At 51.0% G+C, this 118,106-nt stretch overlaps 1 protein-coding gene, 2 long non-coding RNA genes and 2 pseudogenes across 7 annotated transcripts; all 5 read left to right on the top strand.

The window, feature by feature from the left end:
• The first annotated feature begins 29,380 nt into the window (after window positions 1–29,380).
• LOC116599992 lies at window positions 29,381–30,318 on the top strand (annotated as a pseudogene).
• A 20,765-nt stretch (window positions 30,319–51,083) lies between these two features.
• LOC116599991 (CLK4-associating serine/arginine rich protein-like) lies at window positions 51,084–93,534 on the top strand. Its single transcript, XM_032359924.1, has 3 exons — window positions 51,084–51,421; window positions 51,542–51,742; window positions 92,642–93,534. Exons 1-3 carry the CDS (start codon window positions 51,084–51,086, stop codon window positions 92,766–92,768), a joined length of 666 nt encoding a protein of 221 aa, XP_032215815.1. The 3' UTR covers window positions 92,769–93,534.
• Window positions 84,836–87,490, top strand: LOC116599418. Of its 2 annotated transcripts, XR_004289366.1 has the most exons (4): window positions 84,836–86,075; window positions 86,285–86,541; window positions 87,218–87,320; window positions 87,450–87,482. It is a non-coding gene; the product is annotated as an uncharacterized LOC116599418 (long non-coding RNA). The 2 variants fall into 2 exon arrangements; XR_004289365.1 differs by lacking the exon at window positions 87,218–87,320 and having other exon boundaries at window positions 87,450–87,490.
• On the top strand, window positions 87,488–91,659 carry LOC116599417. Of its 4 annotated transcripts, none has more exons than XR_004289362.1 (4): window positions 87,488–87,630; window positions 88,835–88,935; window positions 89,234–90,596; window positions 91,196–91,659. It is a non-coding gene; the product is annotated as an uncharacterized LOC116599417 (long non-coding RNA). The 4 variants fall into 4 exon arrangements; XR_004289364.1 differs by having other exon boundaries at window positions 89,234–91,265; window positions 91,456–91,659; XR_004289363.1 differs by having other exon boundaries at window positions 89,234–91,335; window positions 91,456–91,659.
• A 15,411-nt stretch (window positions 93,535–108,945) lies between the features above and the next one.
• Window positions 108,946–114,742, top strand: LOC116599990 (annotated as a pseudogene).
• Window positions 114,743–118,106: the final 3,364 nt, after the last annotated feature.

Genomic DNA, 118,106 nt, shown 5'->3' with positions numbered 1-118,106 from the left:
CTGGCTTGTGCTCTCATCCCAGGTCTTCCTAGTCAATGGGAAGGTGGCGCTTTGTCTATCTGCTGCTTTGACTGGAGTTCCTGGTATTGAACTATCCTTGTGTGCTTGGGGATGCAACCCAGCTTGGTCATAGTGTATTTTTAGTTTGATACATTGTTGTATTCTGTTGATAACTTTTGCATCTACATCCAGAAGTAAAATTTAGAGGGCATTCTTGGGTGATGGCAGCTTGACTATGTAGCATCTTTTCCCTGTTGCCAACCTTGATTCTCAGCCATGGGTCTTTCAAGGGCAGCAGACAGGGAGGTCATAGGTGAGGTGGTAGAGGAGGCTCAGCTTTCCTTGAACCTCTGAGCTTGATGAGAAGTTGGGAACAGTCAGAGACCCTGGCCTAGGCAAGGACTGACCACATTAAGCCATGGAGCACAGTGCAAATTAGTGTCTGTCTGCCTCCTGAGGGTTCTCTGCCTCTGCTCCTGCACAGTTAAGAAAAAGATGAAATGAGTCCTCTACTTCTGGAAGGACATGGGAGCACTGGGGAACAGAGTGGATCCCACCTGTTGCCTCACTGGAGGTCTGAACTTCCACATCTTGTGGGAATGCAGCCATTACAGATGCTCTAGCAGGTGAAGTGGGCTCCACGGGGCAGCAGGACACATGCATCACACAAGGGGGTGAGCAAGTTGGAGGGACAAGGAGTTTGGGCACCAGATCTCAATAAAATAGAGTTTCTGGTGGGATGAATGTCAGGTGAACAAGAGAGGAAGACTAGTTCAGACAAGTCAAGTGTATGCCCATGGAGATTAAAAAAAATAGACAATTTAGTTTTAGCAGGTTCACGTTTACAGGAAAAAATGGGTGAAAAGTACAGGGGATTCCCATATACCCTCTTTTCCCACCACCCCCTGAATTTTCCATATTTCTTACATCTCATGTGGTACATTTGTTGCAACTTATGAACCAATATGGATACACTAGTGTTGATTGAAGTCCATAGTTTAGGGTCACTCTTGTTGCATATTCCATGGATTTGAAAAATCATGACATATATTCTTCGTGATGGTACCACACAGAATAATAGTTTCACTGCCTTAAAATCCTCTGTGCTCTGCCTGTACATCTCTCTCCCTCCCTCCTCCAACCCTTGGCAACCACTGATCTTGTTATCAGTTCCTTTGTTTTGCCTTTTCCAGAACATCATAGCGTTTGGATCAGGTAGTATGTGGCCATTTTGGACTTTTTTTCCCACTTAGTAAGATGCATTTAAAGTGCCTCCATGACTTTTCATGGCTTGATAGCTCATTTCTTTTTACTACTGAATGATATTTCGTTGTCTGGACTTTTCACAGTTTATTTATCCATTCGCCTACTGACGGCCATCTTGGCTGTTTCCAAGTTTTGACAATTATAAATAAAGCTGCTAGAAATATCCACATGGAGGTTTTTGTATGGATGTAAATTCTCACCTCCAAGGAATTCACCAAGGAATGTGACTGCTGAATCATAAGGTAAGAGTATATTTAGTTTTGTAAGAAATTGCCCAAAGTGGTTGCACCATTATTGTATTCCCAGCAGGGGTGTGTGATGATATCTCAATGTTGTTTTAATTTGCATTTCCTGAATGACCTAGAACATAGAGCATCTTTTCATATGATTTTGTGCCATCTCTGTGTCTTCTTTGGTGAAGTGTATGTACAGCTCTTTTGCCCATTTTTAGATTGAGTTGTTTGTTTTCTTATTGTTGAGTTTCAAAATTTCTTTGTATATTTTGGATGCAATTCCTGTATCTGACATGTGTTTTGTGTTCCCCCCTGCCAGGCTGTGTCTTGTGTTTTCATTTTCTCAGTGTCTTTCATAGAGCAGATGTCTTTAATGTTCGTGAAGTACAACTTAACAAAATTTTTTGTTAATTTTTTTTGGAAGGATGTCCTTTTGGTGTTGTGTCTAAGTAGTCACCAAACCCAAGATCACCTAGATTTTCTTTTCTGTTATCTTCTAGGACTTTAATAGTTTTGTGTCTTATGCTGAGGTCTGTGGTCCATTTTGAGTTTATTTTTGGGAAGGGTGTAAGGTCTGGATATAGATTCTTTCTTTTTTCTTTTCTTTAAAGATTTTATTTATTTACTTGAGAGACAGTACAAGCAGGGGGAGGGGTACAGGGAGAAGCAGGCCCCCCACTGAGCTGGGTGCCGATCCTGAGATGTGATCCCAGGACTCTGGGATCATGACCTGAGTCAAAGGCAGATGCTTAGCCAACTGAGCCTCCCAGGAGCCCCTCTTTTTTCTTTTCTTGCATGTAGATGTCCAAGAGGCCCAGCACCGTTTAATGGAAAGACTGTCCTTTCTCCCCTGAATTTCCTTTGCTCCTTTGTCACATCAACTGACTACCTTTGTGTGCATCTGTTTCCAGGTTCTCTGTTCATGGCTCCGTGGATCTGTCTGTTTTATCAACAGTGCCATGTCATCCTGATTACTGTGGCCTGTGGTGGGTCTCGAGCTGAGGAGTGTTAGTCTTCGGGCTCTGTTTTCCTCTATTAGTGTCGGCTGTTCTGGGTCTTTTGCTTTTTGCTAGAGTCTCCAGCACCAGTTTGTCGACAACAGGCTGGGATCTTTATTGGGCTCACACTGAATCTGCACATCAAGTTGAGATGATCTCTTTCATTAGAGTTATTTAGATTCCTTGGATATATCTTATATATATTATTAGGTTTTTACCTAAATAATTCATTTTTTGGTGCTAATGTAAATGATATTGAGTTTTTAATGTCAAATTCTAAATGCTCCTTGCTGGGATATGAAAAAGCAATTGATGTTTTATATTAACCTTGTATCGTGCAACTTTGCTACCATCACTTAGTAGTTCTATATTTTTTTGTTGATTATGTGAGATTTTCTACATAAGCAATCATGTCATGTCACTAAACTAAAAAAATCATGATTTAGAAAAACTAAACAAGCAACACCAAGTGTGGGCAAGGACAAGGAGCAGCAGGAGCGCTCTCTAACCACGGTGGGCATTCAGAATGGTGCAGCCCCTCTGGAAGACAGTTTGGTGGTTTCTTGCAAAACGAAACACTTCCCATATGATCCAGCAATTGTGCTCCTTAACATTAACTCAACGGAGCTAAAAGCTCATGTGCACTCAAAACCCTGCATATAGATGCTTATGGAAGCTTTACTTATAATTGGCAAAACTTGGAAGCAACCAAGATGCCCTTCGGCAGGTGATGGATAAATAAACTGTGGTCCATCCAGACACTAGAATATTCTTTAAAGTTAAATATGCTAAAAATGCTAAAGAATGAGCTATCAAGCCATGAAAAGTCATGGAGGCGCCTTAAATCCCTCTTCCTAAGTGAAAGGAGACGGCCACAGACCGTGTGACCCCAGCTCTAAGACATTTAGGAAAAGGCAGAACTAGGGAGACAGTACAGGGATCGGCGGTTGTACAGTTTGGAGTGGGGGGAGGGATTAACAAGTGGGGCGGGGAGGGCTTTATGGCAGGAACACCCCTCCGTGTGCCACTGTGGTGGTGGATACATGCCATTATATGTGTGTCCAAACCCATAGAACATATGACATCATGAGTGAACTGTAGACGAAGGACTCAGTCATCACGAGTGAAGGTGTAGATGAAGGACTTGGCACCCAATGATGTCAGTGCAGATTCATCAGCTTCAACAAAGCTGTGTCTGGTGGAGACGTCGACGGTGACTGAGGCTGTGCATGTGGGGAGGCAAGGGGTGTGTGGGAGACCTCTGCAGCTTTTTCTAAGTTTTGTTGTGAACTTAAAACTGCCTCAAAGAAGTACAATTTAGCAAAAAACCGTAGCTGTAGATGCAGATGTCGATGCGGATGACTTGAAGGACAGTCACGGGCTGAGATGGTTGCTCTGGAAGGCTAAGTGAAAGGAAAATTCACATCACAGAACAAGAGCACAAAGCAAAGCGACAAGAGGACGGGGTGAGAACCCACCGAGGCCATGGCATGCGGGAACAATAGGAGTGCAGTCAGGGGCAGGCAGACGGCCAGGGCAGAGGCAGGAGTGATGCGTCCAATAAGACAATCCCCAGAGCTAGTTAGCAGTCGAGTCAGCAGTTGGAAAGACTCGTTGAGTCTCAGGGAGGATTGCTAGGAGAAACGACCCTGAGGAATATTGTGGAAAACTCCCACACAGAAAGAATGAGGATACAGCAGTTCTATCACGCAGGCACCCACCCATCTGCAGAAATCCTTGAGGGATGCTCTGTCCAGACACCGAGTAACAGGACGGCCTCCTCAGGAGGGGGCTGCCTTCTTCTGATGAAGACAGGGACTTGTGGAAAAAGTCAAAACTCGGTCACAGGAAGTTTCCAAGAAACATGTAACAGAGCGATGGAGAAGCGCTGAAAATCAGGTGAGTGATACAGAGGAGAAGAATGGACAAGCCCATGGCAGCAAGTGTACAAGGTGACATTGAAGGTTAAAAGCACTGAACAGGGTAAAGAGGCTGAGGCTAGCAGGTGAGCTCTGTGGAAAAGCTGAAACAACGGTGGACCTGTGTGTCCCGAACAGCAGAGCTGCTACATTGTTAAACAAAAATGATTACGAGTGCATGGGGGAGACAAGTAAGAATGGAATTACGGAAGGAGATTTCGATATCGCACTTTTGGAATTGAACTTATCTTTGGACAAAAAATATAAAAGGTTATACAGGAACTGAATAGTGCAAATGACAATCCCCACTGCCAACTTTGGGAACTGGCTCTGGACCTAGGGTGCTCCTCATGCCCCCCAGAACCCTGCAGCTTTGCCGTGGTTGGTTGGTCATGCTAACAGGACGCCAGGACCCCACTGCTCAGTGAGTTTGGCTACTGGCTCAAGGCCATGCTCTCCGATAGTTTCTGGGTCTTCTCAGTTTCTTGACCTCTCCGCTCGGTTGGTGGTCTCCTTGACTTTTCTCTTAATGAGCCCAACCCCATATTGTGCTCAACTAGTGCACCTCTCCCCCAACTACTCTACCCCCTTTCTAGCTTACACTCTTCTGTGCCCTGACCTCACAAGGACCCTCCATCCAGGGGCAGGGACCCTCTCCACTGACCTTCAACCTCTCCGATGACTTCTTTTGTAATGGCTGGTTGGCATAAAACTGACATAGCATAGCACTGACCCACTGAAGGTGCACAGCTGGGTGGTGGTCAGTGTTTCCACAACTACACCCACCATGGAGCATACAGAATGTTCATCACCTCAGGAGAAAACCCCCCAATTCATCCTCCCTGGCCCCAGCTTTACACAACTACTCATTTGCCTTCTGTCTCTATGTATTTGCCTATTTTGGAAATTACATAAAAATAAAATGCTATAATAGGCAGTCTTCTGCGAATGGCTTCTTCCACTTAGCATAACGTGTGGAGTTTTATTCTTGCTGTAGCCTATGCCATACTTCATTCCTTTTTATCAGATACTATTTGTTTACCAGGTACTATTTGTTTATCAGATGCTATTTGTTAATAATAATCCATTTTATGGGTCAGCTACATCTTTTATCCAACCATCATCTGATGGACATTTGGCTGTTGTGAAGATGCTGCCATGAGCTTTTGAGTGCAGGCATCCCGTGGACATATGTTTTCATTCTCTTGGGTGGACTTCTGGGTCAGACGGTGGGACTCTGCATTTAGCTTGGAGGAGCTGCCGGGCTGCCTTCCACAGTGGCTGAGCAGCTCATGCTCCCAGCAACAGTTACGAGGGTCCCATGTTTCCCGCGTCCTCTCCGACGCTTGCTAGTGTCTCATATTTTCTATCGAGCCATCCTGGTGGGCATGAAGTGGTACTCTCTCTGGTGAGGATTTGTACTTGCCTGATGCTAATGATGTTGAGAATATTTTTGTGTGCTTGTTGGCTATCTGCTTTTTAGTTCTGTTGCTTTGTTTTGTTTTGTTTTTTATTATTTTTATTATTTGTTTTGTTTTTTTATTATTCAACTATTTGACAGACACAGACCACAAGTAGGCAGAGAGGCAGGCAGAGAGAGAGGAGGAAGCAGGTCCCCTGCTGAGCAGAGAGCCCGATGCGGGACTCGATCCCAGGACCCTGAGATCATGACCTGAGCTAAAGGCAGAGGCTTTAACCCGCTGAGCCACCCAGCCACCCCTATCTTTGTATTTTTGATTTGCAAGAGTTCTTTATATATTTTGGACACTAGTGCCTTATCGGTCCTGAGATCTGTAGATATTTTCTCCCACCTTAGGCTTCATCTTCACTCTCCTGACCATGTCCTTTGAGGCATAAACTCTTCAAATTTTGATGATGTCCAATTTATCTATTTTTTTCTTTTGTTCCTGTCTTGTGACATCAGACCTAAGATACCACTGCCAGACCCAAGTTCATGAAGATCTAACCAGGTCCCCTTCCAAGAGTGGTACAGTTTGACTCTTAAATTTGGGCTTGGTGATCCATTTTGAATTAGCTTCTGTGTGTGGTGTCATGTACAGCTCTGACTCGTCCCCTCATATGTGGCTGTGCAGTCAGCCCAGCACCATTCGCTGAAGAGACGCTTCTTTACCCAGGGATCTTGACTCCCTCGTCAAAACCTGGCCATGTGCGTGAGGTTCTCTATTTTATTCCATTGGTCTGTGTGTGTGTCCTTAAGCCAGTGCCACACTGTCTTCACCACCGTGGCTTTCTGGCAGGTTTTGAAATCAGGAAATGTGAACCCCCAACTTTGTTCTCCTCCTTTTTTTTCATTTTATTTGTATATTTTCATTTTTAAAATTAGCATATAATGTATTATTTGCTTCAAGGTACATGTCTGTGAATCATCAGTCTTATACATTTCACAGCACTCACCATTGCACTGCCCTCCCCAGTGTCCATCACCCGCCACCCCGTCTCTCCCCTCCTCCCCGGCAATGCTCAGTTTGTTTCCTGAGATTAAGAGTCTCTCATGGTTTGTCTCCCTCCCCATCCCATCTTGTTTCAATTTTTTTCCTTCCCCACCCTCACAACGCCCCACGCTGCCTCTCAAATTCCTCATATCAGAGAGATCATATGATAATTGTCTTTCTCTTATTGACTTATTTCGCTCAGCATAAAACCCTCTAGTTCCATCCACATCATTGCAAATGGCAAAATTTCATTTTCTGATGGTTGCATAATATTCTATTTTATATATATATATATATATATATATATACATACATATATACACACACACATATATATATAATGGGAGATATATATATCTATATATATCTATATATCTATATCTATCACATCTTCTTTATCCATTCATCTGTTGATGGACATCTAGGTTCTTTCCATAGTTTGGCTATTGTGGACATTGCTGCTGTAAACATTCGGGTGCACGTGCCCCTTCAGATCACTACGTTTGTATCTTTAGGGTAAATGCCCAGTAGTGCGATTGCTGGGTCATAGGGTGGCTCTATTTTCGACTTTTTGAGGAACCAACATGCTGTTTTCCAGAGTGGCTGCACCAGCTTGCATTCCCACCAACAGTGTAGGAGGGTTTCCCTTTCTCCGCATCCTCGCCAGCATCTGTCATTTCCTGACTTGTTGATTTTAGCCATTCTGACTGGTGTGAGGTGATATCTCATTGTGGTTTTGATTTGTATTTCCCTGATGCCGAGTGATATGGAGCACTTTTTCATGTGTCTGTTGGCCATCTGGATGTCTTCTTTGCAGAAATGTCTGTTCATGTCCTCTGCCCATTTCTTTATTGGATTGTTCTTTGGGTGTTGAGTTTGCTAAGTTCTTTATAGATTTTGGATACTAGCCCTTTATCTAATATGTTGTTTGCAAATATCTTCTCCCATTCTGTCAGTTGTCATTTGGTTTTGTTAACATTTCCTTTGCTGTGCAAAAGCTTTTGATCTTGATAAAGTCCCAATAGTTCACTTTTCCCCTTGCTTCCTTGCCTTTGGCAATGTTCCTAGGAAGATGTTGCTGCGGCTGAGGTCGAAGAGGTTGCTGCCTGTGTTCTCCTCAAGGATTTTGATGGATTCCTTTCTCACATTGCGGTCCTTCATCCATTTTGAGTCTATTTTTGTGTGTGGTGTAAGGAAATGGCCCAATTTCATTTTTCTGCATGTGGCTGTCCAATTTTCCCAACACCTTTTGTTGAAGAGACTGTCCTTTTTCCATTGGACATTCTTTCCGGCTTTGTTGAAGATTAGTTGACCATAGAGTTGAGGGTCCATTCCTGGGCTCTCTATTCTGTTCCATTGATCTATGTGTCTGTTTTTGTGCCAGAACCATACTGTCTTGATGATGACAGCTTTGTAATAGAGCTTGAAGTCCGGAATTGTGATGCCACCAACTTTGGTTTTCTTTTTCAACATTCGTCTGTCTATTTGGGGTCTTTTCTGGTTCCACATAAATTTTAGGATTATTTGTTCATTTTCTTTGAAAGAAATTGATGGTATTTTGATAGGGATTGCATTAGATGTGCAGATTGCTTTGGGTAGCACAGACATTTTCACAATACTTGTTCTTCTAATCCATGAAGGTTTTTCCATTTCTTTGGGTCTTCCTCAATTTCTTTCATGAGTACTTTATAGTTTTCTGAGTACAGATTCTTTACCTCTTTGGCTAGGTTTATTCCTAGGTATCTTATGGTTTTGGGTGCAATTGTAAATGGGATTGACTCCTTAATTTCTCTTTCTTCTGTCTTGTTGCTGGTGTAAAGAAATGCAACTGATTTCTGTGCATTGATTTTATATCCTGACACTTTACTGAATTCAGGTACAAGTTCTAGAAGTTTTAGAGTGCAGTCTTTTGGGTTTTCCACATATACTATCATATAATATGCAAAGAGTGATAGTTTGACTTCTTTGCAGATTTGGATGCCTTTAATTTCTTTTTGTTGTCTGATTGCTGATGTTAGGACTTCTAGTACTGTGATGAATAGCAGTGGTGATAGTGGACAGTCCCACTGTGTTCCTGACCTTAGGGGAAAAGCTTTCAGTTTTTCCCCATTGAGAATGATATTCACTGTGGGTTTTTCATAGATGGCTTTGATGATATTGAGGTATGTGCCCTCTATCCCTACACTTTGAAGGGTTTTGATCAGGAAGGGATGCTGTACTTTGTCAAATGCTTTTTCAGCATCTATTGAGAGTATCATATGGTTCTTGTTCTTTCTTTTATTAATGTGTTGTATCACATTGATTGATTTGCAGATGTTGAACCAACCTTGCAACCCTGGAAAAAATCCCACTTGGTCGTGGTGAATAATCCTTTTAATGTACTGTTGGATCCTATTGCCTAGTATTTTGGTGAGAATTTTTGCATCTGTGTTCATCAAGGATATTAGTCTGTAATTTTCTTTTTTTGATGGAATCCTTGTTTGGTTTTGGGATCAAGGTGATGCTGGCCTTATAAAATGAGTTTGGAAGTTTTTCCTTCATTTCTATATTTTGGAACCGTTGCAGGAGAATAGGTATCAATTCTTTAAATGTTTGCTAGAATTCCCCTGGGAAACTGCCTGGTCCTGTATTCTTGTTTGCTGGGAGATTTTTGGTGACTGTTTCAATCTCCTTACTGGTTATGGGTCTGTTCAGGTTTTCTATTTCTTCCTGGTATGGTTGTGGTAGTTTATATGTCTCTAGGAATGCATCCATTTCTTCCAGATTGTCAAATTTGTTGGCGTAAAGTTCCTCATAGTATGTTCTTACAATTGTTTGTATTTCTTTGGTGTTGGTTGTGATCTCTCCTCTTTCATTCATGATTTTACTTATTTGGGTCCTTTCTCTCTTCTTTTTGGTAAGTCTGGCCAGGGGTTTATCAATCTTATTAATTCTTTCAAAGAACCAGCTCCTAGTTTTGTTGATTTGTTCTACTGTTCTTTTGGTTTTAATTTCACTGATTTCTGCTCTGATCTTTATTATTTCTCTTCTCCTGCTGGGTTTAGGCTTTCTTTGTTGTTCTTTCTGCAGCTCCTTTAGGTGTGGGGTTAGGTTGTGTATTTGAGACCTTTCTTGTTTCTTGAGAAAGGCTTGTATTGTTATATACATTCCTTGCAGGACTGCTTTTGCTGTGTCCCAAAGATTTTGAACAGTTATGTTTTCATTTTCATTTGTTTCCATAAATTTTTAAAAATTCTTCTTTAATTTCCTGGTTGACCCATTCATTTTTTATTAGGATGCTTTTTAGCCTCCATGTATTTGAGTTCTTTCCAGCTTTCCTCTTGTGGTTGAGTTCTAGTTTCAAAGCAGTTTTGTCTGAAAATATGTAGGGAATGATCCCAATCTTTTGGTACCAGTTGAGACCTGATTTGTGACCCAGGATATGATCTATTCTAGAGAATGTTCCATGTGCACTAGAGAAGAAAGTCTATCTGTTGTTTTGAGATACAATGTTCTGAATATATCTGTGATGTCTGTCCGGTCCAGTGTGTCATTTGAAGTCTGTATTTCCTTCTTGATCTTTTGCTTAGATGATCTGTCCATTTCAGTGAGGAGGGGTGTTTAAGTCCCCTACTATTAAGGTATTATTGTTGATGTGTTTGTTATTAATTGGTTTATACAATTGGCTGCTCCCATGTTAGGGGCATAGATATTTATCTTTTTTCTTTTTAATTTAATTTTATTTTTTCAGTGTTCCAAGATTCATTGTTTATGCAGCACACCCAGTGCTCCATGAAATATATGCCCTACTTCATACCCACCACCAGGCTCACCTAACTCCCCTCCCCGAAACCCTCAGTCTGTAAAATTGTTAGATTTCTTGTTGGAGAGATCCCTTAAGTATGACATTATAGACTTTGGCTTAAAATCTAATTTATCTGATATAAGGTTTGCTACCCCAGCTTTCTTGTGATGTCCATTAGCATGGTGAATTGTTTTCCACCCCCTCATTTTAAATCTGGAAGTGTCTTTGGATCTAAAATGAGTTTCTTACAGACAGCATATCAATGGGTCTTGTTTTTTTAATCCATTCAGATGCCCTGTGTCTTTTTATTGGGGCATTTAGCCCATTTACATTCAGGGTAACTATTGAGAGATATGAATTTAGTGCCATTGTATTGTCTGTAAGGTGACTGTTACTGTTTATTGTCTCTGTTCCTTTCTGGTCTATTACTTTTAGGCTCTCTCTTTGCTTAGAGGATCCCTTTCAATGTTTCCTGTAGGGCTAGTTTGGTGTTTGCAAATTCTTTTAGTTTTTGTTTGTCCTGGAAGCTTTTTATCTCTCTTCTATTTTCAGTGACAGACTAGCTGGATATTGTATTCTTAGATGCATGTTTTTCTCATTTAGTGCTCTGAATATATCATGCCAGCCCTTTCTGGCCTGCCAGGTCTCTGTGGATAGGTCGGCTGTCAGTCTAATATTTCTACCATTGTATGTTACAGACTTCTTGTCCCGAGCTGCTTTTAGGATTTTCTGTCACTGAAACTCGTAAGTTTTACTATTAGATGATGGGATATTGACCTATTTTTTTTTTTTTAATTTTGAGGGGGGTTCTTTATGCCTTCTGGATTAAAAAAAAAAGATTTTATTTATTTATTTGATGGATAGAGAGAGCACAAGTAGGCAGTGCAGCAGGCAGAGGGAGAGGAAGAAGCTGGCTCTCTGCCAAACAGGGAGCCTGATGTGGGACTCAATCCCAGGACCCTGGATCATGATCTGAGCCAAAGGCAGCGGCTTAACCAACTGAGCTACACAGGTGCGCCACCTCCTGGATTTTGATGCTTGTTCCCGTCACCAAATCAGGGAAATTCCCTGCTATAATTTGCTCCAATACATTTTTTGCCTCATCTCTCTTTCTTCTTCTTCTGGGATCTCAGTTATTCTAATATTGTTTCATCTTACGGTATCACTTATCTCTCGAATTCTCCCCTTGTGGTCCAGTGGTTGTTTGTCTCTCTTTTTCTCAGCTTCTTTATTCTCCATCAGTTGGTCTTCTATATCACTAATTCTCTCTTCTGCCTCATTTATCTTAGCAGTAAGAGCCCCCATTTTTTATTGCACCTCATTAATAGCTTTTTTAATTTCAACTTGGTTAGATTTTAGTTCTTTTATTTTTCCAGAAAGGCATTTTATTTCTCCAGAAAGGGATTGTCTAGTATCTCCCATGCTTTTTTTTGAGCCCAGTAGCACCTTGACAATCATCATTCTGAACTGTAGTTCTGGCATCTTACTAATGTCCATATTGATTAGGTCCCTAGCCTTTGGTGTTGCCTCTTGTTCTCTTTTTGTTTGTTTGTTTTGGGGGTGAGTTTTTCCACCTTGTCATTTTATCCAGATAAGAATAGATGAACAAGAGCACAAAATACTAAAAGGGCAGCAATGACCCCAGAAAAATACACACTAACCAAATCAGAAGAGACCTGTGACTTGGGGGAGAAGAAAGAAAGAAAGAGGGCGCCTGGGTGGCTCAGTTGGTGGGACGACTGCCTTCGGCTCAGGTCATGATCCCGGAGTCCCAGGATCGAGTCCCGCATCGGGCTCCCAGCTCCACGGGAAGTCTGCTTCTCCCTCTGACCTTCTCCTCACTCATGTTCTCTCTCACTGTCTCTCTTTCAAATAAATAAATAAAATCTTTAAAAAAAAAAGAACGAAAGAAAGAAACAAAGATATATATATATATACTTTTTCTCCTTTTTTCCCTCCTTTTTTCTCCCCCCAAGTTTTGGGTCTCTTCAGGTTTGGTGTATATATATAGATAGATATGTATGTATGCATCTATGTATCTATATATCTATATTTTTTATTCTCGACTGGTGAATAGAACAGGACCACACACTTGATTTTGGGTGTGTTTTGGTCTGTTAGAAGAAACTGTCTCCCAAAATTTTAAAGAAATAAAGACATATATACAAAAATAAGGGTAAACACGATGAAGGGATAGAATATGACTGTAAAGATGAAACTTAAAAAAGATTCTAAAAAAGAAATTGATAAGATAAGAAGTTGGTTGAAAAAAAAGGAAAGAATGTGATCAGGCTGGAGACTAGAACAACGTCATACACTGGATTTAGGGCATATTTTGATCTGTTGAAGAAACTGTATCCCCAAATTTTAAAGAAAGCGAAACGTGTATGTATACAAAAAAGAAGGTTAAATACAGTGAAGGGATAGAATATGACTATAACAATCAAAATTAAAAAGGATTTTTTTTAAAAAAGGTATTGATAAGATAAAAGTTAAAAAATGTTAAAATAGGAAAGAGGAAAAATTTAAAAAGTAGAATAAGAAAAAAATTAAATACAAAAAATTAACTTTGAAAGACTAAAGGATCATGAGGAAAAAGCCATGAATTCTATGTGTTGCGCTCCCCTAGCTCTGGAGTTCTGCAGTTCTCATTGAGAGTGAAGTTGGCCTTGGCGGGATGTTCTTGCTGATCTTCTGGGGGAGGGGCCTCTTGCAGTGATTCTCAGATGTCCTTGCCCACGGAATTGCACCGCCCTTGCCAGGGGCCGGGCTAAGTCATCTGCTGGGTTTGCTCTCAGGAGCTTTTGTTCCCTGAGCACTTTCCATAGAGTTCTGGAGGACGGGAATGAGGATGGCGGCGCCCAATCCCGGGTCTGGAGGAGCCAAGAGCGTGAGGCCCCACTCCTCAGTGCGCCCTCGGAGAAAAGCAGTCAATCGCTCCCGTCTCCTTGGTGTCTGGCCGGGCTCGCTGGGAGCTCAGCTGGCCTGTGGCCGAGCGTTTCTGTCTCTGGTGCACACCCCGTTTGGAGTCTCCAAACCCAGCAGATTCCTGTCACACTCTCCTGCGCTGCTTCTCTCAGAGGAGAAAGGAGGGCGATTTTATTTAAAGATTTATTTATGAGATTTTATTTAAAATCTTTAAAAAAGAAAGAAAAAAAAGAAAAATCTTTTTCTGCTCTACCATCTTGCTCCTCCCCTCTGTTCTCTCTCTCTTTTTTTAATTTAAAAGATTTTATTTATTTATTTGACACAGAACACAAGTAGGCAGAGAGGCAGCAGAGAGAGAGGAGGAAGCAGGCTCCCCGCTGAGCAGAGAGCCCGATGCGGGGCTCGATCCCGGGACCCTGAGATCATGACCTGAGCCAAAGGCAGAGGCTTTAACCCACTGAGCCACCCAGGTGCCCCATCCTTTTCAAAGATTGTTTTGGCTGCTCAAGGTCACTTGAGTTTCCATGTGGGCTTTAGAGTCAGCTTCTCAGCTCCCACCAAGAAGACAGCTGGGATTCTGACGGGGAGCACACTGAATCTGTGACTCAGTCTTGCCATCTCAACTTCATTAAGTCTCCAGGTCTGTGAACTTTGTATTAATGAGCTCTGGCTGCCATAACAAAATGCCAGACATGATGGCTTAAACAAGTGAAATTAATTCTCATGGTCCTGGAGGGCAGAGCCCCAAAGCAGGGTGCCTACAGATTCAGTTTCTGGTGGAAACCCTTCCTTTGGGTTGCAGATGGCTGTGTTCTCACTGTGTGGACACACTGCTTTTCCCTAGCAGGAGAGAGAGAGAGAGAGAGAGAGAGAGAGAGATGGAGACAGTGCTCTGGGTGTCTCTTCCTACCAGGACACCAGTCCTCTGGGATCAGCCCACCCTTCTAACCTTATGTAACCACAATCACTTCCATTGAGTCTCCATGTCTACACCCAGTGCTCAGCGGGTCAGGGCTTCCGTGAGTGCGTTTGGTGGGGCTCAAACATTCAGTCTCCTCATTTACTTACATATCCTTTAATTTCTGTTAACAATGTTTTGTCACTTTCAGCATATTGGTTTTGTACCTCTCCTGTTAAATCCATTCCCAAGTATTTTATTCTTTCATTCTCCTTCTGTTGGGCATGAGGTTTTTTCTTAATTTTGTGTTCAGATCCTTCATGAGAAGTGAACAGACATACCGTCAGTTTCCATGTGTTGATCTTGTGTCCTGAGTCCTTGCTGGACTTGTCCACTGGTTCTGGTCCTTACAGCACAATGGCTCCTACACGTTGACAAATAGGTCAGATTCACTGGCAGTCAGATAAAAGCAAATTAAAAGTAAGATATGGATATCCACCAGTCTGGTAAAAATTAGCAAGAGTGATGATAGCCATTGCTCATGAAGTTGGGGAAAGGAGCTCTTGTACATTGTTCTTGGGATGTAAGTTGGTGTAGTTTTTTTTTTGAAAGCATCATTTAATAAAATTAGGTGATATCAATACAATTGCCTTGAAATTACTAAAAGTAAAAAGTGAGTAGAAACAGACCATATATATATATATATGCATATATATGTACACACACACACACACACACACACACACACACATTGGCAACCCCCCCCAACCAAATTCGACACCAATAATAATACCTATTAGAAACATTAGATTAGCCATACTGGTTGAATTGGAGAAATTTCCCCAAGGAATTTGTTGGTGAGAAAGTGGATGTAGAGAAATGAGCACAATCGGATCTCATTTTGGGAACAAAACCGTACGAAGTATTTCTTTTTATTTATTTCTTCCCATCTGTTGAGGGACAGTTGGCACAGAGTGCGATGCTGGTTTCAGGTGTACGAGGTCCCTTCCGTCCGTCACCTGTGCTCACCGCAGCAGGACAACAGGGCACTCCTCATCCCATGCCCCGTCCCCCGGTCCCCCACCTTCCCACCCACCTCCGGTCTCATCAGTGTGTTTTTAGAGTTAAGACTCTGTTTCCTGGTTTGTCTCTTTTGCTTCCCTGCTGCTCATTTGTTCTGTTTCCTAAATTCCAATATGAGTGAAGTCACATGGTGTCTGCTTTTCTCTGACTAATTTCACTCAGCATCACACTCTCTAGCTCCGTCCACATCATCGCAAATGGCAAGATTCATTCTTTTTGGTGGCTCAGTAACATTCTGTCCTCTCTATACACCAAATCATTGTCTCCCTCAGACCTAGGATGGAGGGTCAGGTCAGGGCCAGAACAGGGTTAGGGTTAGGGCCTGGGCAAGGGGATGTGTCTGTTAGTGGCTGTACAGAGACCTCCCTGGAGGGATAAACTGAGGGCGAGGGTAGGGCGAGGGTCAGGCTCAGGGCTTGGATTCAGGGGCTGAGTTGAGTGTGTGGCTTAGGGTTAGGTTTCCACTCAGTAGCACACCCTCTAGCTCTGCCCATGTCGTTGCAAATGGCAAGATTTCATTCTGTTTTTATGGCCGAGAGATAGTCCACTGTACACACCCCACGTCTTCTTTATCCATTCATCCATGGATGGACACTTGGGCCACTTCCGTACCTTGGCTGTGGTCAGTAATGCCTCCATGAATGTGAGGCTGCAGGTATCTGTTTGAATTTGTGTTTTTGTTTTCTTTGGATAAATACCCAGGGCTGGAATGACTGGATCACACGGAAGTTCTATTTTTAATTTTTTGAGGAACCACCATGCTGTTTTCCTGAGAGCCTGGACCAATTGTTCCTCCCGCCACACGGCAGGAGGGAGGGTTGCCGAAACAGTATGAAATATCCCTCACACATATTTTGTGTATGTGCGTCAGGGAGGAGCAGAATAGTTGTTGGGGACAGAGGAGGCTGGCCGTAGGAGGCAGGCAAAGAGGCAGTTGAGAATACAAAAATGAATCCAGTATGTTACATGATCCTACTTGTGTAAAAGTTATTTACGTGCATGCCCGTGCATGGTGAAACCCAAACTTACACCTGTCTTCTTCCTAGGAGGGATATCCATGATACACGGTGATGGGTTTCTTAGTATGGAGCCCAGTGTGGGGCTTGAGCTCACAGCCCTGAGATCAGGACCTGAGCTGAGATTAAGAGTTGATGCTCAAGGTAGCCTGGGTGGCTCAGTCAGTTAAGCTACTGCCTTTGGCTCAGGTCATGTTCCCAGGGTCCTGGGATCGAGTCCTGCATCAGGCTCCTTGCCCAGAGGGGAGCCTGCTTCTCTCTCTGCCTCTGCCTGCCACTCTGCCTGCCTGTGCTCTCTCTCTCTCTCTGACAAATAAATAAATAAAATCTTAAAGAAAAAAGAGTTGACGCTCAACCGGCTGAGCCACCCAGGTGCCCCTCCAGGCTATATATTTTATGAAAGAAGTCAGGTTGCTGACAAAGAAATGTGGGCAGCATCATTCTAATTGGTATACACATAGAACAGTTGCAGCCAGCCTTCTGATGAAGAGTTTGGGGACTGCCTTCTTTTCTGTGGATATCCACAGAGAGCTTTCTGGTGTCCAGGTGGACACACCAGGAAAGTCAGCAGACCAACACATTATCTGAGAGATTTTTGCTGTGGAAGAGAATGAATGTCTTACTAGGCCTAAGAATGGTTGTCAGATTCCGAATTTCTTAGATCTATAAAATTAAGAAGAAAAGTGGGGCGGAGGACTTACTGCTGACAGCTCGTAATTTCGCCCAGTGAGGAAGTGAACAGCATCTCTCATGAAGTCAGTACCGGTTAAGGAGATGTTAGTGTCCAGAGTTAGCAAAGAGACACTCTCAGTGCAAGGTTAGCTCTTCACATGGAATGGTTTTCCCTTTAGGAGAAACACACCTCCCCCTTGCTTCGTGGAGGGGCCATAGCACAGCTGTGACCTAGACTGGGATGGAACAGAAGGGCTGTCTGCCCCGGTCCCGCAGCTGCTTCCATGTCTTTCCGCGTGGCGTCCAGCAGGACCGGCTCCCGCCACCACTAGCCTCCCTTCCTTTTCCTCAGCAGCTTTTCAGAACTCTGCACCCCTCGCAGGCTGCTTTGAGGTTCCTGCCTGCCTCTTTCCCCTGGAAGATCAGACCTCAAGGTCGGGTCTCACGTGCTGTTTACTGCCATTACCCCAGGGCCAGAGCAAGGCCGGCATCCAGCAGGTGCTCACTAAGGGCTCGCAGTGCCGGCGAGGGGTTGCAGCCATTGCTGAGAGACCCAGTGTTTCTCCCTAAGGGGCCGGGGGTCCCGATGCCCACAATGTCTGTGTCTTTAAGAATTACTTAGAAGACTGTTAATTTAAAATTAAGTGGTCTGGATTATTTTGCATTTATGTTATGTTATTTTATTTTTTTTCAGATGTGGTCCATATATACAACGGACTATTACTCAGCCAGCAGGAAGGATGCACACCCACCATTTGCATCGACAGGGACGGGACTGGAGGGGATTCTGCTGAGTGAAGTAAGTCAAGCCGAGAGAGTCACTTATTATAAGGTTTCACTTACATGTGGAGCATAAGGAACAGCATGGACAATATTAGGAGAATAAAGGGAAAAATGAAGAGGGGGAAATTGGAGGGGGAGGGTAACCATGAGAGACTGTGGACTCTGGGAAATAAAATGAGGGTGTCGGGGGGAGGGGTGGGGGACGGGTTGGCCCAGCGGTGGGTATTAAGGAAGGCACAGGTTGCTCGGAGCACTGGGTGTTACACGCACACAGTGAGTCATGGAACACAACACCCAAAACCAATGATGTACTGTGTGGTGACTAACATAACACAACAAAAAGAAAAAAGAAAGAAAAAGGAAGATATATTCACTTACTTGAGAGAGAGAGGGCACGAGCCAGGGAGGGGCAGAGGCAGAAGGGAGAAAGGATCCCAAGCAGACTCCGAGTGGAGCCGGAAGCCAGTACAGGGCTTGATCTCACAACCCTGGGGTCAGGACCCGAGCCAAAACCAAGAGTTGGATGCTTAACCAGCGGAGCCCCCCCAGTGCCCCTTATATGTTACCTTAAGCTACATTTAAAATCAGTATCATAAATATGTGGTTTAAAAGGCAAATAGCACTGGAAGATGTACAAAAAATCTTGCGCTCACCCTCCGCCTCTGCCGCCCGAATCGCTCTCTACGCGTGGACATTTTCTCTCATCTCTGTCCCCATACTTTAAAGCCATATACTGTCCCTTCCTGGCTCATCAGTTCTGTGTGCGTTATATGTCACCTTCTCACAGGGACAAACCTTCCTCTGTAGTTCTAGACAAAACCTCTTGGCAAGCAAACAAGGGCACATGCACTGAGCCCCAGGACAGGGGCGCCTAGACTCCCGCCGCAGGGTGCTCCCGAGGTGTGTCACTAGCGCTGGCCCCGCAGAGCAGTGGGCTGCACTTACGTACGTGTCACTCAGGTCCGGGCTCTCAGAAGCCTGAGAGACTGAGCCCCTCATGATCCTTCCTGGTGATAAAATTACCTTCTCAGACGTGAAGATTGCAGTCTGGGCCACTGCCTGGCGTCCACCTGTGGGTGCAAAGCTTTCTTACATCACCAGGTCACCTGCCGGACTGTTGGGAAGCTTTCGCATACTTCCTCTTATAAAGAATGTTTTCACAAATAGCCTCGCCTGTGGTCTTCTTGGGGATAGCCAGCATTTGTTCCGTAGGACATAGTCTTTACTTTTTAATGTTTTAATTTATTTTTTATCATGTTTGTTTAGCCAACATATAGTATATCATTAGTTTTCAGTGTCGTGTTCAGCGATTCATTAGTTGCATATAACCCCCGGGCTCATCCCAACACACGCCCTCCTTAGTACCCGTCACCCGGTTACCCCCTCCCCCTCCCCTCTGTAACCCTCAATTTGGTTCCTGGAGTCCAGAATCTCTCCTGGTTTCTCCGATTTCTTCCCACTCAGTTTCCCTCCTTCCCGTGGGGTCCGCCGCGCTGCTCCTTGTGTTCCGCACGTTCCACATTCGACGGAGAACATACGATAAGTGTCTTTCTTGGCTCCACGTACTTCACGCAGCAGAATCCCCTCCAGTCCCACCCATGTCGATGCAAATACTGGGGATTCATCCTTTCTGATGGCTGAGGAATAATCCATCGTATACATGGACCACATCTTCTTTGTCCATTCATCTGTTGAAGGGCATCTCCGCTCCATCCACAGTTTGGCAATTGTGGACATTGACCTATGGACATTGGGGTGCAGATGGCCCTTCTTTTTACTACATCTGTATCTTTGGGGTAAGAACCGAGTAGTGCAATCTCTGGGTCGTAGGGTAGCTCTATTTTTTAATATCTTGAGGACCCTCCATACTGTCTTCCTGGGCGGCTGCACCAGCTTGCATTCCTACCAACAGTGTAAGAGGATTCCCCTTTCTCTACATCCTTGTTAGCATTTCCTGTCTTGTTAATTTTTGCCATTCTAATTTTTAAAAAAGATTTTCTTTATTTATTTGGCAGAAAGAGACACAGTGAGAGAGGGAGCACAAGCAGGGGGAATGGGAGAGGAGAACAGGCTTCCCACAGAACAGGGAACCCTGTGAGGGACTCGATTCCAGGACTTTGGGATCATGACCTGAGCCAAAGGCAGTCGCTTGATGACTGAGCCACCCAGATGCCCCAATTTTTGCCATTCTAACTGGTGAAAGGTATTATCTCATAGTGGTCTTTATTTGTATTTTCCTGATGGCTAATGATGTTGAACATTTTGTCACGTGTCTGTTAGCCATTTGTATGTCTTTGGAGAAGTGTCTGTTCATGTCTTCTGCCCATTTATTGACTGGATTATTATTATTATTATTAATTCTTGGGGAGGTATTGAGTTTGTGAAGTTCTTTAAAGATCTTGGATACCAACTCTTTATCTGATATGTCATTTGCAAATATCTTCTCCCATTCTGTGGAGAAGATTACCTCTTAGTTTTGTTGACTGTTTCCTTTGTTGTGAAAAAGATTTTTATCTTGATGAAGTCCCAACAGTTCATTTTGATTTTGTTTCCCTTGTCTTTAGAGGCACGTGTTGAAAGAAGTCTCTGTGGTCAGCGTGGAAGAGGCTACTCTCTATGTTCTCCTCTAGGGTTTTGATGGACTCCCGTCTCACACTGAGGTCTCATCCATTTTGAGTTTGTCTTTGTGTGTGGTGTAAGACAATGTACATGCTTTCATTCTTCTGCATGTGGCTGTCCAATTCTCCCAGCACCATTTATTGAAGAAACTGTCTTTTTCCCATTGGATATTCTTTCCTGATTTTTGAAGATTAGTTGACCAGAGTTGAGGGTGCATTTTGGGGCTCTCTATTCTGTTCCATTGATCTGTGTGTCTGTTTGTGCCAATACCATGCTGTCTTGATGATCACAGCTTTATAATATAGCTTGAAGTCAGACTGTGAGGCCCCCAGCTTTGATTTTCTTTTTCAACAATCCCCGGGCAATTTGGGATCTTTTCTGGTTTCATACAAATTTTAGGGTTCCTTGTTCTAGCTCTGTAAAAAATGTCGATGGTATTTTGATAGGGTTGGCATTGAAAGTGTCAATTGCTCTACGTGGCATAGACATTTTCACAATGTTTATTCCAATCCATGACCATGGAACTACAACTATTTTTCATTGCTGCATCTTAAAAAGCAAAAGAAATGCAACTGATTTCTGTGCATTGATTTTGTATCCTGCCATGCTGATGAATTACTGTATGAGTTCTAGTAATTTGGGGTGGAGTGTTTTGGGTTTTCCTCATAAAGTATCATATCATCTACAAAGAGAAAGAGTTTGACCTCTTTGCCGGTTTGAATGACTTTCATTTCTTTTTGTTGTGATTGCTGAGGCTAGGACTTCTAGCATTATGTTGGGCAAAAGTGGTGAGAGTGGGCATCCTTGTTGTGTCCTGCCCTCAAGGAAAAAACTCTCCGTTTTTCCTTGTTGAGAATGATATTCACAGAGGGCTTTTCATAAATGGCTTTTATGATATTGAGGTATGTTCCCTCTATCCCTATATTTTGAAGAGTTTTAATCAGGAAAGAATGCTGAATTTTGTCAAATGCTTTTTCTGCATCTATTGAGAGGATCATATAGTTCTTACTGTTTCTTTAATTAATGTAGTACCTCACATTGATTGATTTGAAAATGTTGAAACACCCTTGTATCCCAGGGATAAATCCCACCTGGTGCTGGTGAATAATCCTTTTAATGTCCTGTTGGATCCTGTGGGCTAGGATCTTGTTGAATATTTTGACATCCATGTTCATCAGGAATATTGGTTTGTAATTCTGTAATTCATCAGGAATATTGGTCTGTTTTGGGATTGGTGTAATCGTGGCCTCATAGAACAAGTTTGGGAGTTTTCCTTCCATTTCTATTTTTCAGAATAGCTTCAGTAGTATAGGTATGACTTCTTTAGATGTTTGGTGGAGTTTCCCTGGGAAGCCATCTGGCCCTGGACTCTTGTTTTTTGGGAAGTTTTTGATGACTGCTTCAATTTCCTTGCTGGTTATTGGTCGGTTCAGATTGTCTATTTCTTCCTGTTTCAGTCTTGGTAGCTTATAAGTATTCAAGAATGCATCCATTTCTTCCAGATTACCTAGTTTGTTGGCACGTAGCTTTGGTATGTGGTAGTAAGTTATAATAATTGTCTCTATTTCCTTGGTATTAGTTTTGATTTCTCCACTTTCATTCAAGATTTTATTAATTTGGGTCAATTATCTTTTCTTTTGGATAATTCTGGCCAGAGGTTTATTTTTTCAAAGAACCAGCTTCTAGTTTCATTGATCTATTCTACTATTCTTCTAATTCTATTTCATTGATTTCTGCTCTAATCTTTATAATTTCTCTTCTGCTGCTTTTTTAAGGCTTTATTTGCCTTAAAGGCTTTTTTCTCCAGATCCTTCAGGTGTGAGGTTAGTTTGTGCATGGGATTTTTCTAATTTTTAAAAATTTATTTTCAGCATAACAGTATTCATTGTTTTTGCACCACACCCAGTGCTCCATGCAATCCGTGCCCTCTCCAATACCCACCACCTGATTCCCCCAACCTCCCACCCCCCACCACTTCAAAACCCTCAGGTTGTTTTTCAGAGTCCATAGTCTCTCATGGTTCACCTCCCCTTCCAATTTCCCCCAACTCCCTTCTCCACTCTAAGTCCCCATGTCCTCCATGCTATTTGTTATGCTCCACAAATACGTGAAACCATATGATAATTGACTCTCTCTGCTTGACTTATTTCACTCAGCATCATCTCTTCCAGTCCCATCCATGTTGCTACAAAAGTTGGATATTCATACTCCACAGTGTATATGGACCACAGTGGGCATAATACTCCACAGTGTATATGGACCACATCTTCCTTATCCATTCATCCGTTGAAGGGCATCTTGGTTCCTTCCACAGTCTGGCGACCGTGGCCATTGCTGCTCTAAACATTGGGGTACAGATGGCCCTTCTTTTCACTACATCTGTATCATTAGTGTAAATACCCAGGAGTGCAATGTCAGGGTCATAGGGAAGCTCTATTTTTAATTTCTTGAGGAATCTCCACACTGTTCTCCAAAGTGGCTGCACCAACTTGCATTCCCATCAACAGTGTAAGAGGGTTCCCCTTTCTCCACATCCCCTCCAACACATGTTGTTTCCTATCTTGTTAATTTTGGCCATTCTAACTGGTGTAAGGTGATATCTCAATGTGGTTTTAATTTGAATCTTCCTGATGGCTAGTACTCGAGGAACTACAGAACACTCATGAAAGAAATTGAAGAAGACACAAAAAGATGGAAGACCATTCCATGCTCTTGGATCAGAAGAATAAACATTGTTAAAATGTCTATACTGCCGAGAGCAATCTATACTTTTAATGCCATTCCGATCAAAATTCCACCGGTATTTTTCAAGGAGCTGGAGCAAATAATCCTAAAATTTGTATGGAATCAGAAGAGACCCTGAATCACTAAGGAAATGTTGAAAAACAAAAATAAAACTGGGGGCATCACGTTACCTGATTTCAAGCTTTACTACAAAGCTGTGATCACCAAGACAGCATGGTAAAAGACAATCTCTTCAATAAATGGTGCTGGAAAAACTGGACAGCTATATGTAGAAGAATGAAACTCAACCATTCTCTTACACTGTACACAAAGATAAACTAAAAATGGATAAAAGACCTCAACATGAGACAGGAATCCATCAGAATCCTAGAGGAGAACATAGGCAGTAATCTCTTCGATATCAGCCACAGCAACTTCTTTCAAGATATGTCTCCAAAGGCAAAGGAAACAAAAGCGAAAATGAACTTTTGGGACTTCATCAAAATCAAAAGCTTCTGCACAGCAAAGGAAACAGTCAAAAACAAAGAGGCAACACACGGAATGGGAGAAGATATTTGCAAATGACAGTACAGACAAAAGGTTGATATCCAGGATCTTTAAAGAACTCCTCAAACTCAACACACACAAAACAGATAATCATATCAAAAAATGGGCAGAAGATATGAACAGACACTTCTTCAATGAAGACATACAAATGGCTATCAGACACATGAAAAAATGTTCATCATCACTAGCCATTAGGGATTTTTCTAATTTTTTGAGTGAGACTTGGATGGTTGTATACTTCCCTCTGAGGACTGCCTTGGCAGTATCCCATAGATTTTGAACTGATTTGTTTTCATTTTCATTGGTTTGCATGAATTGTTTAAGTTCCTCTCTAATTTCCTGGTTGACCCATTCACTCTTTAGCAGGATCCTTTTTAACCTCTAAGTGTTTGTGTTCCTTTCAAAATTTTTCTTGTGGTTGAGTTCCAGTTTCAAAGCATTGTGGTCTGAAAATATGCAGGGAATAATCTTAGTCTTTTGGTATCAGTTGAGACCAGATGTATGATTCAGTATGTGATCTGTTCTGGAGAAATTTCCATGGGCACTCAAGAAGAATTAGAAGACTATTGTTTTAGGATGGAATGTTCTGTATGTATCTATGAAGTCCATTTGGTCCAGTGTGTCCTTCAAAGCTCTTGTTTGTTGATCTTCTGCTTAGGGGATCTGTCCATTGCTGTGAGTGGAGTGTTGAAGTCTCCTATTATCAATGTACTATTATCAGTATGATTCCTTATTTTGGTTATTAGTTGGTTTAGGTAGTTAGCTGCTCCCAGGTTGGGGGCATAGATAATTACAATTGTTAGATCTTTTTTTGGATAGACCCTTTCAGAATGATATAGTGTCCCTCTACATCTCTTACTATAGTCTTTGGTTTAAAATCTAATTTGTATGATATGAGAATTGCTACCTCAGCTTTCCTTTGAGGTCTATTGGCATGGTAAACTGTTCTCTGTGCCCTTACATTCAATCTGGAGGTGTCTTTAGGTTCAAGATGAGTCTCTTGTAGACAGTATGTGGATGGGTCCTGCTTTTAAAATCCAATCTGAAACCCTGTATCTTTTGATTGGAGTATTTAATACATTTGCATTGAGAGTAACTATTGAAAGATACAATTTTAGTGCCATAATACTACCTATAAAGTCCCTGATCCTATAGGTAGTCTCTATCAATTTCTCATCCATATTACTCTTGGGGTTTTCTTCTTTTACAGAATCCCCCTTAATATTTCTTGCAGGGCTGGCTTGGTGGTCACATATTCTTTCAGTTTCTGCTGGTCCAGAAAGCTCTTTTTCTCTCCATCCATTCTGAATGACAGCCTTGCTGGATAAAGTATTCTTAGCTGCATTTCAAAGATTAATTAACTAATTTATTAATTAACATATAATGTATTATTTCAGGGTACAGGTCTGTGATTCATCAGTCTTACACAATTCGCAGCACTCACCATAGCACATACCCTCCCCAGTATCCATCACCCAGCTGCCCCATCCCTCTTGCATGTTCTTCTCAGTTAGTCCCCTGAATATGTCTTGCCAGCCCTTTCTGGCTTGCCAGGACTCTGTGGGTAGGTCTGATGTTATTCTGATGTTCCTCCCTCCACACATAAGGAATCTCTTTCACCTAGCTTCTCTCAGGATAGCTTCCTTGGCTTTAAGATTTGCAAGCTTTGCTATTATATGTCAAAGTGTTCATCTATTTTTATTGATTTTGGGTGGGGTCCTCTCTTCCTCTTGGATATGAATGCTTGTTTCCTTCCCCAGACTGGGGAAGTTCTCAGCTGTGATTTGCTCAAATATACCTTTTAGTCCTCTCTCTCCCTCCGCTCCCTCAGATCCCAATAATTCTGACATTGGAGTGTTTCATGGCATCATTGATCTGTCTGTTTTCATGGACAGCTAGCTGCCTATTCCTATATTCCTAGACGTCCTTTCTATCAGCTCTTCTTCTAGGTCACTGATTGGTTATTCTACCTCCTATACCCTGGCTGTTGGAGTATCCAGTTTAGACTGTATCTCATTTTTAAGTTCAGCTAGATTGGATCTCATTTCTGCTCTTAGAGATTCTATATTGTCACTAATGCTTTTTTTCAAGGCTTGCTATTGACTTTATGATTACTATCCTGAATTCCATCTATGACATTTTGCTTATATTCATATCCATTAGTTCTGTGGCAGAGTACATTGTCTCTGGTTCTTTTCTTTTTTTTGGTTGGGAGTTCCTCTTCCTAGTCATTCTATCAAGGGATGGTTGAGTGAATGGACAGAATCCAAAATATCAACCATGACCCAAGCAAAATGCACCTTAGAAAAAATATGAAGTGGTCAAAAGCCGCCACAGGTATGCAAGCAAAGCCAAGATGATCTAAAACAATAAAAAAGAAAAAATGGGGATGGCGGGGAGAGAGATTATAATTTCTCAGGGTGGACAAAACAGGGCGATTTGCCTGTTCTTGTTTGATTTTTGGTCTGTGTGGTAGACGGCACTATATCCCCAAACAGTAAAGAAATCAGAACTTATATATATTAGGATAAATTGAGTAGAGTGAGAAGCAGGCTAGTATGGGGCATAAATCTTTAAAACATAGATGTGAAAAAAACAAAAGTTAAGAAGCAACTTAAAAACATAGGTTGGGGGTGTGCCCAGGTGGCTCAGTCAGTTAAGCAGCTGCCTTCAGCTCATGTCATGATCCCAAGGTCCTGGGATTGAGCCCCGTGTCAGGCTCCCTGCTCAGTGGGGGGTCTGCTTCTCCCTCTCCCTCTGCTCTCCTCCTTCTCTTGCTCTTTCTGTCTCTCACAAACAAATAAATAAATAAAATAAAATAAAATAGGTTGGGAAGTAAGAATCTATTTGAAATGGGAACAGGGTAAAAACAAAGAAAAGGAAGGAAAAAATAAGAAAAGAAACTAAAGAAGGAATGTAACATTTTAGCCTAACGTATAGACAAGTCATAAGGGAACCCTTGGAGCTCCCTATGTTATTTTCCCCTGGTGCTGGAGTTTTACAATCCTGTGGGAAATAAGCTTATCGTTCGCCTCTTCTTCTAGTCTGTCTTCTGGGGGCCAGGCCTGCTGCTCGGATTCCCAGGCATCTTTGCCTGGGGGCGTTGCCCCTCCTCTTGTCAGGGGATGGGCTTAATGTGAGCTGGTCAGCTGTGTGGCTTTTGTTCCCTGGCATCATTCTACATCTCTTTTGGGTCAGAGCACATCTGGCCTTGCAGGAATCTCTGGCCCAGAGTTGCAAGTTTGTGGTACACCCTGCCCCCCTCACCCACCAACAAATCCTCCAGGTCAAACCATCTCCACCTCTGTGTGTACCAAACTCCACAGACTCATGCAGCTCTTATCTGCTACACCTCTCCTGAGGGAGTCATGAAGACCCATGAGCATCTCTGTGCTTTGTGACTTTGCAACTGTTAGTGGAAGTGGGCTCATGGTGCACCCTCTTCCACAGCTCCCTAATCATGCTGGGTGCTGCCCCACAGCACACTGACAGCTGTCCCTGTCATGGGCACAAGCTGTTCTACATCTCCCCTAGGATGTTAGTCCGCACCTAGTCCTTTTCAGGGTGGTCAGGCAGAGGGTGGTCTCCCTTCTGGCGTGGCTCATGGTTTATGGTGTCCAGAGCTGAAAGTTCCTTCCAGACTTGCTGACCAGAACCAGTTTCCCTACTCCACTGCTTGAGTACTCTGTCGCTTCAGGCTTCCCCATTCTTTCTGAGTCTCCTGGAATCCTGAGGCCACAGTGATCCACCTAGAATCCTGCCCTATTCATCCTTTGTGCCCTTGGGGGTGCCTCTCACTAGAGCAGATTTCCAAGGGTCCTGAAAATTTGCTCCAGTGTTATATCACTTTCTAATGGCCAGCTTATGGAAGCTCACTCCCTCCTCGGTTTATCTTCCTCTATTTCCCCCAAAGTTTCAGTTATATGAGTCACCATACAGTACGTCATTAGTTTTTGATGTGTTCCATGATTCATTGTTTGCGTATAACACCCAGTGCTCCATGCAGTCCATGCCCTCCTCAATACCCATCACTGGGCTAACACATCTCCTCGTCCCCCTCCCCTTTGAAACCCTCAGTTTGATTCCCAGAGTCCCTAGTCTCTTAAGGTTCATCTCCCCCTCTAATTCTCCCCCTTCATTTTTTTCCATCCTTCTCCTAATGTCCTCTGTGCTATTCCTTATGTTCCACAAATAAATGAAACCATATAATTGTCTTTCTCTGCTGACTTATTTCACTCAGCATAATCCCCTCCAGTCCCACATGGTGATGCAAAAGTTGGGTATTCATCCTTTGTGATGGCTGAGTAATATTCCATTGTATATATGGACCATATCTTCTTTATCCATTCATCTATTGAAGTTATTTTTCTGCTTGTGGAGATCCAGATAAATCTTACATCTCAGGTTGAATTCATGTGTGTTCAGAACGGTTTGATAGATATCTAGCTAAATTCAAGGGACCAGATGAAATGAGACCCCTACTCGGCTGCCATCTTGTCCCCCCCCCCCCAAAGCTCCGAGGTCAAGTTTTTAACCCTTCTTGTGATGATGTGAGATGATAAAATACCTGTATGTTGAGATGAAGTGAGGTGGATGATGTGGGTATGGGGCCACAGCATAACCTCTGCTCTCGACTTCTGACACCACCTCAAGGGACCATCTACTTCCAGATGGAGGTTGACCACAGGTAGCTGAACTGTGTGAGCCACCAGGAAACTGATGCCTGGGGTGTGGGGTAGGGGGAGTGCCTTGGCCAGAGCACCTGCCGGTGGATGTGGTCCAGGTCCGAGAGCTCAGCCTCTGCACCCAAGGACATATTCTGGGAATATGTGCATCTTGAATAGGCATTATCAGCTAAACACTTGTAACATCATATACTTCACTGGTTTTCATGCCAGTGTTTTGGGCACCTTCTTCAACTGCAGGAGAAGGAAGAAAGGAATCACAGGGAGCCCAAGGCTTGTGGTTTGACAATGTGTTTATTTAGGGGCTTTTCAGGGTCTGGAGCAGACCTTGGTAGACACAGAACAGGGCTGGGGAGGAAGGCTCAGGGAAGAGGAGTGATGGTTTGGGTCCCAGGCAGCTCCAGAGCTGGCGGTAGACTGCCTCCCAGCAGTCCCACAGCAGCCTCAGCTCAGGTGTTACAGGTGGAAAGGACAGGTGGTGGGAAGGGGATGTAGGTCTCTGATGGTAATAGCGCAAGCCTATTCCTAACCAAATTCACTGGGGGGAGTGGTGGGTGTTTAGAGGTTCAGATCCCAAGGAGCTGAGATACAAATGAAGTGGACATGGAGGAAGGGCCTTCTGGAAGGGGAGTGGGGAGGGATTCCACGATGGGTAAGAGAACAGCATCTGGTGAGCTGGGACTCCTGCCCAAAGTCTCAGCCACTCCTTTTCAGATGAAGATGGACAGGGTTTTGGGCTCCGGGGATATGGAATGTCTCACTGGTCATGGCCAGGGGAACTGAGATTGCAGGTGCCTGGGGTCTGTGGTCAGAGCCTCAGATCTTGCACTGGCAGCAAATGGGGACACAGCAGCTGGACTGGGAGCAGCAGGGTTTGCAACAGCTGGACTGGCAGCAGCAGGGGACACAGCAGCTGGACTGGGAGCAGCAGGGCTTGCAGCAGCTGGACTGGGAGCAGCAGGGTTTGCAGCAGCTGGACTGGGAGCAGCAGGGTTTGCAGCAGCTGGACTGGGAGCAGCAGGGTTTACAACAGCTGGACTGGGAGCAGCAGGGGACACAGCAGCAGGACTGGCAGCAGGATGACCCACAGCCTGAAGGGCAGCAGCAAGGTTTGCAGCAGCTGGACTGGGAGCAGCTACAGGAGCCACAGGAACCACAGCCCCCACAGGAGCCACAGCCCCCCTTGCAGCCCCCGCAGGAGCCACAGCCCCCCTTGGAGCCCCCACAGGAGCCACAGCCCCCCTTGGAGCCCCCACAGGAGCCACAGCCCCCCTTGCAGCCCCCACAGGAGCCACAGCCCCCCTTGCAGCCCCCACAGGAGCCACAGCCCCCCTTGGAGCCCCCACAGGAGCCACAGCCCCCCTTGGAGCCCCCGCAGGAGCCACAGCTGGAGCAGGAACAGGCTGGCACACAGCAGCACACAGGCTTGCAGCAGCACACGGGCACACAGCAGCCCCCACAGCTGGAGCCACAGCCCCCACAGCTGGAGCCACAGCCCCCACAGCCGGAGCCACAGCCCCCACAGCTGGAGCCACAGCCCCCGGAACAGCCACAGCAGCCCATGGTTCTGGTGGGTTGAAGGTGGAGCAGGTCAGAGGAGCAGGTGCAGAGGACAGTGCTCAGGTGTGGGGCCTTCTGGGCCGGGAGCCCTTTATACACCTGCCCAGAGATCAGGCTGATCACACACTGACTTCCTGCTTCCTGTTTGTGCCTTTTCTCCAGGGCTGCCATCCCTGACCTCCCACTGGCTTTGACATCCTTTTTCATGTTTCTAAATTTATCTTCTTCCTATTTCGTTTCACTGTTATTAATAGAAACTAATTTCTAGGATTCTTAGTTTTTCTTGAGTTTCCAGAGACTGGAGTATCTGCAGTTCTTAGGTGTGTGTGCTTCTCTCTGGCAGGCCGCACACGAAGGCCAGGCTTATTCGCAGGTGCCGGTGGTGCTGTCCCAATTCCCACCACCACCTCCTATAGAGATGACTTAGGAGAATCGTAATTCTTTTTCTTTTAAAATTTTTGTTTAAATTCTAGTTCGTTAGCATATAGCGCAGCACTGGCTTCTGGAATAGAGTTCAGTGATTCACCTTACACACAGCACCCAGTCCTCATCACAACAGGTGCCCTCCTTAATCCTCAACCCCCAGCCAGCCCATCCCCCACCTCCCTCCCTCCACCCTACGTCTGTTCTCTAAGAGTATCTTATGGTCGTCTTCCTTCTCTGTCTCTCTCTCCTTTTTTCCTTCCCCTATGCTCATCTGTTTTGTTTCTTATATTCCACATATGAATGAGATCATATGGTATTTGTCTTTTCTGACTTATTTTGTTTAAAAGAATACCCTCTAGTTCCACCCATGTCGTTGCAAATGACAAGAGATCATTCCTTTTCACAGCTGCATAATATTCCATTGTGTATATATACTGCATCTTCTTTACCCATTTGTCTGTCGATGGACATCTGGGCTCTTACCACTCTTACCGTAGTTTTGCTATTGCAGACATTGCTGCTATAAACATTGGGGTGCAGCTGCCCCTTTGAATCTATATTTTTGTATCCTTTATGTAAATACCTAGTAGTGCAATTGCTGGGCCATAGGGTTGTTCTATTTTTGACTTACAAAAAAATTCTCTTAGTCACCATACAGTCCATCATTAGTTTTCAATGTCACGTTCCATGATTCATTGTTTGCATATAATGCCTAGTGCTCCATGCAGTCCTTTTTGAGTGACCTCCTTACTGTCTTCCAGAGTGGCTACCCCAGTTCACATTCCCACCCCAGTGTAAGGGGTTCCCCTTTCTCTGCATCTTCACCAACACTTGTTTTTTTCCTGGTTAATTTTAGCCTTCTGACTGGTGTGAGGTGGTAACGCACTGTGGTTTGATTTGTACTTTCCTGAGGCCAAGTGACGTTGAGCATTTTTTCATGTGTCTATATCCATGTGGATGTCTTCTTTGGAGAAATGACTGTTCATGTCTTCTGCCCATTTCTTAACTGGATTATTTGTTCTTTGGGTGTTGAGTTGTATCAGTTCTTTATAGATTTTTGATACTAATCCTTTATCTGATAAGTCATTTGCAAATATCTTCTCCCATTCTGTAGACGGCTTTTGGTTTTGTTGACTGTTTCCTTTGTTGTGCAAAAGCTTTTTAAAAAAAGATTTTATTTATTTATTTGACACACACAGAGAGCGAGACATCACAAGTAGCAGAGAGGCAGGCAGAGAGAGAGCGCAAGCAGGCTCCCCACCAAGCAGAGACCCCGATGTGGGGCTTGATCCCAGGACCCTGGGATCATGACCTGAGCTGAAGGCAGAGGCTTAACCCATTGAGCTACCCAGATGACCCTGTACAGATGCTTTTTATCTTGAAGTTCCAATAGTTCATTTTTGCTTTTGTTTCTCTTGCCTTCAGATATGTGTCTAGCAAGAAGTTGCTACAGCCAATATCAAAGAGTTTACTGCCTGAGTTCTCCTCTAGGGTTTTGATGGATTCCTGTCTCACATTTAGGTCTTTCATCCATTTTGAGTTCATCTTTGTGTGTGGTCTAAGAAAGTGGTCCAGTTTCATTCTTCTGCATGTGGCTGTCCAATTTTCCCAGTACCATTTGTTAAAGATACTGCCTTTTTTTTCACTGGACATTTTCCCTGCTTTGTCAAAGATTAGTTGAGCATAGAGTTGAGGGTCCATTCCTGGGCTCTCTGTTCTGTTCCATTGATCTATGTGTCTGTTCTTGAGCCAGTACCATACTGTCTTGGTGATCACAATTTTGTAATACAGCTTGAAGTCCGGAATTGTGATGCCACCAGATTTGGTTTTCTTTTTCTTTTTTTGAAGATTTAAAAAAAAATAAACATATGATGTATTATTAGCCCCAGGGGTACAGGTCTGTAAATCACCAGGTTTACACAATTCACAGCACACACCATAGCACATACCCTCCCCAGTGTCCATAACCCCATCCCCCTCTCCTTACATCCCTCCCCCTGGCAACCGTCAGTTTTTTTTGTGAGATTAAGAGTCTCTTATGGCTTGTCTCCCTTCTGATCCCATCTTGTTTCATTTATTCTTTTCCTACCCCTCAAACCCCCAATGTTGCATCTCCACTTCCTCATATTAGGGAGATCATATGATAGTTGTCTTTCTCTGGTTGACTTATTTCGTTAAGCATAATACCCTCTAGTTCCATCCACGTCATTGCAAATGGCAAGATTTCATTTCTTTTGATGGCTGCATAGTATTCCATTGTACATATATATACCACATCTTCTTTATCCATTCATCTGTTGATGGGCATCTAGGTTCTTTCCATAGTTTGGCTATTGTGGACATTGCTGCTATAAACATTTGGGTGCACATGACCCTTTGGATCACTATGTTTGTATCTTTAGGGTAAATACTAATAGTGCAATTGCTGGGTCATAGGGTAGCTCTATTTTCAACATTTTGAGGAACCTCCATGCTGTTTTCCAGAGTGGCTGCACCAGCTTGCATTCCCACCAACAGTGTAGGAGGGTTCCCCTTTCTCCGCATCCTCGCCAGCATCTGTCATTTCCTGACTTGTTGATTTTAGCCATTCTGACTGGTGTGAGGTGATATCTCATTGTGGTTTTGATTTGTATTTCCCTGATGCTGAGTGATGTGGAACACTTTTTCATGTGTCTGTTCGCCATCTGGATGTCTTCTTTGCAGAAATGTCTGTTCATGTCCTCTGCCCATTTCTTGATTGGATTATTTGTTCTTTGGGTGTTGAGTTTGATAAGGCTTTATAGATTTTGTATACTAGTCCTTTATCTGATATGTTGTTTGCAAATATCTTCTCCCATTCTGTCAGTTGTCTTTTGGTTTTGTTAACCATTTCCTTTGCTGTGCAAAAGTTTTGATCTTGATAAAATCCCAATAGCTCACTTTTCCCCTTGCTTCCTTGCCTTTGGCGATGTTTCTAGGAAGAAGTTGCTGCGGCTGAGGTCGAAGAGGTTGCTACCTGTGTTCTCCTCAAGGATTTTGATGGATTCCTTTCTCACATTGAGGTCCTTCATCCATTTTGAGTCTACTTTCGTGTGTGGTGTAAGGAAATGGCCCAGTTTCATTCTTCTGCATGTGGCTGTCCAATTTTCCCAACACCTTTTGTTGAAGAGACTGTCTTTTTTCCATTGGACGTTCTTTCCTGCTTTGTTGAAGATTAGTTGACCATAGAGTTGAGGATCCATTCCTGGGCTCTCTATTCTGTTCCATTGATCTGTGTGTCTGTTTTTGTGTCAGTACCATGCTGTCTTGATGATGACAGCTTTGTAATAGAGCTTGAAGTCCGGAATTGTGATGCCACCAACTTTGGTTTTCTTTTTCAAAATTCGTCTGTCTATTTGGGGTCTTTTCTGGTTACACATAAATTTTAGGATTATTTGTTCATTTTCTTTGAAAGAAATTGATGGTATTTTGATAGGGATTGCATTAGATGTGCAGATTGCTTTAGGTAGCACAGACATTTTCACAATACTTGTTCTTCCAATCCAGGAGCATGGAACATTTTTCCATTTCTTTGGGTCTTCCTCAATTTCTTTCATGAGTACTTTATAGTTTTCTGAGTATAGATGCTTTACCTCTTTGGTCAGTTTTATCCCTATGTATCTTATGGTTTTGGGTGCAATTGAAAATGGGATTGACTCCTTAATTTCTCTTTCTTCTGTCTCGCTGTTGATGTAAAGAAGTGCAACTGATTTCTGTGCATTGATTTTATATCCTGACACTTAACTGAATTCAGATACAAGTTCTAGAAGTTTTGGAGTGTAGTCTTTTGGGTTTTCAACATATACTATCATATCATCTGCGAAGAGTGATAGTTTGACTTCTTCTTTGCCGATTTGGATGCCTTTAATTTCTTTTTGTTGTCTGATTGCTGAGGCTAGGACTTCTAGTACTATGTTGAATAGCAGTGGTGATAGTGGACATCCCTACCATGTTCTGACCTTAGTGGAAAAGCTTTCAGTTTTTCCCCATTGAGGATGATAGTCACTGTGGGTTTTTCATAGATGGCTTTGATGATATTGAGGTATGTACCCTTTATCCCTACACTGTGAAGAGTTTTGATCAGGAAGGGATGCTATACTTTGTCAAATACTTTTTCCAGCGTCTATTGAGAGTATCATATGGTTCTTGTCCTTTCTTTTATTGATGTGTTGTATCACATTGATTGATTTGCAGATGTTGAACCAACCTTGCATCCCTGGAATAAATCCCACTTGGCTGTGGTGACTAATCCTTTTAATGTACTGTTGGATCCTATTGGCTAGTATTTTGGTGAGAATTTTTGCATCTGTGTTCATCAAGGATATTGGTCTGTAATTCTCTTTTCTGATGGGATCCTTGTCTGGTTTTGGGATCAAGGTGATGCTGGCCTCATGAAATTAGTTTGGAAGTTTTCCTTCATTTCTATATTTTGGAACCATTTCAGGAGAATAGGAATTAATTCTTCTTTAAATGTCTGGTAGAATTCCCCTGGGAAGCCGTCTGCCCTGGGCTTTTGTTTGTTTGGAGATTTTTGGTGACTGTTTCAATCTCCTTACAGGTTATAGATCTGTTCAGGTTTCCTATTTCTTCCTGGTTCAGTTGTGGTAGTTTATATGTTTCTAGGAATGCATCCATTTCTTCCAGATTGTCAAATTTGTTGGCGTAGAGTTGCTCATAGTATGTTCTTACAATTGTTTGTATTTCTTTGGTGTTGGTTGTGATCTCTCCTCTTTCATTCATGATTTTACTTATTTGGGTCCTTTCTCTCTTCTTTTTGGTAAGTCTGGCCAGGGGTTTATCAATCTTATTAATTCTTTCAAAGAACCAGCTCCTAGTTTTGTTTTATTTGTTCTACTGTTCTTTTGGTTTTAATTTCACTGATTTCTGCTCTGATCTTTATTATTTCTCTTCTCTTCTCCTGCTGGGTTTAGGCTTTCTTTGTTGTTCTTTCTGCAGCTCCTTTAGGTGTAGGGTTAGGTTGTGTATTTGAGACCTTTCTTGTTTCTTGAGAAAGGCTTGTATTGCTATATACATTCCTTGCAGGACTGCTTTTGCTGTGTCCCAAAGATTTTGAACAGTTATGTTTTCATTTTCATTTGTTTCCATAAATTTTTAAAAATTCTTCTTTAATTTCCTGGTTGACCCATTCATTCTTTAGAAGGATGCTGCTTAATCTCCATGTATCTGGGCTCTTTCCAAATTTCCTCCTGTGATTGAGTTCTAGCTTCAGAGCATTGTGGCCTGAAAATATGCAGGGAATGATCCCAGTCTTTTGATACTGGTTGATACCTGATTTATGACCCAGGATGTGATCTGTTCTGGAGAATGCTCCATGTGCACTAGAGAAGAATGTGTATTCTGTTGCTTTGGGATGGAATGTTCTGAATATATCTGTGATGGCCATCTGGTCCAGTGTGTCATTTAAGCCTTTATTTCCTTGTTGATCTTTTGCTTGGATGATCTGTCCATTTCAGTGAGGGGAGTGTTAAAGTCCCCTACTATTATTGTATTATTGTTGATGTGTTTCTTTGATTTTGTTATTAATTGATTTATATAGTTGCCTGCTCCCATGTTAGGGGTATAGATATTTAAAATTGTTAGATCTTCTTATTGGACAGACCATTTGAGTAGGATATAGTGTCCTTCCTCATCTCTTATTATAGTGTTTGGCTTAAAATCTAATTGATCTGATATAAGGATTGCCACTCCTGCTTTCTTCTGTTGTCCATTAGCATGGTAAATAGTTTTCCACCCCCTCACTTCAAATCTGGAGGTGTCTTCGGGTCTAAAATGAGTTTTTTGTAGGAAGCATATTAATGGGTTTTGTTTTTTTATCCATTCTGATACCCTGTGTCTTTTGATTGGGGGCATTTAGCCCATTTACATTCAGGGTAACTATTGAGAGATATGAATTTAGTGCCATTGTATTGCCTGTAAGGGGACTGTTACTGTATATTGTCTCCTGTCTTTCCTTTCTGATCTACTACTTTTAGGGTCTCTCTTTGCTTAGAGGACCCCTTTCAATATTTCCTGTAGAGCTGGTTTGGTGTTTGCAAATTCTTTCAGTTTTTGTTTGTTCTGGAAACTTTTTTAAAAAATCTCTCCTTCTATTTTCAGTGATAGCCTAGCTGGATATAGTATTCTTGGCTGCATGTTTTTCTCATTTAGTGCTCTGAATATATCATGCCAGTTCTTTCTGGCCTGCCAAGTCTCTGTGGATAAGTCTGCTGCCAATCTAATATTTTTACCATTGTATGTTACAGACTTCTTTTCCCAGGCTGCTTTCAGGATTTTCTCTTTGTTGTTAAGACTTGCAAATTTTACTACTAGGTGACCGGGTGTCTATTCTTATTGATTTTGAGGGGGGTTCTCTGCACCTCCTGGATTTTGATGCTTGTTCCCTTTGCCATATTAGGGAAATTCTCTACAATAATTCTCTCAAATATACCTTCTGCTCCCCTCTCTCTTTCTTCTTCCTCTGGAATCCCAATTATTCTAATGTTGTTTTGTCTTATGGTGTCACTTATCTCTCAAATCCTCCCCTTGTGGTCCAGTAGTTGTTTTTCTCTCTTTTGCTCAGCTTCTTTATTCTCTGTCATTTTTATCTTCTATATCACTAATCCTTTCTTCTGCCTCATTTATCCTAGCAGTAAGAGCCTCCATTTTTGATTGCACCTCATTAATAGCTTTTTTGATTTCAACTTGGTTAGGTTTTAGTTCTTTTATTTCTCCAGAAAGGGCTTTTATCTCTCTGGAGAGGATTTCTCTAATATCTTCCATGCCTTTTTCGAGCCCATATAGAACCTTGAGAATCATCATTCTGAACTCTAGATCTGACATATTAGCAATGCCTGTATTGATTAGGTCCTTAGCCTTTGGTACTGCCTTTTATTTTTTTTTGTGGTGAGTTTTTCTGTCTTGTCATTTTGTCCAGATAAGAATATATGAAGGAGCAAATAAAATACTAAAAGGGTGGCAAAGACCCCAGGAAAATGTGCTTTAACCAAATCAGAAGAGACCGCAAATTGTGGAGGGGAGAAAGGGGATAAAAAGAAGTTCAGAGAAAAAAAATTAAAAAAAAAAACAAATAAAAAATATAAAAAAGAAAAAAAATATATATATATTAGATTTGTGACTAGAACAGGGTCACCACTTAATTTTGGGAGTATTTTGGTCTCTTAGAAGAAACTACTCCCCAAATTTTAAAGAATGAAAAACATATATAAGGGTAAACACAATGAAGGGATGGAATATGCCTATAAAGATGAAAAAAAATTTTTTTTAAACTTTCTAAAAAAGGAGTTGATAAGGAGTTGGTTGGGAGAATAAAAGAAAGTGGTGAGAATTTTCTGGGGCTGGAGATAGAACAAGCCTGGAGCTAGATTTAGGGTATATTTTGATCTATTAGAAGAAGTTGTGTCCCAAATTTTTTAGAAGAAAAAACCCTATGTTTATACAAAAAATAAAGTTAGATACAATGAAAGATAAAATATAAGAATGAAGGCTCAAAAAAGATTATTATTATTATTTTTTAAATGAAAGGTATTGTTAAGATAAACCAGTTAAAAAATGTTAAAAGAGAAAATGGTAAAAGTTTTAAAAATGTAGCAGAAGAAAAAAAATAAAATAAAAAAATTAATTAATTGCAAGACTAAAGAATCATGGGGAGAAAGCCATGAATTCCATGCTTTGGTTTCTCCTCCTCTGGAATTCCGCTGTTCTCCTTGGTCAGTGAACTTGGTCATGGCTGGATTTCTTGCTGATCCTCTGGGGGAGGGGCCTGTGGTAGTGATTCTCAAGTGTCTTTGCCCGCAGCGGAAATGCACGGCCCTTGCCAGGGGTTGGGCTAAGTAATCTCGGGTTTGCTTTCGGGAGCTTTTGTTCCCTGAACGCGTTCCCTAGAGCTCCAGAGGACAGGAATGAAGATGGCAGCCGCCCAATCCCCAGCCCGGGGAGCCAAGAGCCTGGGCCCCACTACTCAGTGTGCCCTTGGAGAGAAGGGCTCAATCACTCCCGTCTCCCTGGCCTCCGGCCGCGCTCCGAGCTCACCCAGCCTGTGACCAAGCGTCTCTGTCTCTGGCACACAGACCCGCCTGGAGTTTCCAAACCCCGCAGACCCCTGCACTCTTCCAGGGGTCTCGCCGGATCTTGTGGGGTCTCTGCTCACAGAGCAGTGGCCTGTGCCATGGATTATAGTTCAAGGTAACCCCGAGCTGAGAGCTCACTCCTTGGCTCCGTCTCTGTAGCCGGCTTCCCTGCTCTAATACCTGCGAGCTCTGTGACACTCAGACACCCCCGATCCTTCTGTGACCCTATGGAACCTGGGGCCATGCTGACCCTGCACGCGGGCTTCACCCTGGCTTAGCCTCTGGAGCAATGTCCCTCCGTGGAGCAGACTTTTAAAAGTCCTGATTTTGTGCTCCGTTGCTCTGCCACTTGCCGGGAGCCGGCCCCTCCCCCCTCGGTCTGTCTTCCCATCGCTTTGGAGTGGCTTCTCCGCAGGTGCTACCTTTCAGAAAGTGGTGGATTTTCTGGTGCTGCTCTTGGATTTGTAGGTGTTCGCAATGGTCTGACAACTCTCTAGCCGGTCTCCCACTACCTGACGTAGTTCCAGCCTGCTACTCCTCTGCCATCTTGACTACTCCCCAGCTTTGGTTTTCTATTTTAACATCCCTTTGGCTATTTTGGGCTTTTCTGGTTCCATACAAATTTTAGGATTGCTTGTTCCAGCTCTGTGAGAAATGCCATTGGTATATTAATAGGGCTTGTTTAAATGCCTATACTACCCACAGCAATCTACCTTTAATGCAGTCCCCACCAAAATACCAGGGGAATCATAATATCTAAATAAGATATCTGGTTGACTTATTGTTGTTTTGAAGTAATATTTTAAAATAATTTTACCCCTACAATTCCATGGCTTTATGTATGTTAACGATGTTCTGGAATCATCACCTCTCCCCCATTTCTGGATTTCTTTCATCACTTCGGAGAAAAACTCTGTCCCCATTAAGCAGTAACTCCCCAATTCCCCCCTCCCTAGCCGTGACAGCTTCTAATCTACTTTGTACCTCCAGGAATTTGCCCATTCTCGCTATTTCATACGCACTAAGTAGGACAGCGTTCATCCTTTAGTGACCAGCTTACTGCACTGGGCGGGTCATGTTCCCGGCTCACTCACGTTGCAGCAGGGCTCAGGGTCCTGTTCTTGTTTATGGATGAGTAACACTCCACATGTGGGCAGACCACATTTGTTACCTGTTTTCTGTCGATGGGCTCTTTGGTGGTTTCCACATTTGGCTGCTGCGCACACTGCCCCTGTGACTCTGGGTGTCAAGTGTCTGTGCTCTGCCCTTGCTTCCTTTGGGGAAACACTGGGGAGCAGAATTGCTGAGTCAGATGGCAATTCTGTGTGTAACAGTCAGAGGAACTGCCCTGCTGTGTGCACAGCGACAGCCCTGTTTTACTTCCTACCAGCTGTGCACGAGGGCTCCGAATCCTCCTCCCTAACGCTTGTCCTAATTCTTTTTTTTAATTGTCACTGCCATTGCAGCTGTAGGTGGCATCTCACTGTGGTTTTGATTTGTATGTCTGTGATGGCTAAGGGTTTCAAACACTTAATGACATTGACGGGTCAGTGGTGTCTTCTTTGGAACCATGCCTGTTCAATCTTTTACCTATTTTTTAATTAGGTTTTTTTTTTTTTTTTTTTGTTCAGTTGTAGGAGTTCTTTAAATATTCTGGATATTAAGCCCTTATCTGATATATGATATGCAAATATTGTCTTCCTTTTTGTGGGTTATCTTTTCACTCTCTTGGTGGTGTGCTTTGACTACATAGATGTTTTCCTCTGCATTTTATAGTGTTAGCTCTTACATTTAAATCTTTGATCCATTTTGAGTTAATTTTTGTATATGGTATGAGGGTGGGGGTCCAGCTTCACTCTTGTCCTCCGCCTGTGGACACCCAGTCATCCCAGAACCATTTGCTGTGACTGACTGGTCTTGGCACTCCCGTTGAAGACCAGGGCCGGGGCGGTATGAGGGGAGGGCGACTTCTGGGCCGCGTGTTCTCTGGCCCTGGTCTATAAGCCAGCATCACACTGTTTTGATTACTGTACTTCATAGTAAGTTTTAAAATCAAGAAGTATGAGTCCTTGAACTTTGTTCTTTTTCAAGATAGCTGGGCTATTGGGCGATGGTAGGGGGTCTCTGGAAATTCCTTATATGTATTAAGATGGATTTTTTTATTTGGCAAAAAAGGTTTTTTTGTTTTGTTTTGTTTTGCTTTGTTTTAAATGAAACATATTTATTTTGTTACGAGAAGTTGACTTATTTGCCAGAGGTAGTATGACTACGGCTATCCTGGTCTGCAGGGCCTTGGGTAGGACCGCATCTCCCCAGGTGTGGCTGAGACGGGCGTCCCCAGAGGTCACGGGCACAGGATTCAGAAGCGTCCTCAGCCGCTGTGGTTTCTAGAGACGCGCTGAAGGGGACTGAGCAGCCGGGACCCCGGCAGGCAGGTGGCAGGCTGCGGTCCAGGGCAAGGGGACGGCGGGGGAGGGGCTCCAGGCGCGGGGCGTCCTCGCCAGCTCCCCGCAGAGCTTGGAGCCCCGAGGCTGACCCGTGAGGCCCAGATCCGGGTGCGAAGGGAGACACGGAGCTTCGGAGCGGCCGGGGGAAGCGGTGCCGCGGACCGCACGGGCCGCCGGCGGCCTCCCGCGAGCTCGCCCCCTTCCTCCGCAGTTCCCGTCCTGCCCAAGGCCCTCGCTTTCTGCGACTCCAGGGGCGCTTCCTTGCGCGCTCGGCCTGCGGCGGGTCCTTGGACGGTTCCCAGGCTGGTCTGCGATGAGGGGGCGCCGCGTCCACGCGCGTCCGCGCCCTGCCCCGCGCCGCCGCGGAGCTGCGGTCCCCGCAGGTGTGTGGACACGCGGTGGACGGCGCCGGGGCGCTGGGATCCGCCGCGCTCTCGCGGGTCCCGCAGGCTCAGCCCCGCCGCGCGCGTCTCTGCTGCGGCCGCTGACTCGGCGCCTCCAGGGCTCTCTCGGGTTCGCGTGCGGCTGCGAGGCCGACTCTCCTGGTGACCAATGAGTTTTGTCCCTCTCGGATGTCTTACGGGGGCTCCCCCGCGTGCGGGTCCTAATCCCTGTTGATTCCCCGGCCCTCTGGGCGGCGGACCCGGAGCCAGCGGGGAGACGCGGCCCCCTTCCCATCCTGGCGCCGTGTGGGGCCGCGGGGACAGCCGCGCTGCTGGCTCGCGGCCCCGGGAAAGGCCACGCTGCCGGCCACGCGTCCTCACACACTGACTTGGCTGACGGTGGTCGCCCGTGAGTGATGCCAGCTCGTGCCCTGGCCCAGAGGGGCGTCCAGCCTTGCTGGGAGCACACCGGTCCCCCGCGCGAGCCTCCCCGACACCCCCTGCCTTCCTGGGCACTGGCTCTGCCATGTCTGTGTCACCTGCCCCGGGGCGCTAGGCCTGACCCGCTGTAGCCCCGCTAACGGTTTCCTAACTTTGAGCGGAAAGTGGATTGGGTCTCACAGGAGCTTCCAGGGCCCTCTTGAAAAGCAGCCTCACTTTTCCCAACAGGGGCTCAGAAGGGCAGGGTCCACCCGAAACTGAATGTCGGGGTGTGGCCTCTGCCGAGGACCGCAGGCTCCTGCTGTCCGCTGTGGTTCCCAGCACCGGCCCGGCGCAGCTGTTTCTCCATGTGGGTCGGAGAACAGCACCTGGGCGCTGTGTGTCTGTTCCGTGCTTTGCTGTGGATTTGAGTGGAAGGGCCTGTCCCAGAGCCCCCAGCTCCCAGAGCTCGTCCCTGCGTAAGCCGCTTCACGGCAAGGAAGGCTCGTGGGTCCCGCCCATGTGCACTTGTTACAGTTTATTAATTTTTAATATTAAACATGAGATTCTTAAAGATTATCATCATCCATCTGTGTGGCACACACGGCCGTGATCACAGCTCTGTAACGTCTCGTGTCGCGGCTTTTTTTCCGTTGCGTAGTAAGAAAACCGCATCCCCAGGCTGTAAAGAAGCACAGGCATTTGCCCCGGCTGCCTGGGGTCCTTCTCGCCGGATGCGCCCCGCGTCCCCCCCATCACACAGAGGAGCATCCGACCTGCAATTTCAGGTGGTTCCTAATCCATCCTCTTCTAGATAACTTTGTGTGAACCAACCTTACCCACAAAATCTGTGAGCATCCAGCCCTTTCTCCGGATAAACTCTGAGAAGCTTGTGCACTAAATACAAGTGTGCCCAGGCACGGAGCCAGTGCGCCCTGGTCTCCACCACCGGGTGCACCACAGCTGTAAGAATGAGGCCTGATCTTGGAGGATTGGTTTATGAGGAAGCAAAGTTCACGGTCAGATTTACCAGACCCAGCGTCAGGAGGAGCTGGTGTCAGGGGAGATGCCCGGGGAGGGGGGAAGTTTGGGTGCTGGATCTGGGCAGCCCGGCTCTAGGGATCAGCACCAGCCAAGGTGGGGAGGAGGGCTGAGCAGGAAGAGGTGGGGAAGGGGGCCTGGCTGGGACAGACTGGGACCTAGTCAGTGCGCGAGAGGTGGGTTTTCTGAGGCTCAGTGACCAAGGAGCCTGCGGACAGCAAAGTCAAGTTGGCAAGGAGGACGTTTCTCTTTGGTCAAATCTGGTCCATGGATGGATCAGAGTATGAGGGAGACCCCCTTCTCCCTAGGGAAACGTGGGTCAGGATGTCTGGTCCTGAAGATTCAGTCCGCGTCATTCCTGAAGGGGACGGACACAGAACGGTGTGTTGGGCTCTGGGATGAGTCATCACGTGCGGTCAGAAGCCAGGAGCCCCTCTGAGCCTGTGCTCATATCTCAGATTTTGCACTGACAGCAGATGGGGACACAGCAGCTGGACTGGGAGCAGCAGGGTTTGCAGCAGCTGGACTGGCAGCAGCAGGGCTTGCAGCAGCTGGACTGGGAGCAGCAGGGGACACAGCAGCTGGACTGGGAGCAGCAGGGCTTGCAGCAGCTGGACTGGGAGCAGCAGGGCTTGCAGCAGCTGGACTGGGAGCAGCAGGGTTTGCAGCAGCTGGACTGGGAGCAGCAGGGTTTGCAGCAGCTGGACTGGGAGCAGCCACAGGAGCCACAGCCCCCCTTGCAGCCCCCACACGAGCCACAGCACCCCTTGGAGCCCCCACAGGAGCCACAGCTGGAGCAGGAACAGGCTGGCACACAGCAGCACACGGGCTTGCAGCAGCAGACAGGGACACAGCAGCCGGAGCAACAGCCCCCACAGCCGGAGCCACAGCTCCCACAGCCGGAGCCGCAGCCCCCACAGCCGGAGCCACAGCCCCCACAGCTGGAGCCACAGCCCCCACAGCTGGAGCCACAGCCCCCGGAACAGCCACAGCAGCCCATGGTTCTGGTGGGTTGAGGGTGGATCAGGTCAGAGGAGCAGGTGCAGAGGACAGTGCTCAGGTGTGGGGCCTCCTGGGCTGGGAGCCCTTTATACACCTGCCCAGGGTCAGGTGAGGTGCTGGACACACGGTCACTTCCTGGTTCCTGTTGTGCCATTCCTGCCGACTGGTGACTTTCTCCCTGTGCCTCTCACTGGCTCTGGCTGCACCACGTTCTAAATGTGGTGTCTTCCGCTCTCCGTGGCCCCTATAATTAGAAACCGAGCTCTGGCCTGTTCTGCTTCTTGGCATTCCTAGGAGCTGGTCACCTGTCTTTCATGCTGACCATGAGTGGGCCTCGAGGGGAGAGGAGCCTCCATGGCCCCCATGGCCCCGTCCCCATGGGCCTGGCTTCTCAGCGACCCTTCGGGGAGGGGCCCGTGGCCTGCAGTCAGGGCTCATTGATTTACTGCCCAGAATCCGGCTCCTTCCAGCAGATTTAGACTGCTAATTTCCAATTAATTTTTAGACTAATTTTATTATTTAGTATACTAAAATTAATTTTTTTAGTCGAAGCAACAAATGCATGATTTAAAAATTTTTATTATTCTCTTAAGGACTTGGTGTTCCCGCCCGGCCCTCCGTCCCTACAGGGCTGTCTGCACTACCCTAAGGCCGTAGGGGCTCCTGCGGTCTGGCGGCGGGGGGGGGAGGGGGGGTGCCTGGAAGCGGGGTCTGCCAGGCTGGGGCGGCCCCCGGTGCTCTGCTTCACCCAGCGTCTGCCGGCTTCTACCCTGGGCGCTCCACCTGCCCGGTGAGGCCTGGGTCCTGGGTCCCTCATCCCTCACCAGCCTGCTGTCACCATGGGACCCTCGTGTGCTTGCCGGTCTGTCAGTTTTCTGCCCTACATATTTCCCGCGTGGCCCGTCCCACTCACGACAGACCCCGTGTCCTCGGGCTGCGAGACCAGACCTGCCTGATCCCCTCTGGGACCTTGGGTTCTCTCACGGCCCCTCTGGCTCCCGAGTCTCCAGCTCCCGCCTGGCGCCCCGCCCGCAGCCCAGCTCGCGCCCGGGGCTTCCGCCCTGTCTGACCCTCGATGTCCTCACCTCCGTCCAACCTTTGCTCAAGTGACACGGTCTCAGCAGGGTCTTAACTCCGGAAATGTCGCCGTTCCTCAGCTCACCCCGCTCGGCCTGGCCCTTTCCTTCCTTCCTGGCCCACCCGCCCCGTTCCCGAACCTTCTGTTCCGCCTGCCGCCCTTTCTCGCCGTTGGGCCTCCCCGCGCCCCCCGCCCCGCAGGGGAGCTCAGTGAAAGCACGGACCTTCTATCCTCCTGTCTTCCCCATACCTTGAAGAGCCCCTGAGACGTAACAGGTGCCCCACAAACTTGCTGAACGGACTCGTGGGTTTTCCCGGGGATTCAGGACAGAAGCAGAGGAGCGCTCGCCCGGCATCTGCTTTTGAATCCACTGTGCTTCCGTGAAGCGTGCCGGCCCCACGGGAAACCCGCGAGCCCACAGACCAGGACGCTCCGCAAAGGGAGCCCTGCGCAGCCCCCACTGCTTGCGTCTGGTGCCGAGCGGCCCCCACCCGAACCCGGAGCCCACAGCCCCTCCGCAAACGGCAAGCCCTCCCCTCAAAGACCCGCTGTGCTGACCTGTGCCCCCACTGACGAACGTTGATGTCTGTGGAGTTCTAGGCCACGTGTTCGCCGACCCCACTCTGCGTGTGTTTATGGTGTCCCCGAGCCCTTTTCTTCTAACCACTTAGCAGCACCCCCTCGAAGGGATGGACGCCTCCGCTCGTGTGTCCCATCTGCTGTGGGCGCACACGTGGGTCCGGCTTTGGGCCACTGTGCACGGCGTCTTGGGGACATCCCTGCACGGGACCCATGAGGCTTGAGGCTCGGTTCCACTGTGGGGGCACCCAGGGCAGAGTCGCTACCTCGCAGGACAGCGTCCCACATTGGCGGGTGGCACCCAGTGCGGCAGGGCCCGTGGCAGCTCCCACGGCTATCCGCTGCATCCGGGGGCTCTGGCCGCTCACGTCCCTGCCTGCGTGCGCTCTGGCCGGGCTTTCGCTCGCCGGCTCCCGCCCGGTGTGCGTGGACAGCATGGTTGGGTTTTACTTGGCATTTCTCATGAGGCGGGGAACTGGACGGGGGGTCCTTGTCTGAACAGTGTGTGCTCTGGTCTCCTCCCGTTTCTCTGTCCTGTGTCCATCGCTCATCATTACCGTCATTCCGCGGGAGCTGTACTCCCTCTGGAGCACCGGCCCGGGAGCGGCCGGGCACAGACCTGGGTCCGGCGCTGGGTGTCCTGTCTCCTTCTCGGGCCGGGCGGGTGCGGTGCGGCCCAGCAGCCCCATGCTCGCCCGTGGCCGCCGTCCCTTCCCTGTGGAGAAATCCTGGCCCAATGCTGTATTTGCAAGTTGCTTATCTGCCTATCCTTTGTTGTCGACAGACGTGTCTGTGGCTTTATTTCTACGGGTGTTGCTTGTAGCAGGGTTTAAGAAAGTTTGTTTAGGGACTTCTGAGTGGCTCAGTGGTTAAGCATCTGCCTTCAGCTCAGGTCAGGATCCCAAGGTCCCAGGATCGAGCCCGCATGGGGCTCCCTGCTCGGCGGAGAGCCCGCTTCCCCTCTGCCGCTCTCCTCCTACTCATGTTCTTTTCTGCTCTGTGCTCTCTCTCTTACACAAATAAGTAAAAAAAACTTAAATGTTTTTTGTTTCATTTTAAAAAACTAGCCTGTCCACACTTGTCCTTTAGCTGGACATTCAGGGCGCCCACATCTCCTGCGTCACTATTCAGGCTTAAACGCCCCATTTCACGCCTCGAGTTCCGTGGGGTCCGTCCTCTCTCTCCACGGACAGAAAACCCGATTTTTACCCTTGCTGCTCCTGTGGGGTGTCGACCTCATTGTACTCTTCTTTCCAGGCTTACCCTGGATCTGAAAATGCACTTTTCTGACGCATACAAATCACATCAGCTGTATTTTCTGGTTCCGCACGGCAGAGCACGCAGGGCCCCTGGCCACGCTCCTCACCCCACGTTTCCCACATCGTGGCTCCTAATTCTGTGTAGAACGTAAGCCCCGCAGTCTGTGGGGCCCGGAGCGCTTTGGTGTTATCCTTTCCTCCCAGCGCTCCCCCCTCTGGCAGGATGCTGGCCTGCACCGTGGTGGGGGCACCAGGCTTCCCTTCCAGCCTGTCCCGGGTCCGCAGGGCGTTTCTGCTGGTGTGACCCTCGGGAGGCTCAGGATCGAGCCTCTCGGAGTTCGGGACAACAGGAGCGTCCGCTGGGCTTTCAGTGCCGCGATGGCACGTGCTGACGAATTTGGGGGAAATCATGGTCTTCAGTGCAGCGCGTGGATACAAGGCTGCTTTCTGCTCATCAAACCCTCTTTAATTTCTCCCAGAGACGTTTCGTGATTTTCATTTTAGAAGTTTTGTGCAATGTTTTGCATGTCTTACATTTCTAGGTATATGATTTTGGGGACATGGATTATAAATGCTGCAGGTTTTTAATGTACTCCCCCCGCCCCGTTATGACTGACTTAAGTTCAGTAGAGTCAACAGAGAGCCTGTTACAGCTTCGGGAGTAGAGGTCGGTGATTCCTCAGTCGTGAGTAACCCCCAGTGCGCACTGCATCGCGTGCCCTCTGCATCGCGTGCCCTCCTCAAAGCCCCCCCCAGCCCCCCAGCCCCCATCCCCACCCCCTCCAACCCTCCGTTGGTTTCCGAGACTTATGGGTCCCTTACGGGTTGTCTCACTCTCTGATTTCGCCTTGTTTTCCTTGCCCCTCCCTTCCCCCGTGACCCTCTGTTTTGTTTCTTACATTACACATTTGAGTAAAATCAGTCGGTTGTTGTCTTTCCCCAGTGACTGATTTCACTGAGCATTATATCCTCCGGTTCCATCCACGTCGTCGCAAACGGCAGGATTTCCTCCTTTTTGACGGCTGAGTAATATTCCATTGTGCCTATGGACCACGTCTTCGTATCTGTTCACCCGTCGGTGGACCTCTGGCTCTTTCCATACTTTGGCCGTTGTGGACGTTGCTGCTATAAACATTTGGGTGCACGTGCCCTTCCTTTTCGCTACATTTGTATCCTTTGGGTGAGTCCCCAGCGCGCAACCGCTGGGGCGGGGGCGGCTCCGTGTCCCCTCCCCGAGGCCCCTCCCCGCCGCGTCCCCGCGCGGCTGCCCCAGCTCACGTCCGGCCCACAGGGACGAGGCTCCCCTTCGTCCGCATCCTCGCCGACGCCTGGCGTTTCCCGACTCGCTCGGCCGTTCTGACAGGCGCCACGGGGAATCTCGTTGCGGTTTTGATGTGTTTTCCCTGATGCCCTGGGATGGGGAGCATTTTGTCACGTGCCCGCGGCCGTCTGGGTGACGCGCTCTGCTAAGTGTTGTTGGCGTATAAGGGAAATCAATTTTATGTTGACCTTTCACCCGGTGCTGGTGCTAATCTACTTCCTGGTTTTGAATTTCCTTTTGTGTCTGGGCACTTATTTCCTGTCCCTTCCTTGACACACACAGCCTGCCTTCACGCTTGGCGCTTTGCTCCTGTCCCGGGGCCCGAGGGTGCATCAGCCCCACTGCGTCCTGCTGGCTCCCTCGGACCGAGTGTAGACCCTGAGCCGCCGTCTCCCTCATCCGTCACCGTCTCTGCTGGGGCTGCCAGAGCAGAGCGCCGCGCCGGGGCTTCAAGAACAGACATTCACCCCTCACCACCCCGGAGGCCGGACGCCCCAGAGGAAGCTTGGTTTCAGGTGAGGCCTCTCTTCCCGACTTGCCGCCGGCCCCTGGCCCGCTGTGTCCGCACACGGCTTTCCCTTGTGCACAGAGCGGGGGAGATCTGGTGTCTCCTCCTGTTCCATAAGGACCCCAGTCCTATTAGGTCTGGGGCTTGCCCTTATGGCCTCACTCAACTGTAGTGACCTCCGCAGACAGGCTGCCCCTTCACAGTCCCCTCCGCAGATGCACCGTCCCTCACACGGGGCGCTGGGCTTCAGTGCATGAAAGTTTGGGAACATGACTCCGTCTGTGACGAGCCCTCACCGTATGTTCCCGGGCCTGGGCTCTCTGTTCCTTCCCGCACATCCGTGTTTTTATGGGATTGTTTTTCTCCCGCCTGAGAGCTTCTTTCTGCATTTCTTAAAGTGAGAGTTCGCTGGTATGAAATGTCGTGGCTGGGTTCGCTCCGGGGGGCCGTGCAGGGACGTGGGTATGAGTGGCTCGGCCCGCTGCCATCTCCGAGGGACAGGCGTGCGGTCAGAGGGACGGCTGAGGCAACCCGTGTCTGCCCTTGGGTCAAGGGACCCCTGGCCAAGCGCCGGCCCTCTGGGGACTCTGTGGGCGTCGCGGGACCGAGTCAAACAGGCACGAGCTTCGGGGTCTTGGCACTCCAGGAGGAAACCTGGTGTAGCTCAGAGAAGGGGACGCACACCCCGTACTTACATTTCATTCTGGGTGCCAGAGCCACGGGGACCCCAAGACGCCAAGACTGGGCTTCCTCCCAGGTAACAGACAGTTCTGCACCTGGGTTGGCTCCCGGGGCTGCCGTAACGCACAGCTACCTCGCCGGTCCTGGGTCGGAGTCCACGGCGGGCCTCCTCACGTGAGCATTGAGGCATTGGAGGGCCATGTTTATTTGTGGACACGCCGGGGAGCAGCTTCCCCTTGCCTTTTCTGGCTTCTGGCAGCCGCCGGCTTTCCTTGGTCATGACCGCTGCCTCGTCTCCCGAGCCAGCAGTGGCCAGGGGAGCCCTCACGCTGCCTCAGCTGCTGCCCCCGCCCCATTTCAGGACCCCATAGTGGGTAACCCAGGACGATCTCTCTGGGGCCAGCTGACGAGGACCGTGCGGCCCCCTTTGCCGCGGAGCAGGTGCACCAGGCGCACGGATGAGGACAGGACGTCTCTGGGGAGGCGCCGTCCCGCTACCGCAGTGCGGGTGCTTCGGAAGACCGGCGGCCGCCACATCCAGATCCAGGCCCTGCACTTTGACAAGCACCAGGCCCATCGATCGGGGGATATTGTGAATGTCACCTTATGAGGTCCCAGAAGTCCTGTCACTCCGGCCTTGTTTTCTGTCCAAACATCATGAGAAGGCAAAGGCAGGTGGGCTGAGCCTGATCCGGTCTGCAGCCAGAGCTGCAAGGGAGCCTGGACAGTGCTTCCCAGCCTCCGCTGGGCCGGGGCAGCAGGACGGAGAGGCTGCCGGCCCCAACACTCCAAGGTCACTGCCACAGGAGGGGGGTCCCACAGCTGGACGGTCACCGGTGTAAGACTCCAGCCCCGTGTCCTGACCTGGAGCCTGGACCTCTGTGCCCCCTCACCAAGCCTGAGATGCCCCATGCCAAAACCTCGGTGGAGGACCCTCCGGGCGGTGGAGGACACTTGGAGAACCTGCCGATTCCCCAAGCTGATTGCCAGGGGCCTTCCTTGTTCATCTGTGCGCAGTGAGGAGACCACAGTGAAAGAGTCACACCGAATGAAACGAAGCTGTTCCGTGGTGAATGATGACTTTATTGAAAGGGGATTTTGGTGTATTTTAACAGACAAATACGGCAACATGTTGGGAAGGAAGGAGCCTTTCTGGACTGTACATTGTCCGTGGGAGGAGGCAGCTCAGACGTGATGAGACCGTGCCTCTCCGGAGTGCGGGGCCCGTGGGGGACGTTGCTGACCCATCACTGGTAAAGCCTGAGCATGGGGTCAGCGCCTGGAAGGGGCCCCTTGCCTCTTGTGGGACTGTGGGTCAGCATTAGAATATGGCCTTCCTCTGGGTAAGACTCTCTCGGGGGACAGCAGAGAGAGCCATGGCCCATCACGCGGAACGGAGCTTCCGGTGCTGGAGACGGGGACGCGGAGGAAGGAGGGTGAGAGGGCGACAGCTTCCGGGGCCGGGTGGGGCCGCGGCCTCGCCGCACGCTGCGGCTGGGGGAGGTTAGCGGGAGCCTGGGTGGGCTGTGCCATCAGATCTTGCACTGGCAGCAGACAGGGACGCAGCAGCTGGACTGGGAGCAGCAGGGCTTGCAGCAGCTGGACTGGCAGCAGCAGGGCTTGCAGCAGCTGGACTGGCAGCAGGATGACCCACAGCCTGAAGAGCAGCAACAGGGTTTGCAGCAGCTGGACTGGGAGCAGCAGGGGACACAGCAGCTGGACTGGGAGCAGCAGGGTTTGCAGCAGCTGGACTGGGAGCAGCAGGGGACACAGCAGCTGGACTGGGAGCAGCAGGGCTTGCAGCAGCTGGACTGGGAGCAGCAGGGTTTGCAGCAGCTGGACTGGCAGCAGGATGACCCACAGCCTGAAGAGCAACAGGGTTTGCAACAGCTGGACTGGGAGCAGCCACAGGAGCCACAGCCCCCCTTGGAGCCCCCACAAGAGCCACAACCCCCCTTGCCGCCCCCACAGGAGCCACAGCCCACCTTGCAACCCCCACAAGAGCCACAGCCCCCCTTGCAACCCCCACAAGAGCCACAGCCCCCCTTGCAGCCCCCACAAGAGCCACAACCCCCCTTGCAACCCCCACACGAGCCACAACCGCCCTTGGAGCCCCCGCAGGAACCACAGCTGGAGCAGGAACAGGCTGGCACACAGCAGCACACGGGCTTGCAGCAGCAGACGGGGACACAGCAGCTGGAGCCACAGCCCCCACAGCCGGAGCCACAGCCCCCACAGCCGGAGCCGCAGCCCCCACAGCTGGAGCCACAGCCCCCGGAACAACCACAGCAGCCCATGGTTCTGGTGGGTTGAGGGTGGATCAGGTCAGAGGAGCAGGTGCGGAGGACAGGTGTTCAGGTGTGGGGCCTCCTGGGCCGGGGCCCTTTATACACCTGCCCAGGGTCAGCTGAGATGCTGGACACATGGTCACTTCCTTGTTGTCACTGCCTCCCCTGGCCCTTTGTTCCTTGTGTTTCCTCCTTCCCAGAAGCCGCGTGCTCTCACCCGCCGTGGTGGTGTTCTGCTCATTCTGTCCCGTCTTGGGCAGAGGTTTGTTTTTCTGCTCAAGATGCCTGAACATTTTTCCAACGTTGTTTGGCAGTGTCCCAGGATCACGAGAGTGTGCCCCACAGCGACCCCCTCTTCCCAGTCGGGCCTGGGTTGCAGCCCCCTCCCCCTCCCTCTGTCCCCGGTGGGACCTCAGATAAGGCCTGGGGGCCCTGTGTGGAGTTCTCCCCAAAGCTGGGGTGTGCTGGGAGAGCTGGGCTCTGAGCTGCGGCGGACGTGGAGGACAGCCGGAGAGAGAAGCCCCGCGGCTTGTGGAGAGGAGATGGGCAGGCTGCCTGCGCGCCCGGGCAGTGCAGGGGGCCAGTGCTCCCGCATTCTGCGGGAGACCGCATGGCCACGGGCCAGGATCGGTTGCTGGGTGGCACCCAGTGACCTCAGACTGGCAGGCGGGGGCTGTGGCCCAGGCTGGCCCACCTGAGAAGGGTGAATGCTTAGCAGCAGGCTAACAGAGACCAGTCCTGGACGTGGCGAGCTGCCACGTGGCCGCACTGAAGCTGTCAGCCCCCTGCGGACGCCACGCCGGGTCGGTGGCGGGAGGTGAAGGCTTTGTCTTGTTCCCTGTGCGCCCGGCGGGTGGGGCTGCTCCTGGGAGGGGACTCCTGGGTGTGTGTCTGGGGGTTTGGCCAAGAGAATATTCTTTTGGGGGGGCAGAGAGAGAGTGCAGGGGTGGAGGGTCAGAGGGAGAGGGGGAGAGAGAACCCCAAGCAGGCTTTACGCTCAGCACAGAGCCTGACACGGACTCTACCTCCTGACCCTGAGATCACGACCCGAGGCAAAAGCAGGAGTCAGATGCTCAACGAGCTGAGCCCCCCAGGCTCCCCTCCACAGGAGCCTTGGAGGTGAGGCCGGTAAACAGCATTCGGGAAGGCGTGCGTGTCGGGAGGAGCGGTGCCAAGGCCACGAGCAGGGAAAGCGCTCGGGGTGCGTGTGGGCTGGCGGCACCGCTTTAGGCTCCATAGGTGGGGAGCGGAGACCGTGTGGGTGGGAGCGGGGCAGGTGGGGGCGGTGGGGGGTCTCTCTAGGTGAACCTCACCATGAGGTCTCCGTTCTGTGCGGAGGCCGGTCTCCCTCCTTCTGCTCTGCTGCGCTTATCGTGGGCCCGGCTGGGGAGGCCGTGGGGGAGGCCCCCCGCCTCCGACATACGGAAAAGCAGGGAAGAAAGGAAACAGAATAAAACCTTGAGTCTCTGCTCCAGGTCCCCCGAGCCCCCAGACTCGCGCGGGGTCTTGGGTTTACACGCAGGAGCCTCTGTCAGGCATCGGCCTCTGGCCGGACCCCGCCCAGTCACCAAGCGCGCCAGCAGAGACCCGGAGAGCGCGCCGTGTTCCTCCGTCCCGCGAGCAGTTCACGGGCAGAGGAGGCTGTCCCTTGAATGTTTCATACAGTTGTTCTGAGGTATCCAGGCTTGCTATGGTTTCTGGGCGGCACACGATCTAGAGTGCTAGGATTTTACTTACCGGACTTTTATTTGTTTAATTGGATTTTTTAAGAACAGTGTTTATCCTGGGGGATTTGGGGATTCCTTGTCCAAAGGCTTTAGGGGGAAGGTGCACATCCGGGGGCCCCCGGGACGCGGTGCCCTGTCGTCCTCCTGAGCTTTCCCAGGCGGGCCGTAGGGGACATGTCCCGCAGAATGTTCTGGCTGATGGAGCGCCGGCCTCATCTGAAGCCTAAACTCTTGACTTTAAGAAGACCTGTGTGCTTCCTCTGATTTCGGAGGAAGGGTGTGTATTTATTGTAGTTTAATAACAATAATAATAATGGACGTCATAACAGACCAGACATTTAAAGAAGCTGGCAAAGACCACACAGTCCAGTCTAGGAAAGTAACGTGATTTCATTGAACTGATGGCCCGAGCGCCCCTCCGGACCCCAGGCTCCTTCCTTCCACTCTGCGTTTTGGCCGGGTACTTGGTGGCCCTTCCTATGGCAACAGTCTCGTGATTTTGTTTTCCAGAGAGAGAGCACAAAGACATCTCAGGGGTTTCTCGTCGCTCTGATGCTCCCGGTTTCTTTCTTGATTGTTGGGTCTTGAAGTTTCCTTTGCCCTCGTGGTACTGTCGCGGCAGTTACTAGGTGTCAAAGGTGTTCGTGCACGTGCGGCCCACCTCCGGGCGCCGGCATTTCTATTTCCGCACGGTGTTGCGCGTGACTTCACGTTCTCCTACCATCAGCTCCTTCCATCCGCAGCCGCCGTGACATCCTGCGCGCGGTGGCCTGTGGCGCGCTCAGCGGCGTCTCTGGCTGCTCAGCATTTTCACGTGAAATCAGCAGGAGGCTGACATCTTTTCTAAGATACTTCTGCTTCGCTACTGTATCTTAATTGGGTGATCAAATAATTCATGAGCCTTCAGTACTTCTGTTTGAAACGTACCTCCTGTTACCGGATTCTGCTCATGGTGTGACGTGAGAATTTTGCTGTCGCCTGTGTCTCCGGTCGGAGTAATGTACACCTGACGTTATCACACTTACCTCCCATTCTGTTAATTTCGTGAAGTCTCCGTCAGTTCCTTAACAAATACACGTGAAGACGGTAGAAGGTTTGCTTTGCTTTTGTTCTATCCAGGATCCAGTGCGTTCTCACTTCTTAATTGGATTGTCTACAACGTATTTCCAAACTGCAGTGCAGGAGACACTTTTGTACTCAAGTAACGTTTGCATGTTGTTTGTGTTCAGACTTCTCTTGTGAATTCTTGAAAATATACTTCAGAATTCTTACACCATTGAACCCATGTTGCAAGGCTGGAGCTGCCTTAAATTGGGAAGATCATTTCTTTCTTTCTTTTTTTTTTAGGATTTTATTTATTTGACAGGCAGAGATCACAAGTAGGCAGAGAGGCAGCAGAGAGAGAGGGGGAAGCAGGCTCCTTGCCAAGCAGAGAGCCCGATGCGGGGCTCGATCCCATGACCCTGAGATCATGACCTGAGCCAAAGGCAGAGGCTTTAACTCACTGAGTCACCCAGGCGCCCCTGGCAGATCATTTCATTCCCTTTAGATTCTTTACAAAAAAAATGCCAGTCGCATGTGAGGTCAGTATCTGCCAGTTACGGACGGACGACCTCAGCAGGATGGGAAGGGGGTGCCTTCAGGGAGTCTGGAGGCAGCTGTGTTTGGGGGTGACTGGGGCCGTGAGCTGCATGGACATGGTGTCGGCATGTGTACTCATGTTTCTGAGGGCAGCCGGCAGTCCCAGACCGGTACCTGTGCAAACTTCTCTGACCAACAGCACGTGCTATCCAACAGCCGGCACTGTTTTCATATGGTTTCACTTTGTTGAAGAAAATCGCAGGTAATGGTTTCCAGTTGGTGGAGATATTTCACACAGCTTATAAGGCTTTCTGTTGCAGCAGCAACGCCCGGTACTTGCCACCTGCTCAGAGCTGTGACGGTGGAGCTCGAGCTGTGACGGTGGAGAAGTACTTTCTATCTGGTTGACTGTCGTGTTGCTTTGTTTTGTACACATCCTTATTTGTTGGGGTGGGACGCTTATGAGGTCTTTTGGGCAAATTCATCCCGTTGGTTTTTGCATTTTGACATCTTTTTAAGGGCTTGTGCAAAAATGGGTCCAGTTCAGTAATACGGTTAATTTTGACTAATGCGCCTCGTCTCTGAGAACAGAATGTGTGTTATCTCACTGTTGGGTGCTGTGTTCAATATATATTCCGGGGATACATCCTTTTAGTTGGACGATTTGAATTTTCTCTAATTGTACTAATAACATTTTATTTTTCTCCTAATTACCAAGAGACGTTTGTCGGTGTATCCATTTCTCCTTATAATCCTCCCATTTTTGTTTTCTGTATTTTGAGTCTGTGTTGGTAGGTGCATTCATGTTTGAGAATGTCGTGTCTGCCTCGTGAATTTGTCCTCTGACCATGAATTGCTTTTAATATTTAAAGGCAATGGCTAAAAGAATATTTTAACACCATTTGGCATGTTTTGGAACCATCTCTTGTATTTGGGAAATCCAGAGGCCAAGCTGTCTTCCAGGATAAAAGGCAGAATGGTCAATTTTCTCTCTCCTGACCTGCCATTCTTGAGGGCAGGGACGTATGACCAAGACTTGGCATTGTAAAAAGCGGTGCTGGTGGTCCTGTCCTGTGTCCATGGCTGGTCATGCCCCAGTGAGGGCTGTGTGGACGTGTTCGGCAAGGACAGCAGCTGCTTCTACACTAACTGGTTTTGGCAGTAGCTTTTCTCTCCGCTCAGGCTCCCATGTTTGGGAAGGCAATGCTGTGGGTGCTCGACCTCTTGTCTCTAATCACCCAGAAACACTTCTCCTGACACACAACTGAAACCCACGCCCGAATCAACAGAAATAAATCACACACTTTCTTAAAAATCCTGGAGTTTTCAGTGGGGGTGGAAAGAAGGAAGGAAAAATTAGATTAATACAATTGAGGACGTTAAAGAAAGGGAGGGCAAGGAAAAAACGTGGTGAGTGGGAAACATCAAAGAGAGAAGAATCCCAGCCAGGCACATCCACGATCCCAGTGAAAAAGAATCGAGCTCATCATTTCCAAGACAAATCTTCAGGGTTTTTAAAATCTGTTAAGAGAACAGTTACAAAATGTAATGGCACAGGAATGTTGAAAATAAACAGGAAAATATACAGAAAGAAGATATTAACCCAAAAGACCAGAGTATATTTTTGCTTGAGTGTTAGATAAAGTAGACTTTTAAGACGACGTTTCCCGAGAGGAAGTGTGGGAGTGAGGAGAGAAGAGACGGTGAACCTAAGTCTTTCAAAGGCCGTCCTGGTAAGTCGAGTAGGGAAGTAGGACAATAGTTTGAGAGAGAAGTGGATTCAAGAGTTTAAGATGTGAAAAATAACACCGTTTTTTTAAATGTGGAAACAATGAAACACAAAACTTAGAATTTGCCATCTTCTCCATTTTCAAGCCAACAGTCAGTAGTATTAAGTGCATTCGTGTTGTACCATTACCACCACCACCCGCCTCCAGAACTTTCCCAGGTCAAGTTATTTTATGGATGATAATGACGGAGTGCTTCCCTAGGTGATGCAGGTGCGTGGAGAAGAGTCTTGGAGAGACGCTTTGAATGGACTAGAAGGGACAAGTTGGGCTGGGGCTGGCCTTAGGCGGGAGCAGGGACTGTTCATGAGCTATCCCAGGAGGTGGGCCAGGTGACCGGCACAGGAGCTATGGGAAGTAGATGTGGGTCACGAAGCTACGGCGGTCCTTTCTGAGGGTTCCGTTTTCTCCGTGAAATAGGACGGAAGGTAGTCAGTTGAGAGCAAAGATCGGGGAGAAGTCATGACACTCAATCCCTACTCTACACAAACACAGAAGAATCTGTGTGGCATATGCACGGATGACTCAGTACATGGGTACCAGTTTTCTAAAAACCACAGGAAATCAGGATTCTAAAATCAGAGACTGTACGACTTCAGATCTTTCTCCACTATGGACCAACTTATCTGAGTGAGAATAAATGAAGGTTAAAGCATTACTAAAGGCAAAGCAATTCTAGTTCTGAAGTAGAGTCTAAAGCTTATTGATCCCACTTACCCACTGAAGAATCTTTTTGTACACTTTTTTGATTTTGCAAGATTTTTATTTTTCACTTCTTAAAAACTAGTTCCAGAGGTAGAATGTAGTGATCCGTCCGTTGCATATAACGCGCAGCACTCATTCCGTCCAGTGCCTCCTTCATGCCTGTCCCGCAGCTACCCTTCCCCCCGCCCCTCCCCTCCAGCAACCCCGAGTGTATTTCCTAGAGTTAAGAGTCTCTTATGGTTTGCCTCCCTCTCAATTTTCATCTTATTTTTCCTTCCCTTTCCCTGTGTTCATTTGTTTTGTTTCTTAAATGCCACACATGAGTGAAATCATGTAGTATTTGTTTTTCTCTGACTGACTTATTTCACTTAGCGTAATACCCTCTAGTTCCACCCGTGTCAACACAAATGGCAAGACCTCGTTCTTTTGATGGCTGAGTAACATATATCTCGCATCTTACTTATCCATTCATCTGTCAGGGGACGTCTGGGATCTTCCCATGGTTTGGCTATTGTGGACATTGCTGCCATAAACATTGGGGTGCATGTGACCCCTTGAATCACTATGTTTGTATCCTTTGACTAAATAGCGAGTAGTGTGACTGCTGGGTCATAGGGTGGCTCTATTTTCAACTTTTTGAGGAACCTCCACACTGTTTTCCACAGGGGGTGCACCAGCTTGCATTCCCACCAGCGGTGTAAGAGGTTCTGTTTGTTTTTGTTAGCCAACATGATTTATATCTTCTCACATGATGGTTTCCTTTAGTAACCTGTTCCTTGCCTCTCGGTTTAATTTCCTTCTTCCTGAATTACATTCATAATAAGTTACTACTGCGAAGGTCTGCTGGTGGGTAAGTTCCATCAGTCTGAATTTTGCTGGAAGTATCTTTATTTTATACTTAATTATTGGCCGATAATTTAGCTGGATATAGAATTCTAGGTTGAAAACTTCCTGCTTAGTATTTGAACCCTCCCCACTTTGTTTACTTCCTTGCCGTTTCATTGAGAAGTTTGTTGTCAGTTGAATTATAAGTTAATTTTTTTCTCTGATACCTTTTAAGATTTTTTTACTTACGTTGTATTCTGAGGTTTTGCTATGATGGGACTAGATTTGGATTTACTTATATTTTTATTTGTCATGCTTTAGATTTGTGATTATCCAATATGAAATTCATCCTTTTATTAATTTTGGATGATTATTGTGTCCAAATATTGAATTTTATCTACTGTCTCTGTACTCTTCTTCCAAAATTCACATAAGATATATATTGAACATTTTCATTCTAGTCTTCATGTGTCTTAAGGGTTTTTTCATATTTAAATATTTTTCCATACTGCATTCCAATTAATTTCCTTTACTATTACCCTCCTGTATCTGTATGTACTTTTCTGTTTAACTGGAATTTTGGATTTTTAATTTTAGTGACATTGTATTTCATATTGGTAATTCTCTATGAACACTCCTATAAATCTATTTTTAAAGTTTATTCTTTCTATACAAATGCAGTTATTTACATTTTTAATAGTTTTAGATATATGTGCTTATAGCATTTTTTTCATATTCTTTTTCTTCTAATTTATAAGTTTAGGTTCTTGATCCTTCTGTTTATTGTAAATACTGATAGCTCATGAAAATATTGATAGCTCATGATAGCTCATGAAAGTTTATTTTTTAATTTTTATATATTATAAACTCATCTTTAGCAGTGCTTATTCTTCTGTTCCTTTCCCTTCACTCCTAATCCATTCCCAGGGCAAATCCTATGTCCTGGGTGGTTTGGATTCCAGTCCCCCAAGGATGTCCTAATCCCTGGGACTTATGAATATGTTACCTCACATGGTAAAGGAGACTGTGCAGATGTGATTAGCAGTCTTGAGATGGGAGATTATGCTGGATAATCCTGGCATACCCAGTGGAATCACCAAGGTCTTTGTGAGAGGGAATCTTTATATGAAGGTCCTTTGAGAGCCAGAGAAGGAGACATAACCACAAAACTGGAGACTGGAGTGATGTGCTTTAAAGATGGAAGGGGGTTGGGGATGAGCCAAGGAACAGAGGCAATTCCTAGGAACTAGAAAAGGCAAGGAAATGGATTCTTCCCTTGAGCCTCCAGGGGAGACTCAGACTTGCTGACTCCTTTATTTAGACCTGGTGAGTCTTCCAATCCCCAGAACTGTAAGATAATAAATTGGTGTCGTTTTAAGACATTAAATTTGTGATAAGTTGCACAGCTGCAATAGAGTGTGTTATATTTACTATGTGGGGTTACTGCTTATCAAAAACAAATCAGCGGGGCGCCTGGGTGGCTCAGTGGGTTAAGCTGCTGCCTTCGGCTCAGGTCATGATCTCAGGGTCCTGGGATCGAGTCCCGCATCGGGCTCTCTGCTCAGCAGGGAGCCTGCTTCCCCCTCTCTCTCTGCTCTGTGGGGAGCCTGCTTCCTCCTCTCTCTCTGCCTGCCTCTCTGCCTACTTGTGATCTCTCTCTGTCAAATTAAAAAAAAACAAAAACAAATCAGCAATTCAAAATATATATTTATCTGCACTTAATGAATATACCCATTTGCCTAGCAAATAGCCTTCAAGAAATATGTTCTAAGGGAAAAATTGCGCATGACAGTTTGTAATGTATCTCAATGTGGATCTTTTTGGATTTAATATGACCGGAGTTCTTTTAGCTTCTTGAATTTATACGTCTATTTATTTCCTCAGATTAGAAGTTTTTGTCCATTATTTCTTCAAATAAACTCTCTGCCTCTTTGTCTTCTGCAGCGTCTGTTGGGACTCCCACAATGCATATATCAGTCTCCTTCATGACGACCCACACATCCGTAGGCTCTCTTCACTTTTCTTCATGCTTTTCGGATTTGATTTCAACAACCTGTCTTCAAACTCACAAGGTTTCCATTTAATCCCTCTAGTAAATGTTTTCAGTTCCATTATTGTATTTTTCAGCTCTAGTATTTCTGTTCTATTTTTTTTTGAAAAATGTTTTTTCTCTTTGTTGATATTCTCATTTTGTGCTTACATTATTTTCCTGATTTCATTCAGTTGTCATTCTTCTAGCTCATTGAGCCTTTTTATGACATTTATTTTAAACTCTTTGTCAGACAGCTCATAGATCTTTATTTCTTTAGGGTTGGTTGGTTTCTAGAGTTTTATTTTATTCATTTGGTTGTCCCATGTATCCCTGTTTCTTTGTATGATTTGCATTTTTATTGTTGTCATTGAGACTTCGTTATTTAAATAACCAACGGCCCCTCCCAGTCTTACTGACTGGCTTTGTACAGTGGGTGACATTCACTGATTAGCCTAGCTAGAGGTTCTGGAACCTCTCAAACCTTTTCTGAGGATGTGTGTCTTCTTGGAGTTTGTGTGTGTGTGCTCTCAGTCATCCCAAAATCTCTAAACATTTTGTCCCTGTTTCTCAGAAGCCTGTAATCTTTGGAACCCCCTGGCATCTGCTCTGGAACTGTGGCGTTAATGTGTCATGTGATCGTGTATGCTTGCAGTGGCTATTTTTTTTTTTGAGTGGCTTCTAAACAAAGCCACCATTCTAGTCAGTTCTGTGTGTCAGACAAGACAGATGCCAGCACCTCAGACATCAGATTGTTCTTTGTTAATTATCTGTTGACATTGTTAGAAATTTTTCCTTTTGCCATGCAGGTATTTTCATTTATTTTTCTTTTATACCAAATTTTATCACTCATTTCTTTAGTGGACAGCTGAATTTTATGTCATGAAAGAAAGAACTTAGAAATTACTTAGAAAGAACTATTCTATTATAATGTTACTTAAAAAATTCCTATTTACTTTTAATTATTTTTATTTTTATTTCTATTTCTGTTTATGTCTTTATCCCATACTCTGTATGGAATTTATTTTTGGATTAAGAGGTGAGGTAAGCACCCAATTTTAATTTTCTTAGATCCTACATAATTGTTTTAACACCATATATGGAACAATATTTTTTCTTATGAATTTAAAATGCTATCTTTTTCATGTAGGTATTTCATGCATGTTTGGTTCTGTTTCTGGTATCTCTTTCCTTTTATATTTATCTACTGGATTTTCATGTGTTTATGTTAGGTTGTTTGAATTATCATACTCTGTAGTAAGTTTTGATATCAGGCCCACTTCCTTTTTAGCATTTTCATGGCTATTGTTTTCTGTATAAATGTTACAACCAGCAAAGCTACTTAAAATACTTTCTTGGTATATTTATTCAGATCAAATGTCTAGATTAATTTAGGGAGAATCGACTTGATTAAAATATTAAAACTTCCTATTAAAATAAGAATTATCTATTCTTTTGTTTGTGTCTCAGTATATTCCAGCTTTCTTCACATAGATTTTTAAAGACTTTCATGAAAAATTTTACTGAAATACAAATTCATGGAGAAAAATGAACGTAAGGCAGCATGCTGAATTTCCACCAATGGGATACACATGTGACCAGTACTCAGATTTAGAAATAGCTCATCACCAGACCATAGAAACTCTCTGTGTCGCCCTCCCAGCCACTTTCCCACTAAAGGGACCCCTATCCTGACCTTTGGTGAAATAGATAAGCGTTTTTTGTTGTTGTTTTCGCATGTGTGCTTCATATAGAAGTAGTCATAAAATATATATCCCTTTGTCTGACTTCTTCTTGTTTTTAACCTTTTATATATGAGGGAGAGAGTGAGTGAGTGTGAGTGGTGGGGTAGAGGGAGAAGCAGACTCCCCGCAGAGCAGGGAGCTCGATCCGGAGCTCAACCCCAGGACCCTGGGATCATGACCTGAGCCGAAGGCAGACATTTAACCAATTGAGCCCCCAGGTGCCCCTGTCTGGCTTCCTTTTCTCAACACTGTGTCTGTAGGGTTCTCATTGACACGAAGTGGCTCGCTGAGTGACTATATCACAAATAAACATTCTTTCCTGCTATTAGTGGCCATCTGGACAGTTTCAGTTTTTAGCACCAGAAGTGCAGCTTTTCTTTTAAAAGTGTTTCTTACAAGCCTCCTATTGAGTGGGTGGGCTTCCTTTTATCATAATTCTGTCTGTTATATGCGAATAGAGAGACATTAATATCACATGTTAATTACACGCCTGGCCCTCTATCCAAATACTTCCATTTTGAGTATTATTCATTTGACTTGTTTTTATTTTTTTCCAGTTGTACAATGGAACCATCTGTAAATAATGATCATTTTGCTTTTTCTTTTCAATTGTTACATTTTGCATTTCATTCTCTTTGATAATTACATTGAATAATGTCCCCACAGCAAGTAAAATAATACTGACAATAGTGAAATTGGTGTAAATATTGCCAAGTCGTCTTCAGAAAAAATAATTGCACCTGTTTCTACTCTCATCGGCGATGCGCAGGTGTTTGTTAATTTGTCACTGGAATATCTATTAAAGAGGCATCATGGAGACAGAGAGTGCTTGAGCTAGAAATGTGTTTATTTAGTGAGGTCACAGGGTCCACTCTGGACCTTCCTAGGTGAAAGAAGCACAGGGGAGTCAGAAGGAGGCGCACAGCTGAGCCCGGTGACGTGTGGGGCAGGGGAGAACAGGGCGTACCTCCCAAGCCTGGACTCCAGTCACTGACCTGGTGGTATTTCCAGGCTCAGCCAAGTCCCACGTGTGGGGCAGAGGGTAATGACTCTGCGGATCTGTCTTGAGGGGACTGTAATTGTTGAGGGGGGAGGAAAGTACTTTTCTCCAAGGCAAATGAGGCAGGGGATTTAAAGTAGGACAAAAGGTAAGACTAGATGCACTTCTCTTTCATTATCTGGGGGAGCAACCCCACTGGGACTGGAGATTTGGGCTGCCCATTCTGGAAAAGATGGATTTAGATCTGCAATTAGTGGCTTTGGTATGGAGAGCTGGTCATTTCCTAGAGATCCCAGATCTGTGGGGGCCACTTGAGGTCCATGGACATAGCCTCAGATCTTGCACTGGCAGCAAATGGGGACGCAGCAGCTGGACTGGGAGCAGCAGGGTTTGCAGCAGCTGGACTGGGAGCAGCAGGGTTTGCAGCAGCTGGACTGGGAGCAGCAGGGGACACAGCAGCTGGACTGGGAGCAGCAGGGCTTGCAACAGCTGGACTGGGAGCAGCAGGGTTTGCAACAGCTGGACTGGGAGCAGCAGGGGACACAGCAGCTGGACTGGGAGCAGCAGGGCTTGCAACAGCTGGACTGCGAGCAGCAGGGGACACAGCAGCTGGATTGACAGCAGGATGACCCACAGCCTGAAGAGCAGCAGCAGGGCTTACAGCAGCTGGACTGGGAGCAGCCACAGGAGCCACAGCCACCCTTGGAGCAGCCACAGGAGCCACAGCCCCCCTTGGAGCCCCCACAGGAGCCACAGCCCCCCTTGGAGCCCCCACAGGAGCCACAGCCCCCCTTGCAGCCCCCACAGGAGCCACAGCCCCCCTTGCAGCCCCCACAGGAGCCACAGCCCCCCTTGCAGCCCCCACAGGAGCCACAGCCCCCCTTGGAGCCCCCACAGGAGCCACAGCCCCCCTTGGAGCCCCCACAGGAGCCACAGCCCCCCTTGGAGCCCCCACAGGAGCCACAGCCCCCCTTGCAGCCCCCACAGGAGCCACAGCTGGAGCAGGAACAGGCTGGCACACAGCAGCACACGGGCTTGCAGCAGCAGACGGGGACACAGCAGCCCCCACAGCCAGAGCCACAGCCCCCAGAACAGCCACAGCAGCTCATGGTTCTTGTGGATTGAGGGTGGATCAGGTCAAAGGAGCAGGTGCAGAGGACAGGTGTTCAGGTGTGGAGCCTTCTGGACTGGGAGCCCTTTATACACCTGCTCAGGGTCAGCTGAGATGCTGGGCACACGGCCACTTCCTGGTTTCTGCTTGTGCTATTGTTCTGGAGTGATGTCTTTTTTTGTACTTCAGGAATCCATGGCCCTCTGTTGGCTTTCATCCAACAGATGCCTTCCTAAGTGTCTAAATTTGTCTTTGACCTCATCTTGTTTATTTCCTGTAAAAAGAAACAATTCCAGGATTTATGATGTTTCTAGTTATCTTGTAGCAATATGTAACTGATGGATCCCGGACTCTTTCTCACCTTTGCTGTAGTTTTTGGTACCCAAACTGTTCCCATATTTAATTTTAATATTTCATTTTTAAAAATGAGATCTTTGCAGAGACACATGCCTGGCTCAGTTAGTAGAGTAACTCTTGATCTTGGGATCGTGAGTTGGAACCCCATGTTGGGTGTAGACATTATTTAAAAAATAAGTAAATAAATAAAAATGAGGTCCTTGCAAAGGCAACGGAAGCAAAAACAAACAAGTGGGATTGTATCAAACTGAAAAGCTTTTATACAGCCAAGGAAACCATCCACAAAATGAAAATGAAACCTACTGAATGGGAGAAAATATTTGCAAATTGCTTATCTGATAAGGGATTAATATTGAAATATATAAAGAACTTATACAACTCAGCAAAGAACAATCTGATTAAGAAATGTGCAATTTTCCAAAGAAGACCTACAATTATCAAGAGACACATGAAAAGATGTTCAACATCGCTGACCATCAGGGAAATACAAATCAAAACCACAGTCAGGTATCACCCCACACCTATCAGAATACCTAGAATCAAAAAGACAAGAAACAGCAGGTGTTGGTAAGGATGCAGAGAAAGGGAACCCTCGTGTCCTATTGGTGGCAATGGAAGTTGGTGCAGCCTCTGTGGAAAAGAGTATGGAGGTTCCTCAAAAAATTAAGAATAGAATTACCATATGATCCAGTAATTCCACTTCTGGGTCTTTATCCAAATGAAATGAAAACACTAATTTGAAAAGATCCCTGCACCCCCATGTCCATTGTAGCACTATTGACAACAGCGAAGATATGGAAGCAGCCTGTGTCTGCTGAAGATGAACGGGTAGAGAGGATGTGGTGTACATCAACAATGGAATATTACTCAGCCATGAAAAGAAGGATATCTTGCCATTTCCAGCATCAGGGATGGACCCTGTGACCATCATGCTCAGTGAAATGAGATAGTGGGAGAAAAACACCGTGTGATCTCACATACATGTGGGACCTAAAAACAACAACACCCCAAGAACAAGTCCACAGACACAGCGAAGAGACTGGTGGTTGCCCAGGTGGGGCTTGGGAGTGGGCAAGATGGGTGAAGGGGCAAAAGGTACCAACTTCAGTTGTGAAATAGGTAAGTCCTGTGCATGTGGCGGACAGCATGGCCGCCGGAGTCAACAGCCAACAGCCAACTGTGTCACATGTTTGGTTTTTTGGTTTGTTTTGGAGAAAGAGAGAGAGTGAGAGTGGGGGAATCTCCAGCAGACTCCCAGCTGAGCATGGAGCCCGACATGGGGTTCAGTCCCACCATCCTGAGATCATGACCTGAGCCAAACCAAGAATGGGATGTCCACCCCATGGAGCCTCCTAGATGCCCCAGCAAGACTGTGCTGCCTATTTGAACGCTGCTGAGAGGACTTCTTGAACGCTCCCACCATGAGAAACAGCCCTGTGACCGTGAGTGGTGATGGGTGTTGGTCACGCTACGATCACATCACAACAGGTACAAACACAGACCCGTTGTGCCGCACACTTGAAACCAAGACTGTGTTACGTATTGTACTGAAAGAACAATGCGGTCTTAGTTAAATACAAGTAGAGAATTCAAGAAGGAAACAAATCACCCATAACCCCAGGCCCAAGACCACTAAGATCTTGGTTGATCCCGTGGAATTCTTTAAAAACAGACAGATCTCATGGTCTGTCATCTCACGTCTGGTGCGCTGTTGAGCTCCTGAAGTACAGGTTCTTCACCAACCAGATAAGAATTATCTGAGCCCTTGTCCTGGTGAATGTGAGCTGTCCCTGTTCAATAACGTGTGCCCGTGAATCCCAAGGTGTGCTTTCTGTCCTGCACGCTGGCTGGTGGCTCCCCTCATGCTCCCTCTGACCCACACTGCAGACGTCTCCTGGGCCCCCTCTGCCGTCCCTTTGGACTGTGGCTCACACGGGAGGACTTCCAGGTTAGCTTCTGCCCTCCATGTGGGGCCTCGAGCAGATTTCCCAATGGCCCCCATGGATGAAGACACCCCAGGGCCTGGCCTGTGCCTCTCTCTGCACCAGAGGTGGATGGCTGCACCATCACAAGCCACTGAAGGTTTGCATGACTGGAAGCTCGGTGTTGAGAAATGGGCACAGAGTGTGCAGTCACTCATGTCCCGTCTATGTGCCCTGGGGAGGGCGCCCACCTCAGAGGACCTCCTCATAGGCAGGTAGACAAGGCGGCCCATTCTGTGGGATGTCTTCCTCTTTGAACAGTCATTCCTGATTCTTTCTGCAGGACTGCCGTTGACACAGAGATGGAAGCCACACGGGGCTTCCTCCCATGGGGGTTGACCTGTCACACAATGGAGTGCCCCACCCACCCTTGTGCTGAGCCCTGTGCCTTCACTCTGTGGCTGGAGGTGGGGGTGAGAACTTGGGCTTGCTTCTGGCATAGGGGAGCGGCTGCGTGGGGTCTGCCAGGCTCCAGAAAGTGTTTGCCCACCACGGACCCTTCATGCGCCAGTGGGTGCACGTGCTCACGTGGCTCTAACGGCCAGTTGGGTTACAGCCTGGCTCTCCTGCAAAATCTGTCGGTGGGAGCCTGCTCACACCTGGAAGTTGTTTACTTAATGGTTGAACTCGACATGCCCAAATGCAGGATATGTGAAAATCCTACAAGGCTCAGCAAATGGTGTGTTTTAGAAGGTACGGCAACCTTGCCCCGCTTCAGAAGGAATGTTTTGAGGCTTCCTCAACCGTGGGATCCATAGGAGCCACACCCGTGTTACAGGGTCTGCGCCTGTCCTTGAGTATGCCTGTGTCCCACTGTGGGACTGTGGGGCTTCTCCTGGGGGTGAAGTGTTTCTGCTGTCAGCTGACATGGTTCCATCATGGAGCAGTGCAGTGCCATGTTCCTGGACATGTGGACCATCGAAGCAGTCATGGAGAACATCAGGGTGGAGGCGTGGTCTCGTGTTGAGGGAAACAGCAGGAGTGTGTTACTGCCCTGATGATCTCCGCTGTGGGGACTGGAGGAGAAGACCTCTGCCAGGTCAGTACTGCCCAGAAAAGCAGCTGTGAGTGACATCACCACACACTTGTTCAAATAACCCACAGCCTTTGTCTGAGACCCATCCGGATTTTGTATGGGTCAGACAGGAGAGGCCCATGAGGGAGGGCTGGGATCATTGGTCCTGCATCTTCCAGATCTGTACTGGAGGCTCTGAGCTCTGGATTCCCCTGGGGAAGCCATGCTGACTTTGGTTTAGCGTTTGTGCACATGTGCATGTGCGTGTGCATGTGCGTGTGCATGTGCGTGTGTGTGTGCGTGTGTGCATGTATGTGTGTGTGTGCGTGCACGTATTGGGGTAGTTCTGCTGGCTTTCATCTTGCTGCCACACCCTTGTTCTGGAAAGCAGTATGGAGATTCCGTCAGTAGTGTTTTCCTGTTATCTATTCCCCGTGGGCACGCAGACTCAGGATGGGTTCGCAGACCCACGAGACCCACTCTAAGGCTTCCCAAGGCCATGACACATGCTCCTGCTGACTTCCGTGGGCATTTACTCTGAGTAGTGCACCACCATAGTATTTGGGGCCCCAAGGACCAGCACTGATTTAAGGCTGGTATCTGGTGACCCTCTTGCCCTTTCTCTAGGGCCAGGCTGTGGACCCCTCCAGAGGGGCCGAGGAGAACAGCCATGCATGTCGCTGTCTGCAGGGCCCTCCTGCAGGGGGATTTGGCCTTGCTGCTGATCAGTGGGCTCCAGACCTGTGATGTGACTCAGGTTTAGGAACGCGGCCAGAGGCTGAAAATCTCCATCATGGTGCTTTGGGTGGTGTTTTTGCCACTGGGCCTAGAGTTTTCCTGCTGATATAGATCAAGTAGCAGCTCAGTGGGCTGTCCAGCCCCGATCAGCTGCTCCTGCTATAAATGCCTGTGGTCAAAGCACACTCGGTCTCATCGGTCCCTGCCTGCAGGTTCCTGGGGTGAGTGGAGCACTTGCCTCTGATAGCTAAGGGCCAGCTGGAGTCGCGAGGGCGTGAGGGGGCCTGGGATGCCTTTGGCGACCCCCACGGTAAATATCTCTGGCCAGAAGAGGACAGCCACAAAGAACTTTGCAAGGATGCCGACACTCTCCTCACCAACACATTTCTTCATCCCTCAACAGGGACTCGGCCTCCTGACCTCACCAGGTAGTGTTTTGTGGAGGAGAGGAGCAGACAAGTCATCCCTAATCGACCCCGAGAAATGTCCTCCTCTCCCTGGACCCCTGGACCCCTTCCCTTACAGCGGGGGCTGGCAGTACAGCCTTCCATTTTCATCTGTGAAGTTTACTGGAGAACAGCCTTGCCTGTTCATTTACATAGTCTGTGGCTGGTTCTCACCTCAGTGGCCTGCTGACTTGTGAAGCCTGTGGCATGTCGAACCTGGCTCGTCACAAAAGAGGTTTGCCAGTGCAGGCTCTACCGTGTGCCCGGGAAGTCCTGGCAAGCCAGCCTTCCAACTGTGGGCACTTTGTGCAGTTTGGTCCTCTGCCACCCAGTCCAGGAGATGGCGGACGCCCTAACCCTGACCCTAACCCTTGTGCTTGAGCCCGTGTATTACAACTGTGATGCCAGGGGCACCCCCTTGGCCTGACCCTATTTGTCTGGCTACCCTTGCTCACTCCAGCTTCCCAGACTCCTGGTAACACAACAGACAGCATCTGGCCCCTTCCTGGTTTGCAGACGGACCCTCCCGGGACTCTTGCTCACCCACCTGCACGGTCCTGGAGCTTCTCTCATTACTGTCACCGCTCTGCACCCTCACGTTCAGGCCTGAGCATGGCCTTCGCCAGCATTGCCCACGGGTTGGGGCGCCGTGCGGGCACGCCACCAACTCTGCATCTCAGGGTCTGTTTCCACTGTGGTTGCTGCTCTTGACTCTTGCACCGTAACATCGCAGAAACCACACACGGGATCATTCTGGAAACAAAAATCACCCATTGCTCTAAATCCCCCAACTACTGCATTCCAATGTTCCTGTGCAAATCCACTTGTTAAAAATAGAATTGTAGGAAAATATGTGACAGGACTGTGTGCACCCAACCCTGCTCTCTCATCCCAAACCATCGCAAGATCACAGAGCGGGTGACCTGGCTAGTAGAAAAAATGCCTGGGGTGGTTGAGCTCTGTGCACACTCAAGGTGGGGCTCTGTGTGGTGCGGCTGCCACACGTGCTACATGTGATTTTATGTTGCATTAACAGCCACACAGGCCTAGCCAAGGGGCAAATGATCCTCTCACCCTGGATTTATCAGTCCATATTTATTTTTAAAAACTATTTATTTATTTATTTACTTGAGAGAGCAAAGCAAGTGAGAGAGAGTATGAGTCGGGGGAGAGGCAGAAGCAGACTCCCCGCTGAGCAGGGAGCCCGAGGTGGGGCTTGAACCCAGGACCCCGAGATCATGACCTGAGCTGGAAGCAGAGGCTTAACTGACTGAGCCCCCCAGGCGCCCCTAGTCTTAACAGACTTTTTAGAACAGTTTTAGAGTCGCAGGAAAATAGAGAGAAGTACAGCGAGGTGCTTCGCTTTCCCGCTCACGAGCCACGTGAGCGTCATGACTTAGGTTTATCTTGTCCTGGCCTCTCCCGGGTCAGAAGTGGCCACCCTCACCCACGGTGCTTCTGGTGACCCTCGCCGCCCCTGCCACTTGAAGGTGCCCCAGCCCCAGTCTGAATCCAGGGTGGGTCAGAGCAGGGACCTGTTTCTCTGTTGGTGCCCACAAAGGCCGACTGACAAGCACCACTGTCGGTTTCCTCCCGGGCCCTCCTCTGCTCTTCATCCAGCCCCACGTCCCCCAGGGGACAGGAAGGTTTTACTTTCCCCAGAGTAGACCGTGGTACCGAAAATAAAGGTCAGAGTGGGGCAGAGGTTCACTCAAGACTTTGATGGTAGAGGTGGCGGCTCCTGCTCTTGAAAAAAGGGCACGCTTGCAACCTTACACACTTGCACACGTGGACATACACATGCTTGCCACATAGGCACACCCACACACACTCGCACATGGTTGCACACATGCACGCACTCGCACACACACCCCTGCACGCACGCACAAGCCTGCACACACTGTCACATACACACTTACACATACTTGCACACGCACACATCCACACACACATCTGGTGTCTGAGGGCTTCAGACTTTCAGATCTTGGGAGAAATGGGTTTCTGTGCGGAGAGCTCACTCTTCCCCTGATTAGAGAATGACTTTTCTGGAGGTGGTCTGTTTGCCTCCAAGACACAAGCAATTTCAAGGCATGATAGATGGATAATGTGGCATTTCCCATTCTGTTTTATTAAGATTTGAAAATATAAATCCCTTTAGAACAAACAGCAAACCATTAAACCAACTGATATTATCCTGTGATATTTATGCAAAATGATGTCTAAGACCAATGGAGAAGGTCACTTTGGGTTCCCTGTCTCAGGAACAAGGAGGGCAGCCTTGTCTTCCCCTCAACTCCCCAGCCCCAAATTCTACCCCCAAACCACGCCAGAGTGTTGGCTTGTCCCAACTCCTGCCTTGGCTGGTCCCTATCTCCCTGTGTTGTCTGGTTGCCCTCGTGGCTGTCGGGCCTTTGCTGCCCTCCAGCACCACAGTCCAGGGCGGCTCTGAGCAGGTGTCAGGCATGTTCTTTCCTGGGCCCCAGACGCTTGTGTGGTGCGTGCAGGGGTGCCGAGCACACCGTGTTCCCTGGAAGAGGGGGTTACTGGGTACCCTGCTGGGACCCAGAAAGTCCAAAGGGGGGGAACACTCCAGGGAGAGGTTGAAAGTGGGAGACTGACAGAAACAGGAAGGAGAGAATCACACTATCGCTAGGACTTGTGGGGACGGATACGTTTATTTAAAGGTCCAACAAGGTCAAGAATCTCAGAATTCTCATACTGCAACATGCGGGGGACAAGAGCACCAGGCGCTTTCCTCAGGGAGACGCCCAGGGGCTGGGGCTGGGGTAGGAGAAGTCATCAGAACGTCTGGGTAGGTTGCAGTGACCAGGGAGATGGCGCTGTCGAGAGCCTTCCCAGATAAGATGACAGGTGGCAAGAGAGACAGGCCCCTCTCAGGTGCTGTGGGCTGTTCTTGCCCCAGACACATCTGCTTCTGATTCCAGGAAACAGCCGGCCAGGGCTGTGACTCAGGGTTTGAGATGGAGTACTGAGTTCTGCCCGGGGCACTGGATCTATAGCCAGCGGGGGTGTGTGCTGACGAATCAGATCTTGCGCTGGCAGCAAATGGGGAGACAGCAGCTGGACTGGGAGCAGCAGGGCTTGCAGCAGCTGGACTGGGAGCAGCAGGGGACACAGCAGCTGGACTGGGAGCAGCAGGGCTTGCAGCAGCTGGACTGGGAGCAGCAGGGGACACAGCAGCTGGACTGGCAGCAGGATGACCCACAGCCTGAAGAGCAGCAACAGGGTTTGCAGCAGCTGGACTGGGAGCAGCAGGGCTTGCAACAGCTGGACTGGGAGCAGCAGGGCTTGCAGCAGCTGGACTGGGAGCAGCAGGGGACACAGCAGCTGGACTGGCAGCAGGATGACCCACAGCCTGAAGAGCAGCAACAGGGTTTGCAACAGCTGGACTGGGAGCAGCCACAGGAACCACAGCCGCCCTTGGAGCCTCCACAAGAGCCACAACCCCCCTTGCAACCCCCACAAGAGCCACAGCCCCCCTTGGAGCCCCCACAGGAGCCACAGCCCCCCTTGGAGCCCCCACAGGAGCCACAGCCCCCCTTGGAGCCCCCACAGGAGCCACAGCCCCCCTTGGAGCCCCCACAGGAGCCACAGCCCCCCTTGGAGCCCCCACATGAGCCACAGCTGGAGCAGGAACAGGCTGGCACACAGCAGCACACGGGCTTGCAGCAGCAGACAGGGACACAGCAGCCGGAGCCACAGCCCCCACAGCCGGAGCCACAGCCCCCACAGCTGGAGCCACAGCCCCCGGAACAGCCACAGCAGCCCATGGTTCTGGTGGGTTGAGGGTGGATCAGGTCAGAGGAGCAGGTGCAGAGGACAGTGCTCAGGTGTGGAGCCTTCTGGGCTGGGAGCCCTTTATACACCTGCTCAGGGTCAGGTGAGGTGCTGGACACACAGTCACTTCCTGGTTCCTGTTTGTGCCACTTTCCAGCAGAAAAATTCCAAGTATTTTTTAGAATTTAATAATGCACACGTTCTGGTATTTCGGAGCACCCCTGTTGTGTTCCGCACGTCCCCAGCACACGGCTTCCATCCCCTGACAGGGCTTCTGTCTCGGGTTTTGTCGGGAGACAGAAGCAGAGCCTCAGGGCCCTATTGGTCATCACCCCGACACAGCTCTTGACTCTGTGTGGAGCCTAAACAGTCTCGACAGAATCCTAAACAGCACGTGAGAGGTGGGAGGGGTGGGCTCAGGGTGTGGGCAGCGGGGGAAGCCAGAAACCACCGTGGCGGTGGGGAGCAGGGCCGTGTCCCTCCTGCTCATCTGGGGGCAGCAGGGGCCTGTGGGGATTCGGAGCAGGTGGCACCCGGGGTTCCGGCTGGGACCTGGTGCAGAGCCTGGGCCATTTGCAGCCCTTCTGGAGCTGCGCTAACATAGGTGTCCTCTGAGTTCCGTTGCTGGGCGCCGTCTCCTCTCCCGTACTTCCAGTGTGGGCAGCGGCCGGAGTTTTCCTGGGAATCAGGATCGGTCACTGCAGTCAGTACAAAGCCTCCCGGCTGCCTGTTGACTCCGAGGCATGAGGGGCCCAAAGTGGCAGACTGGCCACCTGAAGCTTCAGTCCAGGGACGGGCTGTGTGTCCCAGGGGGGAGCATTTCTCCCTCTGGATCTAAGACCTTTCCACCAGCAGAGCACAAGGTCAGGGGGTTTGGAAACAAACATTTTGCCAGTGGGTTCGTAGGGAAAATAGTGGGGAAGCCTGTGGTGGCAAAAGCGACCTGTGTGTCTAGGGCGACTCTCTTGGCAGGGGTGGCGTCTGGCGGCTCCGGCCTCCCCGCCGTCGCGCTCCTGCTGGAACAGGGATCCGCGTGCGAGCGCGTTTAGATTGCTCGAGGTCTTGAAATTCCACAGTTCTGGGATGTTCTGTTCCGTTTCCCCAGACGTTTTCCTTCTCTTTCAGTTTGGGGACTTTCTCTCTCTCTCCTTTTCTCTCTCTCTCTCTCTCTTTCTTCCTTTCTTAAAGATTTTTATTTATTTATTTGGGAGAGCAGAGTGCGAGCGAGCGAGCAGTTGAGCACGGTGGGAAGGGCAGAGGGAGAGCGAGGGGGACCCAGGCGCCCCGCTGAGCAGGGAGCCCGACAGGAGGCTCGCGCCCAGGACCCCGATCATGACCTGAGCCGAAGGCAGACGCTTCCCAGACCGAGCCCTCCAGGGGCCCCCAGTTTGGGAGGTTTCTACTGACCTGCCTCTGGGTTCATGGATTCTTTCCGCATTGTGTCTGGTCTACTGAAGAGCCCATCAAGGATTTTCATTTCTGTCTCGGGGTACTTGATCTCAGCTTTTCTCTGATTCTTTCTCAGGATTTCCTCCTGGAGCTCACGTTTGCCCGCGTGCTCTTGCCTGTCCCCTGGCAGCACGACCAGCCTCCTTTTCTGTTCATTTCAAAATCCCGGCCACGTCTGCGTCCAACTCGGGCGCTTGCTCTGTGTCTTCCCGCTACACTGTTTGCCTTCTAGTCTGCCTTGTAACTATGTGTTGAGAGCCAGACGTGGCGTACCAGGTGGATGGAATTGTGGTAAACAGGCCCGTAGGGGTGTGCTAATAAGGTGTGTGTGTGGGGGAAGTGTTCTCAGTCTCTTAGTGAGCAGCCGTGACCTTTACACATGTGTCTGAGTTGCTCCTCCTCCCAGCCAGCTGGTTGTGGGGGCCGGGGCTGGAGCTGGACCTTCCCTCCCTCCAGGTCCCTTGGGCTCTGAGAAAACCCCAGCAAGGTTAGGCTTGGTAAAATGATTTATCCTGAGGGCAGACCGCATGGAGAACAGAGTTCTCTGGCATGTTTCAAAGGGTCTACTCCAATCCTCCCTGGCCAAAAGCACGAGGGAATCTTGGTTGTGTCCACCTGGAGTTCATAACTCTCGGACACGTCAGCACTGTGGCACTGGTTCCCACAGAGTCTCTGCTTCCATAAGTCGTGATTCCCGGTCTCTCCAGGTACTAGTGGCAGCCGTGTGCCCAGGGACCTCTGTTCTCCGGTGGGTCTGTCGCAGGGTGTTGGTTTTCAGGTCAACGTTTTCTTGTGAGGTTGAAAGTGACCACTTCCAAACTCCCTACATGCCCGACTGGAGTGGTTTCCCTCTGTAAGACACTTTAAAATCCCCTAAAAATCGAAGACTCTTTTACTGTGTAATGTATATGGACCAGATAAATACAGCCTTTGAATACAGTAAACACCGACTTATTCTAAATATGTCAGTACTGCCTTTAAATTTACTTACGGTTACTTACAATTTTTACCTTCAAAGTCTGAAGTCAGTGACTTAACTACACACCTTCCGTGGAAACCGCAGGGTGATTCGGTATGTTTACTATACGGGTTATTCCAAAACAAAGTCATAGGACATGGATTTTAAAATTGAGATATAATTCATACATGACAAAATAACCGTTTAGTGTATACGATTCAGTGGTTTTCAGTAGATTCACAAAGTAATACAACTACTACTCCCGTCTCCTTCCGGACATTTCCATCACCCCCAAAGAAGCCCCGAATGTCAGCAGGTAGCCTCCGCTCCTCCATTCCCACCCGGTCCCCCCAGAATGCTAACCTTCTTCCTGGCTTTGTGGATTCACCTACTTGGGACATTTCACATAAATGGGGTTATATGTGGCCTTTTGTGTCTGTCTTCTTTCCCTCAGTGTAGTTTCTTTGAGTTTATGTTATAGCATGCATCAGAACTTTGTAGCTCTTTAGGGCTAAGTAACATTCCGTCGTGGGCTGTACCCCATTCTGTTGATCCACATAGGCACGTGGGCATTTCCGCTTTGTGGCAGCTGGGAGCCGAGCCGCTATGGACATCACTGCGCGAGTTTTTGCGTGACTTCGGTTTTCAGATCTCTTGGGGATGTCTAGCAGTGGAACTTCTGAGTCCTATGGTAATCTGTGTAACACTTGCGGAGCTGCCGCAAGGGTTCCTGTTTCTCCGCACCCTCACCAACATTTGTTATTTCCGACTTTTTGATCATTGCCGTCCAAGGCAGTGTGAGGTGGGACCTCCCTGGGTTCTGACCGGCACAGCCCTGCCTCCTAATAATGTTCAGCATTTTTTATTGGCTTATTATCTATTTGCGTGTCTTCTTGGAAAAATGCCTATTCAAAACCTTTACTAAATTTTTAATTGGATTATTTGTCTTAAAAACAGTTTTTTAGAGTAGTAAGAGTTTTGTGTATTCTAAATATAAGCCGGTTGAGAAATGTGTGATTTGCAAATATTTTCTCCCCTCTGTAGGCTGTCTTTTCATTTTTTTGACAGTTTTCTTTGAATCACAAGATTTTAAATTTTGATGGAGTCAAATTTATCTGATTTTTTTTTCTTGTGCTTTTCATGTCACATCTCAGAGCCATTGCCTGATCTAAGGTCACAAGGACCGAGCTCATGTTTTCTTCTGAGAGTCTTGTGGTTTATAGTTTTTAAAAATTTTATTTATTTATTTATTTGAGAGAGAGAGAAAGCATGAGCAGAGGGAGGGAGAGAGGGAAGCAGGCTCCCCACTGAGCAGGGATCCTGACTCGGGGCTCGATTCCAGGACCCAGAGATCATGACCTGAGCTAAAGGCAGAGGCTTAAGTGACGGAGCCCCCAGGGGCCCCTGTGGTGTATAGTTTCAACTTCTATGATTAAGTACTTGATCCAGGTAGAGGGTTTGTTGTGGTTGTTGCTGCTTTTATATAGGATGGGAGGTGAAGATCCAACTTCCTCCCCGTGACGGGGGGTATCTCGTTGTGTCAGTGCCGTCTGTGAACAAGAGGCTCCACGGAGTGTTCTGGGATGTTTGTGGACGATCCGTGGGACGTAACTCACCATCTCTGCACTCTCGGTTCCATTGCACTGGTCCGTGCGTCTGTCCTCAGGGCAGCAGCGCACCAACCCAGCTATCGCCATCCTGAAGCACGCTTCGAAGCTGGGAGCGATGACCTCCCCACCTTTTTTTTTTTTCCAGGATTGTTTTGATTATCTGAAATTCCTTGAATTTTCATGAGTTGTAGGATCAGATTGTCAGTTTCTGCAAAAAGCAACCGGGATTTTGGTAGGGGTTGCGTTGGGTCTGCCAGTCCGTTTGAGGAAGATCGTCGTTTCAACAATGTTACATCTCCCGGCATGTGGATGCGGGTGCCTTTCTGCTTGTCTTGGTCTTCGGTGTCTCTCAGTGGTGTTTCGCAGTTTTCAGTGCGCAAGTCATGCTTTCTTCCTCTTCTGTTTGGTTAAGTTTATTCTTCAGTATTTTGTTCTTTTTGATGAGATTGTTTTCTTTACTTTTATTTTTTATTTTCTTAATTTCAATGATGATTGCTCCTTGCTAGTGTATAGAAATACAAGTGGTTTTGTATATTGACGTTGTATCCTACAACCTGCTGAATTCGTGTGTGTGTGTGTGTGTGTGTGTGTGTGTGAATTTCTTAGGGGCTTTTCATAAGCAAGATGATAGGTTCTGTAAATTGAGAGAGTTTCAGTTTTCTTTCCCAACCCGGATGCTTTTTATATATTTCTCTTGCCTTATTGCCCTGGGTAGACGTGGCGAATGTGGCATGTTTTTCCTGTCCCCGACCTAGAAGGAAAGCATCCAGGCTTTGTCCATGAAGTGTGGTGTCAGCGGCGGGTCCGGTCGCTGCCCTGTATCAGGTTGAGGAGATCCCTGTGTTCGTCCCTGGGCTGAAACAAGCTGTGGCATCCGGGACCCGGAGCCCAGAGACAGAGAGTTCGTGCCCCTGCGCTGAGCCACACTGTCTCTGGCCCCAGATGTGCTCCGCTTTGCCTTTCGTCCTTCGGAACACGGCGGGAGCACAGGTTGCCTTCGCCTCACTTGCCTCTCTGTGGACTTGACTCGTGCGCTGGGGCCTGGGTGGGCACAGAGATCACACGCTGGATCCCTTCTGAGGACGGTCGTCTCCTGCGGAAGGAGCCGTGTCCACCACTCCGACAAGCACAGACGCTGAATCCCACCTCGGCTCGGCGGGATCTCCCTCTACGCTAATGAGAGGCCTTTTTCCGTTCACTCTTCCTGTAAGGGCCTATTTAGCCAGAGGGATTCCATCTTGGGTTAAACAGTGATTTTGTTGTTTATGCAGTAAAACTAAAACTGACCCTGCCCCCCATCAGGGACTTACTTAAAAGCAAGCCCGGGAAACCAGTCCCAGGTAACAAAGCCCAAACACAAGGGTGTATCACGCCAGGTGGAGGTATCCAGTCAGTGGGGGCGCATACTGTCTCCCTAGCTACCAAGGAGTGTGGGTCCCTCCTTTTGGGTGCCAGTTCGGACCAAGGTGATAGGCCAGTGCAAATGTCTACTAGGGTAAATTGTAGTTCAATTGGCCCCCGTGTGTGACCTAGCATGACTGCGCAGCTTTCTCTGTGTTACAGTCTCATTGGCCGCCTGTGAGTGACCAGGCCCAACCACATGGCCTTTGCCCTCAAAGGTTAGTCTGTGAGGCAGGGAGGGGTCACTCTCTCTGTAGGGGGCAAGCTCCCTTGTGCCCCTCCGGGCAGTGCCCGCCACCCCTGCTGTCCCGGGAGCGCGCGGGGAGACGTCGCTTCTGCAGCGTCCGCGTCCGCGGAATCCCAGGCATTTCTCTCCCGCGAGCGTCTTCTTCGTCTCGGAAGGTCTCCGAGCTTCCCGCGGGCTGCGTCCCCACGCCTCCCAGCTGTCGTAACCTCTCGCAGCGCCGTTTCTGCCTCCACAGCTCAGCGCCGACCCCGGGCCCTGCGGACCCCTTTCCGCAGCTGCGGCCGGACGCGCCTCCAGGCAGGCAGCGGCGACGTGGCCGTCACCGGTTCCCTCTGCTCCCAGCTGCCCATGCCGCGGCACACTCAGTGCCGGCATTCCGGAACAACTTCGTGCACAAATCAGTGACATTCATTATATGGGCGAGGGGCGAAGTGTCCCCACTGTCCGGTCTGGGGACCTTCTCCTCCTCGCCGTGAGATCCCCGACGCTCCTGTGCTTGGCTCCTCTTCCCGCCGCCGGCCCAGGACAGTGAGAGACCCCCCGGGTCTGGGCAGCCGCCCCCCGGGGACGATTTCCGGAAGCAGGACGTTAGGTGCTCACTGCGTCCAGCTTCCTTTGCCGAACCGGGGTCTGCGGTGCCGGCCTGCTGCCGCGCTCCCCACGGCCCGCGGGGCTTGCCGCTGTGTGGGGACGGGACGACCTGTTCCCCCGCGGGCGACAGGCGACGGTTGCGTCGCTCCTGCTCTTGGGCTCTTTGGTTAGTGACCGCTCGTGCGCAGACCCTGGTGTGGTTGTGTGTTTCCTTCTGGGAAGATTCCTCGCTCTGGAACGCGTGAGTCTCACAGTAAATGCATGTTTGACTCTTCGAGAATTCATAAAAATCGTCGTCCACATCGGCTGCTCCACGGACTCTCTGGCTAGCGGCGCGGCCGGGCCTGTCTCCGCGAGCTGCCCGCACCTGCTCCTGCCCGTCTCCCGGACCACGGCCGCGCTGCTGGGTGCGAGACAGTGTCTTGCTTCCGTTTTCAATTTCGAAAAGGCCAGCGCGGTCCGGCCTCCTTCCCGGGGCGTTATCCATGCACACGTCCTCTCCGGGGCCATGTCTGTGATAATATTTCGTCCGTTCTCCGCTGGGTCGCTTGTGTTCTTATGAACGAGGTGGAGACTGCTTTGTCTGGATACTCCTTCCCGTTCCGTGTCTCGCCTCGGGGCTCCATCCATACACTGACCCTTTAAGAATCAATTCCTCTTTAAAGAAATCAGTCCTGGGCCGGTCAGGCGGTCAGTCAGGCACGGTCGCCAACGACTCCAGCCCGACGGCGACCAGCAGGGACCGTGCCTCATCTGCGCTACACGTCTCCGGGGTGGGGGTGGGGGTCAGTTGCTTTTTTCTCTTCTTTGGTAGCAAATGCTGTGTTTTCGATAGTTGTCTTTTTTCGGATGCCCGTATTCTTTCTCTGTGATATCATTTCCCCCGAGAGAGGCTGGAGGTGACACTCCTTCGGGCGGAGGACGGCATGAAAGACCGTCGCTCTCATCAACGAAAATGACTCAAACTACAAGAGCAGAGATGTTGTGGGGAACCCGCCAAAGAGGCGGGGACACAAGAAAATAAAAACTCACTAAACTCCAGGGGAGAAGAGCCCCAGGGCGGCTCTTGTGCCTGTCCGCGGTTCAGTGGCCAAAGTGCCCCAGACAGAGGCCAGAGGGACGAGCAGAGCCGCTAAGAAATTCTTAAGAAGTTTCCGTAGGCCGGGGGACAGACAAGGGTCCCCTGCAGCCCCCGATTCAGAGCTTCGACCACCTGCCCACTCTTCTCCTGGATCTTCGAGTGCTTGGAAGGAGGGGCAGGAGGCATCCCTTACGAGGGGACTGGGGCTTCACCGTGTCCAGGGCGGCCAGAAAATGCTGGGAGCCGAGCAGGAGGCCCCGGAGCCTCTCTGGTTCCTTAAGGGGGAAAACCCGGGCACCTCACACGCCGTGGGACGCCTGCTCTTCAAGAAACACAAAGTGGCACGTGTGAGCGAGGCGGTGGGGACACGGGGACGCCGTGCGGTGTCGGCGGGGACGTCCACCGGGGCAGCCTCCATGGAACAGCGTGGTGGCTGCTCAGAAAGTTACAGACGGAATCACCGTAGGCCCCGGCGGCCCCGCTTCCGGCCATGTCCCTGGGAGAACTGAAAGCCGGGTCTCGAAGAGCCACGTTCCCAGCCACAAAGGGTCGGACACAACCCAGCGGTCCGTCCTCGGGAGACAGGATGAGCCGAGTGTGGTCCAGCCCTCACGGGACCGTCACTCAGCCACGCCAAGGAAGGGAATCCTGACGCCTGCTACAACGTGGAGGAAATGTGGGTACGTGACGCTGAGTGAAAATGGGCCAGACACAGAGGACACAACCTGGGTGTGCGACTCCTACGAGATCTGTTGAGCAGTCACATTCACGAGGACGGACCGTGGCCGGGGGGTGCCGGGGCCGGGGGAGGGATGGGGTCCGTGTCTCAGGGGGACAGAGTCTCAGTTTTGCAAAATGAAGAGTTGAGGAGATGGACAGTAGTGACGGGTGAGTGCAGCGTGAATGTCACTGAATGTGCACTTAAAACTGGTTACGATGGGGGGCGCCTGGGCGGCTCAGGGGGTGCAGCGGCTGCCTTCAGCTCAGGTCATGATCCCGGGGTCCTGGGATTGAGCCAGCGTCGGGGTCCCTGCTCAGTGGGGACCTGCTTCTCTCTCTCCCTCTGCTGCTCCCCCTGCTTCTCTCTCACTCACGCTTTCTCTCAAAAGAACAAATAAAATCTTTTACAAATGCTTAAGATGGTAAATTCTATGTTATATGTATTTTACTATAAAAAAATTGGAAAAAAAGAAGGGAAAACTAGGATAAGGAAGAGGAACTAAGAGAAGCCCCGTGAGCCTTTCAGACTCAGGACTGACAGAGAGATGCCGTCCCGGTGCGCAGGCAGCAGGGGCAGTGACGGGCAGGGGGGGGACTCCTCCGGGAACCCACAACCTGGCAGCGGGGCAAGGACAGGGCTGGGGACCCTGGACACTGGAGAACAATGAACTCCAAGAAGAACAGAAACAGGACTTGTCATGGGGTCACAGACAAAGACAAGCTCCAGGGAAACCTGGTGACCCAGGAACCTGAGAAAACCCCAGATTCCCAAATGACGGACAAGGGCAGAGACCTCCCAGGTGCTTCTGCTCCCAGACGTAGTGCAGAACATAGCTTCTGATTATGCTTGATTTGGGTCAGGAATCGGGAGAGCCCAAGGTTTATAAATGTTCCCACAAAACAAAGAAACCACTAAAAACTCCGTAACGAGTCTTTCTGGAAGAGCGAGAGAAGCCTATCCAGGACACAAAGGGCGGTGCGCGGGAGCCGACCAATCCTGCCTCGTTCCAAAGGCTCACTAGAGAAGCGAGGACTCGGACCTGGAAGGGTTAGAGGGAAACATTGTGTAAGGAGGAAGTGTGTCCCAGGCATAAAGCAATATTTATGTTATTTTAAAAGGACACACATTTTCCCTGGGAAGAGAACGGGAATAGAAACAAGGAAGTGACTGTGTGTCCAGCATCTCAGCTGACCCTGAGCAGGTGTATAAAGGGCTCCCGGCCCAGGAGGCCCCACACCTGAACACCTGTCCTCCGCACCTGCTCCTCTGACCTGCTCTACCCTCAACCCACCAGAACCATGGGCTGCTGTGGCTGTTCCGGGGGCTGTGGCTCCAGCTGTGGGGGCTGCAGCTCCGGCTGTGGGGGCTGCAGCTCTGGCTGCTGTGTCCCCGTGTGCTGCTGCAAGCCCGTGTGCTGCTGTGTGCCAGCCTGTTCCTGCTCCAGCTGTGGCTCATGTGGTTGCTCCCAGTCCAGCTGCTGCAAGCCCTGCTGCTCCCAGTCCAGCTGTTGCAAGCCCTGCTGCTCCCAGTCCAGCTGCTGCAAACCCTGCTGCTCCCAGTCCAGCTGTTGCAAACCCTGCTGCTCCCAGTCCAGCTGCTGCAAACCCTGCTGCTCCCAGTCCAGCTGCTGTGTCCCCTGCTGCTCCCAGTCCAGCTGTTGCAAGCCCTGCTGCTCCCAGTCCAGCTGTTGCAAGCCCTGCTGCTCCCAGTCCAGCTGTTGCAAGCCCTGCTGCTCCCAGTCCAGCTGCTGTGTCCCCTGCTGCTCCCAGTCCAGCTGTTGCAAACCCTGCTGCTCCCAGTCCAGCTGCTGTGTCCCCTGCTGCTCCCAGTCCAGCTGCTGTGTCCCCTGCTGCTCCCAGTCCAGCTGCTGCAAGCCCTGCTGCTCCCAGTCCAGCTGCTGTGTCCCCTGCTGCTCCCAGTCCAGCTGCTGCAAGCCCTGCTGCTCCCAGTCCAGCTGCTGCAAGCCCTGCTGCTCCCAGTCCAGCTGTTGCAAGCCCTGCTGCTCCCAGTCCAGCTGTTGCAAGCCCTGCTGCTCCCAGTCCAGCTGCTGTGTCCCCATTTGCTGCCAGTGAACATCTAAAGCTCTGAACCCAGACCTTGGGTTTCTTTCTCAGTGTTTGGTGAAACCTATCTTGTGATTTCCCTGAATCAGCTCCTTTCACATGTCCTATCCTGAGCTCACTCTGGAGCCTTTATCTCTCCATGTGTGGGAACTTGGTCTACAGACCCAGGAGGACCCTGTTCTGCTGCGATAGAAGACAGACGTCATTCATGTGGTAGAATCGGGTCCCTCTTACCTGTTCTTGGGGAACCATACATTTTTGCCGAGGTCACTCTGTGGCCCCTGCGGGGTCCCGACACCAGCCCCGTCTTGGGCTCTGGCTTGACCAGGACTCCTGCAGATATGATAGCCTCTGGGCCCATCCCTCCTCCTGAAGATACTCTACCCCCAATCCTCATCCTCCTGCCCACCTCACCTCGGACTCCAGTGGGAGCCGAGTCCCAGGGGAGCAGCAGGTGGTGGGTTCCCCTAATCTGAGGGACCCTTTGCCGCCAAGAGTTGGCCCCACTCCTGAGCATCTCTGCGTGGCTGGCTCCTGTTCCCCGATCCCTCTGGTGTGTGTACTGAGTCAGGACCTGCACCGTGAAATCCCCAAATAAACACTCCCCCACCCCCAATGTTGTTCTCGCTGTGGTCCTTCATTCTGGTGTCCGATTAGCAGAGGCTCTGCAGCCTGTGTGGGCCATGGATGCCTCTACAGAGTCCGAAGGTGGGGCCCTCCGCCCCGCATTCCCCGAAGCAAGCTGTGCAGGAGAGGAGACCCACAGCTGGGCGGGGGACGGGCCAGCGCCAGAGGCCCCTCTGAGCTGTCACTAAGGTTGCCGCCAACCAGGGTGCTGTTTGTATTCAAAGTGGTAAAACATCCAGTGAATAAATGCTTCAGGTCCTCGGGCGCCCACCTGTTCCAAGCCCGCAGTGGCCTCTTGTGGTCAGTGCTGGGCTCACAGGACAGCTCACACCCCACGTGTCCATCAAAAAGCAGAACACTCGTAGGGAAGCTCTATTTTTAACTTCTTAAAAAACCTCCACATTGTTTTCCAGAGTGGCTGCGCCAGCTTGCTTTCCCACCGGCAGTGCAGGACGGTCCCTTTTCTCAACATCCCTCCAACATGTGTTGCTTCCTGTCCTATTAATTCGGGCCGTTCTAACCAGTGTAAGATGGTATCTCTGTGTGGTTTTGATTTCAGTCTCCCTGATGGCTAGTGACGATGAACGCTTTTTCACATGTCTTCGTTGGAGAAGTGTCTGTTCATGTTTTTGGCTACGATTATCCGTTTTGTGTGTGTTGAGTTTGAGGAGTTCTTTTTTTTTTTTTTAAGATTTTATTTATTTATTTGCCATAGAGAGAGAAGCGGAAGCGAGCACAGGCAGACAGAGAGGCAGCAGAGGCAGAGGGAGAAGCAGGCTCCCTGCCAAGCAAGGAGTCTGATGTGGGGCTCGATCCCAGGACGCTGGGATCATGACCTGAGCCGAAGGCAGCCGCTTAACCCACTGAGCCTCCCAGGCGTCCCTGAGGAGTTCTTTATAGATCCTGGATGCCAGCCCTTTATCTCTAGTGTCATTTGTGAATATCTTCTCCCATTCCGTGGGCTGCCTCTTTGTTTTGTTGACTGTTACCTTTGCTGTGCAGAAGCTTTTGATCTTGACGAAGTCCCAGAAGTTCATTTTCGCTTTTGTTTCCTTTGCCTTTAGAGCAATTGCACTACTGAGGATTTACCCCGAAGATGCCGATGTCGTGAACAGAAGGGCCATCTGTACCCCAGTGTTCATGGCAGCAATGGCCACAATCACCAAACTGTGGAAAGAGTCAAGACGCCCTTCAACAGACGAATGGATAAAAAAGATGTGGTCCATGTACACGATGGAATATCCCGCAGCCAGCAGGAAGGATGCACACCCAGCATTTGCATCAACGTGGACGGGACTGGAGGGGATTCTGCTGAGTGAAGTAAGTCAAGCAGAGAAAGTCACTTATCATGTGGTTTCACTTATTTGTGGAAAATAAGGAATAGCACAGAGGACATTAGGAGAAGGAAGGGGGACATGAAAGGGGGGACGAACCCTGAGAGACTGTGGACTCCGGGAAACAAACTGAGGGTTTTAGAGCGGAGGGAGTGGGGCTTAGGGTCAGCCCGGTGATGGGTACTAAGGAGGCACGGATTGCACGGCGCCCTGGGTGTTCTAGGAAACCAATGAATCATGGAACACGACGTCAGAATCTAATGCTGTGCCGTCTGGTGACTAAGGGAACATGATAAAATAAAAACCAAAAAAAAAAAAAAAAAAAGGCAGAAAGCTCTGGGGTAGCTCTGGTAGGAACAGGACCGAGCCCCGTACTGGATGCGTCACCTGGAACCGAGAGCTGGGGTCCAGATGCATTTCTCGATGCAAGTCCTGGTCGGCGGGTTCGGTTGCTGTAAAAGTTACGTCACACCGGCTGACTTAAAGCAGGAGAGTTTCTTCTCTGGAGGCCAGAGCCTAAATCAAGGTGTGAGGACCACACTCCGGGGGTTTCGGGGAGGGCTGTTCTCCGTCCTCTTCCAGCTACCGTGGCATCTTGGGCTCATGCCCATTTCATGCCAAACACAGTCCTTGGCCACACTGCTGCCTCCTGTTCTGTCTGTCTGTCTGTCCCTGCGTCTCTCTGGTGAGGACACCTGTTGGCATCTATACCCCGCCTATCATCTGGGCAATGTCCCCTCCTCAAGATCCTTAACTTGTTGTATCTGCGAAGACCCTTTTTCAAAATACGATTCACATTTACTTTTTTCTTACATAAGGGAACGCTCACAGATTCTAGGAATTAGGACAGGACGTAAATTTTGGGGGACCACCATTCAGCCCACGACAGTCTGCCTTGTGGACCCCAAACGTCCACCTTTGTCCCATGTGCAGGACGCACACACCGTATCCCGAGAGCCCCTAAATTCCCAGCCCGTTACAGACTCAGGTCGTGTCAAACACCATTAGGTCGAGAGTCCCAGATCCCATCACGGATCCATCTGAGTCAAGGACAGGTGATACTCCGGATATGACCCGTCCCGGGGCAAATTTCCCCTCCATCTGAGGGCAGGGAAACTAGAGCATAAATTATCTGCTTCCAAACCACAGCGCTGAGGCGAGGCAGACACCGCAGGTGCGGGCGTCCTCGCGGCGGGAAGAAGCAAGGAGAGGAGGCAGCAGGTCGTCAGTCCCCGGAAGGCTCGACACCCAGGAGGGCAGCTTCTGCCAGGGTCTGCCGGTGCGTGGCTGATCACACCACTCATCCTACAAGCAGGGGAGCGCCTACAAAGTCCTGCTTTCATATTGAAATGTTCAGACTCACAAGAAACGCAAAGGCCTCTCGGGTTCCCTCGGCACCCCGCACCGTGCTCCCTCGCATGGTAGGATTTGTTTTTTATTATTGTGGTAAAGTACAGAGAACATAAAATGTGCCGTGTTCACCGTGTCTAAGTCCACAGCTCAGGGCACCACGTATGTCCCCACCATCCGTCTCCAGAACTTTCCATCTTCCCAGGTAGAAACTCTGTCCCCGCGAGACGCGGACACCCCCACTCTCTCTGCTCAATTATCGTCTTTCTCGTAACCACAGGACATTGTCAAACACGAGAAGTTGACGTCGGGGCAGCACCGTGAACTCGGGCACAGACTTGCTCGGATCCCACAGTCTCTACCTTGTCACTCATCGTCTGTGAGGCTCTGAGCCTTCAGAGAAGCATGACCGCGGCCAAGACTCCGCGCTGTCCCGTCACCCTAAAAACACACCCTATTCCGTCCCTGGATAACTCCACTGTCCCCACAGTCCTGCGCCCTGGCCACCCTGGGAGTGACTCTGCTGGGGAGTGTGAGGTAAGCGTAGCCGCACAGCGTGTGACCCTGCCTGGGTGACGTCTTGCTCCCGGCCACCGCCGCACCGAGGTCGGTCCAGGTTGCAGCGTGGATCAGGAGATCGGCCCTTGGGCGGCTGAGCTTCCTGCCGCGTCCGCCTTCGCGAGGGCGGGGCTTGTTGGGTTGCTTGGTTGGGCCTCTCAGCCCTGCCAAGACAAGACGGTCCTCCGCCCAGACTTCTGTCTAGATGTCAAGACAGACGAAGCCACACGCGCCGAGGTCCGCGTGTGGCTGGTGCGGTGCACGGGCGTGCTGACATGACACGGCACGTTCTGCTCACATCAGGCTTTCTGGCGAGAGCAGCGTGGCCCCCAAGCACGGGAGAGCGAGCAGGGCGAGGAGATGGTGTGGGGTGTTCAGGGGGCAAAGGGCGGGCTGGCTGGGAGCGCCCCGGGATGCTGGCCTGCACCGTGCTGGGGGCACCAGGCTTCCCTTCCAGCCTGTCCCGGTTCGGGGCAGAAGAGGAAGAGAGAGGCTGCGCCTACAAGTGTCAGCGTCCCGCGCCGGACACGAGGTGACAGCCTCACAGCGTCCTTGTCTGGGGACTCACTGCAGGGCGTGGAGCCGCCTCCATTTCTGGGGCATTCGGGTTGCTGCCTGCCCGTGTGTGTGGATTTTGGGGTTTGACATCCTCCAGGGAGAATATGCAGAATGCGGTCACCGGGCCGTGCAGTAGTGTCCGTTTCACGGCCCAGGGAACGCCGAGCTGTCCCCCAGCGGAGCGGCTGTCCCCGCCCGGGGTGCGTCACACACCCGGTTCCCCATCCTCACCGGCACTTGGCATTTTTAGCAACTTTAAGTCACCCTAGCGAGTGTGTGGGGGTGTCTCACTGCGCCTTTAATTTGTGTTTTCTTTTTTGTTCTTAAAGATTTTATGTATTTATTTGGAAGACGGAGATAGGTGAGCACAGGCAGAGGGAGGGGCAGACTCCCCACTCCCAGGACCCCCAGATCATGATCTGAGCCGAAGGCAGAGGCTTCACCGGCTGAGCCACCCCGGAGTCCCTGATTTGAATTTCCGGAAGGTCACGATGCCGAACATCTTCTCAGGTGAGTGAGTCCCGGCCCGTCACACGGCTTCTTCCTTGGAAAGCCTTTTTATGTCTTTTGTCCACTTTTCCATCAGAGTGTTTTTCTCACTGTTGTGTTTGGAGAAGTCTTAGATGCCTTGTAGCCCAGCAGTCACATTTGTCGTTTTCAAATATTTTCTCCCTATCTGAGCTTGTTTTCCCACTGTTTTCATGGGAGTTCCACGGAGTAACCCGTCTTAATTTTGATGAAATTCAATTCAGCAGGTTGTTCTCTGGCGGATCGTGTCTTTAGTGCTACATCTAAGAACGCCTTCTCTGTCTAACCCTAAGTCATGAAGATTTTTCTGTTTTCTTCTAGACTTTTTATAGTTCTGTGGTTTGCATACTATGATCTATGTTGAGTTAATATTTTAAAAAATATGAGGTTTAGGTCAAGATTCCTTTTCCCCTACACGTATCTAATTATTTCAATGCTATTTGTTGAAAAGTCTATACTTCTACCATTGAATTGTTTTTGTATCTTTGTCAAAGCCAGATGGCCCTACTTGTGTGGGCCTCTTTCTCTATTCTCTATTCGGTTGCATTCTATTTGTTACATTCTTTTTTTTTTTTTTTAAAGATTTTATTTGGGCACCTGGTGGCTCAGTTGGTTAAGTGTCTGTCTTTGGCTCGGGTCATGATCCTGGAGACCCGGGATCAAGTCCCACATAGGGCTCCCTGCTCAGCGGGGACTCGATTCTCCCTCTGGTATCTCCCCTCTCATGCTCTCTGTCTCTCAAATAAATAAAATAAAATAAATATTTTTTTAAAAAAGAGATTTCACTTAACGGAGAGAGATAGAGTACATCCCCAAGCAGGGGGAGAGGCAGGCAGAGGAGGAAGCAAGCTTCTTGTTAAGCAGGGAGCCTGATGCAGAACTCAACCCCAGGACCCTGGGATCATGATCTGAGCCAAGGCAGAGGCTTAACCCACTGAGCCATCCTGGCGCCCCTCTATTTCTTACATACTAATCTCTATTCTGTTACTGTCTCTTCTCTCTTAGCTACATTCTGTTCTCTGTACTGTCTCATTGATCTACGTGCCTTTCCTTTCCTGATGCCACGCACTGTCTTGGTTTTTGTAGATATATACAAAGGCTTAAAATCAAGTAGAGTTATTCCTTTAACTATATTCTTTTTCAAAATTGCTGTGACTATTGTAGTTTCTTTATCTTTCTATATAAGTTTTAGAACCAGCCTGTCTATATCTACAAAGGACTCTGCTGGGATTTTGATAGAAATTTCTAACTGTAGATCATTGTGGGAAAGTTGACGTCTTAGCTATGGTGAGTTTTCCAATCCATGAACATAGTGTATCTCTGTTTATATAGATCTTTTTTGGTTTCCTTCATTAGCACTTTTTAGTTTTCAGCACACTGAGTATATTTTTTGTTACATTTATGGTTATGCATTTTATTTTTTAGAGAAACTAAATGAGCTTTAAATTTGTTTTCCAACTGTTCATTGCTATCGTATAGACATATGAGTGATTTTTGTGTGTTGCCCTTGTATCCTATGACTTTACTAGACGCAGAAAGCGTTCATTGACTCCAAGAGTTTTGTTTGTGTTTGTTTTGTCTACAGATTCCTGAGGATTTTCTGCACAATCACATCTTACTGTGAGTACAGTCCAGCAAAGCTCAGCTCCCCGCAGGCTCCCAGGTCACTGGGCTTCCTCCGAGCTGCTGTCACCCCTATGACTTCCATGACAGCCCCTGCCGCTTCTTCTCTTCCGCCATCCGCAGAGCTCATGCTCCCCAGGGCTCTGTCCTCAACTGCTCTTCTCTACACGCTATAACTGACCTTAAGGCTGAAATAATCTGGCCTTGTTCATGCCTGGCTTTGTTGCCACTGTCAGTGCTGATCGCTTCTAGATCTGCACAGACTCTGGACTCCAGGCCTGTTATCTGACCACACTTGGGAAGCCTCCGTTTTGGTATCCTGTGGACACTGTGAATGCGACCTGTCCTCATCTCCTCAAACTTGCCTTTCCTCCTGTGACAGGCAGGAGTATAAAATGACCCTCAGTTAGCTTTGCTCTTACATAATTTCTTCTGGAGCATGGGTGGAACCTGTGGTTAGGGTGAGATACGGCCTCCATGGTTTTGTTCTGCTAGACGGCAAAAGGAATGCTCGCGGATGTGATCAAGGCTCCTAAGCAGCCAAGTTCCTCAAACGGGAGACTATGCTGGGTGGGCTTGCCCTAGCCAGTGAGCTCTTATAAAGGGAGCCCGGGTGCTGGAGCGGAAGTCAGAGACAACTCCTGCTGGTCTGGGAACCAGACAGCCACGTTGTGAAGTCTCGGGGGGCCCGGGGGAAGCAGCCGTGGGTGGTCTCTAGTGGCTGAGAGTGGCCATGGGCACATGGCTCCGAAGAAAACGGGAGCCCCGATCCTATAATCACAAGGAAAACACCGAGCTGGCTTGGGAGTTCCAGAAGGGAACCGTGTGCCGCTGACGTCCACACTGGCCTCCTGGCAACCTGAGCAGAGGACCCAGACTTGCTGAGCCTGGACCCCAGACCCGAGGAAACCAAGATAATAAGTGTGTGTTGTGTTAAGCCTCGGAGTGTGCGGTAGCGCGTCCCACAGCAGCCGGAAACACACACACCTCCTCTTAGCATTTGGTCTCCACCAGGTCAGCTGCAGCCTCATCCTCATGCCCACGTGGACCAGATCATGCGACCTCCGCAGCCCCGTGTGCTCCACCGCTCTGCCTGTGCATTTGGGCTTTCAGTGACACCCCCCCCCCCCCCCGCCATGGAACGAACGTCCGGAAACCCCAGACACTGCCCGCCTGCCATCACCCGCCGGCTCTCTAAAGGCCAGCGAGAGGGTCAGGCTCCTGTGTTGGGTTCAGCTCTCTCCCCGATCCTGTCGGTGGCCCTCCCTGCACGGCGGAGCACTTGGCATGGATCGAACACTCAGTCTTCACCTCGACGCTGTGAGGTAGGTACCCACGGACTTCGTTTTACAGATGAGGAAACCGAGGCACCAGGAGGACCCTTACTTACCAAAGGTCACACAGCCCCTGGCGCTGACTGCCAAGCCTGTGCCCTTCCCACAGTCCCTCGTGCCGTGGGTGTTCGTCTGTGCCCTCAGACACGCTCCCCCGAGCCCTGCATGACATCACCGAATTCCTTTTTTTAAAAAAGATTTATTTATTTATTTGAGAGAGAGAGAAAGGACCCAAGCTGGGAAGGGGAGAGGGACAGGCAGACTGCTCTGACGGCGGAGCCCGACACCGGGCTCTATTGCAGGACCCTGAGATCATGACCTGAGCCAAAATCAAGAGTTGGACACTTAATCACCTGAGCCACCCATGTGCCGTTCACTGAATTCTGTACCTGAGAAGACCCTCGGTCCCACTCAGTGTCCTGCACGGGTCCTGTGCTCCCTCCTCTGCAGGAGTGAGAGGGCCAGAGCGAGACACTTGGGAGGAGTGATCGCGGTGGGGGCGTAGACCGGGCTTTCACTCATCAGGTGGGAGCCAGAGAGAACTTCACCATGAGAAGGTGTCTTGTGCGGAGGGAGTGTGTTTACTTGAGGGTTTCAGCAAGCCTTGTTGGGACCAAACAAAATGCAAGAAGAGCCGCAGAAGGGACCATGGACTTGCAGGTGCTCAGAGAGGCCCCTAGTTCGAGGGATCCCGGGAGGTTCTGGGCTCAAGCTCCAAGAAGCCGTGAGGGTAGGGAGGGAGGAACATGGGACCCCCCTGCGGGTGGTGCTGGAGTTGGGGGATGCTGGCTTTCTATCAGGACGTGATGGGCAGGAGGATGATGGCATCTCTACCGGTCTTCACCTGCAGCCGGCCTGCCCAGCTGTGGAGACTGAGGATAGGATGGCGTTCCAGCTTTAGGGCTACAACACACAGCCTAGGACGCATCCTGAGAAACCTGGAATGCAGTGAATCACCTGAGTTTGTGGTCAGCATCTCAGATCTTGCACTGGCAGCAGACGGGGACACAGCAGCTGGACTGGGAGCAGCAGGGCTTGCAGCAGCTGGACTGGGAGCAGCAGGGTTTGCAGCAGCTGGACTGGGAGCAGCAGGGCTTGCAGCAGCTGGACTGGGAGCAGCAGGGCTTGCAGCAGCAGGACTGGGAGCAGCAGGGGACACAGCAGCTGGACTGGGAGCAGCCACACGAGCCACAGGAGCCACAGCCCCCACAGGAGCCACAGCCCCCCTTGCAGCCCCCACAGGAGCCACAGCCCCCCTTGCAGCCCCCACAGGAGCCGCAACTGGAGCAGGAACAGGCTGGCACACAGCAGCACACGGGCTTGCAGCAGCAGACGGGCACACAGCAGCCCCCACAGCTGGAGCCACAGCCCCCACAGCCAGAGCCACAGCCCCCACAGCTGGAGCCACAGCCCCCACAGCCAGAGCCACAGCCCCCACAGCTGGAGCCACAGCCCCCACAGCCGGAGCCGCAGCCCCCACAGCTGGAGCCACAGCCCCCGGAACAGCCACAGCAGCCCATGGTTCTGGTGGGTTGAGGGTGGATCAGGTCAGAGGAGCAGGTGCGGAGGACAGTGCTCAGGTGTGGGGCCTCCTGGGCCGGGAGCCCTTTTTATACATCTGCCCAGATGTTAGACAGTCATCACTTCCCTGTTGCTATTAATATACTTTCTTTAGGGAAATTCTGCCTTTTTCTTTCCATGTTTAAACCAACCACACAAGCATTTGTTTACAGGCATTTTTTATGTTTACTCTTTTCGGTGTTGTCATCAAATGCTGGTGACACCACAAACGGCGGTGCAGCCCCTCGAGGGCCCAGAAACACGAGGACAGAGTGCCGGGCTGGCGGGTGGGGGCTCCCGGGCTGTAGAGAAGGCTCTTCTGTGGGGTCTGCCGTGGGGACTGTAGCCCCTCCCCCTCCTTCTCTGACACTGAGCTGTTCCGCGGCCCCCGCTTTTCTCTTCCATCTCGTGCTGTTTGAGCCCTGGAGCTGCCTTACCCCTTCTAGACAAGAATGGGGGGTCCTCTGTGTCCACAGGCCCAGACGCCCAGGAGCCATGTGGGAGGTGCCCACACTTTCCACGGAGATACAGAAGCTTCTGGGTGGGCTGGATTGGCGTTCCAGGAAGCCAGTGTGCAGGGGAGACGGGCAGAGGTGGCGATGAGAAGGGGCCTCCTCTGCCTCTGAAGACACAGCCCCTCCCTGGTGAAGCCCCCCCAGCCCCCTGGGGCCCTTCCAGCTTGTTCATGCCCGGGCTGTGGTCATCAGCCCCTCGGGCTGGCGGGCAAGGCCGGCGAGGGGCGGGCAGGAGACCTGGGCTGCAGGCGGGATGTGATGGTGCCGGCGCAGGGACTGCAGGGGCCCTGACCTGGGTCCCAGCCGTGGGCTCCCGCGTTGGGATCTCAGCGGACAGGCTGCTTCTCCTCCTGCCCAGCTTGTGCTCTCCCTCAAATAAATAAATCTTTTTTAGCAAAATAAAAAATTTGTTTGGAGAAAATTGGGCTGATTTCGTTCCAGATAGCCTTGCTCTGGGAGGCCCTTCCGCAGGAAATCTGAAACAAGACCCCGTTCGCGTGACAGAGAAGGGTCCCGCATGTCCCGACTCAGGCCGTGTAGACGCGCCGGGTGGACGGGGTTCTTGAATCCGGCTGCTCCCGTCACCTCACCTGGAGGGGAGTGAGATGTCACGTGAAGCCGTCCCTGTGCGGCGGGAGCCTCTCGGACGTGTGGCCAGCACGAGGACAAGCCCGGGGCACTGGACATCGGGCAAGTCTTCACCTCAGCCCAGGGCGATCCCCGCTTGGCTCGTGCGGTTTGAAGAGGACAGTCCGTCTGCACGTCCGGCTGCTCTGACCCTCCTCCCAGGCCATGGAAGCACCACTGGTCCAGACCCCAAAGGGGCTCCCCACGGACAGTCCAGGGGCAGCTGGCTGTCGGGGTTCTGGTTGTGCGCGGTTTTTTTAATTTTTATTTTTTTACCTTTAAAGCGCTGCCGTCCTGTCGTGTGAGTGCACCTTGGTTCACTTACTCTGAGGGGACCCTTGGGGCTCTCCCAGGCGACGCAGCTTCGGCCGGGCGTCCGGGAGAACGTTCCTGGGAAGCAGGAGCAGCGGGTGCCGCGGCAGCCCACCTCCCCCGGGACCCCCGCGGCTCCCTCCCGCACGCGCTCCACGGTGCGCCCTGTCCCTCTCTCCCTTGGTGACTGTCTCTCTCAGCGGGGACCCCGCGTTGCTCTTTGTGTTTCGTTCCTTCATGTTCGTGGGTGTGCGCGTGCAAAGGGGGTGTCAGCCGGAGTTCTGCCAGCCCACGTCGCCCCCGACCTCGTCCACCTTGTCCTTCGGCGCTTCCCGGTCTCGGCTCGCGTCCCCCAGACAGCTGTTTCTCTGCACCTCTCGCCTGCGACCCACCCCGTCGGGCCCCGGGAACACGCACGAGCGCGCACGTTTGCAGACACAGCCGTGGGCCGTGAGCTCGGGCAACAGCTCCGCCTGGTTCCCGCCCCTGCCCCCACCCCCTGCCCCCACCTGCTTTCCCGGTTCTCATGCGTGACCGGCTTAGTGACCTGGTCTGCTGTTTGTTTCCCGTCCTGGGGTGTAGTACCCACGTGGGCTGTGCTAGAACAGCCGTGCGGCGGGGAGGGAGGCAGCGCCTCGCCCCCAGGAAGGTGCACCCCCCAGGCCCGCGTTTCCCCCACCCCCACCTCCCGGCTCTCTGGGCCTCCACCCGGCCTGGCTTCCAGTGTCCGCGAGGAAGGACAGTGAGCCGCCGCGCCGGCCGGAGTCCTCAGTGGTTGCAAAGAAGCCCGGGAGACGCTGACGGGACGTAGCGAGGCTTGACCTGCGCCCCCCAGAGTGTTCGCTCGGGTCTTGACCCCTGACGCCTGGGAGCATGACCTTAGTTGGAAACAGGGTCTTTGTGGATGTAAGTGAATGAAGACAAGGTCACGGGGTGCGCCCTGATCCAACAGGACCGGTGTCCTCTTAGGAAGAGGAGAGACGGACACACAGGGGCCACATGACCACAGAGTAGAGACAGGGGCCACGTGGCCACAAGCCCAGGCAGGGATGCCTGGAACCCCAGGAGCGGGGGGGAGGCGGGAAGTGTCCCTCCCCAGAGCCTCCGGAGCTTGGCCTGCACCAGATGTCGGACGTTGGCCTCCAGACGGGAGGGATCCCGTGGCTCTCAAGCCGGTGGTGACGGCAGTCCCAGGAAGGCACAGTCGTCTCTTCCTGAACGCGTGGCTGCCCTCCGCGCCGTGGCTGCCTGTGGTCCCGTGACGTGGCAGTGGCGGGAACAGGCCCCACAGAAGATGCCCGGGCTTCGGCCGCTCGCTGCGCAGCACGGTGACTCTCCGTGTTGCGACGGAGCACGGGCGACATCAGTCAGCGGACAGGAAGAAGACCCTTTCTGAGGGCCCAGGCGGAGCTGCCACGCAGGGGGAGGTGACAGGTGGCTTGTCTTCAGAGGCACATGAGGGGGAGGATGGGGAGGACTCGGCCCCCGGGACGCTCTGTCCAGGGAGCAGGTGAGCGGCGGGACCTGGTGGGAACCCGGGCCTCTGCCCAGCCCACGGCCCTCTGCTCTCCTGGCCGAGGCCCGTCTCGGCCCCAGGTCTGGGTGCGTGTGTCCCACAGCACTTGCCAACCCCTAACCCCATAGCTGCCGGCCGGCCCCTCTTTACGGCCGCGGCGGCCTCTGAAACTTGCTGGGGGCGGTGTTTCAGAGCTGCTTCTGGCCGGGGGCTCACTGCCTTGAGGGGCTTTTCCTCACTCAGCCGCTGCCACCGCAGCTTTTTCTGCTCGTTCGGGGGGTCCAGGCTAGTGCACTGGTCATGGCTTTGGGACCCCGGTCGGCTTCTCCTTGACCTCACAACCCTGTGGGGGAGAGTCCATGATGCCATTTCCCAGGGTCACACAGTGACCTGGTGGGGGGGGGGGCTCTGCCCCTTGACTCCAGGCCTCTGGCTCCAGAACCAGTGTCCTCACCGCTATCCCAATGTTTCTCAAACTGGGGTCCCCGGCACCCCATCAGGGTGTCCGGGACGTCAACACTGTCTTCACAATTATTACGCGACATCGGTTTCCCTTTCTGTCTTTCGGGAGTGAATGGAGGAAGTTTCCGGAAGCTACACGAACGGTGGTCGTGGCAACAGTGATGGCGACAGAGGCCGGTGAGCGCCCGCCTGTCCACAAAGCGGCCCCTCACCACTGCCTCGGTGGGAGGGGGAGGCAGCCGCTTTTCAAAGAAACGGGTCCCGTGTGTCTACACGGAAAGGGCTTACTCGTGTGATTTTACTGATTTTTTAAATTTTTTCAGTGTTAACCTTTTATTATCAGGGAAATAAACTCCCTTCTTGTAAAATTTAATCCTATTTCTCCCAAGTTCTCTTGTGCTGTGACTGAGTCACAACATCTGCAAGTGTCGGTGTCCCGCGAGATGACCCGGATCCATCGTGAAGCAGCGGCTGCGACGCATTCGGTCCCCACCTGCCTCCACGGGCGGTTGCACTGTCTTCCCTGTGGCCAGAACGGTCCAGATCTGCGCTCAGCGGCGGGGCGACACCCCACACGGCGCGGCCGACGGTGGCTGCCATGTGGTGCGTCGCGTCCCCAAGACCCTTTTGCTCGTCACCGGAAACCTGCCCCTCCTGACCCCCGGATCAGCGTTACCGAGAATGAGCTGGTCAACAGGTGTTCCAAACCTCGGCCAGTGCGAACTCCCGCTATCCCGTCACACACGGACCCGCATAAACAAAAGGGCTTCGGGACCCTCGGGAACGGTAAGGGGGAGGTGCCGTGGGCCCCCCGAGGACCACCCTTTACCCCTTGTGGTCGCGGCGCTCAGGTCCTGCTGGCCTTGGGAGAAATTATGAGACACAAGTTTGCTATCTTGAGACCTTCCCTTCTGCGAACGGAAGCTCCCGACCAGTGGGGCAGCCCCCCCTGACAATTTCTGGGGCCACATGAAGGGTCTCAGGTGTCGCCTCGAGTCACTTGGGTTTTGGCTAGCTTCCAGGTGCTCTTACCATCCCCCGCCACAGGGTGGCAGGCCACCAGCACTTATAACCCGGGAGCCACCAGCAGGGCCACTGTCTGCCTCTGCGGTGGGGGCGGCACCGGTACCCAGAGAAACACCACCGGTCGGGTGGTGTCTGTGTAAAGAGGTTTATGTTAAGGAAACAACTCATGTGATTGTGGGGACTGGAGAGTGCACGGTGTGTAGGGCAGGCAGCAGGCGTGCAGCCCAGGCGCGCTCTCCACGACCCATCCTAAGGGGATTCCTTCCTTCGCAGGAAACCTCAGTCTTTACTCTTAGAGCCTTCACCTGATCGGCTGCGGCCCACCCGCGTATGGAAGGTTTTACTCAAAGTCCAGTGATTCGAGTGCCGGTCACGCAACAGAATCCCTAGACCCTGCTTGACCAAACAAACCCGGGCACGTGGCCCACTGCCGGGTCACCCGGTGACGTGGCTGTGCTGTCCTACAGCAGGGCTCTCTGGACCGTGAGATGATACAGGGTTTGCTGAGACTGAGCGTTTGTCCACACAGTACCTCTGCCCCCATTTCTCTCAGGTGGTTGGGTCAGGAGGATAGGGCAGGTGGACCCTGACCTTGGCCGGGCAGACCAGATGCGTCTCACAAGGGTCGCTGCTGCTCAGGGCCCCCCAGGCCTCCTTTAAGACCAGGAGAAACACCCACGTGGGTCCAGATCCTTTTGGTAAGAGGTCCCTCGACGTCACGCATACTGGGGGCACGCCGATGCCCGGAGAAGGGTTTGGGCCATGGTAAAGGCAGCAGGAGGCTGAAGGCGCTGAGGCACCTCTTGGGAGGCTGCCCTGTGCCCCCCAGGGGCAAGAGAGAAGAGCCACAGAGAGAAGAGGGACCGAGGGGGCGGGGCATTGATGTAGAGGGACGCAGAGTGCGGCCGGACTGTAGCAGATCACCAGTAGCAAAGCTGACGAGCAGAGCGGGCGGCTCCTGCGTGCTGGGCAAAGCGGGATCTCACGGGAGAGAGGCGCTCAGGTCTGCGGTGCACCTGCGCCCACTGCCCCCCGGCCTGTAAGCGGGATGCGGCCTCCTCCGTGGGGCATGGAGGGCCAGGGTGGTCTCGTCCCAGCTAGTGGTGTGGCAGTGGCGACAGGCAGAGGGGGAACAGCCCATCCTCAGGTTCCCATGGGGGGGGGGCAAAAGCAGAGGTGCGCGGGGAGCAGATTTCTGGGGGGACAAGAGTACAAGTGGGGGACTCTGTTTCCGGTTCAAAGGGTGCAGACTGTCCTACTCCAGAGGCAAAGGGCGGGGCTCCATGGGTCCAGGCCTGAGCAGCTCATTGCCTGGGGAGCCGCCCGTTCGCCGACCACCTGAGGCCTGTGGCCGTTATATCGGCTCTTGCCCTGGCAGGAGGTGGGGGCACAGCGGTGGACTGGGAGCAGCCGCAGCCCCTACAGCCAGAGCCACAGCCCCCACAGCCGGAGCCGCAGCCCCCACAGCCGGAGCCGCAGCCCCCGGAACAGCCACAGCAGCCCATGGTTCTGGTGGGTTGAGGTGGAGCGGGTCAGAGGAGCAGGTGCGGAGGACAGTGCTCAGGTGCGGGGCCTTTTCAGACCGGCCAGGGTCAGCGGAGCTGCTGGACACACGGTCACGTCCTGGTCCGTTTGTGCCCCTCTCCCAGGGAGATTTTGTTTGTCTTCCCAGGATCTAAAAACGCCCACGGCTTCCCCGCGTTGTTCTGCACGTTTACTCCCCAGTACCCCGAGTACCGCGTCTTGCCCTGACTTGGTCCAGGTGTGCGTGTCGTGGGGGAGGTGGACCAGGGCCCTGGAGACTCCGCCGGAGGCCCACGTGGCTCCCGCCACGCCTGTTCCGCAGTCACAGTCCTGAGCGGGCCGCAGGCCATCAGGGACTGTCGGGGATCCTGAGCAGAGTGACTTGGGCCCTGGGGAGCAGGAGGGCTGGACAGGAGGAGAGAGCAGGAGCATCTTTCCACAACCCAGCTGAGACGGGCTGAGCGGGCGCTGGACGTGTGCCCCGCCCCGACCTGCTCCCCGCCTTGGCTCTAGGGCATGGGATCCAGGCAGACGGGCTTCTCAAGGGTCTGTAGCTAGAGCTGCAGGGCCAGGAGGGGTCAGGGTCCGGAAGCCCGAGCATTCCTTCCCCCTCTGCTGCTCTGCCGCCCACCCCCGCCGCCCCTGCCCAGGCCTTTGAAGTTCATGTTGGCACAGACAAGAATTTGCAGTTAATTGCTCCAAAGCATCCACTGGAGCGTGGACAGGCTCCCATCACCCAGGGACGCAGCCCACAGTCCCCTGCAACCTCCCCCAACCTGCCCGCCGCCCCCCACGCCCGCCCCCTCGGGAGGCACCAACTCTGGGCCCAGAGGAGCCATGGGCGTCCTCTGCGGGAGACTTGGGAGCGGAGCTTCCCTCCGCCCTCCGCCAGGGGATCGGTCCGGAAGCGCTGCTATAGACCCGGCTGGCCGGGAGGTGGCATCCTTGCACCGTCCGTGCGGCCTCCTGGCAGCCAGGCCCGGGGATTGTGGGCTTGTGCTGGGCCTGGGGGCAGCCGCCCTCCAGAGACCACCCGACACCCAGCGGGCAGTCATGGGGGGGGGGCAGCGCAGACCCAGCCCTGGCCCTTGCTAACTGGGCTCAACCCCACAGCCCTGGAGGTGGAGGCGGCGCGCACCCCACTTCCCAGATGACCCAGAGCCGGCCAGCGGAGGAGCCGGACTTCAGGGCCAGAGAGTCTGGTCTGCGGGCCATCCTGTAACTGCCCGTATCCACGTGGCCTCCAGGGTGGGGGGACCAGCCACGGGGCCACGGTGTTGTGAGTGCACGAATGGAACCCGCCCCCGTGACAGCCCCGGGATTGGGAGGATTTTCTTGCCATCAGTGGTAGGTCTGGTCTGGTCTCTCTCTGAGGCCATGAACGATTTGTAGCCAGAGTGTTTCCCTCTTCGCCCTGATAGCCAGGAAGCTCACATGTTGTGGGAAAAGCAGGGAGTCTCCAACCTCTTGGCTTTGGGCTTCAGTCCAGGCCTGCAGGGCTGGACAAGGTCGTGGGACCCTCACAGGACGGTGGGCTGGGCAGGGGTGTGGGAAGGTGGGGGCCAGGGTGAACATGAGTTTTCTGGCAGGTATGAGAGCGTCGGACGTGGTCCTGGCAGCTGGGGGTGGACGGTGTAACCGGATCCAGCAGGGACCGCAGGGCCAGAGCCACCGTGAGGACAGGGCTCAGTGGGAAGCCCTTCACTGAGTGGCCTCGGACGGGCAGGGATGTGGGCCGGGGTTTGGCGTGGCTGTTACCTGCGTGAGCGCGACCCTGTGCAAGCAGGTCCGGACAGGCTGCCCCATGGCAGCAGCTTGCGGGGACCCGGGGGGTTGGGGCAGGCTCGGCTGTGCCCAGAGGGGCTGGAGGCAGCTGCCTGGCCAGGGTGTCCCCTGGGACCAGCCCTCACTGAGGGCAACTGTCCCTTACGGACGTGGCCCTGGTCGTCGGGAGCCAGAAGCAGAGTTGGGTGCCTCGGATTTCTTGTGGGGGCCACAGGCCTGCCCTCCTGCATGCCTGGTGCCGGCTGGGACCGTGGGCTGCGTCCGGACAGCTGGGCCGCTCGCTGTAGAGGGGAGGCTGACGGTCCCCGTGTCGCCCCGGGGCCTGGACGCCCGTGTGGATGTTCCTCTCCAGCGTTTTATCGCTGAACGCTGGCAGCCGTGTGGACGGCCCTTGGGGCTGTTAGGCCGAGCGACACAGGCCGGAGACCGCGGCGTTCACGTGCGGAACCTCAGAGCAGAGACAAAGCCGCGGCCGCCGCGAGCCGCCTGCTGGCTGCCCGGGAGACGCGGCGAAGCTGGTCGAGGTCCCAGCTCCCGGGTGTGAGCGCAACAAAGTGGAGAAAGTTCTTGTATTTAAAGGGTCGAATCATGCCAGAGGCTTACAGGCCCTGCGGCCCCAGGCCCCACGCAGGAGCTACCTTTCTGTTTCTCCCTCTCTGTCTTTGTCTCTCTGTCTCTCTGGCTCTCTGTCTCTGGCTCTCTGTCTGTCTCTTTGTGTCTCTGGCTCTCTGTGTCTCTGTCTTGTCTCTCTGTGTCTCTGTCTCTCTGGCTCTCTCTGTCTGTCTGTGTCTCTTTGTCTCTCTATCTCTGGCTCTGGCTCTGTGTCTGTCTCTGTGGCTCTGGCTCTGTCTGTCCTCTCTCTCAGTGCCCCCTTGCCCAGCGCCGTCCACTTGGCCACGCAGATTCGTCTCTCGCGATGATTCCGGGGGACGCCCACTTGCCATCCCCGAGACCCAGTCACCTTCGCGAGAAGCTGAGCCCTTCATGGTTCTCTGCCTGTGGCACCCGGTGTCACTTGTATTAGTCACTGGGGTGACCACAGCAAACACCACAGATGGGGCTCACACAGCAGACGCTCCCTGTCCCCTGTCCTGGAGGCTGACGCCTGGGATGCAGGAGTGGGCAGGGTGTGTCCCCCGAGGCCACTCTCCTCGTGTGTGGACGGCTGTGCTCCCCTTGGGTCCCCACGGGGTCGTCCCTTCCTGTGTGTCTGTGTCCTGATCCCCTCTTCCGTAAGGATCCCAGTCACACGGGATCAGGGCCCAGGGACCCCATGTTTCCTCGAGCCCCTCTGTAAAGGCCTCATCTGGGGCTGCGATCCCACTCGGAGGTCCAGGCTGTAGGACTCCAACTTACGGCTTTGGGGGACACAGTTCTGATGTAACAGCACTTTGAACATCCCTCCTCTTGGGGTGCGTTTCCTCCATCCTGCTTCCCAGAAAGCCGCATCAGCAGCAGCTGGGAAGGGCTCTGGGTCCCGCTTTTTGGTAAGACCCTGACTTCTAGGCCACATCCCCAAGAAGTCCTCTGCCGAGTCCCAGGAACGGGCCAGGGCTGCTGGGCAGCAGCTGCAGGGCCGGGCCCCTCCCCATCACAGGGGAGCCCCAGGTGGGAAGCGTCCGCGTCAGGACACAGGAGGGGCAGGTGACAAGGGCCACGGCGTAGGGGCAGGACACCCAGCTCTCTGCAGCTGCGGAGTGAGGGACGGGGCTGCGGCTGGACAGCACATTCCCTCACAGGGCCCTGGAGTTCAGCCGGGACCCTCCCGGCCTCAGGCTGAGCGCCGTGGGCTCAGGCGCCCGTGGGAGAGGCTGGGCCTCTGCCCTCTGGAGGTCCCAGAGCGCAGTGACCTCCCGGGCCTCCGAGTCGGCCGCCGAGGGTGGGTGGCTCGGGGAGGGGGTGCCGGGGTCAGGAGGACCCCGCCAGGCTGCAGGGGGGCAGGAGAGCGGGGGTCAGGGGACGCCACCGGCCGGGGTGGGGATGACGGCAGGGTCTCGGCAGGGCCCGGGGGGGACGCTCGTTCCCACCGCTGCTTTCCGGGTGACCTCCTCTTGCACTTTCTACATCCTGTGAGAAGGCCCCTTGCCTGTGTTCTCATGTAAACAGGCAGGCCATAAATTCTCTTCGGGTCTGTGCTGCTTCAGGCCTGTCTCCCTGGTTTTGATGCAAAATCTTTTCAAAATGTTGTCTAATTGCTGGAATTATTTCTTTAATCTATGCATTATGGGGAGGTATGTTTTTAAGTTTCCAGAAATGTGGGGCTTTTCCAGTTATCTTTTTGATGTTGATTTTCAAAAGTCAGTGAGGGGTTGGAGAACATTCCCTCCAGCTGTGCTGAGATTAGCCTTATCGTGCCTGTCCCGGCTCAGAAATGCCCGTTTCAACAGCCGAACGCGGGGTCTGTGCACACCCAGCGTCTGTAGCCTGTTAACTGGGCGCTTCGGACTTTCTGCAAACTCGCCGACCTCCCTGGCGGTGGAGCCTACGGTATCTGAGACGTGCTGAAGGCGCCCACCTTGGGAACGGATCTGCTGATTCCCCCAAACGCTCGCTCTGGGCAGGCTTCTGCCTCACGGCCTTTGCGCGGGCTGGCCCAGAAAGCACCCCCTGCCCCGGGTAACCGTGTGGCTCGCGGCTTTGCCAAGTCTTTGCTGCCGGACGCCTGCCCAAGGGGACCCACCCTTTACCGTGGGCCGCCTCCCCGCGGGGAGTTCTTCCCAGTTCTGCCCGGTGTCCTCCCTCGGGACACGCGTCTGTAACTGAATGATCCGCGTTGCTTTCCGACGGTCTCCCCCCGCCCCCCAGAAGGTCAGCCCCCCCAGGACGCGAATTTTTGTTGCTTCCATCCACCCCTGCGTCACGACAGCGCCAGGCACAAAGCAGATGTCCTGTCAGGGCTGCTCGGAAGCGCGGATTCTCTGCGGCTTTACTGTGCTGAGTGCGTGTTTCTCTAGATCCTGTTTGCGACCCACAAAGCTCGGTATTAGCATTTCTCGTAAATTCTGGAAAATTCTCCCACGTTATCTCTTTGAACGTCAGCCCCTCCGGAGGCCTGGCGGTCTGTGTGTCAGGCTTCCTCCCTCACACATCCCCCCGAGCCTGTGTTCCCGTGCGGAATGGCAGATAACGCACCGGTGTTTACACTCCCGCGCCTGGGCCGCCTTGCATCTGGCCCAGCCAGACCCAGCTGGAATTTAAAATTCAATTAATTTGCTTTTCCTTCGTAGAATTTCTTGTTGGCTGCTCCCCTGTGCTCGACAGCATTTTTGTTCAGCACCCCTGCTCCCGTTTCCAAAGGAGTTTTCTTTCTTTAGTTATTTCTTTTTCCTTTTTTTTTTTTTTAAAAAGAATTTATTTATTTATCTGACAGACAGAGATCACAAACAGGCAGAGAGGCAGGCAGAGAGAGAGGGGGAAGCAGGCTCCCCGCTGAGCAGAGAGCCCAATGCGGGGCTCGATCCCAGGACCCTGAGACCATGACCTGAGCCGAAGGCAGTGGCTTTAACCACTGGGCCCCCCAGGCGTCCGTCTTTAGTTATTTCTAAAGCACTTGTTTTGTGCCATGTCTGACAGTCCCAGGGCCCGGGGCCTTGGCCTGACGGATTCTTCTGTCTGTAGCTGTTGCTGGCTCTCTCCCACCCTGCGAGGCCCGTATGTGTGTGTGTCTCTGTGTGTGTGTGTGTGTGTTGATTTGTGAGTTTTGGCTCCCGGGACCGTCATCTGTGGGGATCACTGACATTTGCTTAAGGGTGACTTTCCTTGTGGGCTGAGGGCTTCCATGTCTTCGGCGCTGGAACATCCCAGCGTGGGCTGCCCTGACACGGAATCCCGTAGCTGAGGATGGCGGTTGTGGGGAGGCTTCCTCCCTGACCAAGGCAGGTCCCCGCGAGCTTGCCGGCGTCGCCGTCGCCGGTCCCCAGGCTGCGCGGAGGCCAGTGGCCCTGGTTCACCTCTTCCATGGGCTCAAAACTCCCAGTCTCCGTGCTTGGCTCTGAGGAATCTTCACTTTTGGAGGCTCTCGGTGACCTTTCAAAATGACATTTGGGGACCCAGTGCTTCTACAAGTTTCTGGTGGGAGGACTGTGGTTGGAACTCAGGAGAACGTTGGGGCGTTTCCACATTGCTCCCGTCGTGGTCGTGAGGCCCCGCGGCCTGCATGTCTGTCGTGAGGGTCACGAGGCCCTCGGAGCGGCTGCGGGGCCGAGCGGGGCCGGGTTCCTGGGGCGGGGGCTCCGGCCGTGCAGCCCGCCCTCCGGTGTCTGCCTGCCTTGCTCCGCGAGCCCCCGGCGTGTGCGAGCTCCTGGGAGACCGTGCTCACGTCCGCGTCCGGAGCCCGGGGCCTCAGAGACGGGCCTTCTGGGGCAACGGGGCTGGGGCAGACAGAGCTAGCTAGGAGGACGCCGGCCCGCGTGGGGACCCCTGTTCCAACAGGACTGGAGTCCTTATGGAAACGGAAATTTGGTCGCAGAGGTGGGCTAAGTAAGGAGGGTTGACCCACGGCACAGGGAGAGCACGGCCGTCCACACACGAGGAGAGAGGCCCCAGGGGGACCCGGCTGTGCCTGTGCCTGGCCCTCAGGCTCTGGCCTCCAGGACTGGGGACAGGGAGCCTCTGAGCCACGGCCTGTGATGCTCTGCAAACCCACACCGTCGGGAGCACCGTGGGGGCAGCCGGTGTTGGTCCCAAAAGTGTGGCGGCGGAGTCAGATGAAAGTTACACATTTATTTAACCCTGTAGAAGCTGAAATAAGGGATCACAGAGTAAACTTTTGGGAGGTACAGACTCTATTTATTTAGAAGATCCAAACTGAACATCCATGAAAGGGAGGGTCCCGGCAACCGGCAGGGCACTTAAACCATGACCCGGCAGGAGGGGAAGGGCTCCGAGACCCCCGGCCCTCAGGGAGGCCCCCGGGTATGGATGCGTCTGTGTCCTCTAGCCAGAGCTCAATTGCCATCCGGGTTCCGGCAGCCTAAGCGGTTTGGAGAAGGAGGGTCGTGGGGGCCGAGAGCAGGCAGGGGTGGGGAGGGGGCCGGCAAGGGACTGCTCCCAGTGAGCTCACTGGAGGCACCAAGGGGCAGGACTCGCGGCCCTGAGAGGTTCGAGTGGCAGAGGGGACAGGCCACTGCGGGCTCTTGTGACCTGAGGGGCTGGGCTGCTGAGTCCCGAGGTCTGGCCATTAGGCTGGGGGTTCACTATCCTTGGCTTTCCCAGGGGGCCCTCTATGCCCCTGAGCCTGGGCGCTGGTGTTTTTACCCCCCCTTAAAAGTCAGTTGCTGCTCATTTTTGTAAATAAAGGCATCACGTAGAGAGGACAGCATGCCTGTAATTACAGCGCCCCGAACGGTCAGCACAGATTAATTGGCAGATGAGGGCGGATGTACAGGGACAGGAGGCTTGGGGACGGGTCGTGGCAGGAGCACAACACACGGGGGACAGGACCGCAGGGACGAGACGCGTGGGGACAGGTCACGGCAGGGACGGGACGCCTGGGGACGGGGCAGGGCAGGCAGGGACTAACATGCTCTGCCGGGCGAGCTGCGCTGACGGGAAGCGACGTTAGATGTGTCAGTGTGTCTGTGACTATTTTCTTTCTTTTTAAGATTGTGTTTATTTGAGAGACTGGGAGAGTCAGAGAGAGCACGAGTGGAGGGCGTAGCAGAGGCCGAGGGGGAAGCAGGCTCCCGCCGAGCAGGGAGCTTGGCGCAGGGCTCGATCCCAGGACCCTGGGACCATGACCTGAGCCCAGGGCAGGTGCTTCACCCACTGAGCCACCCAGGCCCCCTTGTTTGTGACTATTTTCAAGGCATGATGGCCCTTGCGGGCTCCTGGGGACGCAGGTCTGGGGCGCAGGGTAAGGAGGGCCGGCCTCCCCCCGACCTGGCGTCTGGCTGGGCAGTGGGTTGGACGCTGAGCCATGGGCTGGCTGCTGAGGACGTTCCCGAGTGGCGGAGGAGCCGTGCTGGGACCAGGGGGCGACGCCAGGACGGACTGGGGTGGCGGCCGTGCATTCCGCTTTGGAAGCCCGGGTGGCATCCGACCGGCACCACAGTCACCGCCGGCTCGGGGCGTGCGGGGCCCTTCCTGTGGGCCGGGCGCCCAGCCGTGCTCTTTGGAAACCGGCTCCCGCTGACAGGGACTCTGCGTGTCAGCTCGTGATTTGGGGATAACCGCGGGTTCCCGGCCGGCGGCCTCGTGTTCATTCGACCTTTGAGTGCCCTTCGCTGCTCAGCACCTGCTGCGGGCTACCGGCGGCCGCTCGGGGGACGATTCTGCGGTTCCTCGCGTGTCTGGGCCGACTCCATCCCTGCCCTTCCGGCTGCCGCGCCCGCCGGTCCCTCCCGCTCACCTCCTCCTCACGGGGCTCTGCAGAGTGTGGCCCCCGGGACCACCCGGCGCAGGGGCAGCAGCGGGCGTCCGGAGCCCCCCGGAGACACATGACCCGGGAGGCGATACCAACCCCCTCTGGGCATCGCTCCTGCCTCTGAAAACCATTTCCTGTCCACTCCCGGCCTGGCCACTGAACCAAGGCCACGGCTCTGCTTTCGTTTTATTACCTTTCTGGGTCAAGCAGGACGGGTCAGCCAATTATGCCTCTGAGCAAGCTGCCCCCACGGTTCAGTGCCTGCTTCGGGCCCCGCTCCCGGCTCACCGCCCTTCCCCCCCCGGGACGCGGCTGGGGCGGCCTGGGCGCTGGGAGCGGGGCCGTCGGGAGGAAGGAAAGGCGTCCGTGGGAACCGGCGCCGCAGTTTCTGCTCACGGGCTCGTGCGAATCACATGGCTACGTCCGGCGGCCAGGGGCGGGGGGGACTTGGGGGCCGCTTGCCACCTGCCATCTGACCCTGTCCCCAGGAAAGGAGGAACAAGGGGCCCGTAAATAGCCTGAATTCAGTGTTCCATGCGGCAGCCCCGTCAGGCCTTTGGCTAATGATCTCAAGCCTTGTCTCATCCGAGGAGTGATGAGAGCCCGAGCCTTCTCAGCCTGACCGGCTCCGGCCCCGTCTCCCCGGCAATGATTCACCACCGCCGCCCACACCCCTCTTCTGCCCGGGTTACACGACGGGGGGGCTCTGATCCCGAGCGGCGTTGGCCCCCCGGGATCTGCCCGCCGGCCGGAGGAGCGCGGGTGGCAGCAGCGGGAGGAAGCAGGATTCTGTCCCGTAGTTCCTCTCGCGCAGGGCAACTCTCCCAACGTCCTCCACAGGCGGCCGAGGGCCCTGCATGTTGTTCCCAGCTTGACGGAGGGGTGGCTGGCAAGTGGGGACCAGCCCGTCCCCTGCGGTTTCGAGGTTCGCACACGCGGTCCCGGTGGCCTCCATCGCCCGCCGCCCGCAGCCCCCGCTTCTGCAGGGAGGACACGTAGGGCTGCTCTCTCGGGCTCTCTCGGGCGCACAACCCGGAGTTGCCAACGACAGTCCCAGGGCGCGTGTGCCATCCTGGGAACGGGCGGTCCGGCGGCGGGAAGTGGGTACCCCTTGACCGACGTCCCCACCCCTTCCCCCGGCCCCGGACGGCCGCCGCTGTGTGGCTGACGGCTGTGAGCTCCGTGTCGTCAGAGCCCGTCCGTGGGTGGGTCGTCCTTCTGGGTCTGCCTCCTTGCACGGAGCCTGATGCCCTCCAGCCACATCCACGTTGTCACAAACGGCAGGATTCCCTTCGTTGTAGGCAGCGTGTCGTGGTCCACCGTAAGCACGAGCTACACCTTCTTTCCCCCCGGTCCGCGGGCAGACACTTCGGACTCCGTACCTTCCCCGCCCTGAACGGCGCCGCGGGCGCACCGGGGCCGAGGCTTCTCTTCAAGCTAGCGAGTTCACTCCCTTTGGACAAATACCCAGAAGTGGGATCACCACGTCCTAGGGCAGCTCTGTTTTTAACCTCCTGAGGACCCTCCGGCCTGTCTTGCAGCGTGGCTGCCCCGCTCGCATTCCCTCCCCCAGAGCAGGAGGGCTCCCCTTTCCCCACAGCCTCCCCGACACCTGCCGTTTCTTGCCTGTCTGATGCCGGCCATTGTGACCGGGGTGCGGTGGTATTTCCTCGTGCTTTTGGTTTGCATTTCCCTGGTGATAAGGGATGTAAGCACTTTTTCATGTACTTGTTGGCCCTTATATGTTTTCTTTGGAAAAATGTCTCTTTGGGCCCTTTGCCCATTTTTTAACAGAGTTATTTGTTTTTCTGCTATTGAGTTATACGAGTTCCTTAAATGTTTTGGATATTAACCCCTTATCAGATACATGGTTTACACATGTTTCTCCGTCCTCTAGGCTGCATGAAGACTCTTTTGATGGTTTTTTGTTTCTGTATTTTGCTGGGCAGAAACGTCTTAGTGTGATGTGGTCCCGCTTATTTATGTTGCTTCTGTTTTCTGTGAAACCAATCTGGACTGGACTTTTCTTTGCTGGAAAGTTTTCCATTTAGTCTTCTTGGTCTGCTCAGATTTTCTCCTTCTTCCTTTCTCTCTCTCTTCCTTACTTTTCTTGAGAGACGGGAGTGGGCATGAGCAGGCATGGGGGGAAGGGCAGAAGGAGAGAGAAAATCTTAAGCGCAACGTGGACCGTGACGCGGGGCTTGATCTCACAACCTTGAGATCATGACTTGAGCTGAAATTGAAAGTCAGGCATTCAACTGACTGAGCCACCAAGGAGCCCCCAGATTTCCTATTTCTTGGTGACTCAGTCTTGGTCGGCTGTACACTTCTAGGATTTCATCCCTTTCTTCTAGGTTATTGTCGTAGCGTAAGAAATATATACAATCTTTTGTCTCCAGTTTCTGGCAAGAAGCTCCTAAAAACCTTAGAGTTTCCCAAGTGATAAGAACATCTTCTGTCACTTCTTAGGAGTCTCCAAAAGAACACACCTGAGTATGTGCTGCTGAGCGGACTCAGGGTGGGGGCCCGAGGTCTTGGAGCTTTCAGCCTCACCCCCCTACCCCTGGGAAGGGGAGGGGGTGCCTTAGAGGTCAGGTTCTATAGAGACTCTTGAACACCAGGACTTGATGAGGTCCCATGCTGGCGAACATGGGAGATTTGGGGGACGGTGATGTGCGCGCCGGCGCGGAAGCCCCACGCCCTTTCCCCGTACCTTGGTCCTTGCATCTCTTCTACCCCCTGCGCCTGAGTTCATGCTTCTATCAGCAACCATTCGTCTAGTGGGTGACACACTTCTGTGAGTTCTGTGGTGGCTCCAGCAAATCCGTCAAACCCAAGGAGGGGTTGTTGGAATCTTGGACGTCTCACTGGTCAGTCAGAAGCACAGGTGACACCAGCAGTCGTGGGGCCGGGGGTGTTCCTGCGGGACTGTGCCCTTCACCCGTGAGATCCCTTCACCTGCCGACACCAGGTGCGTCGTGTCGGAAGAGAGTCACGTTCACTGTGGGACATCCAGTCCGTGAGCGCTGAGAAATGAAGGATTTTGTGGTGTTAAAAAAACACACGTCGGAAGTACCTGTTCTGTCGGTGAATGATTGTCCGCGGTAATCTCTTACCATCCGTCGCGTTTCTGTGGGGTCTGTTGTAACGTCCCCTGCTTCGCTTCAGGTTTTCTTCGAGTCTAAGTTACTCTAGCCCAAGTTTCATCAACTCTCTTTTTTATCTTTTCAAAAACCTCCTTCACCCGCACTGCTGTTTTCGGCTACTCTTCTACAGTCTCCTGCCCTTCCTCGCCCTGAGCTGCGTCATTTCCTCCATTCCACCAACCTGGAGCTTAGTTTGTCTTTTTGGCCCCAGTTCCCTAAGATGTAAGAGCAGTTGTTTAGTTGACATCTTTCTTGTTTCTTCGTCTAGGTGTTTGTCACATAACCCCCTGCCTTGGTCCGTTGGGCTCCTACGGCAAAATATCACAGACTGGGAGACTCATGAGCTACAGAATTTATTTCTTATATGGTGGGGCTGGGGAGCCCAAGGTCATGGTGCTGGCAGACTCAGTGTGGTAGCTGCCGAGGGCCCACCTCTTGGATCATAGGTGATGCCTTTCCCTGTGTCCTCATGGGGTACAAGGGGCTGGGGGGCTCCGCGGGGTCTCTTATAAGAACACGAATCCCACTCAGGAGGCTTCTCTCTGATAACCTGAGCATCTCCCCAAAGTCCCACCTCTTAGCACCAACATCTTCAGGAGTTAAGTTTTTTTTTTTAATTTTATTTTATTTTTCAGTGTTCTGAGATTAATTGTTTATGCCCCACACCCAGTGCGTCATGCGATCCGTGCCCCCCAACACCCACCACCAGGCTCACCCACCCCACCCACCCCCACCCTCCAAAACCCTCAGTTTGTTTCTCAGAGTCCATAGTCTCACATGGTTTGTCTCCCCTCTGATTTCCCCCAACTGGAGGAGATTAGGCTGAATGAAATAAGTCAAGCAGAGAGAGTTAATTATCATAGGGTCTCACGTACTTGCGGAGCATAAGGAATAACATGGAGGACATTGGGAGAAGGAGGTAAGGTTTTAATAAGAATTCTGAGAGGACACAAGCATTGAAATGGTAGCAACTTACCTCCTTTGCTGCAACCTGTATGTTTTGGTACGACGTGCTTCCATTTTCTTTTGTTTCAAGATGTTTTTGGATGCCCCTTTTGATTTCTTCCTGGACTCATTGGTGGTTCAGGGCTATGTTGCTTACTTTCCACTTCTGTGAAGGTTTCCATTTTCCATTTTCTTCCTGTTACTGTTCTCCGGTTTCCTGACGTTACTGTCAGAGAGAACACTTGATACAACTTCAGTCCTCCTAAGTTCAGGGTTTGTTTTGTGACCCAACAAACGATCTGTTCTGAAGACCGCCCCATGTTGCTTGAGAAGAATGTGTGTTTGGTGCCCTGTACACCAAACTTTAAAATATAGTTCAAACCCAATGTCTCCTCACTGATTTTCTGTATGAGCGATCTGTTTGTTGATGAAAGGGGGCACTGAAGTTCCCTACTGTTATTGTGTCTATTACTACTTTCGGATCTGTTGGTATTTGCTATATTTAGGTGCTCTGATGCTGGGTGGGTAAATACTCATAATTGTTACATCCTCTCTGTCATTAATAATGCCCTTCCTTGTCTCTTGTTACCATTTTGCCTTGAGTCTGTTTTCCCTGGTGGCAGTACAGCTGCCCCCACTGTCTTTTATTTCCCATTTGCAGGAGATCTTTCTCCATCCCTTACTGTCAGCCTCGGTGTGACCTTGAAGCTGAAGTGAGTCCCTTGTAGGCAGCATGGAATTGGGACTCCTTTTTTCCTTTAAACCCATCCACTCTACACCTTTTGAAGAGTTTAATCCATTTATATTTAAAGGAATTATGATAGATAAGAACTTACTATAGTTCTTGTCATCTTGTCAATTATTTCCAGACTGTTTTGTAGTTCCTTTGTTTTTTTCTTGCTGTCTTCCTTTGGGATTTGGTAATATTCTGTAATGATATACTTTGAACCTGTCTGTCTTTTGTATACCCACCATAATGTTTTTTGTGTGTGGTTACCATGAGGCTTACATAAAACGCCTTATAGCTGTGATACTATGCATTTTGTATATTGTTTGTATTATTATCTGTGCATCACTCTGTGCTTATAGATTTAAGCATACTTGATGTGTATCAGTCCATTAAAAAAATATTTATTTATTTATTGATTTTAGAGAGAGCGCACGCACAGGGGCAGGGGGGTGGAGAAGGGAGTCCCAAACAGACTCCTTGCTCAGCACATGGTCCAACTCAGGACTCCATCTCGTGTTGCCGAGATCATGAGCTGAGCTGAGCTGAGAGGCGGACACCTAACTGGCTAAGTCACCAGGTGCCTCTGTTTCAGTCCATTTAAACATTGGTGTAAACATTACCCCAAACTTACCTCCTGGAGACCTCTTTGAACTTGATGCCCTGCTTCTTCCAACATGACCTGAGGAGTCTTTGTCATCTCTTGGCTTTCTGGAGCACTGAGGTGTTCTATATTCACTTTACTCATTTCCAGTCCCATTTCTGCGGAGAACCCGGGTCCCACTTAGATACGAGGAGTGGTATTTAACAACAACAGGTTTGGCACAAGGAGTGCTCACAGCTACCAGGCTGGCCATTTTTCTAGGTCTTTCGGTGGAATAGGAAACCAGTTTTTTAAAGATAATATACATCATAACTTCACACTGGCATTTTAAATTCACATTTAGCACTACAGGGTTTTTACTCAACTTCATTAGTCCCACACCCACACTCACATTTCTGGTCCTGACCTAATTATACATTTGCTCTTCACCGAGACGGTCAGAGCTGTCTCAGGGTAAGAATATCGGTGTTACCCACCAACAAAATGTTTACCGGAAACGGCTTAAGATTTCTGTTTTTGTGTTTTTCTATGGTGAGGGCATATCACACCGGGAGATTACTGTGTTTTCAAGTGACTTGAAATAACTCATCTCTATTAATACTGCCTTTTAAGAATTTTGAAAGAATGTGGTTGGAGGCCTCAGAATAACAAGGGAGGCCTCACAGTATGATTTCCCAAGGTCCTCAGTCTGGGAAACAGCCACTGTTTTTCTTTTTCTTGACAATCCTTTATGTTTTACGCAGATTGGAACAGATAGGTTAAGGGCTGGGACACGGAAGCAGAAGCTGAAGTCCCTTCCTTCAGCCGGTGTGTGAGCTTCCTGTGGCAAGAGGCTGGTCTTACCACGGTCCTCCGATGTGGATGAGAATGGCAGTATCTGGTTCCCAGGCCCCAGCCACTTGACCAGGACGGAGGGATTCAGCTGTGCCTGTGGTTGCAGGAGGAGGAGGAAGGAGCCAGAGCCCTGCAAGAAGGGAGGGGACCGTCTGGAGCTCTGGGACTGTCCCACAGCTCTTAGGCCTCTATCGCCCTGGCCTTGGGGACTGTCCTCTTTCTAGCACATCAATGGCTGGAGAGGGTCCCGAGGATAGAAGAGAGACCGCAGAGGAGAGGGGAGGCCAGGGTGATCGCCAGCCGTACCCCGGGGGGGCACTAACGCCGCCACCAACAAATCCATCAGCCCCCAAGTGTGGAATAGAACAGAATGAGAACAGCAGCGACCTTCATGGTCGTCGTGACCAATGACAGGAAAGCACGAGCCATGGGTTTCAATCCGTGAACATATTTTTATTGATTGGAAACATACGATTTAAGATAAAGCAGTGTTTGACACGCAGAGCAGCTCCAAGTGTTTCTTTAACCACAACCTTGTTCCCAACACTAACAGCCTCCTAAAGTGGAGACAGGACATCACCTGGAGCATGGGCCTGTCGGTGGGCCAACCAGGACGGGGTCTGGGGAGGACGGAGATGCTTCCGGAAGGTGATGGGAAAGTCAGCAGAAAATGAACATTAAACAGGCTTCTCCCAAGGAACCGTTAACCAAATTTGTCTTCTTTCTAGAGGGCGATGGCCCTGGGGTGTGATTTGGAACTTAGCAATAAAGTACAGGTCACAGCTTGGGAAAACTGGACCAGCAGGAGTCACCTGAGGTCCTTAACAGAACCTCAGATCTTGCACTGGCAGCAGACGGGGACACAGCAGCTGGACTGGGAGCAGCAGGGCTTGCAGCAGCTGGACTGGCAGCAGCAGGGGACACAGCAGCTGGACTGGCAGCAGCAGGGGACACAGCAGCTGGACTGGGAGCAGCAGGGCTTGCAGCAGCTGGACTGGCAGCAGCAGGGGACACAGCAGCTGGACTGGCAGCAGCAGGGCTTGCAGCAGCTGGACTGGCAGCAGCAGGGGACACAGCAGCTGGACTGGGAGCAGCAGGGTTTGCAGCAGCAGGACTGGGAGCAGCAGGGTTTGCAGCAGCTGGACTGGCAGCAGGATGACCCACAGCCTGAAGAGCAGCAACAGGGTTTGCAGCAGCTGGACTGGGAGCAGCCACAGGAGCCACAGCCCCCCTTGCAACCCCCACAAGAGCCACAGCCCCCCTTGGAGCCCCCACACGAGCCACAGCCCCCCTTGGAGCCCCCACACGAGCCACAGCCACCCTTGCAACCCCCACAAGAGCCACAGCCCCCCTTGGAGCCCCCACAGGAGCCACAGCCACCCTTGCAACCCCCACAAGAGCCACAGCCCCCCTTGGAGCCCCCACATGAGCCACAACCCCCTTTGGAGCCCCCACAGGAGCCACAGCCCCCTTTGGAGCCCCCACAGGAGCCACAGCTAGAGCAGGAACAGGCTGGCACACAGCAGCACACGGGCTTGCAGCAGCACACGGGCACACAGCAGCCCCCACAGCTAGAGCCGCAGCCCCCACAGCCGGAGCCACAGCCCCCACAGCCGGAGCCACAGCCCCCGGAACAGCCACAGCAGCCCATGGTTCTGGTGGGTTGAGGGTGGATCAGGTCAGAGGAGCAGGTGCGGAGGACAGTGCTCAGGTGTGGGGCCTCCTGGGCCGGGAGCCCTTTATACACCTGCCCAGGGTCAGCTGAGATGCTGGACACACGGCCACTTCCTGGTTCCTGTTGTGCCACTCCCCCAGGGAAATCGTATTTGTTTGTTTGTTTTTAATCTGAAAATAACCTCAGTGCGGTCGTAGTTTTGCACTTTTCCTTCAGTCCACCGTTTCCCCTCATGTGCTCCCTGACAGACGGGAAAGCCGTCCGTCTGTGTGTCCGCGGACGGTGATGGGAGCAGGGCTCTTGGCTTGGAGGCCGGGCTCATCTCAGCGACCTGTACTGGTCTCCTGGGGCTCCAGAGCAGGCGGCCACAGGGGGACGGCTTGACAGCGGACGTTCCTGCTCCCGCAGTCTGGAGGCCGCAGGTCCTCGGCGGGGTCAGCAGGGTCGTGGGCTCCCTGAGGCTGCGGGAGGATCGCTGCTGCCTCTTCCGGCTCCTGGGCTGCCGGCATCCTTGACGTGCCCTGCGTCGTGCTGGAGCCTGAGCCCTCTTCACGTGGCCTTTCTCCCGTGCGTCTGCACCGCACCTCTCCTCTTTGCTCTCACGAGGACACCGGCCTTCAGTTAGGTCGTCGCCTTGTCCGGGACAACCTCAGCTTGGCTCCGCCTGCAAAGACCTGATGTCCCAATGAGAGCGGATTCTGAAGTTCCAGAAGGACACGGTTCGATCCCCTGCACCGTCTCATTACATTCCTGACGTCGCCCCTGGTGCTGCCCTGACCGTGAAAGCCCAGGGAGTGTCCACAGAAGGCACAGGGGATGGAGTCCAGGGAAATGCTCTGGACCGGTCAGTCCCGTCCTGTCGCCTCTGGGAAGAACAGGACTGAAGGTCAGGACAGGACCCAGGACTAGGAAACGACTCGGGATCAGGACAGAATTCAGAATCAGGATGGCACTCAGGGTCAGGACAGGACACAGGACTAGGATAGAACTCGGGATCAGGAAAGGACCCAGGGTCAGGATTGGGTTGAGAATTAGGAAAGGACTTAGGGTCAGGATGGGACCCAGAATCAAGATAAGACTCAGAATCAGAACACTACTCAGCAGTGCCTGAGTGGCCCAGTTGGTTAAGGTCTAACTCTTGGTTTTAGCTCAGATATGATCTCAGGGTCCTGACATCAAGCCCCACGTTGGGATCCCTGCTTAGTTCTGCTCCTCCTCAGCTCATTCTCTCTCTCCCTCCCTCTCTCTCTCAAATAGATAAATAAATAAATCTTTTTGGAAAAAAAAAAAAGAGCAGTACTCAGGGTCAGTGCAGGACTCAGGGTCAGTGCAGGACTCAGGATGGGGACAGGAGTCAGGATCAGGACAGAAGTTAGGACCAGGTTAAGTCTCAGTAATTAGAGCAAGACCCAGAATCAGAATAGGACTGAGGATCAGGATAGGACCCAGATAATGAGCTGGGGTCCCCTTCTGGACTTCTAGGACCCGGGGTGTCTGCACCCAGTTGGGCACACGCATTAGGAGAGGTTCCCAAAATGTCCCACTGAACTACCAACACAACAGTGGACCCTACCCTTTGTGATGGGAAACTCCTCAATGAACAACTTAAAAATTTTTTAAAAATTATTTGGCAGAGAGAGAGAGAGATTGAGAGAGGGAACACAAGCAGGGGGAGTGGGAGAGGGAGAAGCAGGCTTCGTGCTGAGCAGGGAGCCTGACGTGGGTCTTGATCCCAGGACCCTGGGATCACTACCTGAGGCAAAAGCAGAGGCTTAACCACTGAACCACCCAGATGCCCCAATAAACAGCTTTTATTTAATAGCATGCATCCCTGAAATAGGTGAATTTCTGTAATATGCATATGATCTATCCAGTCATATATTGCATGTTAGCTAATTTTTTCACATTTTTGAAGCTGAAACACAAATAAAAGGTTTTAATATGCTTTTCTGTGATCCATGTTGGGGACCACACTTGTAGACCCATTCTTAAGTACTTGTGGTTCATATACTCCTCTTTAAAATTCAAATGAGGGTCTCCTTAGACAAGTCGATACATATGAACATAAACATAGAATTGTGTGTAAAATTTGTAAGAATTCCTATAGGACCTGATGTCCACCTGTGGTCTGTAGATCCGGTTGGGAACCCACTAGAACAGGAGGCTCTAAGTGAACCTAGATAGTTCCTGTGGGCTTCCCATGAAGCTTGAAGGATTGGTTGTGTGGGTTTTCTCACCTCTCCCAAAGTAAGAGGAAAGCAAAGGTGACGGGGCAATATGGTGTCAGGTGGTGAACGGCTAAGTGATTTATGTGACCGAGGAAAGGTCACCTGAAGACCGAGGACAGGGCTTCAGGTGAGAATACCAACAACGTAGTGGTTCCCTTGGAATGAACCGACGGTGTGTGAATCGGAGGAGAGGTCATAAAAGGCAGTGTGGTCCCTTTCACTACCCCTGCTGGGGGAAGCCAGATGCCATGTCACAGCCTACAGAGAGGCGCGGGTGGTGAAGAACCGAGGCCCATAGCCACGTGGGGCGCCATCTTGGAAATGGCTCTTCCAACCCCACTCAAGCCTTCGGATGACGCAGCCACCACCGATGCCTTGCTGAGAACCTCGGGAGAAATCCTGAGCCAGGACCACCCAGGAAAATTTAGAGCTTAAGAGAAAAGAATGGAAACAGGCAAGCATTCAAATAAAGGTGGCGAGAAAAAGCACAGGATGAAACTAAAATAATAAGAAAGAAGCAGAGGAAAAATAACGGTGAAGCAACAGGGGATGCTGCGTCTTTGGAAAAACGGAGGAGACAACTGTCTGAGAACCGGGCCACGGGAGAGGAAGCAAGATGCACACGAGCAAGACACAACCTGAGCAAAGTTAAATCATGGACACGTAGCAGATCTCACAAGAAAGGAATCTGGGGAGAAAATCTGCTGGAAATTTGAAATCTAGAAAAAACGGACACCTTTCCAAAATAAAATGAAATAGTAAAATTCACATGAAAAGACCTTGACAGCTTGAACCGACCAATCACCCTGAAAGTCAGTGAAATTTTCACCAGAAATCCTGAGCCCTGGAAAGCCCCAGACGCAGATGACTTTACCGATGAGGTCCCACAGCCCCCCTGCAAATGCTGGGGTGAGCTGGAAGGCAGCTGAGCACGCCCTCTCATGCCGCTTTTACCACTGTCATTTCAGAATCCGGCAAAGCACAGTAAGACAGAGGAAAATCGTCAGTCCGCTTCAGTGTGAATGGAACAGCACAATTTCTAAACCAAATACAGGAACGATCAGGTCGGTCCTTGAAAGCAGCCAGTCATAGTCCAGGAGGGCTTATTCTAAGAAGGCTAAGGTGATTCTCGCTCAGGAAATACGTCACCGTACTCCCTGCCTCGCGGCTCAAAGGAGAAAAGAATTCACACGATCAGCTCAGCAGGTGTGAAGAAAAGGGTCCATGAGCAACTTATGACTTTTCTGCCCAGAGGTGGAGAGACAGAAGAATCTCCCTTAAAAACTCGATCAAGTCTGTCTGTCCAATCCCCACAGCACCCCTGACGGTTACTGCAGAAAGTTCAGACACGTCCTTCTACATTTACGTGTGAGACCAAGATGTGGTCCGTCGTGACTGTGGGGAAAGAAAAGCGGACAATTGGCATGGGACACGTCCATCTCCAAAGAAAAGCAGCCAGAATGGATATTGAGAAAATCAGGGTAAGAGAGCTGAGCCAGGTCGCCGAACTCCTCCTGCTCAAAGCTCCCGGAACAACTGCTCTTGTCGCTCAAGTCACAAAAGTCGCAGAACTCCTACCACGAGGTAGGACACGAGAGGGACGTTTCCGCAAGGAGAACAGAAGGGCTGGCACCCGGGACACCCCAGCCCT

Source organism: Mustela erminea, chromosome 9, assembly GCF_009829155.1.
Source record: "Mustela erminea isolate mMusErm1 chromosome 9, mMusErm1.Pri, whole genome shotgun sequence".
Classification (NCBI taxonomy): domain Eukaryota; kingdom Metazoa; phylum Chordata; class Mammalia; order Carnivora; family Mustelidae; genus Mustela; species Mustela erminea.
Note: the sequence above shows the minus strand (reverse complement) of the source record. Positions and strands in the feature narration are given on the sequence as shown.

What these genes read in the sequence shown, in the direction of transcription:
- LOC116599991 (XM_032359924.1), top strand. Translation starts at nt 51,084, where the DNA reads ATGACCCACAGCCTGAAGAGCAGCAACAGGGTTTGCAGCAGCTGGACT. An exon ending in CCCCACAGGAGCCACAGCCC is followed by an intron (nt 51,422 to 51,541) that starts ACCTTGCAACCC and finishes GAGCCACAACCG; the next exon opens with CCCTTGGAGCCCCCGCAGGA. An exon ending in CACAGCAGCCCATGGTTCTG is followed by an intron (nt 51,743 to 92,641) that starts GTGGGTTGAGGG and finishes CTGTGTCCACAG; the next exon opens with GCCCAGACGCCCAGGAGCCA.